This window comes from Rhinopithecus roxellana, chromosome 17 (assembly GCF_007565055.1).
Source record: "Rhinopithecus roxellana isolate Shanxi Qingling chromosome 17, ASM756505v1, whole genome shotgun sequence".
NCBI lineage: Eukaryota > Metazoa > Chordata > Mammalia > Primates > Cercopithecidae > Rhinopithecus > Rhinopithecus roxellana.
In genome coordinates this window covers 80,411,513-80,555,691 of record NC_044565.1, presented here as the reverse complement: position 1 = coordinate 80,555,691, position 144,179 = coordinate 80,411,513, and the positions used below count along the sequence as shown (strand labels likewise).

Genomic DNA, 144,179 nt, shown 5'->3' with positions numbered 1-144,179 from the left:
TTGAACCTGAGAGGCGGAGGTTGCAGTGAGCTGAGATCAGGCCACTGCAGTCCAGCCTGGGTGACAATAGCCAGAATCTATCTCAAAAAAAAAAAGAAAAAAAAAGTCATCAATAATTTGTGCAGCACATACAAGATATGTTTATTTCCCAGGTATCCTGAGTTTTGCAAGATTTATTGTTTTTATCAGCTAAGTTTTAAAAATTGAAGGTTCCCCCAAAGTGGCAGCATGTATGTAAATACTTATTTTTATCTACCTGTATTTCCTTCACTAATATTTTAATTATCTTTGATTCTTCCTTTGAAAGATGAAAAATTTAAAACTACATGTTTCATATTTCCTTTAAGCCTTTTATCTTGTGCCTTTCTTGTTTTCGGTGATATTTTTAGAAAAAGATATTAAAAATGGTCATTATCAGTACTGTGGGCTCCTAATGAGGAGAAGGGAGTTAACTGCAACAAATGTTGACTTGGAGTGGAGGGGAGAGAACTAGGGAGAATGGCTGTAGGAGGGGACCTGTGGTCCAAACCACTAAGCTAGGGTACAGCTGGAGTCTGATCCAGCTGGTCAGGTCTGTGGGCATTCTGTCTGGGCTGAACATGCAGGGCACAAAATGGAATTTCTAAGGAGAGTTTGGGTGCCCTATTTGTATCCAACATGTTTATTCAAGCATCTGTCCTGGGGAAGAGACTAGACAAACAGGGCTCCAGCCAGTGCTACCAGGGTTCATGGAAGGACAGGAAGCTGGAAAAGTAATTGGAACCAGAGGTCACAGCAGAGAACAATAATACAGATGGGCCATGTGCAGTTGCTTGTGATAGGGAGACTGCAGGTGCACACTCCTATAGACACAGATTCATACTCGCCAGGAACACTGGGCATGGGGCTCTTTTCACCTCCCCCTCAACAGTAGGTGATATGGTTTTGTTGTATTCCCAAGCAATCTCATCTTGAATTGTAGTTCCCATAATCCCCACGTGTGTGAGCGAAACCAGGTGGAGATAACTGAATCATGGGGGCAGGTTTCCCCATTGTGTTCTCATGATAGTGAGTTAGTTCTCACAAGATCTGATGGTTTTATAAGGGGCTTCTCCCCTTTGCTGGGCACTCATTCTACTGCCGCCCTGTAAAGAGGTGATTTCTGCATGATTGTAAGTTTCCTGAGGCCTCCCCAGCCATGCAGAACTGTGAGTCAATTAAAACTTTTTCCCTTATGAATTACCTAGTCTCCAGTATTTCTTCATAGCGGTGTGAGAACAGACTAATACAGTAGGGAAGGCTCTATATGCATTGTGAACCTGGCCTTGCATGGGCTCAAGGACCAGGCAGAATGAGATGCAGATGTTGGCCTTCCTTTCTTCCAATTCTAAAGAGCTTTCCTCTTCACCCTCTTTGGTATCTATTCTGCAGTTACCATTGTCTTACATTTACATTTGTTACTTTACAGTTTACATCAGAGCAGTTTCATGCATAGTGCCTCAATCTGAATCTGACACCAGCCTTGAAAGATGAGTAAAGGAGACATGAGGGAATGGACAGCCAGCAATTTAACCAAAGTCACCTACAGTTATTTTGCTCCCCGCTCAAGTTCAAGGCTCCCACATCCTAAGATCAGTTCCAAGAGTCTACAGGAAGCTGCTGGCTTAGAAAACCAATGGTTTTGCATAAAGAGATATCTGTGGTTCTGCTAAGGTTTGCATTGGGCATTGGGAGCCTCATCTGGGTGACTGCCATGGGCCCCAGTCTCTGAATCAGTCTTTCCCAACTTCTTGTAGTCTGATTCTGAAATCTGCAGTTCACCAGCCCACTCTTGAATGCTCCCTCCCTTGAATAATAACCCTGGATTTGACCTAGATCCTCACAGTTCGCCTGCAAAGCCCATACCTATCTCTTTAATGGAAGGAGATAGAGGACTAGTTATCTCCAGATCCCTCAGGGTAAGAGTCTAGGGGAGCAAACACCTGTCTGGGTAATGAATATTTCTTTCCTGCCTCACATTTTATTCCCTTTCATGAGGAGTTTCTTGTGTATCCTTTTTGATGATTAAAAATTATGTCTTGGCCAGGGGCAGTGCCTCACACCTGTAATCCCAGTACTTTGGGAGGCTGAGCCAGGAGGACTAGTTGAGGCCAGGAGTTTGAAAACAGCCTGGCCAACATAGCAATACTCTGTCTTTATCTTTTTTTTTTTTTTTTTTTTTTTTGAGATGAAGTCTTACTGTGTCAACCAGGCTGGAGTGCAGTGGCATGATCTCTGCTCACTGCAGCATCCACCTCTTGGGTTCAAGCAATTCTCTTGCCTCGGCCTCCTGAGTAGCTGGGATTACCGGCAAGCGCCACCATGCCCAGCTAATTTTTGTATTTTTGGTAGAGATGGGGTTTCACCATGTTGCTCAGGCTGGTATTGAATTCCTGACCTCGTGATCTGCCTGGCTCGGCCTCCCAAAGTGGTGCCATTACAGGCATGAGCCACCACACCCAGCCTATCTTTTTTAATTTTTAAAAATTGCATCTCTCTTATGGATGGCAGTCTTGCTGTTATGATGATCCTTTTCAGGATCTTTGGTCTTTGTGAGATGTGGAAGTAAACCTCCCTGCTATACATGGGAGTGCTAAAGGGCAATGAATGATTAATTAATTTTAAAGTCACAAACTGAGTACGAGGTGAGACAGAAGCAGGCTCTAAATCCCTTTACTCCAAAACTCGGCCTCTCTCTAAACTGACAGGCAACTTTGGAGAGCTCTTTGATTCCTCTTCTATTTAGCCAGGACAAAGAACTGGGTATAAATCTCCCCAGGTAGAAGGTGCCAAGTGAATGATTGAAAGGGACACAATGCTACTGTTCATTCTTTTCTCATCTTCTGGTGTCCTTCCTAACACCAAAGCAAAAGATTCTGAGAGGACACTAGGGTGGTTGGTCACAGTGTGGGGTATTACAAAACAGTCAACTCTTCCACCTTCATCCTCCCAAATGTACTTATTCTGAAGGTACTTATAACTCTTAATCTGTGGACTTTGTTTGGGGCACAGGATGGGTCTCAGACCAAGTTGCTGGTTGAGGAATATATATATTTATACACCCATCTCCACCATAGACTGAGCTGCAAGGGGTTTTGGAGGCTTATGGCTCTTCGACTATGTTTGAAAGTGAACCAGACAGTCTTTAACATAGGAAATAAACGGCACTCTTCTTATCATTCTGTGTCTCAGGTTGGGTGCCCTAGAAGCTGATCCCCAGGTGAGGGTTCAGGTGCACACCTTAGAGGGGCAGCGCTGTAGGAGAAAGGGGTGAGTGAAACAGGATGAGACATGGAAAAGGACCAAGCAAGAATGTGATCCCAGATGGAGTCTAGCTTCAGTCTGACCCCTAAGGACGTGACCTGCACCACAGAGTTGCTCCCACCTTCAGGCAGGGGTGCAGCCTTGTGTATAGGGGATCACTCCCCATCAATCAGGAATCGGTTGGCTATCCTGGATGGGAGTGGTGGTGTACGCTCCAGGATGAGGAGCTCTTGTGCAGCTGAAGGCACTTCTCTGGAGAAGCGGCCAGCTGTGAGCCCTTTGCAGCCATCCAGGAGAGGCACCAACAGAGTTCACCTGTGACATGAGGTGCCCTAGTGACCAACACAGGCCATTGGGCAAAGCTGAGGTCGTAGAGACACCTGTCGTATTTTGGCTTCCTAGAATTAGGCTGAGGAGGTATTCTGTTAAGAGGTTGATCTAGGTTTTGTGTGGCCTGAAATTGTAATTTGGGGAGCCCTTTTTAAGGACAAGAACACAAAACTGTGAATTCAGAATTAGGTTCACAACCTGTGCAAGTGGCAGGCCCTAAAGCTGAAGCTTTGTGAGCTTCATCTGTCTCTGGGTGTTTCAGTTCCTTTGGCCAAAAGAAAAACTCGAGGTTAAGAGCTTAAGTGAAATTGCCCAAAGACATCAATTAAAGAAGTGGCTGGAGATAGAGCCTGATTCTTCTGGTTCATAGTCCAACACCTGCTCTGTTGCAGCACCAGCCATACCCACTGCAGAGGGCTGCTGGGAGGGCTAGGAGATAATAAACAAGAACATGCTTTGTAAGCTGGCCCTGAAGTGCCCCGTGGCTATAAGGCATTATGATTAAATGGGCAATTGATCCATGAGGTGGGATGTTGCCAACTTGAATAATTTGGTCAAAGGAGATATATTTGTTATCTCCTGAGTTTTCCACACTAGCTTGCTAGGTTTGTACAATTTTTTTTCCTTTTTTTCACATTCCTATTTGATTCAAAGTTGCAAGCTTCCAAAATTGGCATTAAGTCATAAAATAATAAATCTCTCAGGCTTGCAGCTACTTGCCTCAGCATGAAAATAGAAAATGGAGGCTTTGTCATAGAAAACAAGAGCATCTTTCCTTATGCTACCAGAATGAATCGTTGATGAGCAGTCAACCATTCTTAAGAGGCAAGACTGAGGAGATAAGAAAGGGTGCTCTCCGGAATTTATGGTACAGAGCAATGATACAGTGGATTCCTAAAAACATTTCTCTGTCCAAAAACTGTTGCCAGATGGCACAGCTAACTCTAAGTGCTGGATGCTAGAGTTTTTACCCAGTAAATTCTCCCTCACCCAAGTTTTTATTAACAATGGGTTGGGGAGGTTTCACTTATCTGCCAAAGGTAAGTGGATGTTACTTAGTTGGGATTAAGTGGCCCCTTGCCTTCTTTTCTGCAGACTGGACAGTTCTATGGAATTGTTGGACAGGTAGCACACTGGAGGAGCCAAACAGCATTATTGAAAAATGCCCTTCTTTCAGAGAACTTTTGTTCACTCTTTTGAAGTCCAAGACTCTAGGACTTCAGCATCTGTGCTGGGAGAGAGTGCTTATGCTAACCTCCTCTCCTATGAGGGAATCCCTTGTGAAATGCATCAGGGAGGGGGTCAGTCAGCCACCAATGGAACCCTCCCACTGACAGGGACTCACTTCTTCCTGACACCTGCCTCATTGTTGGGGACTCAGGACAGCTTTTCTTACTCTGCCCTGAAATCTGCCTCCCTTTCATTTTTACCTATTGATATTTCTACCCAGTAAGAGTCCTTCTGTGTTAGGCTGGGCGTGGTGGCTCACGCCTGTAATCCCAGCACTTTGGGAGGCTGAGGTGGGCAGATCACCTGAGGTCAGGAGTTTGAGACCAGCCTGGCCAACATGATGAAACCCCGTCTCTACTAAAAATACAAAAATTAGACAGTTGTGGTGGTGTGCGCCTGTAGTCCCAGCTACTCAGGTGTCTGAAGCAGGAGAATCGCTTGAACCCAGGAGGCAGAGGTTGCAGTGAGCCAAGATTGCGCCACTGCACTCCCGCCTGGGCGACAAGAGCGAAACTCTCAAAAAAAATAAAAAAGTAAAAAAATAAATAGGAGTAGTCATTCTGTGTTACTGAACCTTAGGGATTAAGACCAAAGACTTCTTCTTGCCTCCCTTTTATAAGTTGCAGAAATCCTCACACCTGCAATGCTTTTTCACATCTGGTTTTCTTGCTATGCTGTGCAGGCACATTTGACTTCTTTCTAGCTGCTCTCCAACGGCCAGCAAGTATCTGGCCCATGTTTGGTGTCTGAGAAATGTGTGAGAAGTGAATGCATGAGTGAATGAATAAAATGCATTTTTTCTACATTACAACTTTTCAAATATTGAGAAAGTTGTTAGGTTGTTTCTCCTATTCTCCATCTTTTTTTTTTTTTTTTCCAACAAACTAATTACTCTTGAACAGTAACTTGCATTTTCAGACCCACTTTGTCTTGTCAACTTCCTTTGTCAGTATTCCTATTAAATTGTGGCCTTGGCTGGGTGTGATGGCTTATGCCTGTAATCCCAGCACTTTGGGAAGCCGAGGTGGGTGAATCACTTGAGGTCAGGAGTTTAAGAACAGGCTGGCCAACATGGGGAAACCCTTGTCTCCACTAAAAATTTCAAAAATTAGCCAGGCGTGGTGGCAGGCACCTGTAACCCCAGCTGCTAGGGATGCTGAGACACGAGAATTGTTTGAACCTAGGAAGCAGAGGTTGCAGTGAGCTGAGATCGCACCACTATACTCCAGCCTGGGTGATGGAGCAAGACTCCGTCAAAAAAAAAAAAAAAAAAAAGTGACTTTTACAAGTGTTCACAACACAAACACTTTTACAAGTGTTTACAAGGTGTCACTGGGGTGGAGTAGTGTGGGATCACCTTGTGGACACCATGAGCCTTTTATTGAGAGAAGGCTCCATGAATTCCTTCCAATGTTTTTATGACTGTTCCTACTCAAAGAAGGATGTTAGGCCACTGGATTTGGAGCCAGACATAGCTGAGTGTGCATTTGAGTTCTACCACTTGCACCTGAGCTCTGTGTAACTTATCCTTTTTGCATTTTAGATTCAGCAGCTGTAAACTGAAACTAGTTCTACAGATCTGTTGTGAAGGTGGACCAAAATAACACGTAAAGTCCCTGACACATTTTCTGACTTGTACATGGTAGACACTCAATACATGGGAGCTATAACTATTTTTTGTAATCTCTGATTGGGGTAATATCAAGGGAATCAGTTAGATTAAGGCTAGATTCACATTTAACTAGAGTATACAATAGTTAAAGTATGCTAATAAAGAGACCCCTAGAGCTTTGGATATGAAAAAAATCAATGCATAGTCTGCATTCAAAAAGCAAAGTCTATAGTAACTATAAGATCATTTAAGTGAACATGATAATACTCTGCGATTTCCCAGAAGTTTTTATAATATAATCTGTTTAGTTCAGGTAAGTCCGGTTTCATCCATAGGGGAATAGAGGCAGGGAAATATATAAGGTGGTATATACCTGGTAGGTTTTGCTGTTTCGTCGGGCTACAAAGTAGGCCATAGAACCATCTAATATGATTTCTAGTAGACTGGAAGGTCAGGATACAACACAATGCTCCCACTAACTTCAGAGCCACTGGAAGAGCAGAAGAGTGCTGGAGAATGCAAAGGCCTGTTGCCTGGGACTAGTTTTCCCCCCTTCCTTTATATTTGAACACTTAGGCTTAGGTCCATGCTCAGAGATCTCTGCCAAATGCTTATAGAGGATACCTAGAATTGGCTGCCTGACCTTTGCCTTCTAGTACGTTGACTAAAAGGAATTGCTCCAAGCTTTAGACTGCAGCGAGATAGTGAATGTTTTTAGCTCCAAGGTACCAAAGCTCAGCCAGCTGAGAGAGGCCATCTCTTGGCTGGCCTGTCTGATAACAGAGAACATGCTATGTGTAACTCATTTGTGCTCTAAGGCCTGTGGAGAAAAAGGGCATGAGGGCCTGGAGTTGGGACTCATAGAATCATTCCTCTTCTGTTTATGTTACTGGTCTGATCATCTTAGATGAGCAGAAATTACAGTTGGTCTGCTATTTCTCCATTATCTCCTATCCCTCCCTGGTTTTTACACAGTAAGGCAATTTCATTTAATGGTCTCTCAACTGTGGGGAGGGGCCCAAGTTGGGGCATGTGGATATTCGCTCTCACTTACCACTTTGTTTATAGAACTCTCTGTCCTTGGCCTTGGAGAAGGTTCTTCAAGATCATGAATGGTGAGGGTAGATGGAGAAATGAATGTGGGTGTGGGCTAATGGTATGATGAAGCACAGGAGGTGAAGTTTCCAAGATCCTGGGATTTGGGAATCTTCTTGACTTAACATATTTACGGCTTTCATTGCCTGTATTGTACATTCAGGATCAAGATTTAAGATCTTGAAGCATAAGTGGGCCATTCATTGAGGCTGGAATGTGAACCAAAGGGGACCCACGTCCTTGGAACTTTTCTTTTTCCTTCCTTCCTTTTGTGTACATCTCAGAATTCTAGGTGAGTCATTTAGGTGTCACACTTAATGAGGCACCTGACTAGGGACTTTGGTGAGCAACCCCAAAGCCAGTTGCAAGGAACTCCAAGATTAGAACATGTGTTATTTAGATCTTTGTCCATGGCATGTGGCACTACTTGCTACTGACAAAAGCAAAAAGCAAATTGATTTCCCCCTTCCTTCAAAACAAATAACAGAAAAACATGGGAAGTGAGTGAGAAGGCTTGGAGTTTCTATTTGTGCTAATTCTAGAACATTGGCCAAGATGAAGACCACTCTTGGCAGGGCATGGTAGCTCATGCTTGTAATCCCAGCACTTTGGGGTGGGCGGATTAGGAGGTCAAGAGTTTGAGACCAGCCTGGTCAATATAGTGAAATCCTGTCTCTACTAAAAATGCAAAAAAATTAGCTAGGCATGGTGGCTGGTGCCTGTAATCTCCACTACTTGGGAGGCTGAGGCAGGAGAATTGCTTGAACCCGGGAGGCGGAGATTGCAGTAAGCCCAGATCGCGCCACTGCGCTCCAGCCCGGGTGATGGTGCAAGACTCCTTCTCAAAAAAAAAAAAAAAAAAAAAGAAGAAAACCGCTCTTATCAGTAAAATGGAAAGGTTAAATGGAAATATGGAAATTACCTTCTAGCCAAAATAGGGGGTGCAAATGAGGATTATGATTAGAATTATTGAGATGAAAGAAAAAAAATAAAGGTAGGTTAGATATGGTTGGGTTTTTTTTTTTGAAATGGAGTCTCACTCTTGTTGCCCAGGCTGGGGTGCAGTGGTGCAATCTCGGCTCACTGCAACCTCTACCTCCCAGGTTCAAGCGATTCTCCTGCCTCAACCTTCTGAGTAGCTGGGATTACAGGAACCTGCCAGCATACCCGGCTAATTTTTGTACTTCTAGTAGAGACAGGGTTTTGCCCTGTTGGGCAGGCTGGTCTCAAACTCTTGACCTCAGGTGATCCACCTGCCTCAGCCTTCCAAAGTGCTGGGATTATAGGTGTGAGCCACCACGTCCGGCCTAGATATGGTTTCTATTCGCAATATTAGGACTTGGGTGACATCCATGGGCATGGCCTCCTGGCATGGCAACCCTGCTTCTCCCTACATTCCCATTTCTGACACCAGGCTGAACAGGTCATGTGGTCAAAATGACCATACCAAGGGCCCTTCTCCTCTTGGTGCTTCTGGGATAAAAGTAGTAGGAGCCAGTATTTATTGAGCAAGTGATATGAGCAGGCACTGTGTGAAAAGCTTAATTCATATTATCTCACTTATTTCTCATTGTAAGTCTCTATCACCATATTTTAGATAAGGAGACCGAGACTAAGAGGTTGTCATTTGCTCAAGATCACACAGCAAATAGGAATATAATTCTTTCATTTTTTCTAAATGTCTTGATCACTCTGACTCACACCTGTGGTGTATTAGTCATTTTGGTCTTCTAGTCTTTTTCTGAGGTTTCCACTTTAGCTATTTGCTAGTGTAACTGCCCATCAGGTTCACCTTGTCTGCTACCTAGACAGAGCCACTTTGTCAAGACAGGAGAATTGCAATAGAGAAAGAGTAACTCATGCAGAGCCGGCTGTACGGGAAACCGGAGTTTTATTATTACTCAAATCAGTCTCCCAGGCATTCAGGGATCAGAGTTTTAAAAGATAATTTGGTGGGTAGGGGCTTGGGAAGTGGGGAGTACTGATTGGTCAGTTGAAAATGGAATCATAGGGGGTTGAAGTGAGTGTTTCTTGCTGTCTTCTGTTCCTGGGTGGAATCGCAGAACTGGTTGAGCCAGATTATGGTCTGAGTGGTCTCAGCTGATCCATCAAGTGCAGGGTCTGCAAAATATCTCAAGCACTGATCTTAGGTTTCACAATAGTGATGTTATCCCTAGGAGCAATTTGGGGAGGTTCAGACTCATGGCCAGAGGCTGCATGACCCCTAAACCATAATTTCTAAACTTGTAGCTAATTTGTTAGTCCTGCAAAGGCAGACTGGTCCCAAGGCAAGAGGGGAGTCTTTTCAGAAAGAACTATTACCAATTTTGTTTCACAGTTGAACCATAAACTAAATTCCTTCCCAACGTTAGTTCGGCCTATGCCCAGGAATGAACACGGTCAACTTAAAGGTTAGAAGCAAGGTGGAGGTTGGGCGCAGTGACTCATGCCTGTAATGTCAGCACTTTGGGAGGCCGAGGCAGGTGGATCACCTGAGGTCGGGAGTTAGAGACCAGCCTGACCAACATGGAGAAACCCCGTCTCTACTAAAAATATAAAATTAGCCAGGTGTGGTGGCACATGCCTGTAATTCCAGCTACTCGGGAGGCTGGGGCAGGAGCATTGCTTGAAACCAGGAGGCGGGGGTTGTGGTTAGCTGAGATCAAACCATTGCACTTCAGCCCGGGCAACAGAGTGAGACTCTGTCTCAAAAAAAAAAAAAAAAAAGCAAGATGGAGTCAGTTAGGTCTGATGTCTTTCACTGTCATAATTTCCTCAGTTACATGTTTTGCAAAGGCGGTTTCACTAATTTCATTACCATATATACAAATTCAAGTGCATCCAGCAGAGTAAACCCCCCTAGATTGCAACTCTGTGAAAATAAGGATTTATTTTGCCTGTCATGTTTGCAACTATATCTCCTGCCACATAATAGATACTTTATATATATTTATCATATGAAAGATTAATTGAATGGGCTGGGCACAGTGGCTCAATTCTGTAATCCCAGCACTTTGGGAGGCCAAGATGGGAGGATTGCTTGAGGTCAGGAGTCTAAGGCTGTCGCGAGCTATGATGCTGCTGCATTCCAGCCTGGGAAACAGAGTACCTTGTCTCAAAAAAAAAAAAAAAAAAAAAAAGATTTATTGTTGAATGAATGACATGTCAATAGAAACTCAGATCCAGGGATTTGCTTTTGGGCTGGGATCAGGCCTCTTGAACTAGGATCTGGGTGGGGATCTATCCACAATATGTGGCTGGGTTCTGAAGACTGCTTGCACATCTTACAAAATCCTGAAAGGTAGCATAATTTCTCAAGAAAAGTATGTCTATCCTTGGTATCAGGACCAAAACGAAATTTATCCTGAGAACACTCATAAAGATGATCTTGCATAATGAATACACCAGGTTTTCAACAACATTCATGAGGAAACACCATGGAGATGCGCTATGGTGCTTTCTTTTGGCTACACTCAGTAAAGGTGGATGGTGGCTTCTAGAAGTGCAGTCAGAAGCCACCAGGCCTGGCTAGGCGCAGTGGCTCATGCCTGTAATTCCAGCACTTTGGGAGGCCGAGACGGCTGGATCACCTAAGGTCAGGAGTTTGAGAATAGCCTGGCCAATATGGTGAAACTACATCTCTACCAAAAATACAAAAATTAGCTGGGCAGTAGTGGCGCGCGCCTGTAATCCCAGCTACTCAGAAGGCTGAAACAGAAGAATTGCTTGAACCTGGGAGGCGGAGGTTGTGGTGAGCCAAGATTGTACCACTGCACTCCAGCCTGGGTGACAGAGCGAGACTCTGTCTCAGAAAAATAAAAAAGAAAAGAAAAGAAAAAAGAAAAAAGTCACCAGTCCCAAGCCTTGGAATCCCTGAAGAGGAGCCTCCCTCTCTGTTTTAAGCATCCCTTCTCCCTCTCTGGCTCTTTGTGTGGGTTTGCATTCTGAGAGCAGTTGGGCACCCTGGGGAGATTTCATTCTTGAATTGCTCTAAAAACAGCACTAGAAAATTTAAAAACATGCTCACACTCACTCTGTGTTTTCTCTTGGGCCCATTAGTTACCCCCAAAGACACTAGATCTAAAAGACCATTCCACTTGGAGGAAGCCCAAAGGATTGAAAAAGGTCTCATTGCTTTCCAAATAAGATGATGGAAAAATGCAAAACAACCCAGCAACAGCCACCCAGTTTGATGCTGGTGCCCTTTATTTCAATGCAAATTTAAGACAATCATGGCTCAAGAAAGAGAGATGGAGCTGTGCAGGACCTGGCCCCATAGAAACGCACATTTTCATTCTCTGTGGCATGCTTTGCTGATGTTGCAGGGTTTTGGAAAAGTCAATTATTCACAACTAAGACTTGTAAAATTCTCTAGACCATAAAGAGTCTTACAATTTTCTTTGGAGCTGCAAAATACATTTTAGACCTATCATTTTGTCACTTAAAGTCCCCAAATCTAGAGCCAGAATACTTAGGATGCTGGCAGAGTTGCAGGAAAAAAAAAACTTCTCTCCCATGGCTTTGTTCTGTTCCAGTGAGCCTGCCAGTTCTGTCTGTACATCCAGCAAGGGATTGTGTAATCCCAACACTTCTGGGAACCTACCAATACTGGAAGAGCCTGCCTCCAACTTTAACCTGGTCTAGCAGGTCCCCCAAACAAAGAACCACTTCATTGTCTGTAGAACCAGTTTGGACCACATTCTGCTGGATTTAAATCTATAATCCACCCACCTACCTGGCACAGGTGACTAAGAAGTAGTTCTTTTCTCGTTTGTATGCCAGAATTTCTGAGCTGTGTTTGGTTTTATCTTTTTCTTCCCCTTCATCTATAACAAAAGAGAGGGTATGAGAAGTGTTGCACATCCCCAAGGAGAAGAGCACCAGAGGCGTGACCTAAGACCACAACATGGGAAATGTTAGTGATACTCAAGGAAGAGTTCCCGGCCGGGTGCAGGGGCTCACGCCTGTAATTCCCACACTTTGGGAGGCCGAGGAGGGTGGATCACTTGAGGTCAGACATTTGAGACCAGCATGGCCAACATGGTGAAACTCCGTCTCTACTAAAAATACAAAAATTAGCTAGGCATGATGGCATGCACCTGTAGTCCCAGCTACTATTTGGTGGGCTGAGGCAGGATAATTGCTTGAACCCAGGAGGTGGAGGTTGCAGTGAACCAAGATTGCACCATTGCACTCCAGCCTGGACAACAGAGTGAGACTCTGTCTCAAAGAAAAAAAAGTTCCCCTGCCAGGGCAAGTGATGGACACTAGGAATGGACTCTGCTCCCTGACGTTGGCCTAGGGGTGTTGGGCAGGTCCAATTTCCCCTTTGAGCCACATGAAGTAGACTGGACTGCGCAAAGTTATGACCTAAAGGGGATCAGGAAGGTCCTGTCTCTGTGTATTTCTCTTTTTAATATGTCCACTGTTAGGACTTTATGTCTAATTGAAAGTTGTTGAGTTTTAAAGAATAACCTACAAAAGTTGGGCATGGTGGCTCACACCTGTAATCCCAGCACTTTGGGAGGCTGAGGTGGGTGGATCATGAGGTCAGGAGTTCAAGACCAGCCTGGCCAAGATGGTGAAGCCTTATCTCTACTAAAAATGAAAAATTAGCCAGGTGTGGTGGTGCATGCCTGTAATCCCAACTACTCAGGAGGCTTAGGCAGAAGAATTGCTTGAACCCGAGAGTCAGAGGTTGCAGTGAGCTGAGATCATGCCACTGTACTTTCAGCCTGGGCAACAGAGTGAAACTCTATCTCAAAAAAAAAAAAAAAAAAAAAAACCTACAAAAATGTAATTATTTTGTAGAAGGTTTTGTTGGAAACAGTTTTCTGTAAAAACCTTCATAGAAGGGTCACACTCAAGTACTACAAATGTATCGACATTTCCTTAAAGATTTCTATTAATAGAGAATTAAAGCCCACAAGAGCTGTAAAGTTGACTTCCAACAGTCTTTGACTAGGATCAGGAGTGCTATGCTTCTTAACTCCTTGTTCTGTCACTGATACTCAAGGAAGAGATGGGGAAGAGGGAGTTGACCTCTTTCAGAAGTTGGCCTGGAGGAAGCATTTTGTCTCCAGATCCCAATGCCTCCCAGTGCCACTGGCAAATTAAAACAATGCTTAGGGGTCTCTTTATGCCATGAGTAGGATGAGGACATAGTTGCAGATCAAAGAAGAAAAGAGGTGTGAAGGAAGAGAGGAGGAAAAAAGAAAAAGGGAGAAAGGGAAGGCTTCAGGGAAGGAGGGTCAAGTCTAGCACGAGCAAATTTGTTGGAGGGGCTATCCTCAGTTGCCCTCCCACCTGTGGGCTGCTGACAGATGGTCTGTGAATGTGTCTGAAGGTGCAGGCACAGGGGTGGAAGTGGCACTGGCCTGGACCACAAGGGTTCTAGCCCCTGTTCTGTAGTAACTAGCTGAATGACCTTTGGTATTTCTTATCCGTAACAGGAAGGGGTTGACCATGTGGTCTCAAAGGTTGCTTCCAACTGGAGCAGTTCCTGAGTTGTGAAATGGTGATAATTTTGAAAGGCTGTGACTCCACCACCAGCAGGGAGCCACATGCCTACTTAACCCAAAGGAAGGATTAGCTGTGGAGGCTTCTGTCCTCCCCACCGCTGCCAGCTCCCAACTGCTGAGTCTCATTGTTGGTAGAAAGTTTATAAGAAAAGTGCTTGGAAACTGTTGCTTCCTTCCTTCCTTCCTTTAACTTTGAGATAAGAATGCCTTTGTTTGAGTCTCAAACATGTCTCAAGTTATGTAACTCACTTGTATTAAAACTCTCCCTGACTGTTTTATATTCAGCTTTCTAGCTGCCCTGGTTTGCAGCTTTAATTGAATAGGTGGCCTTGTATTTATGCTAATTTTTTGTCTTTCTCTTTCAGATCCTGATGGGATAACCACATTGGTTTGTTTAGTAAACACTGAGACCAACTCCACCATCCAGAGGACTGACAGACAAATGGCCTGAGACAGGGCTGGGAAAGCTTTGCTTCTGGTTGGGACTTCAGGAAGAGTTTTTTTTTGTTTGTTTGTTTTTTGTTTTCCCCAAGGGAACAAACCCTTGAATCTGGGAGGCCGAGGTTGAGGTGAACCGAGATTGCGCCATTGATCTCCAGCCTGGGCAACAAGAGCGAAACTCCGTCTCAATAAATAAATAAATAAATAAGAAAGAAATGTATGTCGGTGTCAGACTTTCTGAGCTGGGTGCAAGGACTCTGAGCTTACCAAAGGAAGCGTATTTATAAACCTCTAGGTACTGACTTGTTGCTGAAGGTGTGATACCAGAAATTTGCAATGATATTTGGATATATTCAGGGGTGGAGGGGCAGGTTTGGGGCAAGTTCTTTTAAAGAAAAAATGAAAATTTGATTACAAGAAGCTGGGGTGCCTCCCAGGGCCTCGGAAGGGGCTTGCACAAGCGAAGCACCCTGAAGATAATGCTTCATTAGCTTCACGGTGAAGCCACCTCTGAATCTCTGTGTGGTGTTTCTCCAAAATATTGCAAGTCTGAAGGCAGGCCTGATTAAATGATTGCACAGCAATTGCCCTGGGAGAAAAGTAGTTTGCTGCTAGTTCTTCCTCTGCTATGAATAGGTCTTAGTCTCATGCCCTCTTTGCTACCTATACCCTCTCCCTACTCTGGGGGTCCCCAACCCTTGGGCCACAGGAACCAGGCCACACAGCAGGAAGTGAGCAGGGTGATCGAAGCTTCATCTCTATTTCCAGCTACTCCCCATTGCTTGTCTTATGCCTGAGCTCTGCCTCCTGTTAGGTTAGCAGTGGCATTAGATTCTCGTAGGAGTGTGAATGCTATTGTGAACCGTGCATGTGAGGGATCTAGGTTGCACACTTTTTATGAGAATCTAATGCCTGATGATCTGTCACTCTCTCCTATCATCCCCAGATGGGACCATCTAGTTGCAGGAAAACAAGCTCAGGGCTGCCACTGAGTCTATGTTATAGTGAGTTGTGTTGACAAAAAGAGTCAAACTGAAAAATATTTGAAGATATTTACTCTGAGCCAAATATAAGTGACCAGAGCCTGTGACACAGCCCCCAGGAGGTCCTGAGAATACGTGCCCAAGATGGTCGGGGCACAGCTTGGTTTTATACATTTTAGGGAGGTATGAGACATCAATCAAATACATTTGAGAAATACTGTAGGTAAATTTAAACATTTTCTGGTTGACAATTGGTTGAGTTTTCACCATGTTGGCCAGGCTGGTCTCAAACTCCTGACCTCAAGTGATCTGCCCGCCTTGGCCTCCCAAGGTGCTGTGGTTACAGGCATGAGCCACTGCACCAAAATGGCCCTGCAAAGCTGTCCTTTGTGGGGGGAAATTTGCATCTGTAAAGAATCTCCCAATCCTAAAGGCCCTCCCAATCCTAAAGCGATTAACTAAAAATCTAGCACCTTTTAAAGGTCTGAATAGGAAACATTTCTCATCTATTGTCTCTAAGGACAGCCACTGTAAGACCTTAAAGGAACTTTGGCCTCCACAATCTTTTATCTTAACCTGAACATTTTTATCGATCCCCGAGTAGCTGGGATTACAGGAACCCGCCACCATGCCCGGCTAATTTTTGTATTTTTAGCAGAGACGAGAATTTCACCATGTTGATCAGGCTGGTCTCGAGCTCCTGATCTTAGGTGATCTGCCCACCTCAGCCTCCCACCATCTCAGCATCTTTGCATCTGCTCTTTCCTTTGCTTGGAGCACTGTTTCCCCAGAATTTCATTATCATATTCAAGATGTAGCTCACATGCTGCCACCTTCTCAGAGGTTCTCAAGGAGAACTTCCCTGATCACCCAACCTAAAGAAACTTCTAGACCCTTTCTATTGCACTGCTGTGCTCTATTTTCTTTACTTTTGAGACGGAGTCTCGCTCTGTCACCCAGGCTGGACTGCAGTGTCATGATCTCGGCTCACTCCAACCTCCACCTCCCGGGTTTAAGCAATTCCTCTGCCTCAGCCTCCTGAGTAGCTGGGATTACAGGCATGTGCCACCACGCCCAGCTAATTTTTGTATTTTTAGTAGAGATGGGGTTTCACCATGTTGGTCAGGCTGATCTCGAACTCCTGACCTCATGATCCTCCTGTCTCGGCCTCCCAAAGTGCTGGGATTACAGGCATGAGCCACTGTGCCTGACCATGGACACTTTTTTTTTTTTTTTTTTTTTTTTTTTGAGGTGGAGTTTTGCTCTTGTTGCCTAGACTGAAGTGCAATGGCGCGATCTCAGTTCACTGCAAACTTTGCCTCCCGGGTTCAAGCGATTCTCCTGCCTCAGCCTCCCAAGTAGCTGGGATTACAGGCATGCACCACCATGCCCAGCTAATTTTGTATCTTTTAGTAGAGACGGGGTTTCACCATGTTCACCAGACTGGTCTTGATCTGCCGATCCCAGGTGATCCTCACACCTCGGCCTCCCAAAGTGCTGGTATTACAGGAGTGAGCCATTGCGCCCAGCCATGGACACTCATTTTTTAAAGACTCCAATAGAGTTCACTGACAGCATTCTTACATAATTATAATATTTTGCATCTGTACTTTTTACTTTTTAGTTTTCAAAAGACTTTTACATACGTAGTCTCATTTCCACCTTAAAACAACCAATGAGTTAAGGAGGAGAGGGGTTGTTAATGTCCGTGTTTTAAAGATGAGTAAATTGCGACTCATCTTTAAAACAAATTAAGTAAATTGAGGTGGGATGGCTTATCCAAAGTTTTCCAGCCAATAAGTGACAGCAGCAGTCTTCTTCTGTCAAGACCAGCTCTTTTCTCATTCGGTCTCCTATTTCTAAATCTTGTTATTTCTCCTGGCTCCTTAAAACAAAATAATTCATCCATGTAAGGTATGAGAAAGCACCTCTCTCTCAGAGGGAAGGAAAAGAGAGCTTGGGTTCCATATGAAGGTTTATGACAAGAGAGCCCAGACTTCACTTGTGGTTTACCAGTCAGGCTATTTATGAGCTAATGATAACGATTGAGGTTGGACAATAATAACACACTCCCTCAGTGCAGTACTTTGTCACCTGTCATGAAAATGGTGAGAGACTTTAATTGTCATTTTGCTTTAATGTCAAAAGCATTGACTGCAGCACAATTTCACATATTTCACCTTAAAGGCAAATCTAATGATGATGAATGAAGAATGAGAGCTAACTTCACTATTTTTAGAAATAGAGGTAATAGGAATAATAATAGGAATAATGTTTTTCTAAAATTGCCTAGAGAATCAGTGACAGAACAGGGAGTTAGGAAGCATGAAATTCCTGTTCCTAGTCAAAGACTATTGGAAGTCAATTTCCACAACTTGTCTGGGCTTCAATTCTCCACTAACAGAAATCTTTTTTTTTTTTTTTTTTAGAGGAGTCTCACTCTGTCACCCAGGCTGGAGCACAGTGGTGCGATCTTGGCTCACTGCTACCTCCGCCTCCCAGGTTCAAGTGATTCTCCCAACTCAGCCTCCCAAGTAGCTGAGACTACAGGCATGTACCACCACATCTGGCTAATTTTTGTATTTTTAGTAGAGACAGGGTCTCACCATGTTGGCAAAGCTGGCCTCAAACTCCTGATCTCAGGTGATCTGCCTGCCTTGGCCTCCCAAAATGCTGGGATTACAGGTGTGAGCCACTGTGCTCAGTCTATTAACAGAAATCTTTGAAGAAATATGGATGCATTTGTAATACCTGAATGTGACCCTTCTATGGATTTTTAATTGATAAATAACATATATAAAAAAGGGGGCAACTCATATAGAGCTCAATGAATTTTCGCAAAGTGAACTCAACCATATAAGCAGCTCCTAGATCAAGAAACCAAGACCTCAGAGTTCTCCTTTTGCCTCATTTTAATAAATACCATCCTCAAGGAAAGGTAACCCCTATCCTGAGTCCTACTACAATGAATTATTTTACCTGCTTCTAAGCGTTATATACATGGAATCACGTAATATGTTGTCAGCCTTTTTGGTCTGGCTTCTTTTGTTCCACATGATGTTGGTGAGACTCATTCATATTGTTGCTTGTAGCTATAGTTTTGTTTATTCTCACTACCCTGTGTTATCTTACTGTCTAAATATGCTACATATCCATTCTACTATTGATAATCATTTGGCTTGTTTTCACTTTGGCTCTATTATGACTAGAGCTGCTATGACAATTCCTTATATCTTTTGGTGAAAAGATATAAGGATTTCAGCTGGATATAAATCCGAGGGCTAGCCGGGCGCAGTGGCTCACGCCTGTAATCCCAGCACTTTGGGAGGCCGAGATGGGCGGATCACGAGGTCAGGAGATCAAGACCATCCCGGCTAACACAGTGAAACCCCGTCTCTACTAAAATACAAAAAAATTAGCTGGGCGTGGTGGCGGGCGCCCTGTAGTCCCAGCTACTCGGGAGGCTGAGGCAGGAGAATGACGTGAACCCGGGAGGTGGAGCTTGCAGTGAGCCAAGATCACGCCACTGCACTCCAGCCTGCGTGACAGAGCGAGACTCCGTCTCAAAAAATAAATAAATAAAAATAAATAAATCCAGGGTTAGAATTGCTGGATTATAGGATATCTGTATATTCATAGACATTACCAAACAGTTTTCCACAGTGATTTTATCAATTTATTCTCCCATTGTTGATGTATGAGAGGTCCAGTTGCTCCACAACCTTATCAACACTTGGCATTGTCTAGCTTTCCACTTTGGCTATGCTTGAATGTGACCCATAATGGATTTTAATATATTTAAATTAGGATTAATTTGATTTTTTTTTTTTTTTTGAGACAGGATCTCACTCTGTTGCCCAGGCTGGAGTGCAGTCACACCATCTTAGGTCACTGCAACCTCTGCCTCCCAGGCTTAGGTGATTCTCTTACCTTAGCCTCCCAAGTAGCTGGGACTACAGGCACATGCCACCATGCCCAGCTAATTTCTGTATATTTAGTAGAGACAGGGTTTTGCCATGTTGCCCAGGCTGGTCTTGAATTCCCGAGCTCGAGCCATCTGTTTGTCTTGGCCTCCGCAAGTGCTGGGAATACAGATTTGAGCCACTGTGCCCAGACAGATTAATGTTTTATAGTTTTGTAAATTTAACTGTGAAATGATACATAAGAAAACTAAGATTAGATGGAGATTAGACCAATTTTGATGCCCAATTGTATTCTTGTCTTGTCTTGTTCCCTAGTTCCCTCGTGTGTATAGGTTTGGCCCACTCAACAAGATGGCAAACTTCCTGAGGTCAAGGTCTTTGTTGTAGGCTTCTTCTATCATTGCTATGGCCCTTAGCACAGTATTGGCACAGAGTAGGTGTTGAGGAAGCACCTACTGAAATGGGCTGAACTAAATGACAGAAGCAAGGCCACCAGTATCGATGGAATATCTCTCTGTTCACAGTTCTCTGCCTAATCACCCCATTTTCAGGTACTTCTTTTTTTTTTTTTTGAGACAGGGTCTCACTCTGTTGCCTAGGCTGGAGAGCAGTGGCGCGATCTTGGCTCACTGCAGCCTCTGCCTCCCAGATTCAAGCAATTCTCCCACCTCAGCCTCCCGAGTAGCTGGGATTACAGGCACACCAAGCCCAGCTAATTTTTGTAGTAGAGATGGGGTTTCACCATGTTGGCCAGGCTGGTCCCAAACTCCTGACCTTAGGTGATCCACCCTCCTTGGCCTCCCAAAGTGCTGGGATTATAGGTGTGAGCCACTGTGCCTGGCTCAGGTACTTCTCAGGGTGATGAAAGGACCGAGAGAGAAATTCTAGAAAATATCCAAATCCTTTGTGTTCTTCCAGAGCCTACATTCCAAGTGCTAAAAATCTTTAGGTAGGATGAGCCCTTCAATTTTTTTTGGAGACAGGGTCTCACTCTGTTGCCTAGGCTGGAATGCAGTGACACAATAATAGCTCATTGCAGCCTAACTCTTGGCTCAAGCAATCCTCCTACCTCAGCCTCCTGAGTAGCTGGGACTACAGGTGTGTGCCACCACGCCTGACTAATTAATTTTTGTTTTTTTAGAGACGGGGTCTCCCTATGTTGCCGAGGTGGGTCTCAAACTCCTGCAGCCCTTTTATTTTCAACTGCATTTTCTGAGGCATGTACCTTAGACTACCAGAAAGGGAAACAGAAGACTGTCTTACTCTGGCTTGTTAGGAAAGAGCACTGTGGTGTCCCTCCATGCTTAAAGAAATGTTTTGGACTCAAAATGTCTGATCTTATAACACTAACCCGATTTCCTTATGGCTGAATCCAGTTTAATAGAAATTGCTCTGAAGGCCACAGTAATCTCTAAGAACTAAGATACTTAGTTCCCCTTTTTGCTGAGTTTTTAAAAAGCCATACTAATTTTTAAGAACTATTTCTGTCCTCTCATAAGCTAAAGGATTTGTAATCAATGGCCCATTTCAACATGCAGCACTATGTCATGCTATGCATATTTTTGTTCACATTGAATACTGACTATTTCTGGATTGAGATCCTGAGATGTTAAACTAGCACATCCTACTAGCTTTACATAGTACTGAGTTTGGCATTAGACACTTATTGAAAATAATTGGTGGAAATACCCCTCCTAGCCTTTCAGTTTTGAGCCCTGTCATCCAACAAGAAAGATTAGTTTCAGGCCGGGTGTGAGGGCTCAGGCCTGTAATCCCATCAGTTTGGGAGGCCAAGGTGTGCAAATCACTCGAGGTCAGGAGTTCAAGACCAGCCTGGGCAACATGGCGAAACTCTCCTAAAAACATAAAATTAGCTGGCCATAGTGGCACGTGCCTATAATCTCAGCTACTCAGAAGGCTGAGGCAGAAGAATCCCTTGAACCTGGGAGGTGGAGATTGCAGTGAGCGGAGATTGCACCACTGCACTCCAGCCTGGGCAACAGAGTGAGACTGTCTCAAAAAAAAAAAAAGAAAAAAAAAGAAAGCCAGTCGCGGTGGCTCATGCCTCTAATCCCAGCACTTTGGGAGGCCAAGACAGGTGGATCATCTGAGATCAGGAGTTTGAGACCAGCCTGGCCAACATGGTGAAACCTTGTCTCTACTAAAAATACAAAAATTAGCCAGGCACAGAGGCGGTCACCTGTAATCCCAGCTAGCTATTCAGGAGGCTGAAGCAGGAGAATCACCTGAACCCAGAAAGCACAGGTTGCAGTTAGCTGAGATCATGCCACTGCACTCCAGCCTGGGCCACAGAGCCAGACTCCTTTTTTTTTTTTTTTTTTTTTTTTGAGATGGAGTCTCGCTCTGTCACCCAGGCTGGAGTGCAGTGGCAGCAATCTCAGCTCACTGCAAGCTCCGCCTCCCAGGTTCATGCCATTCTCCTGCCTCAGCCTCCTGCGTAGCTGGGACTACAGGCGCCCGCCACCACGCCCGGCTAATTTTTTTGTATTTTTACTAGAGACGAGGTTTCACTGTGTTAGTCAGGATGGTCTTGATCTCCTGACCTCGTGATCCACCGCCTCGGCCTCCCAAAGTGCTGGGATTACAGGCGTGAGCCACCGCACCCGGCCCAGACTCCATCTAAAAAAAAAAAAAAAAGCCAGGCACGGTGGCATGGTGGCTCACACTTGTAATCCCAACACTTTTGGAGGCCAAGGTGAGCAGATCACCTGAGGTCAGGAGTTCGAAACCAGCCTGGCCAACATGGTGAAACCCCGTCTCTACTAAAAATACAAAAATTAGCCAGGTGTGATGGCAGTCACCTGTAATCCTAGCTACTTGGAAGGCTGAGACAGGAGAATTGCTTGAACCCAGGAGGCAGAGGTTGCAGTGAGCTGGCATCGCGCCACTGCACTCCAGCCTGGGCAACAGAGCAAGTCTCCACCTAAAAAAAAAAAAAAGATGGTTTTCGATGGTCATAATCATGACATGGGGATTAAAGAAGGAAGAAAATTGGACCTTGAGAAACATGTATTGAGAGCTAATAAAACAGAGTCTATCCGAGCCAGTTTCCAGAATCCATTTGGGACAGGCATATCAAAATAGGATGTGTAAGTGTCTGTGGGTAGGGGATGGTAGAAGAAATAAATTCCTGAAAAGCATATTGTGGTAAGATCCTGTAAGCATGTCAGCTAGTAATTGTATACTGTCCCTAATGGGAGCAGGCTTGTTCTGCAAGCTGAAATCATGATCAGCAGGTAATCAGATCTAGCGCTCTGGGGCTTCCCATGACTCAGTGATTGTTGTACAGTAGAAACAATGGGGTGTTTTATTTGCTATTCTTCTACTATCAGGGTTGGCCAGCTTCCCAAGATTTGTGAGGAGAGGGAGGAGGGCTGTGAGGTTCACAGTGTTTTTTTCTTTGGGGATAGGACTCGTGTCTCAGATCTCTTGAAATCCCTTCATCAATGTATTTGCTTTTTGTTCTCTGAACTGTCTATAACTTTTTTTTTTTGAGATGGAGTCTCACTCTGTTGCCCGGGCTGGAGTGCAGTGGTGTGATCTTGGCTCACTGCAACTTCTGCCTCCTGGGTTCAAGCAATTCTCCTGCCTCAACCTCTCAAGTAGCTGGGATTACAGTTGTGTGTCACCACATATGGCAATTTTTTTTTTTTTTTTTTCTGAGATGGAGTCCTGCTCTGTCACCCAGGCTGGAGTGCAGTGGCATGATCGTGGCTCACTGCAACCTCCACCTCCCGGGTTCAAGCAATTCTCCTGTCTCAGCCTCCCAAGTAACTGGGACTACAGGTGCCTCCCACCACACCTGGCTAATTTTTGTACTTTTAATAGAGACAGGGTTTTACTATACTGGTCAGGCTGGTGTCAAACTCTTGACCTTAGCTGATCCACCTGCCGTGGCCTCCCAGAGTGCTGGGATTACAGACGTGAACCACCACACCCAGCCAGCTAATATTTGTATTGTTAGTAGAGATGGGATTTTTACCATGTTGCCTAGGCTAGCCTCTAACTCCTCACCTCAACTGATCCACCCTCCTCAGCTTCCCAAAGTGCTGGGATTGCAAGCGTGAGCCACCGAGCCTGGCCAACTTGTTTTGTTTTTTTTTTTAAACTCTTATTTTAGGGTCAGGGCTACATGAGCAGGTTTGTTATATAGGTAATTGCATGTCACTGGGGTTTGGTCTACAGATTATTTCATCATACAGGTAATAAGCATAGTACCAGATAAGTAGTTTTTCAACCCTCATCTTCTTCCCACCATCCATCCTCAAGTCAGCCCCAGTGACTGTTGTTCCCTTCTTTGTGTCCATGTGTACTTGATGTTTAGCTCCCATTTATAAGTGAGAACATGCAGGAATTGGTTTTCTGTTTCAAGGATAATGGCCTCCAGCTCCATTCATGTCCCTGCAAAGGACATGATCTCATTCTTTTTACGGCTGCATTTTTTGACTTTTTAATGATAGCCATTGTGACTGGTGTGAGATGATGGTATCTCATCGTGGTTTTGATTTGCATTTCTCTAATGATTAGTAATGTTGAGCATTTTGTGGCTTGTTGGCCACATGTATGTCTTCTTTTGAAAAGTGTCTGTTCTCGTCCTTGGCTCACTTTTTAATGGGGTTGTTGCTTTTTGCTTGTAAATTTAAGTTCCTTATAGATTCTGGATATTAGACCTTTGTCATATGTATAGTTTGCAAATAGTTTCTCCCATTCTGTAGGTTGTCTGTTTACTCTGTTGGTAGTTTCTTTTGCTGTGCAGAAACTTTAGTTTAATTAGGTTCCATTTGTGAATTTTTGTTTTTGTTGCAATTGTTTTTGGCATTTTTGTCATGAAATATTTGCCTGGTTCTATGTCCAGAATGGTATTTCCTAGGTTATCTTCCAAGGTTTTTATGTTTTTAGATTTTACATTTAAGTCTTTAATTGGTCTTGAGTTGATTTTTATGTATGGTGTAAGGAAGGGGTCCAGTTTTGATCTTCCACACATGGCTAGCCAGTTATCCTGGAACCATTTATTGAATAGGGAGTTCTTTCCCCATTGCTTGTTTTTGTCAACTCTGTCAAAGATCAGATGGTTGTAGGTGTGCGGTATTATTTCTTGGCTTTCTATTCTGTTCCATTGGTCTATGTGTCTGTTTTGGTACTACTACCATGCTGTTTTGGTTACTGTACTGACTATGACTCTTGAGTTAGGTCTGTTAGGTAACTCCATGGGTATTTTTGATTAGGTAGCCAGGGGCCATGAGTTCAAATGCTTGAGATGGGCCAGGCAGGTAGCACAAGCGTGAAATGGAGTCTGTGGCAAGTTGGAGAATCTATTTCTGATCAAAGGAGGACCCACTAGTCAGCTTCAGACAGTGGTCACTATATAAGTAGACTGGCTCAGGTGGTCAGATCTTCAGATAGCTTTTAAAACCAGAAATCTACTTTTTTTTGAGAAATGGTCTTGGTTTGTTGCCTAGGATAAAGTGCAGTGGCACAATGATGGCTCACTGCAGCGTTGACTTCCTGGGCTTAGCAATCCACCCATCTCAGCCTCCCACGTAGCTAGGACTATAGCCGTGCGCCACTACACCCAGGTAATTTTTAATTTTTTTGTAGAGATGGGGCATACTTTAAAAAATATGTGTACTTTTCTGATTTTAATTGTTTATAATTAATTTAAAAATTTTAAAAAACACTTTGTAAGTCAACTATGTGAGTATCAAACAAAACAAACCTTCAGGTTTCACTCAGTCTCCCAATCCTAAGTCCCTTGGCTAAATTGATTTTCTGAAGGGAAAAACCCAACATTTATTCAAGTCACTTCAATTTATGGGGGGGGTTATATTATAAGGATACATGTGACAATAAGATAAACAGGATTTTCAACCATGCAGCAAGGCCTCATTAAAACCCAGGAACTCTGTACACAACCCAGGTCAAGGGAAGAACAAGGACAGCACATGCCTGATGCTTAGTGATAACTGGAAGGTCCTTTCTCACCATCATTGGTGTAACTTAAGCTTCTCAATTGGTGGCATGTTTCAATATAAACCACATGTAACTCACATTAATTTCTCTGGGAACTGCAGAATTCTTGACTGGTTCTCAGGGGTTCCTGCTGTATAAAGGCCTTCATTACTTTAGTTATACCCAAGTAAATGGGGCATTTACCTCGTGACAAGTGCATTATAGGAGAAAAAAAGGAGATGGTAGGTCAGAGTGTGCTTAGAAGTCATGCCTAGTATTCTTATCAATGCCAGACATTACGGGCTGCCCTTCCATCAGCCATTCTACCCTTCTTCCTGCTAACAATATCCCAATTTTGTTAAGATATCAGGCCACTTACATGTTTCAGGGAAAACTGTTTCCAGCCCAAAGCAGTGTGGACTTTGATTACATCAAACTAACCATGGTGAGTCCATTTTCCTTGCCAGAAATTAGTTTAGGAGTGGATATATATATCACTTCTGGGTACACAAGAGACTGACGGAAAGTCTAAGGGGGCGTCTGGGAAATTTTCCTTTTAATAAGAAGAGATTCAAGGCAGAAAATAGACACTCTTTTGTTCCCCTGTTGTATCTTTATGGGGCACTTACAACTTTGGCAAACAGTTTGAGCTATGCAGGATAAATATGAGAACAAAAGTCAACCTATAGAGGAAGAAAAAAGCAGAAAATTGGAAAACAAAACAGGTGACTTAATGCTGTAATTGAGCAGTCAGTTAACCCAACCCTGAAACCATTCTACCTTTGAACTTACTGTGATATGAGATATTACCTTCTCCTTTTTTTTTTTTTTTTTTTTTTTGAGACAGAGTCTTGCTCTGTCACCCAGGCTGGAGTGCAGTGGTGTGATTTCGGCTCACTGCAACCTCCACCTCCCAGGTTCAAGTGGTTCTTCTGCCTCAGCCTCCTGAGTAGCTGGGACTACAGGCACGTGCCACCACGTCCGGCTAATTTTTGTATTTTTAGTAGAGACAGGGTTTAACCATATTGCCCAGGCCGGTCTCGAACTTCTGACCTCATGATTCACCCACCTCGGCCTCCCAAATTGCTGGGATTATAGGTGTGAGCCACAGCGCCCGGCCTACCGTCTCCTTTTTATTGATGCCATTTCTGGTTGGGTTTTCTGTTACTTTCTCCTAAAGCATCCTAACTGAAAAATGTGTTATCAATGATTTTCCACTTAGAATATTGAAAAAAACCAGCTTTCTCCTCAAGACTAGATTGTGTCCACAAAGAACTTACTAGAGGCGGGATATGAATGCTAATGTTGGCCTTTATGCTCAAAGACAAGGCCTCCACAGGTTACAACTGTCTGTGTGTGGAGGAACCTGCTGAAGGTGTGGGTGTGATCAGAGGTCTCACTGGTGGGAGAAGAGAGCTATTTTGGGTATCTGTGGTGGATTAGGAGCTTGTGCCCCATGTCATATCCCTAGGTGCACTATGTGGGGAATCAAGTGCCATCTTGGAGGGTTTTTTCTTTTTCTTTTTTTTTTTGAGAGAGGGTCTCTGTCACTTGGGCTGGAATGCAGTGGTGTGGTCATAGCTCACTGCAGCCTCGAACTCCTGGGCTCAAGCGATCCTCTTGCCTCAGCCTCCCTAGTTGCTGAGACTACAGGTGCACACCATCATGCTGGGCTAATTTTTAAATGTTTTGTGGAGACGGAGTCTCTCTATGTTGACCAGCTGGTCTTCAACTCCTGGCCTCAAGCAATTCTCCTACTATACGTGATCCTCCTGCCTCAGCCTCCAAGTTTCTGGGGTTACAGGATGAGCCACTGAGACTGACCTTGCAGTCTCAGACTTAAATCAGCATGCTTATTGAACTGTGTAAAGGGTCCAGATTATCAAAGGATCTCAATCCTACAAAAGTACCTTTTGGCTATTATCACTATTTGCAAGCCCAGTGCAGATACTGCTCCCCCATGCTGGGTCTACCGGATTCCCACCCCCTGTAGATCCTACATTTCTTTCTGTTTCCCCAGCAGCACCTCCTAAGTCTCTCCTCTATTAAAGTATTTGCTGCTGTTGTCCTTTCTATTTCCCTCCCACCTTCATTGTCTCTGTCCTTCTTCTCCCTGCCCCACAAGGGGAAATGAATAGCTGGCCAAATTACTGCTTTGGGGAATTGCTTTAGTGAATGTTGGAGAGGATAGACCAGAAACTAAGATGTTCTTCTTCATTCCTTGCTTATGGGGCTTGGGACCTCCATTATTTAGTGATTGGGTTCAGATTCTCCAGAATCATATTGGACTCGACTACATTCCATTATTTCTCTTTTTTTCATTCCAGAAATTTTGGTGCCTAATTTCTCTTTTCTCCCACTGGACACACAACTCCTTTGCTTCAGTTACACCTTCATAAATCTGACTTCCTCTTAGTCCCTCTTTCCCATTCTCAACTGCTCACAAAGAGCTCCTTTATCCCATAATATTCATTTTCTTGACTTTTCATCAGAGGCCTGTTATTTTTCTTCCACCCTTCTGAGAGCGTCTAGGTGTGTACCTGGAACCGCAGTGGCCTCCTGGAATTCTCCTGATTTACTTGGGGGAAATAGCCACGTAGCAGTCTTATGACTATAGTGCTTAATCTCCACCACTTTCAGCTCCCTGAAGAATGGCTACCAGCTCTCCAGTTTTCATATAAGCATTATGATATTAAAACCACTCAATAGTAGTTCTCCTTGTCAAAGAATTAGACTGAAAGACTCTGTGTTCTTTTACACAATTGCAACTTTTATGAGAGAAATAACCTGCCAATCTTGTAGAGAACAAGTACCCAACCTACAGACGTGGTGAATTCCTTCTAGCTTTTTGTCATTGACCTGTATGTGATAAAATCCTCTCAGTCACCATCAGTTAAGGATGAAATAAAGGAAAACATGAACCTACGTGAGGAGAGAACCCTAATTTGGGATACAAGGGTAGTATAGGTCTTGACCTTCAGATTTAAATATGCCCGTGAACTAGAATCTAAAAATGCTGTTTTCCCATATGGACCTGCACGGTCTTGGTTCTCCCTATTTAAAATAAGAACATGAGAAAATACTTAATCTATGCTGAAATTACTAACTATGATTATTATAAACATCTGTTATGGGGCAACTTTGACCTACCAAGCTGGGGCTAAAATATAGCTAGTGAGGACAATATTTCTTTTTCAAGTCCCTTTCAGCTCCTGCCTCCCTCTTCCCAGTGTCAGTTTTCACCTACTGTTGTCTCCTTGTTTTGTGCTGGATTGGTCAAACATCCAGGCCCTTGTGGGGAAGACAGACAGGATTCATTGCAAGTAAGGCCTGAGAAGTGAATGGTGGGGAACAGGCACAGTCTCTATGCCCTGCCTGCCCTCTTGGAAGGTGTCAGAGACCCATGGTTAGAACGGTGAGGCCAGAAACAGAGGAATTGGCTTCATGAGACTGAGGCATTCCCAGCAAGAGGTGAGAGCAAGAAACTGCAAAACTATTATGAAAGACTTTGGGAATCTTCAGGCACAAGCAGAATCACTTAGGAACAAAGCATGGCTGTGCACAGAATTCTTCTCAGCTGTGGTACCCAGTGGACCAGAGACTCTAGGAGCATCAGCAGTCTGCAGGCTTGGCACAGATCCTGACTTTCTTTACGGGCATTGTCAGGAGCAGCAAGGATATGGCTCTGTCTTGAGAGTGCTGAGGGAAGCAGATGCTGATGGAAGGGGTGTTGGAGGGGATGGCAAGGCTGGGCACAGAATCGCATGAACATCAACACTTGCTCAAGAAATAACCAACAAGCCCATAAATGATACTGGTATGTTGCACTCCCTTCAGTTTTGTGTAATGAAGGTACATAAAGGTTAAGCACATTTTCAAGGGATCTTATCGCAAATTCAGAATCAGAATCTGGAGCCCTGTTGCTCCAGTCTCTGGGTTACCCACAGCAAGTGTGGTTATTTCTAAAAATATGCAACACATGGTTGTGCTGGGAGAGAGTGTGCCCTGGAGATGCTGCAGAGACTTCTCGAATGGAGCAGAAAATGGGTACAAGATGGAGGGGTGGGTTGCTGCTGCCAGCACAACCCTGCTACCAGGTCTCCTGGTTACCCCAAGAAGGGCTCTTTCCTGTTCGGCACACACAAAAGTGAAAGTGAGTGTCAAGCAGTGCAGGCTTTATTTCATGGCCACGGAATGGGAGAAGTGGGAGTATAGCTCACAAATCAACTTCTCGGCTCCTGGGAACCGGCAAGTTACGCATACAGGGTATGCTTGATGAAGGGGTTGGGCATTAAGATTGAGGAGAGGTATATTTCTGCTTTTTCTTGGGAAGGGACAGAGATTTACTTGGAATCAAGGAACTGCCTCCCTTTTGTCCTTTTTTGGTTTCCTCCTGTTGTTGTCATGGTAATTGTCAACTGTCATGGCGCCCCGGGAGTGTCATTTAGTATGGAAATTGGATTATAATGAAGTTAGAGGTTCTTCAGAGGTGGAGTAAGCTGCCTAAGAAGGAACCTCTGATCACAGACATCCTGTTTTCTTTTTTTTTTTTGAGACGGAGTCTTGCTCTGTCGCCCAGGCTGGAGTGCAGTGGCACGATCTTGGCTCACTGCAACCTCTGCCTCCCGGGTTCAAGCGATTCTCCTGCCTCAGCCTCCTGAGTAGCTGGGATTACAGGCGCATGCCACCATGCCTGGCTAATTTTTGTATTTTTAGTAGAGATGGGGTTTCACTAAGTTGGTCAGGCTGGTCTTGAACTCGTGACCTAGTGATCCGCCCACCTTGGCCTCCCAAAGTGCTGGGATTACAGGCATGAGCCACCGCACCCGGTCCCTGTTTTCTGAAAATATGCAGAGTCAAAGCAGAGTAGGAATTTTGCTAAGTCACATGGGCATTGCATTGGGCAACAAAAGCAGGGTAGGGGTCCACCTAAGTCACATAGGGCCTGCAATGCCTTTGTGACTCAATGCAATGGGTAACAGCCCCGGTGTGATATCCACAGAGTAGTGACGGCAGGCATACAATGCTTCTCCAGCAACAGAGCAACTTGCGCTCTGAATTTGAGAAGCAGACTACACTGAATACATTGGAGCAGCACTCATTTTATCTTCTGAGATCTGCCATTGATGTCACATGGTGATGGTGGTGGCAAAAAAAAAAAAAAAAAAGCCCAATGGAAACACTATAGGTATTCAACAAGATCGTTGACTCAATAGTGGAGAGTTGACAACTCTGAACCCTTGGATGGTTTGTTTATCACCTAAATCCTAATTCAAGGAAGGGAGCTGTGGTGGGGAATGGTTAGGCCAACTCCAAGGAGTTATTTGTATCATACATCTGGAGTTCTTCAAGCTACTACAGGCAACAGAGTTTAGTAGTCTGAGTGTGAACCCGAGTTTTATCTGTGGGGTCAAAGCCCAACTCCACTATTTTTTACACTGGGTAGTCTGGGGCAAATTATTTCATTTCTCTTGGCTTCAGGTTTCTCAGCATAAAATATTAAATGTAAGAGTGTCTCTGTTTTCGAGTTATTGTGAGGTTTAACTGGGAAAAAAAAAAAAGTAGGCCAGACATGGTGGCTCACGCCTATAATCCCAGCACTTTGGGAGGCCGAGGCAGGTGGATCACCTGAGGTCAGGAGTTCAAGACCAGCCTGGCCAACATGGTGAAACCCTGTTTCTATTAAAAATTAAAAAATGGGCTGGGCGTGGTGGTACACATCTGTAGTCCCAGCTACCCAGGAGGCTGAGGCAGGAGGATTGCTTGAACCCAGGAGGCAGAGGTTGCAGTGAGCCGAGATCACGCCATTGCACTCCAGCCTGGGCGACAAGAGTGAAACTCCCTCTCAAAAAAAAAAAAAAAAAAAGAAAAAGTAATAAATTATTACTTCATATGAATTCCTGGCACATATAAGTACCTGATAAATGTTAGATGTTGTATTAAGTGTTAACAGACGATTCTAGCGAGTTTCCTCTGTGACTTGAGAATCTGATTCTGGGTATCTTAGGCTCCGTTTTTTCTACTCCCTCCTGAACAACAGTTAAAGGAACAAGATTGCAGACACGTGGGAAGCTTTCTCGTGTGACCACCTATCAGTGGGGAGGAGGCCTGGGATGTGTGCCTGGATCCTAGTGCTCTTGTGTGGGGCTTTGGTGGGCTCTGCTGTGAGGTGGGTTGGCTAGTCTGGTTCCTGGGTCCCTTGTGCTCATATCCCTGGAATTGGAGCTGACCCTATGCTTTGTTCTTTGGTTTTTACCTAGGACCTGGTGCTCCTTTTTGTGATTCAGGTCTCCTTGGTGTACCTGTCTTAATCTTACCTACAGCATCCATCTGATTCCTGGCATAGACTGAACACCCCTGTACCACTACGATGACCTCTGGTTCTTAACTCAGCTACCTCCCTAATCCTCTATAGTGAGGGTGATGACCTCTGGGTCCTAGCCAAGAGAAGCTAAGAATGGGATGACTAAGGCCCATTTCCACCTAACCACCATGAACCATCATTTTTAATTTGCTGAGTCCTTTTCTTTTCCCCTCCCTCCCTCCCTCTCTCTCTCTTTCTTTCTCTCCTCCTTTCCTTTCCTTTTCCTCCCTCCCTCCCTCCCTCCCTTCCTTCCTCTTTCTCTCTTTCTTCTTTGTTGAGATAAGGTCTCATTGTGTCACCCATGCTGGAGTGCAGTGGCACGATCATGGCTCACAGCAACCTCAACCTCCCTGGCTCAAGTAATTCTTCCACCTCAGCCTCCCGAGTAGCGGGGACTACAGGTGCACACCATCACATCTGGCTAACTTTTATATTTTTTGCAAAGATGGGGTTTCTCTATGTTGCCCAGGCTGGTCTTGAACTCCTGGGCTCAAGCATTAGCCCACCTTGGCCTCTCAAAATGCTGGGATTACAAGCGTGAGCCACCACACCCAGACTGAAAGAGAATTTTCTAAGTCACAGATAAATAAAAACTTTATTCACTACACTACAGGAAAAACTGAATTGCCTTTCTATTCTCTCTTTAGAAAATGATATCCCCAGCCGGGCGCGGTGGCTCACGCCTGTAATCCCAGCACTTTGGGAGGCCGAGGCGGGCGGATCACGAGGTCGGGAGATTTAGACCACCCTGGCTAACACAGTGAAACCCCGTCTCTACTAAAAATACAAAAAAATTAGCCGGGCGAGGTGGCGGGCGCCTGCAGTCCCAGCTACTCGGGAGGCTGAGGCAGGAGAATGGCGTGAACCCGGGAGGCGGAGCTTGCAGTGAGCCGAGATCGCGCCACTGCACTCCAGACTGGGCGGCAGAGCGAGACTCCATCTCAAAAAAAAAAAAAAAAAAAAAAAAAAGAAAATGATATCCCCAAATTGGCATAATATGAAGAGTCAAAGACTATACAGCAAAATTCAGAGAAAATGGTTTAGGCTGGGCGAGTTGGCTCATGCCTGTAATCCCAGCACTTTGGGAGGCTGAGGCGGGTGGATCACTTGAGGTCAGGAGTTCGAGACCAGCCTGGCCCACATGGCGAAACCCTGTCTCTACTCAAAATACAAAAATGAGCCGGGTGTGGTGGTGCACAACTGTAATCTCAGCTATGCAGGAGGCTAAGGCAGGAGAATCCCTTGAACCTGGGAGGTGGAGGTTGCAGTAAGCTGAGATCGCACCACTGTACTCCAGCCTGGGCAAAAGAGCTGAGAAGACTGTTTAAAAAAAAAAAAAGAAAGAAAGAAAGAAAAGAAAAAAGAAAATGTGATTTTGTTTTATTTTATTTTATTTTATTTTATTTTATTTTTTATTTTTGAGGCAGAGTCTTGCTCTGTTGCCCAGGATGGAGTGCAGTGGTGTGACCTCGGCTAACTGCAAGCTCTGCTGCCTCCCGGGTTCACGCCATTCTCCTGCCTTAGCCTCCTGAGTAGCTGGGACTACATGGGGCTACAGGTGCCCGCCACCACGCCCAGCTAATTTTTTTTGTATTTTTTTCAGTAGAGATGGGGTTTCACCGTGATAGCCAGGATGGTCTCGATCTCCTAACTTTGTGATCCACCTGCCTTAGCCTCCCAAAGTGCTGGGATTACAGGCGTGAGCCACCTCGCCTGGCCAGAAAATGTGGTTTTAGAAAAGTATGCCATGAAGTTAATAAATAAAAAAATTATTTTTCTGTGTGTTTGTAATGTTTGTGGTATGTGTTAGATAAAATTTGGGATTTTGAGGGGATTTATTTTCTTATGCTAAATAAGCGTTTACTTTCACAATTTGTTTTTTGTGTTTTTTTTTTTTTGTTTTTTTTTTTTTTCTCAAGACAGGGTCTCACTCCCATTGCCCTGGCTGGGGTGCAGTGGCACAATGTTGGCTCACTGCAGCCTCAACTTCCTGGGCTCAAGTGATCCTCTCACCTCAGCCTCCCAAGTAGCTGGGAATACAGGTGTGTACCACCACACATGGCTTTTTGTATTTTTTGTATGGATGGGGTTTTGCCATTTTGCTTTGGTTGGTCTGGAACTCAAGTGATCCACCTACCTTGGCTTCCCAAAGTGCTGGGATTACATGCATAAGCCATCACGCCTTGCCTCACAATTTGTTTTCTTAAAGAAATTCCTCAAACTTGTAGAAGCTTCAGGCCCCCCAAAATACTAAATCTGTTCCTGATAGGAGCTCATTTACAGGCACATAGTCTCATTTACAGTGGTCACCAATGGATATTGGGTCACACCTATGGAACATGTCCTGTTGGTGAGTGCCATTTGTCATTTGTATCACTGTAAAACAAAACAATATGAAAAAATTAAGAACCACTGCTTTAGACAGCAGAAGCAAACAAGTAATTTTATCAGAGTGATTAGCACTATCTGAATTCAGAGTTTATTATTGCTATGTATTTGCTTATGCATTTACCACATATATATGTTTATATATTGGTATGACACCCTGGATATGTGTTCTGGTTACCTATTGCTCTATAATAAATTACAGAGATGAAAGGAAATATTTGGCTGCTCTCCAGTTACAAAACAAAATGTCTTAAAGCAACAATCATTTTATTATGTCTTATTATAGCTTGCCTTCTTGGAGGGTGATCAGGATAAGCTTGAAAGATAAATATTCGCCAGGCCGACCAAGTGGCAGTGGCATTACGTGCAATATTTGAGTCTGAGCAAAGAACTATTGGGAAAATGAAAAGATGGAACTCATATTCTGAGCATTTATAATTGAAGATAGACCCCAAGACTATTTGGGAAGGGGAGAAATGGTGTGAGGCTGGGAGGCAGTGTTTAAGGTGAGTACAGATTTCACCATCAAAGTATAATGAAAGGACTCTAGTGGCAGTGAATCCAATAATTAAATAGGTTATGATATGGACAGTGACTCTAAGGACATTGTCAAGGTATAGTGTTTCTTCCTTCCAATTAGCCAGTTTTTAGAAGTTAGGAATTAAGCTTGAGTGTGAGTTGGAAACAAAGATTTGGCTGCTCTCTTACAGAGAGGTTATGTTGGCTGTAATAGGGCCAATGTAGATATTGTCTTAATCTTAAAAGAGGCCAAGATATGCAGTTGCTTCTATGAAGTCTGGATTTCCCACTGATTTCAAAGGCATTCCTGGTGGCAGGCAAGTTATGAGAAACATATGAGGCGTGGTCCAGATAGGCTGTCCAAGGAGGATACCATTCATTACCCCGTTTTCAGAGGAATCTAAAGCACATGGCAATGTTTGTTTCAAGCTGCAAGCACATTTTCTGTGTCATGGTGTTTACTTTCACTCCTTTATTTTTTGTTTTTATTTACTGAATTTTTGAGACTGAGTTTCGCTCTTGTTGCCCAGGCTGTGGTGCCATGGCACGATCTCGGCTCACCGCAATCTCTGCCTCCCAGGTTCAAGCGATTCTTCTGCCTCGGCCTCCCGAGTAGCTGGAATTACAGGCATGCGCCACCATACCCAGCTAATTTTGTATTTCTAGTAGAGATCGGGTTTCTCCATGTTGGTCAGGCCCATCTCAAACTCCCAACCTCAGGTGATCCGCCTACCTCGGCCTCCTAAAGTGCTGGGATTACAGGCGTGAGTCACTGTGCCTGGCCACTCCTTTATTTTTATTTTTTAAAATGTACTATAGGATATTATATTGTGCCTAGAGTTCCTGCCAGTGTTCTTCTGTATGGGAAGTGTAATTAAAAAACCAGTATCTATCTAATTTTCCAAACATAAACAAATCCAGTTTCTGGATTTGAACTTTTGTTCCTTCTGCTACTAAATAATTTCAGTAACTACAAGACACCTATGAACTCTATAGAAGTCAGTCGTTCAAGTAGGAACTACCAATTGCATCTAGGACAGTGCCGGTTATCTTGATCATGGGTGACCTAAATCTGAACCTTGTCCTCTCCAGCTATTCAAAGTCCCCCGGACATCCAGAAGCCATGCTTCTAGCTATTTAGTTGTCTGTAGAAGGTGATTATAGAGTTTTCAGTACCTAGCCACAATGCTAGTCTGTTATCTGAAGATACATGGTTAAGAACATAGGCTCCAGCCTGACCAACATGGTGAAACCCCATCTCTATTAAAAATACAAAAAGTAGCCAGGCATGGTGGCATGCACCTGTAATCCCAGCTCCTCGGGAGGCTGAGGCAGGACAATCGCTTGAAGCCGGGAGGTGGAGGTTGCAGTGAGCCGAGATCGCACCATTGCATTCCAGCCTGGTAGACAGAGTGAGACCCTGTCCTTTTTTTTTTTTTTGAAATGGAGTCTTACTCCGCGCCAGGACCAAGACCCTGTCTTAAAAAAAAAAAAGAACATGGGCTCTCGCCAGGCTCTCACCTGTAATCCCAGCACTTTGGGAGGTGGAGGCGGGTGGATCATGAGGTCAGGAGATTGAGGCCACCCTGGCTAACAGTGAAATCCCATCTCTACTAAAAATACAAAAAATTATCCGGGCATGGTGGCATGTGCCTGTAGTCCCAGCTACTCGGGAGGTGGAGGCAGGAGAATTGCTTGAATCTAGGAGGCGGAGGTTGCAGTGAGCTGAGATCGCATCACTGCACTGCAGCCTGGGTAACACAACGAGACTCTGTCTCAAAAAAAAAAAAAAAAGAAAAGAAAAGAAAAAAAGAACATGGGCTCTCAGAACAGACAGAATTCAGTGGTTCAAATTTCAGCTCTTCAATTTACTAGTCATATGGCCTTGAAGAAATTATGTAACATTTTAAAGTCCCTGTTTCTGTAGAATGCTGATGGTGAGGATGATGTCGACAATCCTTCCCTCATGAAAGTATTTCGTAGATTAAATGAAATTATGAACAGGTATTATTACTAATTGTGTTCTTGCTCTTTAATCCGTTCTTAGACTTAAAAGAGCTGTTTTATTGGAGCATTAATCACGATGGCTATCATTTATTGCCATGTGCCAGCACTGGGCTACTTTATCTATGTGATCTATAATCATAATGAAAAATGCAAGGAAGAGACCTTTACTTTTTACAGCAGAGGAAACTGAAGGTCAGAGAGGTTAATGATCTTGGTCATAAAACCAAGAGGTAGATAGAGCTGGGGTGTGAACTCAAAGCTGCTATTTTTTCCACTAAGCCCTTCTGATACTCATGTATCCCAGTTTAAGTCATTGCCCCTGCAGAGGAATATGGCTAGGAAGGATCATTATTTCCCTCTTGCATTAACAAGGGACAGCTGTCTATCCCTTGCTCTAGAAAAAAAAGAACTTTGGCCGGGCACGGTGGTTCATGCCTGTAATCCCAGCACTTTCGGAGGCTGAGGCGGGTGGATCACGAGGTTAAGAGATCAAGACCATCCCTGGCTAACACGGTGAAACCCCGTTTCTACTAAAAATATAAAAAAACTTACCCAGGCATGGTGGCGGGTGCCTGTAGTCCCAGCTACTGGGGAGGCTGAGGCAGGAGAATGGCGTGAACCTGGGAGGCGGAGCTTGCAGTGAGTCGAGATGGCGCCACTGCATTCTAGCCTGGGCGACATAGCAAGACTCTGTCTCAAAAAAAAAAAAAATAAAATAAAAAAGAAAGAAAAAAGAAAAAGGAAAAGGAAAAAAAGAACACCTAATATTAAGAAGTAAACCCAGGCAGAAACCCATCTACCCACAGTGTTTCATATGGGGCTAATATATGCCTTTGAAGATGCCCTCAAGTGTCAACTTGAACGACTATGCCAGAGAGGTATGCGCCCATGTCCAGGCTCCTACAACAAGTATTAGCCCCAGAAACCCTTGATGTTCTTTTTCTTTCTTGTTTTTTTTTTTTTTTTTTTTTTTTTTTTTTTTCTAGACAGGCTGGAGTGCAGCTGTGGGATCTTGGCTCACCGCAACCTCCGCCTCCCGGGTTCAAGTAATTCTCCTGTCTCAGCCTCCTGTGTAACGGGGATTACAGGCACGTGCCACCATGCCTGGCTAATTGTTGTATTCTTAGTAGAGACAGGGTTTCACCATGTTGGCCAGGCCAGGTCTCAAACTCTTGACCTTGTGATCCGCCCCCCTTGGCCTCCCAAAGTGTTGGGATTACAGGCGTGAGCTACCATACCCAGCAACTCTTGATGTTCTTAATTTGATCTCTCTTAGAAGGTCTTCTTAGACCCTGAATCACTAGCTTTGGATATAAATAAAATTTTTCTGCCACTCAATAACCCAGAGTTCCTATTCTATTCTCTTCTATTTACTTACTTTTCAAGTACAAAGATAAAGCCAAGACCAGAGTCCGTTTTCTTGTTCACATCTACTCCAGCAGAAACTCCGATTTCCCTCTGTCCCTACAAAATATTTCCTCCCTGGCCCCTCCCCCAAAGGAAGCCTCACCTGTGGCAAATCAGTTCATTAGCCACAGTCACTGTACAACTTCTGGGACAAATCAATGGTCTCTACCCCTCAGGTCAATGAACGGAGCCTACAGAGTCCATCATGAGAATATCGGCGACTGGGTCAAGCTCATTGCTTTGTAGTACCTCCAGTGCTTCAGGTCTCTGAGGCCAATTTACCAGCCCTGTTTTGCTTTTTGTAACCTGGGCCCTGAAGCAGCTCTGCCTGTGTCCAGAACTCCACGTAGTCTCAGAGAAACAACTTCTTCATTTCTGTAAACCATTCTTGCACAAGAAAATACATATCTTCAGGAGCAACAGTTTGCAAGCAGGGTGTAGCTTAAACAAAACTTCCAGGAAACACATCACTGAAAAGATAACAAGGTCTGCAGAGATGCGGTTTGCCCGCAACATAGACAGCCTTTTTCATTCTCAGAGAGTGTAGTTTATTTCATTTCAGCCTCAGCAACATCCAACACCTTTTCTATTGACAACACTGCTTTGTATTTGTCTTTGGCTTTTCCCTACTCTAACCTTGCCCCATCCATCTGATATCACCCCAGGCAAGAGAGTGGTTGCCACGAACGGATATCTAAATCGCTACCTCTCACAGGGAGGACCTTTCCTTCTATCTTTTTGTTTTTGGTCACCCAGGCTAGAGTGCAGTGGTATGATCTTGGTTCACTGCAGCCTCGACCTCATGGGCTCAAGCAATCCTCCCACCTTGACCTCCTCAGGACCTGGGACTACAGGTGCATGCCTGGCTAATTTTTGTATTTTTTGTAGAGACAGGGTCTCATTATGTTGCCCAGGTTGGTCTCAAACTCCTTAGCTCAAGGGATCCACCCACCTCGGCCTCCCAAAGTGCTGGGATTACAGGCATGAGCCACCGCGCTGCCCGGCCCATTCCTTCTATCTTACACCATCTCCATGAAGGTTAAAATGATCTAGGGCAAGTTCTTGTCAGTTCTCATATTCTCAGTACCCTGTGCTTTCCCATAGAAGACTTATAAGAAAGAATGTCTCCCTGAGAGGTGGCAGGGAAAAAATTTCCTTAGGAATCACTGACTTTTTTCTGGACAAAAACAATTAATTAATTAATTCTGTTTTTTGAGCTGGTGGTGTCAGGCAGCAATCTTTTTTGAACGGTATTGCTTCTTGCGGAGCAGGGCTAACTCATAGGCAGTGTACCCAGGGTCAGCCTTTTTTTTTTTTTGAGATGGAGTCTCACTCTGCCATCCAGGCTGGAGTGCAATGGCATGATCTCAGCTCACTGCAACATCTGCCTCCCAGGTTTTAGTGATTCTCCCACCTCAGCCTCCCAAGTAGCTGGGATTACAGGCACCCACTATCATGCCCAGCTAATTTTGGTATTTTTGTGGAGATGGGGTTTCACCATGTTGGCCAGGCTAGTCTTGAACTCCTGATCTTCCCACCTTGGTCCCACCAAGGTGATCCTCCCACCTTGGTCTCCCAAAGTTCTGGGATTACAGGCATGAACCACCAAGCCTGGTTTGTTTGTTTTTTTTTTCAGTAAGGGTTTGACTTCTCTTGATTCAGGTATAGTAACCACAGATTGGGGAGAGAGTGGGTTTGGGAGACAAGACAGGCAGAACACCAAAAAGAGAAGAACATAGGCAAGGGAAAATAAAAAAAGAGCAAACCAATCAAAACACGAAACACACAGGGTAGCAGCCTGGATTAGTAGATAGAATTGAAGTCCTTAAAGTCGAAGGCACAGTGAAAGAAACCATAAGGTCTTTTATTACATGTAAGATGTTCAATACCTTCCAAAGGAGTGCCTATGCTAAGCATAGAGAGTGATCTGGCTTAGGTGAACACTGCAGTTTGGTAAGGATTCAGGTAGATTTTGTTGTCATTGACTGTATCAACCTTAATTTAGCAAACGGCCTATGCTGTGCTGTTTGTAAATGGTTTCTTTTTTCCATGTGCCTAAGCAAATGTTGTTTAGTGAGTAAATGACAGTAAATAAATCTTTGTAGAACAATCCTTGTGAAGATTTTTTGCCCTTCTTCTCTTCCTCCTCCTTCTCCTTCTTCTTCTTCCTCTTCAATACTATGTTTTCCAGGCCAATGATAAAACAGAAAATGTCTTGACAAAGTGAGTTCTCCAAATCATATATCACAAGGACATAAGAGGAATATCACTTAACAAGTTGATAAAGAGCCTGCCACCAATATGAAGGAGGGGGAAGGGTAACTGTTCTTTGGATTGTGGAGATGGTTCAAGTCCCAGAACTAGAACCTTAGTAACTCAAAGAATATTGCCAAGAACATGTATATAGTTATTTACCTAGATTTATATGACAATGAGAACAAACTCCATATTCTGTTGAAATATATTTGGATGGGCCGGGCGCAGTGGCTCACGCCTGTAATCCCAGCACTTTGGGAGGCCGAGGCGGGTGGATCACGAGGTCAGGAGTTCAAGACCAGCCTGGCCAAGATGGTGAAATCCCGTCTCTACTAAAAATACAAAAATTAGCAGGGTGTGGTGGCAGGGGACTGTAATCTCAGCTACTGGGGAGGCTGAGGCAGAGAATTGCTTGAACCCGGGAGGCGTGAGCCACCACGCCCTGCCTAGAATGGGATTTTGAAAGCTTCAATAACACCACCTTTCCTAGAGATCGTGCTTTTCTAGAGATCGTGCAGGCTGTGAATTTTAGACTTATGAGAAGACCTGGACAAAACAGCTGTTTGTACACCCAGACATCTGTTTTTACTGGAGAAGAGGAATTTCTAATGCAGCTGGCAGCATGGTAAAAATCCAAAGGGATCATGTTTCACAGACGCCTCCACAGGCTGACTTGTATTTTAAAAAGTGACCTGAACTTTCTACTGGATGTCACTGGATCCCCAGAAGAAGGTTCATCACAATTAGGAAAGAACCTGCCACGATTCATTTTACGATTAGAGTGCTTCGTGGCTTGCCTCTGTAAGGTGCTAGGAGCACAGGGCCAGGGTATACACAGTTGAGAAGATGGGGGAGGGTCTCATAAATAGATGGGGAACGAATGCAAACAAACCTTAGGATGGTGGGGGGGGAGGGGAAGCAGCAGTAAGGACTTGGGTGAGGAGAGAAAAGATCAAGAGGAAAAGAGGCACTGGCAACAGCTTGGGGGGTGGGTGGGGAGAGAGGAGGGGAATGGCTGTGATGAGGAGGGGGCGATGAAAAGAAGGGGTGCGAAAGCCACCTCACGTGCAGGATGCACGAATCAATGATTAGAGATGTAAAGCGAATTGGGAGGGACTTAGTTCTGTGGAGATCCCTTCTGCGTTTGCACAGCCTGGCCCAGCGCTAAGGGGGTGTGGTGCTGAGCTCAGGGAGGTGGGGGTGTGAGACGGCGGCGACAGGGACATCCCCGCCCCAGTCCGACCAGAAGCTTGGAGCCGGAGAGACGGATCTGCAGGCGGGCAGGGCGGGGGCGGAGCGAGCGAGCGATGGGCGGGGCGGGGGCGGAGGGAGGGCGAGGAGATACGGGCCGAGGGAGGCGCTAGGACCCGCCGGCCGCCCCGCCGGCTCCCGGGAGGTTGATAAAGCGGCGGCGGCGTTTGACGTCAGTGGGGAGTTAATTTTAAATCGGTACAAGATGGCGGAGGGGGACGAGGCAGCGCGAGGACAGCAACCGCACCAGGGGCTGCGGCGCCGGCGGCGGACCAGCGACCCAAGCGCCGCGGTTAACCACGTCTCGTCCACGGCCTCCCTAGGTACGGGCCAGCGGGGCAGAGGCCGCGGGTCCCTGGTGGGGAGAGGACGCTCGCTGCTCGGGCTCGCGGGCACCGGCCGCAGGCGGCGGGGTCGGAGTCCGCGGCTGGCTGAGGTCTCCTCCCGCCGCCCCGCCTGCCCGCCGGGCCTAGCCTCAGCCGCGCCCCGCGCTCCCGCAGCGCGCGGCCTGAAAGGGCTGCTCGTGGGCCGCGGCTCCAGTAGCTGCTGGGAGAACCAGTGGCGCGCGCGTCTGCGCCCGGCCCGGCCCCCTGCCCGCCAGACCGCCGCGTGGCTGCAGCCGTGTCCGCCCCGACCTTAGGGGGCGGCCTTGAGCGGTGGCCGCATGCCCAGGGCGCGGGGAGGTCGGCTGCGGCTCCGCTCCCCTCGGCGAGCTCTGGACGCGGCGGGGCGACCCGTTAGCTGGCAGGCACTCGCTGTCCCTCGCGCGTACCGGGAGGAAGGGGTGACTGGGACACGATGGGCCCCGCGGAGGAGGAGGTCGCGTGATGAGCAGACACCTTGCTGCCGGGTCCGAAAGCTCCTTAGACACCCTTCCTGGAGGGAACCGCAGTCCGCAGGCCAGGGCTCTGTCCCCGGGCTCGCGTTTCGAGGCTCCTCGGTTCCCGAACCCATTCGCGCGGGTTGTGCGTGGCTAGGGTGCAAGTCCAGATTTTCGGTCAAACTGGGGTTATGAGCCGTTTACGAGTCATTTGGGCGATAGTAAGGCCTGATCACTCTGAAAGTGTCTGTGGTGTGAAGTCACCTGATCCTTGACTCCCTGCTTTTGCTGAATGTGAGCTCCTACTGTACGTGTACCAGGAGCGCCCCTGCCCCCTTGAAGACGCAGTTGCGTTGGCAGCGCAGTGTTGTGTATCCCTCTCACTCATAACACCCCTATTTATAGGAGTTTAGCATTTGATCTCGCACTGTGGTGCGAATTGATCGCATGAAATCCTGATTGAAAATTTTGATGGTACTTAAGAAAGGCGTAAAGTTTTTTCAAAGGCTTATAAATAGTAAAAGCCTACGGTTTGGTAAGTACGGCCAAGATAAGAGTTTATTATTAAATACACTAAATAGGAGCTCGTGTCTTAAGATTTCTTTTTTTACAGTCTGTAAAGGTTTTGCTGGATACAATGTAAAACATTTTGGTATGATATTAACCACAAGGACTCGCTTTAATAGGAAAGTTTATTTGAAATATACTTCATCATTCCTGGTAGTCCTTGGCGCATGTCAGAGGTGATGACAGACCGGAGTTTTGCTAAGGGAGAAAGAAAAGGAAATAAAGCTTATTTTATTATCGTCTGCCAACCAAAACACTTGACAGAACTGTTTGTACAATGGCAGCACTCTGTAGAATAAAATACTACCAAAGAAGAAGCTTCGCCTTAGATCTGTGCTGGTTGGATTTCTTAAGTAATTAGTTGTTTTGGAATGCGGATGGATTAATTTCGTTCTTTTGGTTGGACTCTAGGGGAAGATGTGTGTATTATTTTCTTTCTTTCTTTCTTTTTTTTTGAGGTAAGAGCTTTAGATGCAGTTTCAAAATATTCTATGTATTTACCTTATGAAAAGAAACATAAATTTATACTTCAGTTATGGTTATCAAAGTTTTTGTGCTGTGGTACTTTGAGAAGAGGTGATACTCTTCAGATTGTTGTTGAAATAAGGCCCACCATTTATTATTTAATAAATGCTTTTGTCTGCTACTCATAGGTTTTTGTCCTTTATTTTTTAGGACAGGGCAGGAAGACCTTCACTTGATAGCCATTCCCAGCAAATGATTGCCTAAAACAGCCCTTGTATCTGCTTATTTGCTCCGAGCCACTCATTAATGAGTTACAAACTAAATGAAGTTGGTAGGATTTGTGTTTAAAGTAAGAAGAAACAGGCTGTGAATGAACAGGGAATCATCTATTTTTGACTCTGTAGAAACTCTTTGTCTCCGTCTGCTTCCTGGAGAAATAAGCTTCAAAAACCAAGTTGGGGTGAGCCAAGTGTCACTTTAGTAGGTTAGTGTTAGGAAGATGATTTGTGTTTATTCTTTTAGGAATGTAGGATCTTTAGAAAGCAAATAAGCCCTCATTTTATTGGCTTTTAAAGTTGATAGGATTCCATAGATATGATTAAATCTATTTAGTAAAGTGTTTTGAAATACTTCAAAATTATTTAGGGAGAAGGAGCTGCCTTACAGTAAAGATATTATAGGGAAAAGAAACCCTGAGTGAAAATAAGATTATGGCCTTAAGTCAAGTACACATAGGTGTATTTCAGGATTCATTTTTCTGTGACTGTATTGTAACTTTAAAGTTTTGAAATATTCACAAGTATAAGTAACTTTCTTGAAATTGTTAGACCTTTTCCAAAATTATGCTTTTTCCACAGTTGGTATTAGGCAGCTGCTAAGAATACGGGGAGACTGATTTAACTAGTGTGATGATGCTGAAGTTCAACATATGTTTTTTAAATTTTAGAACTTCATAGCAAGATATATTAAAAATTTGTTAATGGTCATTTGGAAGACCTGTTTGACACACACAATTGTCAGCAAAGCTGTTTGGCAGGCTCTTAAAGTTAACAACCAGAAATGTAAGGCATAGGAGTAGAAGTTAAACTTTTTTTTTGGTAATGGTGGTTTAGAGCTTTACAGAGCAAGGATTTTCTCCAGATAGGTGCAGTGAAGCAGCTTTTTTCTTTTCTTTCTTCTTTTTAAAGTGTAATGGTATTCTGATTTTCTAGACATTTTGGGTTTTCAAAGTCCAGGTATATTATTTACTTTCTCGAAAATTTGCGAGTTATTTACTTTAAGGAATGTAGATGTGAACATAGAATAACTGAACTTGATTCCACAGTTAATTCATTATTCTAGTAGGTTTCTTCCTATCCGTTAGTCCTCTACACCACACGTGATCAGAACACTTGAGGGCTTTCTCTACGGCTTTAAAAATGGATAGCAGTCTGAGTCTGAGTGTGATGGCTCACGCCTGTAATCCCAGCACTTTCGGAGGCCGAGGCAGGTGGATCACCTGAGGTCAGGAGTTTGAGACCAGCCTGACCAACATGGAGAAACCCCGTCTCTACTAAAAATACAAAATTAGCCGGGTGTGGTGGCGCATGCCTGTAATCCCAGCTACTTGGGAGGCTGAGGCAGGAGAATCACTTGAACCTGGGAGGTGGAGGTTGCAGTGGCACATGCCTGTAATCCCAGCTACTTGGGAGACTGAGGCAGGAGAATCACTTGAACCTGGGAGGTCGAGGTTACAGTGGCACTTGCCTGTAATCCCAGCTACTCGGGAGGCTGAGGCAGGAGAATTGCTTGAACCTGGGAGGTAGAGGTTGTAGTGAGCCGAGATTGCGCCAGTGCACTTCAGCCTGGGCAACAAGAGCAAAATTCTGTCCCCCCGAAAAAAAGGATAGCAGGAAGAAAATACCAACCTGAAAATATGATAGCAATAGGATAACACTTGGTAGATATTATAGAAAGAAGTAGAACAATTAGTAAAGGAGGTAGAATAATTCTGTTATGGACATGGAGAAGCATGAAGTATTCACAAGTGCAAGGCCAAAATAACTTTTACAAATGATTTTCCAAGTTATGGAACCTGTCTCTGTGTGCTTGGGTGTACACACATATTGTTAAACTTGGATACAGTTTTGTAAAAGTGTGTGTATTTAAGTAGCCACCTTCGCTACCTACTCTGAGACAAATGGCTGTGTGGTGTATGGTCTGATGATAGTTACTAGAAACAACTTTCAAGTCGTAAAAGACTGACACCCTCTGTTTTCCCAAGAAGATAGTATAGTATGTACTTTTGATTGACCTTGGATTTGGTCTTCTGACCAGTACAAGTAGAATCTAGGGGATTCCCTTGCTTAAGCTACTAGCTTAATAAAAAGTATTCATACAACTCTTGTTCATACAACTTTATAATTGGCACCCAAACAACCACTTGGAGGCTAGCTGGATATCCTGCTGGCCGGTAACTGTAATAACTTGTTGGAGAAGTATGTAACTGCTGATAGATACTTATCTAGGATCTCTAGTACATTTTATCTTTTATTGCAAAGATGCTCTGATTGTGGCGGCAATGCGTCTTTAATCATAAGGAGGATATAATGTAGTGGGAAAAGAATGAGGAGTCAAATGAGTGATTTCACTTAAGCTCTCTGAGCCTTGAGGCCTCATACAATAGTGATAATCTGTAACAAGGCTGTCGTGGGAAACAGGTGATAGGATACAAGTGTTTTGTAGTACTTTACAGTTTGTAAAAGTGTCTTAAGGCATAGTAACATATATGTAAGAATGTACCAGTGTGGCTACTTGTGTTATTATGCCATTATATATAACGTGTATATTTGCAATAGAAAGTTATAATTTTTCCTGTAATGTGGACAGAGATTTAGTTTGGGCAAGGGTGGTAGGCAAGTTTTAAATTTTAGCTGTAAAATGTTGATGATAGGGTTATTGTAAGTATCAAATGTGTTAAAAGTGCTTAACCCAATGCCAAATAGTCTGTTGGAGGTGGTTGTTACTATAATGGATGGTTATTTAAGATGAACCTTTGAACTAAAAAGTAATTTTCAAAATAGGCAACTTGGAAGGTGTTTGTTCAGTTTTTAACATAAGTGATTATATATTCATACTTCTTAGCAATCTTCATTTTAATAAACGTGCGTTTTAGACAGTTTAATCCTGGGGCAAAGTAGTTCTTCTGGAATTGTTTATTTCAATTACAGGATTTCATATGAGTAGTTACAGCAGTTTCCAAGTACACTTGTCCCTTGGTATCCATGGGAGATTAGTTCCAGGACCTCCCTCTGATGACAGAATTCAAGGATGCTCCAGTCCCTGGTATAACATGGTATAGTATTTGCATAGAACCTATGTGCATCCTCCCATATACTTTAATCTCTAGACTGTAATACCTAATACAATGTAAATCATTGTTATGGGGCCGGGCGCGGTGGCTCAAGCCTGTAATCCCAGCACTTTGGGAGGCCTGAGACGGGCGGATCACGAGGTCAGGAGATCGAGACCATCCTGGCGAACACGGTGAAACCCCGTCTCTACTAAAAAATACAAAAACTAGCCGGGCGAGGTGGCGGGCGCCTGTAGTCCCAGCTACTTGGGAGGCTGAGGCAGGAGAATGGCGTAAACCCGGGAGGCGGAGCTTGCAGTGAGCTGAGATCCGGCCACTGCACTCCAGCCTGGGCGACAGAGCAAGACTCTGCCTCAAAAAAAAAAAAAAAAAAAAAAATCATTGTTATACTGTATGCCTAGGGAATAATGACAAGAAAAAATTGTACATGTTCAGTACAGATGCAATTAAAGAATTTTTCTATTCCTGGTTGGTTGAATTCATGGATGTAGAACCCATAGATATGGAGGGCTGACTTGACTGTATAGTGCATTGGCTTTTCAAACAGTAAATCTGCAAAATCTAACTTGGATCTGTTATGCACAGGATTGCCAAACAAACAAACAAAAACCCCTATTGACTTGAAACCATACTAACAGTGAATCTCATAAAACCTTATTTTTCCCTTCATTTAATCCTTTAGAATAGAGTCATGGACAGTGATTAGAACTACATCCATCTTTAACATCTTTAACATTTTAACTTTAGTTCTGTAAACTTCCTATGACTTTTGAAATGGATTTAGAATGGAGACTTGGATTTTAATACTAGGTCTGTAATGTTTTATTTTTATTTATTTATTTATTCTGAGACAGAGTCTCCCTTTGTCACCGAGGCCGGAGTACAGTGGCGTGATCTTGGCTCACTGCAATCTCCACCTCATGGGTTCAAGCGATTCTCGTGCCTCAGCCCCCCGAGTATCTGGGACTACAGGTGTCTGCCACCACGTCCAGCTAATTTTTGTATTTTTAGTAGAGACGGGGTTTCACCATGTGGGGCAGGCTGGTCTCGAACTCCTCCTGATCTCAGGTGATCCACCCACCTCGGCCTCGCAAAGTGCTGGCATGAGCCACTGCACCCTGCCTGGGTCTGTAATGTTTTTCTGTAACATTTTTTCCCCCTTCCCAGTGGTTAATATCTACCCTAGCAAACTTACAGTGATTTTTTTTTTTTTAATTTTGTTTTGTTTCTGTTTTTTGAAACGAGGTCTTGCCCTATTGCCCAGGCTGGAGTGCAGTGGTGTGATTACCACTCACTGTAGTTTTGACCTCCCTGGCTCACATAGTCTTCCTGAATCAGCCTCTTGAGTAACTAAGACTATGTGAGTGTACTACCACGCCTGACTAGTTTTTAAAATTTTTTGTGGAGATGAGGTCTCCCTGTCTTGTCCAGGTTAGTGTCAAACTCCTGGACTCAAGTGATCCTTCCATCTCGGCCTCCCAAGTGTTGGGATTACAGGCATCAGCCACCATACCCAGCCATTTCTTTCTTTCTTTCTTTTTTTTTTTATTAAAGAGGTGAAACCTATAAATGCACTTTAGAAATTTGAAAGCCTTCTATAAAGAAACTCGTTAAAGGAGAAAAGTTGGCACAGTAAATGGGGAGCTTTTTAAACATTTCAATGAATGAATTTGTGGGATGCCAAAAGTTGGTTTAATTTCACCTTTATCAGAATTGGGGAGTTGATTTTTGCCATTTCCTAATCTTTTTATATTTTTTTCTTTAACTCCCCCCCCGCCCCAGAGATAGGGGCTAGTCTTGTTGCCCAGGCTGGAGTGCAGTGGCTCAATCACAGCTTGCTGCAACCTTGAACTTCTGGGGTGTGCCCTCCGCCCCCACCACTTCAGCTTTCTATGTGGCTAGGTCTACAGGCTTGCACTACCCTGCTGGGCCAGGGACTGATTTTTTTGTTTTGTTTTGAGATCGAGTCTTGCTCTGTTGCTCAGGTTGGAGTGTAGTGGCACAGACTTGGCTCACTGCAACCTCCACTTCTGGGTTCAAGCGATTCTGCTGCCCCAGCCTCCCAAGTAGCTGGGACTACAGGCACCTGCTACCACGCCTGGCTAATTTTTGTATGTTTTAGTAGAGACAGGTCTTACCACATTGGTCAAGCTGGTCTCAAACTCCTGACCACAAGTGATCCGCCTGCCTTGGGCTCCCAAGGTGCTGGTATTACAGGCATGAATCACTGTCCCGGCTGGGGTGATTTTTTTTTTTTTTTTTTTTGAGACAGAGTCTCACTCTGTCTCGCAGGCTGGAGCGCAATGGCGTGATCTCGGCTTACTGTAATCTCCACCTCCCGGGTTCAAGTGATTCTCCTGCCTCAGCCTCCCGAGCAGCTGGGATTACAGGCGCCCACCACTGCGCCTGGCTCATTTTTGTATTTTTAGTAGAGACAGGGTTTCTCCATGTTGGCCAGGCTGGTTTCAAACTCCTGATCTCAGGTGATCCGCCCACCTCGGCCCCCAAAGTGCTGGGATTACAGGTGTGAGCCACCTTCTGGTCTTGATTTTTTTAAATGACAAATCTGAGAGAAGTTTTGATGGGAAAACACCCCTGTTCTTAGATTTTTTTCAAGATGGCTATTAATAACATCTTCATAAATTGCTATTTTCTTTTTATCAGCACTTTTTATTTTTTATTTATGTAATTATTTTTGAGACAGGGTCTCAAATATGCAGCCTCCACCTTCTGGGCTCAAGTGAACCTCCTGCCTTAGTCTCCTGAGTAGCTGGGACTTACAGGTGTGTGCCACCGTGCCTGGCTCATTTAAAAAAAAAAATTAGCTGGTGTGGTGGCTCACACCTGTAATCCCAGCACTTTGGGAGGCTGAGGCAGGTGGATCATGAAGTCAGCAGTTCGAGACCAGCCTGAGCAACATAGTGAAACCCTGTGTCTACTAAAAAAAAAAATTTTTTTTTCTTTGAGACAGAGTCTTACTCTGTCACCCAGGCTGGAGTGCAGTAAAGCAATCTCGGCTCACTCTACCTTCTGAGTTCAAGCGATTGTTGTGCCTCTGCCTCCCAAGTAGCTGGGATTACAGGCATGTGCCACCACGCCCAGCTAATTTTGTATTTTTAGTAGAGATGGAGTTTCATCTCTACTAAAAATGGGCTGGTCTTGAACTCCTGACCTCAGGTGATCCAGCGACCTTGGCCTCCCAAAGTGCTGGGATTACAGACGTGAGGCACCGCACCTGGCCTGGCATGTACATTTTCAAGAGTAAAGCCACACATAGCTAGATCCATTCAGAAAGGTTTTATCCATTTATTCTTCATCAGGGTTAGGTTTGTGCTTGTTTGCAAGTACCTTTGTTCACGGTGGGTGTTGTTAATTAAAAATAAATGCCAACACATAGGTAAAAATGGGCTTAGTACTAGTTTAATTTGCAACTTTTTGATTGTAGTTGATGTTGGAATAGTAATATGGTAATTGAAAATGTGAATTACTTAATTTACTTTTTTAGAGATGAAGTATCAGTATGTTGCCCAGGCTAGTCTCGAACTCCTGGGATTAAGTGATCCTCCTACCTTCACCTCTCACAGTGCTGGGATTACAGGCGTTAGCTACTGTGCCCAGCCCTGAATTCTTTTTATTAATTGCTTTTTAATATTTTTTGAGCATTTCTCAGTATTTCCTTTATTGTTTTATAAAAGCCTGTTTGCATGCAGGAAATTATTTTTCATATTTGCTTTTTAATTTTGTATTTTTTTGGTGAGAATTGTGTGTGTTGGTTTTTTTTGTGTTTTTCTTAAATAAATTGGCAATTTTTTTGAACTTATTAGTGGTAGTCTCTTAGTCTTTAGCCGTGCTATTGGAGTACTTTTGAAAAGTTGTTTTAGGCCAGGTGTGGTGGCTTACGTTTGTAATACCAGCACTTTGGGAGGCCAAGGTGGGCAGATCACCTGAGGTCAGAAGTTTGAGACCAGCCTGGACAACATGGTGAAACCCCGTTTCTACTAAAAATACAAAAATTAGGTGGGCCTGGTGTCGAGCGCCTGTAATCCCAGCTACTACAGAGGATGAAGCTGGAGAATCACTTGAACCCTGAAGGTGGAGGTGGCAGTGAGCCAAGATCGCACTGTTGCACTCCAACCTGGGTGACAAGAGTGAAACTCCGTCTCAAAAAAAAAAAAAGAAAAAAAAAATTGTTTTAAATTGTTTTTTTTTTGAGACGGAGTCTCGCTCTGTTGCCCAGGCTGGAGTGCAGTGGCATGAACTCGGCTCACCGCAAGCTCCGCCTCCTGGGTTCACGCCATTCTCCTGCCTCGGCCTCCCTCGTAGCTGGGACTACAGGCACCAGCCACCACGCCCGGCTAATTTTTTTTTAGTATTTTTAGTAGAGACGGGGTTTCACCATGTTAGTCAGGATGGTGTCAATCTCCTGGCCTTGTGATCTGCCTGCCTTGGCCTCCCAAAGTGCTGAGATTACAGGCATGAGCCACTGTACCTGGCCTTAAATTGTTAATGATATATTGATTGTTTATTCCTATCTCTTTTTATTGTCAGAGAGTGGGCATCTCTTTTAGTGCCGCTGGGTTCAGATCTCTACAAACAAGTTTTAGTTTCCTGAAGTAAAAACAACCTACCTGAAAAGTTTTAAGATTAAAAGATAATGTCTTGGCTATGTGCGGTGGCTCGTGCCTCTAATCCTAGCACTTTGGGAGGCTGAGGCTGCAGGATGGAGCTGAGCCTGGGTGACATAGTGAGACTCTGTTGCTAAAAAATAATAGTAATAGTAATAAAGATAATGTCTTAAAGTGTTTGGCATGTACTGAGTGCACAAAGTTATCATCTCTTCTCTTGAGGGTAGGACATGAAGGGACTGGGGTTAGTTTTCTTTTGGGACTAGAGGCCGGAATGGGACAGGCAAATAGAGGACCATACTTAGACAAAGAATTAGCTTTTTTCCCTTGATAGTTTTAGTTGACATATTGTATAGCTACCTCATAAAAGGGCTTTTGAGCTGCTTGTAGCGAATACCTATAAAAAATAACGTGGGACAGGTGCTTGCTCTAAGCTTTCGCGTAGATCATAGAGACTTTATGCATATTTGTGAGTTAAGTTTGAAGTAGAAATTGCCATGTGTTAGAATTGTAGAGGAACATTTCATGGAAGAGGGAGGCTTTGCCACACTTTGAAGAATGGTTAGATCTTAGAGAGCAAAGTGTAGGCTTTGCCACTGGTTTGAAGATAAAAAGATAGGCAGTGTTTTGGTAACCTTTTTATGACATAATTTAAGCATTTGACCCTGATTTCTGAGAATTTTCAATCTGAAAGAGATGCTTAAAAAAATACTTAAAAGCAATTAGAGGCAACTGAAAGACCAAATGGTATTAGAGTATGCCTCATAAAAAAAAAAAAGGAATGGGGCTGTTTTTCTGTAGCCAAATAGAGCAAAGAATTGGTTTAAATAACTGGACAATTCCTGGAACAATTGTCTGAGGGGCTCAAAATGCAACTTAAAAACTGTGCTAATGTCTCCTTCCTTCCTCCTGTTTTTGAGCGTGTATGTTTGTTTACTACAAGGAATCCTGACATGTACCCTCAAATTGCCAAACTAGAGAGGGGATAAAAGGAGAGTATAGTGCGAAGCTCTGACTTTTTTTTTTTGTTTTTTTTTCAAATTAGTCACATTTTATCTAGTTGGAAGGATGTTTATTTGTCTCCTTTTGGCACCATTCCCTTCTTTTCACAGCTGCTCTTGTAGTAGGACTTTTGTCTGTATTGAGCCAAGTCTAGAATTTGAGTGAATACTTACCTTTTGTTTTTTGAGACAGAGTTCTGCTGTCGTCGCCCAGGCTGGAGTGCAGTGGCGCTATCTTGGCTCACTGCAACCTCCGCCTCCCAGGTTCAAACCATTCTCTTACCTCAGCTTCCGCGGAAGTAACTGGGATTTTAGGTACATACCACCACAACCGGCTAATTTTTTTCTTTTCGAGATAGAGTCTCATTCTGTCACCCAGGAGTGATCTCTGCTCACTGCAACCTCTGCTTCCAGGGTTCAAGCGATTCTCCTACTTCAGCTTCCCAAGTAGCTTGAATTACAGGCGCCTGCCCCCACGCCCAGCTAATTTTTTTTGTATTTTTAGTAGTGATGGGGTTTCACTATGTTGGACAGGCTGGTCTCAGACTCTTGACCTTGTGATCCACCCACTTTGGCCGCCCAAAGTGCTGAGATTACAGGTGTGAGCCACTGCACCTGGTCAATTTTTTGTATTTTTAGTAGAGAAGGGTTTCACCATGTTGGCAAGGCTGGTCTCGAACTCCTGACCTCAGGTGTTCCGCCTGCCTTGGCCTCCCAAAGTGCTGGGATTACAAGCGTAAGCCACCATGCCTGGCCTTCTCTTTTTTTAAACTGCTGCTGTAACAGTCATCAGAGGTAGAGAGATGTGGCAGAATGGAACTTAGTGTCTAAATTTCCAGAGTATTGGCATAAAGCTTTTTGAAATTTGTCATAGTAGCCCTATTCAATCTAAATGTCTATTCTAAATTTAAATATTCTAACTTTAAGTGTGTGTGTGTGTGTGTGTGTGTATGATTCCCTTGCTAACTGGCTATCCCAAATTTCATAGTTCTTTTATGGGCTTGATACTTTACAACTCTTACAAAGTTAGTTTTTGAGCCTAAAAGAGAATGCTTAAACTATATGCCTGAGTCAAGGAAACCTTCTCTGTTTTTGATTAATTCTTGATCCCTGTGCTACAAAATCCTGGAACTCTTAGAGTCATTGTACTAAAAATACTTCTGGAAATAGAAATGTAGTATATTTTTTTTTATAAGGCATGTAAGAAAAGTGAGTGTCTCTTATAACAAATATGGAATAATTTAGTGTTATCTGTGGCCTTAGGCCAAAGAATGATGCTGAAGAACTGGCTCTTCCATTTTTACTGTCACCTCTTGACTTTGGACTTCTCACTTTATATCCAGGCTCTTGAAATTGCCTTATATCTGATTTGCTCATTACACTTCTTACTCATCACTTTGAGTTTATCTCTGCAACACAGCTTTGATTCTGTCTCTCCTCTGCTCTGAAATTGTCAGTGGTACTCCTCAGGGATGATGTCCAGCATTCTTGGACTATACTTTTATTTTTATTTTATTTTATTTTTTTTTGAGATGGAGTCTTGCTCTGTTGCCCACGCTAGAGTGCAGTGGCGCAATCTTGGCTCACTGCAACCACTGCCTCCTGGGTTCAAGTGATTCTTCTGCCTCAGCTTCCTGAGTAACTGGTATTACAGGCATCCGCCACCATGCCGGAGTAATTTTTGCATTTTTACTAGAGACAGGGTTTCACCATGTTGGTTAGGCTGGTCTCCAACTCCTGACCTTATGATCTGCCTGCCTTGGCCTCCCAAAGTGCTAGGATTACAGGCTTGAGCCACTGTGCCCGGCCCAGACTACATTTTTTTTTTTTTTTTTTTTTTTTTGAGAAGGAGTCTCGCTCTGTCACCCAGGCTGGAGTGCGGTGGCCAGATCTCAGCTCACTGCAAACTCCGCCTTCCGGGTTTACGCCATTCTCCTGCCTCAGCCTCCCGAGTAGCTGGGACTACAGGCGCCCGCCACCTCGCCCGGCTAATTTTTTGTATTTTTTAGTAGAGACGGGGTTTCACCGTGTTAGCCAGGATGGTCTCGATCTCCTGACCTCGTGATCCGCCCGTCTCGGCCTCCCAAAGTGCTGGGATTACAGGCTTGAGCCACCGCGCCCGGCCCAGACTACATTTTTAAAGTTAGCCTTAATCTGATCCTCAGGGCTTAAGAGATGCAGCCGTCTTCAGAATGTCTTTATTGATAACCCTAGTTTAGATAATCCAAAAAGGGCTGCTTTTTTTTTTTTTTACTCAAATAGCATTTCCTTTATATTACAGTATCCTTTTATACTTGTTTGTGTTAGAACTGTTAAGAGTAAGGACTCTTGTTATTGAATTGTACTTCTGTCTAGCATAGTGCCTTGCTCTCTAGTTACCAGAGTGAAGTAGGTAGGGTGGGAGGTCTTCCTCGTAATTCATGACACATTGGATAGTAGGTGTCCTGAGAATTGTTGGAGTCAGTGAATAGGAAACAGGGAGTTGCACATTTACTTATCTTTAAATATATGTGCATATCTTGCCAAAGATGGGCAAATAGACTATTATTGCATCCTATATTTTAAAGGTGTGCAATTTAACACTTGCCCTTCTAGAAAGTTTATGAAGAAAAAATTGTTCCCCAAATATTGGGAGACTGTGTAAATGATTTGCTGACTGTATAAATATTAACTAGGAAATTTTTGGAAAAATAGCTGTATGCCAAGATTTGTTACAAAGACGATAAATAACCCCCCCCCCTTTTAAATAAACAACTTGTATTTTTGGTAACTTTTTTCAGGTTTCTAGAAATACTAAGCATATAAGAATTCAGTTCTGAGTTTATTCAACAAACATGCTTATTTGATCATAAAGACACTAACAGTTTGGCTTAGTTGGAAGATAATGCATTTTGACAGTTGCAAAGACCTGGTCGTGCATCCTGAGTTGACTACTTACAAAATGTGTGTCCTTGCAGATTGCTTAATCTGAGCTTCAGTGTCCTCCTTTATGGAAACAAGGAAACTCATAGCTACTCCACAAAGTGATTTTGAGGTTTAAAGAGATAATAGGCACATAGTAGGCACTCTGTGTTTTTCACTCTTTGTAGTAAAAGCTACAGCACCTAAAATTATTTCATACAGTAAATTATTTTGAGGGATGAGAAAGTTACTAATATTATTTCCTCTTTTCCTCCAGATGTCCATGTCTTTCAGTTCTTTGCTCAAATGTCATCTTGTAGGAGAAGCTATCTCTGACTATTGTCTTAAATGACAACTCCTGCCTCCATTTCCCTTGGCTTGCTTTACTTTTCTCTGTAGCATTTAACACTCGCTGATGTCATATGTGTTTTCTCTTGCTCTGTCTTTAGGATGTAAGCTCCTATGGGCAGGATTTTTGTTGTTGTTCTTAATTTTGTTTTACCACTGAATCTGTAGTTCTCAGAACTGTGTTGTAGGTGTTCAGTGACTATTGAAAGAATAAAGATTTATGCATCTCCAGTTCTAGACCTTTCACCCCTTGTGTCAGAATTGCCATGGTGCTGGTTAGTGGGGTGCTTGGTAAAAATGTAGATTTCTGGACTCCATGGATCAGCTGAATCAGACTCTGGAGGTGGGGTCTAAGAATCTGTATTCTGAGCCGGTTACCCAGATGGTTCTTAAACTCTAGTGGGTGTGAGACTCACTGTTTTACGGTGTGGCTGTGGCTCATTAAATATTGACAGTGTTAACTCAGTCATAGGTCCATGATAAATAATTGAATTACAAATGTGTTGACCTTTCTTTAGTGAGCAGTTTTTTTACCCTGTGATATGTATGGTGAGGAAGGGTTATGTGTATTTGTAATTGTGATTATTTTGGTTACTCTAGTTTTTTCCCAAACATCTAGTTTAATGTGAAACTTTAGGGAGCTAGAAATCTCAAATACCAGATGTTAGTGAATCCACCTTTCCCAAGCAAAAACAAGCCCTTTAAACCCATTCTTATTCTGCACTTGTAGTTTTTTACTCATAAGAATTTATTAGCTAATATTAGGGATTTATTTTAAATGATAAGCATCATTATGTGGACTGATTTGAATCTCCTTTCTATGGCTGTATCATTGGGGAACAATGATGGATCTGTTTAGGAATTATCCTATAACATCGAAAAGCTGTTTGGTATAATGGAAACAGCATGGGTTTAAAAGAAATCTTGATGCATGCATTACCTTGTAGCTGTAGAATCTTAAATAATTTTTCTTTTCTTTTTTTTTTTTGAGACGGAGTCTCGCTCTGCCGCCCAGGCCGGATCTCAGCTCACTGCAAGCTCCGCCTCCCGGGTTTACGCCATTCTCGTGCCTCAGCCTCCCAGATAGCTGGGACCACAGGCGCCCGCCACGGCGCCCGGCTAGTTTTTTGTATTTTTTAGTAGAGACGGGGTTTCACCGTGTTAGCCAGGATGGTCTCGATCTCCTGACCTCGTGATCCGCCCGTCTCGGCCTCCCAAAGTGCTGGGATTACAGGCTTGAGCCACCGCGCCCGGCCAAATAATTTTTTAAAAAATATTTGAATATCCACATTTCCTCTCTCTGAAATGGAGCTAATAGCTAAGTTACTGGGTTGTTGAGAGGATTATTTCATTGAGTCATTTCAGTAAATGTAAGTTTTCTTGCCTGTGGAAGTAAATTTTTAGGCAAATTAAAATGTTTCATTCAAAACAATTGTATTTCAAACTTACAAAAATGACAGAGAAAGATAAAATAGATACCCAAGTAGCCATTGCATTAATCTGATATATAATATTTGCCATATTGATTTCAAATCCTTTTTAAAAAAGAAATAAAATGTTACTATGCAGTTGAATGATTCTCCTAATAACCTTTCTCTTTTCCCCTTTCTTCATAGATATACATACATCTGTCCTGAAAGTGGTGTATGCTTTCTGGTTTTTAAATAGTTAATAACATTTGCCTATTTCATAAATAATATACAGTATTTTGTTGTGTTTAAAACATGATGAGTGGTTCAGACTGTGTTCTTTTGTAGCTTGATTTAATTTTTTTCATTCCACATTGGTGTGGGAGCTTATCCATATGTAAATATTTAGATCTTATGCATTAATTTCAATTCTCTGACTTTTATTTATCCATGCGTATTTAGGTTGTTCCAAATTTTTTTTTTTTTTGTAATTACAAACAGTAGTTTGGTGAACAAGGAACCATGTTTCATTCTTCTTGTATATGTATGCAGGAATTTCTCTAGGGTATAAACAACTTACCTAAAAAATATTAAAGTAAGAAAGTTTCAATATTGTGTGCTCTCATTCTTTAAAAATCTGGTCCACATAACAAAAGTATGTTCTCCCTCATCTCCCCCCCAAAAAGTACCTAAGAGCCGGTCCAAGACCCTTTTTTTTGGTCTTGACTTGAGGTGAGATTTTCTTAAGACTTCTCTGTAGAAGGAAATGAAGAGCCTTAATGCGAGGACTTGCAGAACCGGAATAGAATGTCTGAATTTCTGTCTTGTTGATTATAGAGTTCCCCGAGGCTGGGTGTGGTGGCCCACACCTGGAATCCCAGCAGTTTGGGGAGGCGGAGGCAGGAGGACCCCTTTAGTCCAGGAGTTTGAGACCAGCCTAGGCAACATAGACCTGGTCTCTATAAAAAATAAAATTAGTTGACTGTGGTAGTACATGCCTGTGGTCCCAGCTACTCAGGAAGTTGAGTTGGGAGGATCACTTAAGCCCTGGGGGTCAAGGCCACAGTGAGCTGTGATTGTGCCACTGTACTCTAGCCTGGGCATCAGAGCAAGACCTCATCTCAAAACAAACAAGCAAAACACCCAAAATCTTAAAAAAAAATTCCCCTGAGCCATTGTTCATTCTAGAATCTCCTGACTAGCTAACAAAGTTGACTTCTTAAATTTCAACCTCATTTAAAATACCAAATTTAAATTTACTTTAGTATTCTTTTTTTTTTTTTTTTTGAGATGGAGCCTTGCTCTGCCTAGGCTAGAGTGTAGTGGCACGATGATCTCATCTCACTGCAACCTCTGCCTCCGGGGTTCAGGTGATTCTCCTGTCTCAGCCTCCTGAGTAGTCGGGATTACAGGCATCTGCCATCATACCCAGCTATTTTTTTGTATTTTTAGTAGAGATGGGGTTTCACCATATTGGCCAGGCTTGTTTTGAACTCCTGACCTCAAGTGATCCACCTGCCTCGGTCTCCCAAAGGGCTAGGACTACAGGCGTGAGCTACCGCGCCCAGCTAACTTTATTATTTTTTTAAAGTACACTTATATTCAGGTGTATGCTTTAAGAACTGGTTAATATTTGATGACAAACTTTGGGAATAATAGTTTGAGTTTATACACTTATAAACTATTTTACATTTTTCTTCATTTTTTAAATAAACGCATAAAGGCATTTTTATGCCTTAGCGTTCTTTGAGTGGGAACAGCAAAAATTCTGTGACATCAGTGGTAGTTACTATGGAAACGGGGTACATTTCAAGTGGAAAATAGATGTGAATCCTATAGGAAAAACAACTCTGTTTCCTGATTTAATAGTAATGAAGGAAGATGAATGATATTATATACTCTTTAAAGCTTTTTTTTTTTTTTTTTCCGCGATAGAGTCTGGCTCTGTCGCTCAGGCTGCAGTGCAGTGGTGGGATCTCAGCTCACCACAGCCTCCATATACCGGGCTCTGGGGTTCAAGCGATTCTCCTGCCTTAGCCTCCCCAGTAGCTGGGATTGCAGGCGTGTGACACCCTGCCCGGCTAATTTTTGTATTTTTAGTGGACACAGGGTTTCACCATGTTGGCCAGGCTGATCTGGAACTCCTGACCTCAGGTGATCCACCTACCTTGGCCTCCCAAACTGCTAGGATTACAGGCATGAGCCACTGCACCTGCCCTCTTTAAAGCATTTTTAAAAGTCTTTTAGGATGGTCTTTTGTTGTTGGCTAGAAAGGGACAAGGCTAATGGCAGAAAATACTTGGTAACTGAAATTGTTAATAGGTCCTTTCCTGGAGTCTTTAAAATTTTTGCTTTTGTAATTTGCATTGTAGTTCTAATTTTATATGAGATAAATTTGACTTTATAAGTTCTTAATGTTTTATAGGACCAGATTATGAGTTAAAATATTTTCTTGTAGTATCTATTTGACTAATAGCTGTTTTTTTCTTTCAAAAAAATTTATTGAAATCCAAGTTTGTGTCTTTGTCAGTACTTGTAATCCTCGTATCCCAGGGTGCATCAGTCTTGTGGGGGAGACCCAGCACTGTCATAAAAGCTCACCCAGGTGATTGGATGAGCTAGATTAATAGTTTAATAAAGCTCAACTAGCTGATAGTTTTCAATCCTAGCTGTATATCATGTTAACATTTTAAAATAATTTCTATAGCTTTTTCCTTTTTAAAGTAGAGATTGTTTTATGTACCTTGACTGTTTTGAACTTTGGTATATCAAACCCTTGATAGCAACCCTGGAGTGGCTAGTTGTATCAGAGTATATAAGCAGTCTCTCAGGAAAAATAGAGCATTACAGTTTTAGCTTGAAAACTTTTTCCTTCCTTGAAAATTTTATTTTAATATTGTTAGAAACTACATGAAATGAAATTAAATGAATGGCACTTATCTAAACACTTGTGAAACAGAGTGAACCTTGTTAGTCCTTATATCCTAAGGACCAGCAATGTTGGCATCATCTTGGATTTAATAATGTGGTTTCGAACTGAAGCCCAGATTTATTGAATCAGAACATGTATTTGAACAAGATAGTCAGATGATGTATATTCATGTTAAACTTGACAAGCATTGCTGTAGATGAAATAACATTAAATAAGACCTGGCCTTGATTTCCCCCCAAACAGTAGTTTAATTGTATGTTTTTCTTATTTTTAAAATGAGCAAATTGGGCTGCATAATCTATAAAGCCTGTGGGAGTGATATAATAGTTTTAATTTTAAGTGTTGAGGCTAATTTTTAAGCATATGTACTAGAACTTGAATGTTCTCATGTATCTTGTTATATATTCTAGGGTATATATGTATATTCTATTAATGCCTAAAACCTTGTAGTTCTTAGAAAATGCTTTTCCTCCCCAATATAAAAAAGTATCTCTAGAGGTTTTTTTTTTTTTTTTTTTTTTTTTTGAGACAGAGTCTTGCTCTGTCGCCCAGGCTGGAGTTCAGTGGTGCAATCTTGGCTCACTGCAACCTCCGCCTCCCGGGTTCAGGCGATTCTTCTGCCTCAGCCTCCCGAATAGCTGGGAATACAGACGCGCCACCACGCCTGGCTAATTTTTGTATTTTTAGTAGAGACGAGGTTTCACCATGTCTACTTCTTTTTTTCCCTTAATCCCAAATGTGATAGGAAACATTTCTGACTGAGGGTTCTGTAGGAAGTTAATCATAAATATATTAAACAAACATGTGTAGTAACTATAAGCTTTTTATTTTATTTATTATTTATTTTTGAGATGGAGTCTTGCTCTGTTGCCAGGCTGGAGTACAGTGGCATGATCTTGGCTCACTGCAGCCTCCGCCTCCCGGGTTCAAGTGATTCTCCTGCCTCAGCCTCTCGAGTAGCTGGGGTTACAGGTACCCACCACCATGCTCAGCTAATTTTTATATTTTCAGTAGAGACAGGGTTTCACCATGTTGGCCAGGATGGTCTCGATCTCCTGACCTCATGATCCACCTGCCTCGGCCTCCCAGAGTGCTAGGATTACAGACGTGAGCCACCGTGCCCAGCCGGCTAAACCTTTTAAATTAGAGTTCCAGCATTAAAGTATGTACTGTGTACAAGGTACTCCAGTTTATAGGCAACACAGAATTTTTTAAATTAAAAAACCTGTCTGTAAAATACTGTTTAAGCATCTGATTTAGTGTAGAATTAAAGGGACTTTAGGGTGGTAATTTAAATATTTCTTTAAAGCTATCTAGATGGTGAATAGACAGTTCATATAAGAGGAAACATGCAGAGAAATGCTTATTAGTGAAAGAAATGAGTATTAAAGCAGTTTGAATGGTGTGACTGAAAAACTTTTCAGTTTTATTTAATTTTATTTACATTAAAAACGGTTTTGTTAGTATGGATACAAATATGAATGGAAAATGATTAATATTTGATTCAGTTATTATGCTGGACAACTTTGTTGGAACAACTTTTATACGTAAGTCTACTTTTTCAGTTGTAAGTTTTATGAAATTAAATGATTACGTGTTTCTGATAAGCATTTAGTGTCTTAAGTTGAAATGTGCCGTAGGTGTAAAATACACAACAGATTTAGAAGACTGTATGTAAAGTAATAATCGGCCAGGCATGGTGGCTCATGCCTGTAATCCCACCACTTTGGGAGGCTGAGCGAGGTGGGTGGATCACTTGAGCCCAGGAGTTTGAGACAAGCCTGGGCAACATAGTGAAACTTTATCTCTACAAAAATATATATAAAAAAAATTAGCTGCCTCACGCTTGTAGTCCCAACTACTTGGGAGGCTAAGGGAGGAGAGGTGCTTGAACCCAGGAGGAAGAGGTTGCAGTGAGCCAAGATTGCACCATTGCACTCCAGCCTGGTTGACGGGAGTGAAATCCTGTCTCAAAAAAAAGAAAAAGTAAAAAATACTGAGTAGGTTGAAATGATAATATTTTGGGTTGGTAAATAAAAATATTATTTAAACAATTTTTTAAAAAATGTGACTTAGAAAACTTAAAATTACATATGTGGCTATTTTTTTCTTGTGGATAGGGCTGTCTATTCTATATATATACATATACATATATATATGTATGTGTATGTGTGTATATATATATTTTTTGAGACAGAGTCTCGCTCTGTCGCCCAGCCTGGAGTGCAGTGGTGCAATTTTGGCTCACTGCAAGCTCCACCCTCTGGGTTCACACCATTCTCCTGCCTCAGCCTCCTGAGTAGCTGGGACTACAGGTGCCTGCCACCACACCCGGCTAATTTTTTGTATTTTTAGTAGAGATGGCGTTTCACCGTGGTCTCGATCTCCTGACCTTGTGATCCACCCACCTCGGCCTCCCAAAGTGCTGGGATTACAGGTGTAAGCCACCACGCCTGGCACTATTCTATATTCTTAATAGTAATTTTTTTTTTCTTATTATATTGATTGCTTAGAATTGTTAAATTCTCCGAATGTGTCCAGGCATGGTGGCTCATGCCTGTAATCCCAGCACTTTGGGAGGCCGAGGTGGGTGGATCATTGAGGTCAGGGGTTCAAGACCAGCCTGGTCAACATGGTGAAACTGGTCTCTACTAAAATTACAAAAATTAGCTAGGCGTGGTGGTGCATGTCTGTAATCCCAGCTCTTCAGGAGGCTGAGGCAGAATTGCTTGAACCCGGAAGGTGGAGGTTGCAGTGAGCCGAGATCACGCCACTGCACTCCAGCCTGGCTGACAGAGGGAAACTCTCAAAAAGAAGAAGAAGAAAAAAAAACAAACATCCAAATGCGACTATGCATTTATCTATTTTTCTTTTTAGTTCTCTGAATTTTTGCTTCATGTATTTTGAGTTTCTTACTTGGCATTATTATATCTTTCTGATGAGTACACATTTTATATCTGGTAACGCTTTTAGTCTTGAAGCCAGCTTTGATGTTTATGTAGCTACTTTAGCTTTCTTATGATTAATGTCTGTATAGTATACCTTTTCCCCTTTTACTTTGAAACTTTTGCCTGAACCAAGCTCTGTCTTTCTATTAAAAGGGCACCTCTAAAATACAGTATGGCCAGGCGTGGTGGCTCATGCCTGTAATCCCAGCACTTTGGGAGGCCGATGTGGGTGGATCTTCTGAGGTCAGAAGTTCAAGACCAGCCTGACCAATATGATGAAACCCTGTCTCTACTAAAAATACAGAAATTAGCTGGGCGTGGTGGAGGGCAACTGTAATCCTAGCTACTCTGGAGGCTGAGACAGGAGAATTGCTTGAACCCAGAGGCGGAGGTTGCGGTGAGCTGAGATTGTGCCATTGCACTCCAACTTGGGCAACAAGAGCGAAACTGCATCTCAACAACAACAACAAAATACAGTATGTAGTTTTGCTTTTATTACCCAATCTGACAATCTCTGCCTTTTTATTGGAGTGTTTAGTGTATTTATATTTGATGTATTTATTGAATTTAGTTGGGTTTAAGGTTGCCATCTTGCGTGTTTTTCATTCATCTCTTTTGTCTTTTGTTCTTATTTTTTTACTTTGGGTTCATTGAATATTTTTTAGTATTTTATTTTGGTTCCTTATTGGCTTTGTTTTTGTTTTTGAGAAAGAGTTTCACTCTTCTTACCCAGGCTGGAGTGCAGTGGCACAATCTCGGCCCACTGCAACCTCCGCCTCCTGGGTTCAAGGGATTCTCCTGCCTCAGCTTCCCAAGTAACTGGGATTACAGGAATGTGCCACCACACCCGGCTAATTTTTGTATTTTTAGTAGAGATGGGGTTTCTCTGTGTTGGTCAGGCTGGTCTTGAACTCCCAACCTCTGGTGATTCTCCTGCCTTGGCCTCCCAAAGTGCTGGAATTACAGACATGAGCCACCACACCTGGCCCCTTACTGGCTTTTTAAGCTATACTTTTTTGTTTGTTTGTTTGTTTTAAAGCCATTGCTGTAGGGCCAATGATACTCATCTTTAATATATCTGTCTATTTAGAATCAAAGTTTTACCACTTTCCACTTTAAAATCATAACCTTAGGGTGTAATTTCATTTACTTTGCCTTGTAACATGTCCTTTAAAATTTTCAACTTCTACATACTTTATAAACCCCACGTTGATCAATTATCATTTAAGGAAATTAGTTGGAGGAAAGAACTAGTCTTTTATGTTTGTATCTATTTACTATTTTGGATTCAGAGCAATAGGAAGTAATAAAGAGACTTTCCATTTGATAATGTTTCATTTCAGCCTGAAGAACATTATATAGCTCTCATGTAATGCACATCTGCTGATGACAGATACTCTTTGCCTTTTTTTTTTGAGATGGAGTCTTGTTCTGTCGCTAGGCTGGAGTGCAGTGGCACTATCTCGGCTCACTGCAGCCTCCCGGGTTCAAGCGATTCCCCTGCCTCAGCCTCCCAAGTAGCTGGGATTACAGGCGTGCACCACCACGCCTGGCTGATTTTTTGTATTTTAGTAGAGACGGGGTTTCACCATGTGGGCCAGGATGGTCTTGATCTCCTGACCTTGCGATCTGCCCACTTCAGCCTCCCAAAGTGCCGGGATTACAGGTGTGAGCCACTGCACCCGGCCATACTCTTTGCTTTTGCTGTCTTTATTTTACTTTCATTTTTGAATGATCATTTTCACTGAATATAAAAGTCTAGGTTGACACTTTTTTTGAAACTCTATAAAGCTATCAATCCCTTGTCCTCTGGCCTCCAGTGCTTCAGTGATGATGTGATAAGAAGCGGTTATTTGAATTATTCTGCTCTGTATAATAAGTGTATACTTGTTAAATAGCTATATAATAATTATTTGAATTATTCTGCTCTGTGTCCTGTTTTTTTTGGATTTTGGTTTTTAGCAGTCTGGCTGATGTGGTTTTCTTTGTATTACCCTACTGGAGGTTTGCTGAGCTTTTTGGACCTGTAAATCTCTGTCATCAACTTTTGGTGACATTATGACTATTCCTTCTTCAAATATTTTTTCAGCTCCAGCCTCACTTTGTTCTTCTGGGATTCTAAATGCAAGTTGGTTAGTGTTCCATAGGTTCCTGAGACTCTCTTAGTTTTTCTTTATTCTTTTTTCTCTCTGTACTTAAGATTAGAAAATCTCTTTTGATCTCTTTTCAAGTTTACAAACTTTCTTCTGTTACCTACAGTCTGCTGCTGTCCATCCAGTGAGTATTTCATTTTAATTATTGTACTTGTCAGTTCTAGAATTTTCATTTTTTTTAATAGTTTCTGTAGTTTTTTGGCTGAGACTCCTCATCTATTTATTTATTAAGACTTTATTTTCCTGTAAGTCCTTGAACATATTTATAGTATCTGGTTAAAAGCGTTTGTCTGCTAAATTCAACATCTGGGTCATGGCAGAATTGGTACTGTTAACTGCTTTTCTTTCTTGACTATGGGCTCCATTTCCTTCTTTGTTTGTATGTCTAGTAATTTCTGATTTATATACTGTATGTTAAATGTTATACATTGTAGAGATTTTGGATTCTCTTACCTTGTTTTTGGTTTGGCAAGCAGTTTAATTACTGATGGATCTTGACCTTGGCTTTGCTTCATACTTCGTTAGTGTGGTTCTGTGGAAAGCTTAGAGGAAATCTCCCTAACTTAGTGGTACTAAATTTCCAAACTGTGTACCTTGCAGATCTTTTCAAGTCTTGGTTTTGTTTAGACTTTGATTGGATGGATTGTCAGTAGGCCTTACTCTAGAACTTGACCCTTAATTCTAAGATATGTCCATTCTAGTGTCTCAGCTTGATGCCTGAGGTATAGATGTTTCTTTCCACTCTGGCTGCGCCAGAACTCCAAAGTGTCTCAGTAATGTTTGACTTATGTTTCTCTCTCAACCCTGCAGTAGCTTCCTTCTGGTAAGCATTGCATAGTATTGTGTTCCCCTGCACCTGTGATGCTTATTGTCCTTGTCCAAGGACTTCTGGGCTCCACGTCTGCATAGATCCTTTTTCTCTGGTATCCTGCCTCACAGATTCCTACTGCTCTAGTAATCTTGAACTCAGATTTTTGTGCTCCAGTTCCTCACGCTATAGTTAGGAAATTGTTCCCAGGCGGAGAGCTGGGAATGATCATGGCACTCACCTTGAAAGTTTCCTTGTGCTACTTGTTGTCCATTGCTTGAAAAACAGTGCTTGCTACACCTGGCCAATTTTATGCTGTTTAAAAAAATACATATATTTTTTGGCTGGGTGCAGTGGCTCACACCTGTAATCCCAGCACTTTGGGAGGCCGAGGTGAGTAGATTACCTGAGGTCAGGAGTTGAGACCAGCCTGATCAACAAGGTGAAACCCCGTCTCTAGTAAAAATACAAAAAATTTAGCCAGGCATGGTGGCAGGTACCTGTAGTCCCAGCTACTTGGGAGGCTGAGAGAGAAGAATTGCTTGAACCCGGGAGGTGGCAGTGAGCTGAGATCACGCCACTGCACTCCAGCCTGGGCGACGGAGCAAAACTCCATCTCAAAAAAAAAAAAAGAATTTATATATATATATATATGTATAATTTTTTAAGAGTGTAAATGTGTTTTTTAGGCTGCATAATATGTCAGTATATGGCTGAAATAACTGTTGGGCCACTTGCCAGTTTTGAGGTATGCAACATTAATTTTTGCCCCCAGAAATAAAATTGGTAAACTTGAACATCTTCATTAGCATCTTTATTTCCTTATAATAAATCCCTAGAAATATATTTAACCATGGTATAACCTCTTTAAGGCTTTTAAAAAATATGTGCTAGAATAAACTTGAATACCTAGATACTGTTTTCACTTGGGTATGAAATATAAATGTTGAGGTTCAAGTACTAGGCACTAACACATTACTTAGCTTTTGTGGGATAACTAATTTTTATAAGTAGACTGAATAGACTGAATCAAGGTTACTTTCCATAAAAATTTGTTTCAAGTTTTTGTTTGAAGTGTGAATAATAAAATACACTTTTCATTCCTGTTGAAAGGTGAATTATTCTTTGTTCTCTTTTTATAAGTTTAGTTTTGGGTTGATGTAATCTAACATTAATGCTACATTTTATTATAATGTAGATTTGTAGCACTTTTTTTATTATCTTAGTTTATAATTAAGCTTGAATTTTGCTGATGGATCCAGGTCAGCCCTGAAGTGTAAATTTTGCTGTTGGAATACATGCTGAGTGTATGAATTTGGCAGATTTAAGATAAAGTGTGATTAGACAACAAAAAGACAGGTGTCTTATTTAAATACACTTTTTGTTTTTTTTTTTAAGAGCAATTTTAGCTTCACAGCAAAATGAAGCGAAAGTGTAGTTCACACATACTCTCTGCCCCTCCATATACACACTCTCCCCCGCCATCAGCATTTCACCCACAGTGGTGCTTTTGTTAAAATCGATGAACCTTCACTAACAAACACATCATTATCATCCAAAGTCTATAGTTTTACATTAGGGTTCACTCTTGGGGTTGTACATTCAATGAGTTTTTCACAGATGTATAGTGACAGGTATCAACCAATTTTGTATTACAGAGAATAGTTTCACTGCCCTAAGAAATCTTTTGTGTTACACCTGTTCATCCCTCCCTGTCCCCCTAACCCCTGGCAATCACAGTTCTTTTTACTAAGACACCTTTCTTTTGTTGGGCCTTGTGGCAAATAGATATTAGGTAGGTACCTTAGTGTTAATGTGTGGAGAGATATTTGAGAAGCAGGTGATCATCTGTAGGTGTCTTTTAGCTTTGACCTTGAAAGACCGATTTGGGGGCTAGAGTAGGGAGAACTGACTTGGAACTGTGAATCACAAAAATGTGCTGGAGGACTGAAATCTACTTGTCCCAGTAAATTTTTGACATTGAAAAATGGAAATAAAAATCACTATTGTATACAGAGGATGTAATTTCAGTTTAAAATTTTAGAGTAGTGCCGGATTTAAAGACTTAATTATAGGTAATCACTAAATGCTAATACAGTATTTACAGGTATCCTAATGAACTTTACATACAATTCTCTTTTATTCAATTACTTGTATCAGTATTTGATGGAGTACTGTATTTAGTCCCTATTTGGTAGAGAAATCACCATGGGGAGTAAGTAGATAGATGCAGGTGAATCACATCATTGTTATGCTCCATTATACCTTTGAAATCTATTTGCTACCCCTTCTCTTTAAAAGGCTGTAGAATAGATAATACTGACAAATATGTAGACATATTCTGTCTATTTGAAAGGCCTGTCTTTGTCTATGCCAATAAATTTGGTCGCATAGTAACTGTGGCCAACTAATGTAGGTGAATTTTCAAGTTAACAAAGGTTTTCTGCCCAGTGGGGGGTTTTTTTTTTTCCTTAAACTTCTAAAAAACCAACTAATGCTTTCTTTACAGTAAGAACAAAACTGTTCGTTGGTTTTAGCAAAATCACCAACCTCCACATTTGGTCATTGTGATATTTCAGCAGTTATTACTTTTGAGTTCTTTTTAAAAGTGTTTTACTTGGTTCATAATTTTTTTTTTTGGTTTTTGAGATGGAGTTTCGCTCTTGTTGCCCAGGCTGGAGTGCAATGGCGCAATCTTGGCTCACCGCAACCTCCGTCTCCCGGGTTCAAGCGATTCTCCTCCCTCAGCCTCCTGAGTAGCTGGGATTACAGGCATGCGCCACCACTCCTGGCTAATTTCGTATTTTTATTAGAGATGGGGTTTCTCCATGTTGGTTAGGCTGGTCTCAAACTCCTCACCTTAGGTGATCCGCCCTCCTTAGCCTCCCAAATTGTTGGGATTACAGGTATGAGCCACTGTGCCTGGCCAAACTTCATAATTTTTATGGAATTTTTGTGTTATATATACTTAATACTCTTGAGTTGCCAGAGGTATTTCCCTTAACTATTTGATTATCACAATTGCTTATAAACTAGGTAAGGACAGGGCCAGACGTAGTGGCTCATGCCTGTAATCCTAGTACTTTGGGAGGCTGAGGTGGGTGGATCACCTGAGGTCAGGAGTTTGAGACCAGACTGGCCAACATGGGGAAACCTTGTCTCTACTAAAAATACAAAAATTAGCCTGGCGAGGTGTTGGGTGCCTGTTGTTCCAGCTTCTCTGGAGGCCAAGACAGGAGAATGGCTTGAACCCAGGAGGCAGAGGTTGCAGTGAGCCGAGATTGCACCACTGCACTCCAGCCTGGGTGACAGAGCACCCTGCCTCAAAAAAAAAAAGGTAAGGGCAGATGTAAGACTCCTGAGTAAGATGCCTAAATTAGGCACCTGCTAGGCTAGGTGTCAGGCACTGTTCTCGGTGCTGGTAGAGAATGGTTAATGGGGTGATTGGGATCCTTACTTTAGTGGCACACACATTCTGTGGAGCGGGAGATATTAGGTACACATTTAAACAAATGAAAAAAGGTTGTTTTAGGAATTTAAAAAACTATGAATAAACCTGTTTCATTAAAGTGTTAAGGAAGGGGATCTGTGATTTAGATTGAGTGGTCAGGGAGGGCCACGCTGAGGAGATAACCTTTGATCTAAAGAGCTGGATGATGGAAACATAAACCACATGAATTTGTAAGGACAGAGCATTCCAGATAGGGGACAACACATGACAAAAATTCTAAGGTGGGAAACAGGGTTAGCTTCCTCAGGGAACAGCAAGAAGGCCAGATCGTCCAGGCTTCGGGAATGAATAGGAGTGTGTTGTAAAATGAAACATGCTTTATAAGGTCCCCTGCTCACTCCTAGAGAGAGGAGGCTGGGCCCAGATCGTGTACGACTGTGGAAGCCATGGTAAGGTATTTAAGGGCTTTCTTCTTTTGTTTGTCTGTTTTCTGCTTATGATGGGAAACTAAGTGGTAAATTGGCAATCCAAGAGGGGAGACATTTAGTAAGTATGTACTTACATAAATATTCAAGTGATAGATTAAAATTTGGGGAGTATAGGATGACTAAACTTGGTTGGAATCCTCAGGGAAGATTCTTGTTCCTGGAAAGTGACTTTTGAGCTGAGATGTAAGGAATAAGTCTGAATTGATTAGGAAACAACACAGGAAAGAGTACTCTAGGCAGAGGAATATTACAGCAGAATCTAGAAAGAGCTTAACAGCAGCATGAGGATCTGATGAAAGGCTAGCTTGGCTACCTAGTTTAAACCAGGGGTTCCCAACCCTAGGGCCTTGGACTGGTACTCATCTGTGGCCTGATAGGAAGTGGGTCGCACAGCAAGAGGTGAGTGCAGGCAAGCGAGCATTAGTGCCTGAGCTTTGCCTCCTGTCAGATCAGTGGTGACATTAGATTCTCATAGGAGCGTGAACCCTATTGTGAACTGCATGTGTGAGGGATCTGGGTTGTGTGCTTCTTACGAGAATCTAATGCCTGATGATCTGAGATGGAACAGTTTTATCCCGAAACCACTGCTCCCCGTTCTGTGGAAAAGTTGTCTTCCATGAAACCAGTCCCTGGTATCAAAAAGATTGGCAACCACTGGTTTAAAGAGAAGAATACCACCAAATGAGGCAACAGAGATTGGCGGTGAGTACGGGACCTTATAGAGCATGTGTAGGATTTTAGTCATTAGTCCTCTGTAACAATGATTTTAAGGAGGGTAACTTGGTCAGCTTTACATTTAACTATATTATTTAGTTGCTACTCTGTGGAGATTACATTGCATTGGGTAAGAGGACAAGAGTATTATTAATGAAAGGAGACCAGTTAGGTGCTACAGTGTGAGATAAGATGGCAGTGACAAGTGCAGGAATGTTACCAATAGAGATTCAGAAATGAAGACAAATTAAGAAGGTGGTTATTGATTAGATTTAGGGGTAAGTAAAAGAAGCATAGATGTATCTCTAGTATGTCAAGGACAGCCAGCAGGTCTGTGCCAGAGCAAATGGGTGGATGACAGTGTCAGTACACAGCTACACTGGTCAAGTGAAAATCACCATAGCATTTTGACATTTCAAGGGGAAAATAAAAGCTTCTGTTGGATTGGTTATTTTGAAGTTACTGTTAACTTACACCTATGGTGCTTACTGTGTAGCATATATATTTCAACTCATTGAATCCTGATGACAACCCTGTGAGTTAGGTACTGCTACACCTGTTTTACACACCCCCGTTTTCCAGATGAGAAAACAGGTGCAGAGAAGTTAAGTGACATACATCGAGGCAGTTTTGCTCCCTAGTTCGTGGTCTTAAACCACTAACTAAGCTTAGAAACTTACACCATTTGCATCCTGTTTCGTTATTTATCTGGATCTACCTAATGAGACATTAGTTTAGAATTTAACTGTATTGGAACTTTTCCTGGAAAGTTCACTTTTTTGCATGCATTCAAATAGCATACCTGACCATTGCTATATACCATTGATACTGGCAGTGATAATGTCCTCTTTAATTAAATAATGATTGTTTTTCCTTTCAAAGATTCTCCTTTGAAGCGGCTTGCTCTTTATAATGCATTGTCATTGTTTGCAGCACATTTTGAAATAGTGCTGTTGACTTAGCTATATACAGTCAAAGGTGCCTTGTGATGTGGAGGTAAAGGCTCTAATAGTCTTTGCAAATCAGAGAAATGAGATGCTTCTTTTGGTAATAAGATTAAAAATCCACTAATGTAGTTACATAATCTTTGCTCTGTGAATATTGGTTATGTGGATAAGGTATTATTGAACTGTTGACTAATACTGTACCACGCCTCAGTGGACTGGCTTTCTCCTCAGAGTAGAAGGACAGTCATTGATTGCACTGAAAACAGTGGATACCATATGTGTCCTTAGAGTGGAAACTGACACTTAGTAGACAGGCTCAAGGAGGGAGTCTCTTAGAAATTTTGATGTGGGGGAAGATAAGGTCCCCTGGAGTAACTAGTTGATACGTGGGATCAAGCAGTTGGTAGAGAAGAAAGTCAGACAAGGTATGTGTCCTCTGAAGCTAGGTGTTTTTTTAAAGAAGAACAGAAACCTAGACTTTGGAAGTTTATCTCTGCTATTTACATTTTCTGTACTTCTTCATCACTATTCAGTAAATTATGTCTGCAAAGGTTACCTTAATTTTAGCGTGTTGTGGTGAACAAAGGAAGGGTTTATATGGCTGTTTTGGGGAGCTATGTAGTCTTAAAGTGGTGGCTGTAGTGTTTGGTAAGAAAGAGCTCCAGTGGGAGATGAAATTCTGAGATATAACTGCATCTCACTGACTGTTCTTTACTGAAACATTAATCCTATGCTTTGCTTTAATGAGGAGGCTGTAGTGCTTAGGTTACTGTTATTAAATTAGGGACTCATTTAAGTATCATTTTTGGAAACTTGTTAGAACCCTAATTTTCCTCTTTAGGTTTCAGAATGAAAAATAACATGAATAATTTTTTTTTGTTTTGTTTTTTGAGACTGAGTCTCACTCTGTTGCCCAGGCTGGAGTGCAGTGGCGCGATCTCAGCTCACTGCAACCTCTGCCTCCCAGGTTCAAGCGATTCTCCTGTCTCAGCCTCCCAAGTAGCTGGGACTACAGGCACCCGCTACCATGCCCAGCTAATTTTTGTATTTTTAGTAGAGACGGGGTTTCCCCATGTTGGCCAGGCTGGTCTTGAACTCCTGACCTCAGGTGATCTGCCCGCTTCGGCCTCCCAAAGTGCTGGGATTACACCCACCACACCCAGCCACATGAACAATTTTAATATACATTTTTAACGTTTGTAAAGTAGAGTAATGTTTGTAAATTTTCTAGGTGATGCTTACAGGAAAATTGGGATCTGAAACATTAGGTGAAATTGATTTTTCCCCTCTTTAGTTTTTGTGTGCATACAGTTGCAAAAGTTATTTACAGAATAATACAGGGCTCAAAAACAGCTGCTGTTCACATTTAGCTGTTAATACTCCATTGAGATAGAGGCCATATTTAGTATTATTGTTTATCTATATGTATAATGGTGTATGAGTCCATTTTCATGCTGGTAGTAAAGACATACTTGAGACTGGGCAGTTTGCAAAAGAAAGAGGTTTAATGGACTCACAGTTCCATGTGGCTGGGGAGGTCTCACAATCATGGTGGAAGGTGAAAGGCAAATCTCACTCACATAGTGGCAGAGGAGAAGAGCGCTTGTGCAGGGAAACCTCATAAAATCATCAGATTTCGTGAGACTTACTCACTATCATGGGAACAGCACAGGAGAGACCCTCCCACATGATTCAGTTACCTCCCACTGGGTCCCTACCACAACACATGGGAATTGTGGGAGCTACAATTCAAGATGAGATTTGGGTGGGGACACAGCCAACCATATCAAGTGGGAAATCTTACCAGCATTCTTTGTCCTGTTACAGAGGGAGTGAGAAATCCAAAGGAACATTGTAATGATCTATAATGAGAGAAGGGGCAATTTTTTATTTGAAATTTTGCTTTAGTTGCGGTCCTTAATGAAAGTCCGTAATGTAGGGATTAAAGTAACCACTTTCTTTCTTTTTAAATTCTAGGTGAGAATTATGAAGATGATGACTTAGTAAATTCTGATGAGGTTATGAAGAAACCATGTCCAGTACAGATTGTTCTTGCTCATGAAGATGACCATAACTTTGAACTTGATGAAGAAGCTTTGGAGCAGATACTGCTACAGGAGCACATACGAGATCTTAACATAGTAGTGGTATCTGTAGCAGGAGCTTTTCGTAAAGGGAAGTCATTTCTACTGGACTTCATGCTTAGATACATGTATAACAAGGTGAATAGTCTTTTAAATTGAACCCAGTTAAAAAGAACAAAGTACCAACCAAGCCTGTGAAAAAAATAGACAAAAACCAGCACTGTATCTTTTTTTTTTTTTTTTTAATTTAAGCGGTCTCACTCTGTCACCCAGGATGGAGCGCAGTGGTGTGATCATGGCTCACTGCAACCTCAACCTCCCAATCTCAAGCAATCCTCCCACCTCAGCCTCCCGAGAAGCTAGGACTACAGGCGTGTGCCACCAAGCCCAACTCTTAAAAAAACTTTTTTTTTTTTTGTTGCAATGGGGGTCTCACTTTGTTGTCCAGGCTGACAGAACTGCATTTTTAATTCTATAGAAATATAATTCTTCATAGGACTTCCTGGTCAATACAGTAATGTAAGTTTGAGCTCTTGATTCTTCATCGCCATAATTCCCTTCTGCATATACTGCATAAGGAAGCATATGATTGAGCTTCTGTGTTCCAGGCATTGTAGCTCTAACCCAAGTTGTCTGAGTATATCCTAGAAGTCTCTGAAGTACTATTTATCTTCTTTCCCTTTTTGTTATTTCTTCACACTTTCCTTTTGGCCACCTTTACAGTGAGTAAAGTAGATGGATAGAGACCTTTGAAAAAGTGTATCTATGTTCCTCAGACAAGTCAGTTTTCTTGACTATTACCTTTGGAGATAAAGTCCAGTTCCTTAGAGTGACTTCTACAGGCATCCATGATCTCTGAATCTCATCTCTTGCCCTTCATATGTCTAAAATAAACTATAGTTTTTGCTGTTCCTTGAGTATGCCATGTTTTTTCTCAAATATTATGATATTCTTGTCTCATCTTTTCATGGGGGCCTTCCCTGACATCTAGGACTATATTACATCCTCTTCCTTAACTCATGGTTTTATGTTTTATTGATATTACTTTAGTTGCTTATTTTTTTCTGACTACTTTAATCTCTGTCATGGGTGGGCCCTCTGTTGATCATCAAGCACCTGGCACAAGAATTGGGTCTTAGAAGATACTTACATTTTAATTGATGAATCTCTTTCCCTTCTATGCATTTTCACTTTGAGATGGTACCAGATAATTGTTACTTACCTATCTCTACCTGACTCCTTCTCTCCTGAAAAAAAAAGGGAAAAAAAATTTTTCACTTGAAGTGGAATGTTTTTCTGATAATTGCAAGTCGGACTGAGGAAATGGGAGTTTGAAAGGGAACAGGAGAAGGAATTGGAAATTTTGCAGTGAAACGCTTAGTGGAATTGCTATATAGGGAACTTGTGACATTCAGAAGCCACATGAATTATTAGAAATAACACTTTGACAGAATTATGTAATTGTCTAAACACCTGTCAGGATGATCACCTTTATGAGTTCTGTGTACATTTGTAATTGGGTGTGCATTCTCTTCGAGATAAGAAATAAGGTAAACATTCTCATTTGGTTTGTTTTTCCAGGAAGCTTTTCAGTAAAGTGTTTTCATGGGGATCATTTCAGGCATTCTCAAATATACCCGAGTATCAATAACATAGTTTATATTAGAGAACAATATTTTACATGTTTGGAACATTGAGAAAGATAAATCATTTTAAAGTTTTTCTCATTGATTGAGACGTGATCTCACTCTGTCACACAGGCTGGAGTGCAGTGGTATGAACATGGCTTACTGCAACCTCAACCTCCTCTGCTCAAGTGATCCTCCCACCTCAGCCTCCCAAGTAGCTGGTACTACAGGCATGCGCCACAATGCTTGGCTGATTTTTAAATTTTTTGTGAAGATGGGGTTCTCACTATGTTGTCCAGGCTGGTCTTGAACTTCTGGCCTCAAGTGATTCTCCCACCTCAGCCTCCCAACATGTTGGGATTACAGGTATGAGCCACCATGCTCAGCTAAAGGTTTCCCATTTAGACTTGATCTAGAATTTTACATCTGAAATAGAGAAATGTTTAGTGACATATTTTTTTAAAAACTGTACATTTAAAGATGATAAAAGATTTCTATATTTTGAGGTCCCCTTAAGTCCTTAAGTTAGCTTGTGTATATTGTATTTATCTGTGTCTAAGCTGTTCAGTGCAAATGTATTTTGTTCCAAGTAGGTCACAGACAGTAGAAAGTTAGAAGGGGAGGGAAGCTTAGATCACTTATCTAGGAATGGCATATAAGTTTCACCTCAGGTGCCATTTCTGTTTCCGTCTCTGATCCATTAGTAGTGGCTGTTCAGAGTGGAGTAGCAGCCCCATTGTCATATATTTGCAATATCTGTGCAAACGGAACTCTTTTTCCTGGGGGAGTTGCAGAAACCTTGCAAAAGTTATGGTGGCTTGAGCGAGGTTGTACATCTAGTTAATGGCTTTTAAGCTGAAATATCTTTATTAGCTTTCATTTATAGTATTGCCCTATAGAATTCCTGATATAAATCACCTTATTCTGTCAATCAAAAATTGCATTTAAATGATAATCTAATTTTTGGATAGTGTACCTCCACTACACTGATGATGTGGTGGGTCATGCTTTTCCTATGAGGTGAAAGTTAAGAAGGAGAAATAATGGGATAGTTGGATTTATTTTATTAACCTATATGCCTGCACAGGTGGGATGCTAGCTGAAAGAAGACTAGTGACATACTGACGGTGTAAGTTTTCAATGTTGACCTGAGTCATTGTATGTAAGTATGCAGTTGACGAAAGTAGTGAGTAGTTTTACAAGAGGAGATTAAAATCTAATCAAAGACAGAATTGGTGGATATGGTTCTGGTGTGAGGGATGTTGACTTTCCCCTCCTAAATAAATGTTACACTCAAGTATTCTATACCCCGTCCCCCCCTTCTAATTCTTATTTACTTATTTAGGGGTGTGCTTTAGATAAATGTATCTTTTCCTTAAAAAGTTTTTCCCCTTGAAGTATAATTTACATGCAGAAAAGGTGTACAAATCTTAAGGGTACAGCTTGATGAAATTTTTTACGTAGGTATACACCCTTACTACCACCACCCAGATGAAAATATAGAACAACCCCCATTTTGTGTTCCTTCTCAGTTAATATCTACCCTCCCAGAGTAACTGCTGTTCTGAGCTGCTCACCACAGGTTCATTTTGCTGTTTTTGAACTTTACATGAATGAAATCATACCATAGGTATTCTGTGTTTGGCTTATTTTGTTGACATTCTAACTTTGAGATGTACCCATGTTTTTGCATTGTTTTTGTTTCCTTAATCTACTGTATGAGGGCAGGGCGCAGTGGCTCACGCCTGTAATCCCAGCACTTTGGGAGGCCAAGGTGGGTGAATCACCTGAGGTCAGGAGTCCGAGACCAGCTGGGCCAACATGATGAAACCCTGTCTCTACTAAAAATACAAAAATTAGCTGGGTGTGGTGGTGGGCACCTGTAATCCCAGTTACTTGGGAGGCTGAAGCAGGGCAATCGCTTGAACCTGGGAGGCGGAGGTTGCAGTGAGCCGAGATTGCGCCAACCCATTCTAGCCTGGGCAACAAGCGTGAAACTCTGTCTCAAAAATAAATAAAAATAAAATTAAATATTCTGCTGTATGATTATGCCACATTTTACTTATCCATTTAACTGTTGATGGGGTTTTGCTTTGATATTACAAATTTTAGTCAACTGATTTTTTTTTTTTTTTTTGAGATGGAGTTTCGCTCTTGCTGCCCAGGCTGGAGTGCAATGGCACAATCTTGGCTCACTGCAACCTCCGCCTCCTGGGTTCAAGCGGTTCTCCTGCTTCAGCCTCCCAAGTAGCTGGGATTACAGACATGTGCCACCATGCCCAGCTAATTTTGTATTTTTAGTAGAGATAGGGTTTGTCCATGTTGGTCAGGCTGGTCTCGAACTCCCAACCTCAGGTGATCCACCCCCTCTGGGCCTCCCAAAGTGCTGGGATTACGGGCGTGAGCCACCATGCCCAGACAGATTTTTCTTAAAGGTTTTTTTTTTTTTTTTTTTTTTTTCCCATTTTTAACACAATATTAGAGGTCATATATTTTTTAAGTTTTCAAACACATTTTTTGTATTGAAATATAACAAAGAGAGCATGTATACCTGTACCCTTTACCTAGTTTCTTCTAATGTTATCATTAGTGTGATACATTTGCAAAACTAAGAAACCAATATTGGTACAGTACTGTTAACTAAACCCCAGACTTTTCAGGCTTCTGCAGTTTTTCCATTGGTGCTCTTCTTTCTATTACAGGATCTAATATAGAATACGATTCCTAGATTTAGCTCTCATGTCTCCTTAGTTTCTTTTGGTCTGTGAGAGTTTATCAGCCTTTCCTTTTTTTCATGATCTTGACTTTGACCTTTTTTCTTTTTTTTCTTTTCCTTTTTTTTTTTAAATTTTTATTTTTATTTTATTTTATTTATTTTTTTGAGACGGAGTCTTGCTCTATCGCCCAGGCTGGAGTGCAGTGGCCGGATCTCAGCTCACTGCAAGCTCCGCCTCCCGGGTTCACGCCGTTCTCCTGCCTCAGCCTCCCGAGTAGCTGGGACTACAGGTGCCCACCACCTCTCCCGGCTAGTTTTTTGTATTTTTTAGTAGAGACGGGGTTTCACCGTGTTAGCCAGGATGGTCTCGATCTCCTGACCTCATGATCCGCCCGTCTCAGCCTCCCAAAGTGCTGGGATTACAGGCGTGAGCCACCGCGCCCGGCCTTTTTTTTTTTTTTTTTAATTGAGACGTAGTTTTGCTCTTGTTGCCCAGGCTGGAGTGCAGTGGTGCAATCTCGGCTCACCGCAACCTCCGCCTCCTGGGTTCAAGCAATTATCTCGCCTCAGCCTCCCAAGTAGCTGGGATTACAGGTGGCTGCCACCACACCCAGCTAATTTTTGTATTTTCAGTAGAGATGGGGTTTCACCATGTTGGCCAGGCTGGTCTCAAACTCCTGACCTCAGGTGATCTGCCCGCCTTGGCCTCCCAAAGTACTGGGATTACAGGCGGGAGCCTGGCGATCTTGACTATTTTGAGGAGTACTGGTAAGGTATTTTGAAGAATGTTCCTCAATTTAAGTTTGTCTTACATTTCTGTCATGGTTAGACTGAGGTGATGGGATTTTGGAAAGAATACTACTGAGGTCAAATACCCTTCTCATCACATTGTATCTGGGGGTGCGTATAGTCATGTGATACTGCTAGGAATGTTACTCTTCATCCCTTGGTTAAGCTTGTGTTTGCCAGGTTTCCCCACTGCAGACTTGCTATTTTTTAGTCATTCCACCCCAACCTCAAAGAATAGGGAAGGAGGAGGATTAAGCTCTACCTTCTGATAGGAGGAAGGCATCTAAATATATTATTTAGGATTCTTCGGTTGGGAAGAGTTGTATCTTCTCCGTGTTTATTTATTTATTTATTCAATCATTTATATCAGTGTGGGCTCATTTATACTTGAGTTATAATCCAAACTGCTTACTTTAAAAAAAAATTTTAACTTTTATTTTAGATTCAGGGTCTATGTGTGCAGGTTTGTTACTAGGGTATGTTTCCTAATGCTGATGTTTGGGGTACGATTGATCTTGTCACCCAGGTATTGAGCATAGTACCCAACGGTTTTTCAACCCTTGCCCCCTCCCTCCCTCTCTCCTCTAGTACTCCGCATTATCTGTTGTTGCCGTCTTTGTGTCCATAAGTACCCTTATTTGGCTTCTACTTTTAAGTAAAATCATGTGGTATTTGGTTTTCTGTTCCTGCATTAATTTGTTTAGGATAATGGTCTCCAGCTGCATCCATGTTGCTGCAAAGAACATGATTTCATTCTTTTTCATGGCTGCATAATTTTAGTTAAACCCTTTCAAAGTGAAATAGATTATTCCAGTGTTAGTAGGAACTGTTAGAAAAATGCTGATTAGATTGTCACATCTGGCTGTTGTAAAAATAGTTTGAATTCTAGGAATCAGTTTACAGCGGTCAAAACTTAATTTAGTAGAATTACATACATGAAACTAAACACAGTGCTTGTGATATTGATGCTAAGTAATGATGATAGCTATTACTGAATTCTCTTAGATAAGGATTCTTAATTCTCTATAGAGTTGCTTCTACTTTTATACCATTTCCTGTTTTTTCTGTTTTTTAACATTTATTATGAAGAATTTTATTAATAAACACATGTAAAAGTAGACAGTAATATAATAAATGCCCATATACTAAACAATTTTTAGCACTTACCAATTCCAATCTCATTTCATCTATAACTCACTCTACACCTGATGTATTTTGAAGTAAATTCCAGACATCATTTAATTTATAAATATTTCAGTATGTTTCTTAAAAATAAGGACTTTTTTGAACATTACAACAATTATCATAAAAATAATTTCTTAACATTATAAAATGTCTTATAAGTGTTCAATTTTCAAGTTGCCTTAACTGCTTTTGTATTTTGTTTTTTTTGAGACAGAGTCTTTCTCTGTCTCCCAGGTTGGAGTGCAGTGGCGCGATCTCAACTCATTGCAACCTCTGTCTCGTGGGTTCAAGTGATTCTCCTGCCTCAGCCTCCCAAGTAGCTGGGATTACAGGTGTGCACCACAACGCCTGGCTAATTTTTGTATTTTTAGTAGACATAGGAGTTTCACCATGTTGGCCAGGCTGGTATCGGAACTCCTGACTTACAGTGATCCTCCCGCCTCAGCCTCTCAAAGTGCTGGGATTACAGGTGTGAGCCACCGTGCCTGGCCACCTCAACTGCTTTTTGTTTTTGTTTTTTTTTTAATAGTTTGAATCCAGCCAGCTGAGGTCCACATTGTGATTGGTTGTCTTTAAAGTGTTTTTAATGCATTTTAGGTTTCCCTTCCTCCCTCTCTCTTTCTTGGCAGTTTATTGTTGAAGATACTGATGTTGGTTATAGGGTTTCCCACTCTGGATTTGTTGATTGCATCCCATTATTGTAGTTTTACATGTTCTGTGTTCTGTGAATCTTCTGTAAGTTGTTAGTTGAATCTAGAGACTTCATCAGACTCAGGTTTGACACTCTTTTGGCAAGAGTACTTCATAGATGATGATGTGTTCTTCCATTAAGAAGCACATACTCTTTTATGATGTAACGTTTTTTGAATCTGAATTCTAGATATTTTGATTACTAAGCATTTAACAGGCATTATCTTACTTAGTACTCAGAAATAACCCTGTGCAGTGATAATTGTATTTCAACTTGGTAATTGAAGAAATGAGACTCAAAGTAAGTGGCAAGGCTTAAATTCCAGACTAGGCAATTTGATGCCAAAGCCATTATTCTAAAAACTATTATGTACAATTATGTTTGGTCATTTTCTCATATATCTACAATATGTAAAGTACAGGTTACTTTATAGGATATACCTACACTAAATTATTCTTTTGTAAATATTTACTTTTATTTCCTTCAAAGTTGAACTAGACTGATGGGAGGATATGTGTGAGTATAAATGTAAATTTCTTGCTATCCACTGGTATCTAAGCTTAGTAAATAAAGGATCCTTGCTCTATTTGCTACACAAGACTTTTAACTCCATCCACAGCATATTTGCTAATGGCGCTTTTAAAAAACTGTCCTTTATGTTTTTATTCTTTGCTATTTAAAGAGCTGCTCCCCAAACTGTTGCCAGAGACCAGGACTAAAAAACTATCTTTAAGAATCCATACGCACTGCTACATATAACTGGCCACAAGCACAAGTATCTCAGAATGAGCCCTATGAGATGTTGAACTTGATTTTACTTTCTTCTTTAAGGATAACAGTGTCTGAGATTTCATGAGACGTGCGAAACGTGAAGAAAAGCTTTGTTTTATGTTCTTTCTCAAGAATGAAATGTATTTGGAGAAGGAACAATATTTTAAAATGCTTCTTCCTTGGGTTATTTATTTATTTATTTATTTAGAGACGGAGTCTTGCTCTCTTGCCCAGGCTGGAGTGCAGTGGCGCGATCTCTGCTCCCTGCAAGCTCCGCCTCCCAGATTCACGCCATTCTCCTCCTTCAGCCTCCCGGGTAGCTGGGACTGCAGGCACCCGCCACCACGCCTGGCTGGTTTTTTTGTGTTTTTAGTAGAGACGGGGTTTCACCGTGTTAGCCAGGATGGTCTCGATCTCCTGACCTTGTGATCCGTCTGCCTTGGCCTCCCAAAGTGCTGGGATTACGGATTACAGGCATGAGCCACTGTGCCCGGCCTATTATTTATTTTTTATTGGGTGTAACTTATATACATAAAGTGTATAAACTTTCATATAGCCAGTGAATTTTTATATACATATGCTATTGTAACCACTGTCTCTCAGATCAGGAGAGAGAGCATTTCCTGTATTCTAGGAGGCTCTGTATTCCCCTTCCCAGTTAGTGCTATCTCCAGCTCTCAAGGGCCACTTTTGTTCTGACTTGTATTAATGTAGATTAGTTTTGCCTACTTCACATAAATGTAATCATAGAGTATGTACTCCTGTGTCTGGTTTCTTTCACTAAGCATTAAGACTGGTGTATGCACGTTGTTACATGTGTCAAAAATATGTTGTATGTTATTTTTATTGCTGAGTGATATTTCATTGGATGAATATATCGTAATTTACCCTTTCTACTTATAGACATATGGGTTTTTAGTTTTTGTCTGTTATGAATAAAACTGCTAATGAACGTTCTTGTACAAGTCTTGGTGATGTAAGCAGTAAATTCTGTTGGGTTTATACCCAGGAGTAGAATTGCTGGGTCATGGGAAAATACCCATTTAATTTTAGTAGGGATTGCCAAAGTTTTTTCCAAAGTGGTTTCACTAATTTTACTTCCACCAGCATTGTGAGAGACTTAGAGTTGCAGTATATCTTGTAAACAGTATTGTCAATCTTTTTAATGTTAGCTATTCTGATGTGTATTTTGTTGATTTAAAATTATCTATATACAGCTGTATACAAGTTCATTTGCTCATAAAACTGCCAGATTTAATGTAGAAGTTTAGCTTATTCATTTAATTATTACTTTAACTGAATTCACTTTTGAATATTTATTATAAGTGAAACTATAGAACTTATGTAACAAAATGTTGAAAATTTGAATTTTGTATTATTTTTGCCAATGTGAGAAGCAGGCAAACTTTGACCAAAATTTTAAGAGTCAATAAGGAAATAAAAATTGTGGGATGATGATGATGATGATGATGATGATTATTTTTACCTGAAAATAAGATAAGGGGATTGGGCTGGGCTCGGTGGCTCATGCCTGCAATCTCAGCACTTTGGGAGGCTGAGGCGAGTCAACTGCTTGAGGCCAGGAGTTCAAGACCAGCCTGGCCAACATGGTGAAACACCGTCTCTACCAAAAACAAAAAAATTAGCTGGGGGTGGTGGTGGGCACCTGTAATCTCAGCTACTCAGGATGCTGAGGCAGGAGAATCTCTTGAACCTCAAAGGCAGAGGTTGCAGTGAGCTGAGACCGTGCCACTGCATTCCAGCCTGGGTGACAGAGTGAGACTCTTTCTCAAAAGAAAAAAAAAGAAAAAGATAAGGGGATTGGATACAGAGGTTATGTGGACTATTTTCCCCTTAGCATATTGGGGTCCCTGGTACTAAGACTTGGATTTTAGAATCAAAACTAATTTTTAATTCTTCCATATGCAGGTTTTAAGTTGGATTAGATTTCAGTTAGAAAAACTTCATCAAATGTTGCCAAAGGTAGAGGAATCAGAAATAAACGAGATGGAAAGAAGTGTTTACAATATCGTTTGAAGTCTTTATTGCAGTGTTTTAGGAGAGATTTTCTTGGTTACATTCCTGAACCTGTTGCCTGAAAATACTCTGTCCTTTGCAACTTTTAGCCCCAAATGTATGTACTGCCTCTTTTGCAGTATCATAAATATTATGGCCCTCCCGTCATCACATATTTCCATTTTGGATTTGAGAGAACATAAATTATAGATCTTTTTTCATTCCAAAGTCTTTGTTCCAGTAGGTTACATTAACTGTTTCTAAAGTAATTTGTTTTATTTAGGCTATTTATTGAAAAATACTTCAAGCAACAAACCGTTACACATAAACACTGACTACTCAAACACCAAATTTAGAACATTTAGGGAGTTAAGCCATCTTGTATAATGTAAGTTCCTTTTATGTTAATATTAACTGTTTTTGGAGGAGACTTTTTTTTTTTGAGTTGGAGTCTTGCTATGTCGTCCAAGTTGGAGTGCAGTGGTGCAGTCTTGGCTCACTGCAAGCTCCGCCTCCCAGGTTCGCGCCATTCTCCTGCCTCAGCCTCCCAAGTAGCTGGGACTACAGGTGTCCGCCACCATGCCTGGCTAATTTTCTTTGTATTTTTAGTAGAGACGGATTTCACCATGTTAGCCAGAATGGTCTCAATCTCCTGACCTCGTAATCCGCCTGCCTCTGCCTCCCAAAGTGCTGGGATTACAGGTGTGAGCCACCATGCGTGGCTGAGACTTTTTTTTTAAGGTAATTAACTCCCTACCTCCTTCCCTCACTCTGCCAGGACAGTTTTGCTTTTCAGCTTGTAAATTTTTTAAAAAATTATTATTTGTTTAAAGATACGGTCTCAGTCTGTTGCCCAGGCTGGAGTGCAGTGGCATAATCACAGCTCACTTGAGCCTCGAACTCCTGGGCTCAGGTGATCAACCCTGAAGGACCTTACTCTTTAGCCCAGCTTGGTCTTGAACTCCTGGGCTCAAGCAGTCCCTATTTTGGCTTCCCCAAAGTGCTCGAATTGTAGGTGTAAGCCAGTGTGTGTGGCCCAGCTTATGCATTTTAGTTGAGAATTTCTTTTTCTTGTGAGACTGGGTCTCACTCTATTGCCCAGGCTGTCCTTGAACTCCTGGTCTCAAGCAGTCCTCCTGCCTCAGCCTCCCAAGTAGCTGGGACTATAAGACATGCACCGTTGAGCCTGGCATCAGAATTTCTTTCCTTTATTGGGATACATTTTCTATGGATTGGAGAATGTATACCATAATTCTTTCATCCAGAAGCAAGTTCAAGCCATAAGATTTATGTCACATTGCACTAATACATGGACAGTTAACAGAAACTTCAGTGGGCCATTCATTCTCCCCTAGACTCTGGTAGTGTTATACAAATGGGTTTCATGTGACTAGGAGTCTTTGTTGAACTTGTACACTAAGGGTATTTGATTTTTTTGTTTTTCCTTTTAACAGTGTTATTGAGATATAATTCACTTACCGTATAAGTCATTCACTTAAAGTGTACAGTTCAGTGGTTTTTAGTATGTTCACAGAGTTGTGCAACTATTACCACAATTTAAAAATGTTTCCATTGGCGGAGCATGGTGGCTCATGTTTGTAATCCCAGCACTCTGGGAGGCTGAGGTGGGAGGATTGCTTGAGCCCAGAGTTTGAGACCAGTCTGAGCAACATAGGGAGACTCCATCTCTACAAAAAATTAAAAAATTAGCCGAGCGTGGTGTTGTATATCTGTAGTTCCAGCTACTCAGGAGGCTAAGGCAGGAGGATGGCTTGAGCCCAGGAGGTTGAGGTTACAGTGAGCCCTGATTGTGCTACTGTACTCCAGCCTGGGAGAGAGAGCAAGACGCAGCCTCAAAAAGAAACAAAGTTTCCATTATCTCAAAATGAATTCCGGTAACAGCCCTTTAGCTGTTACCCCCAGATCCTTTCTCCAAACCCTCAACCTAAAGGAACCACTAATCTATTTTGTATCTCTATGGATTTGTCTATCCTGGACATTCATGTAAGTGGAATCTTAAAAAATGTGGTCTTTTGTGACTGGCTTCACTTAGCATAATATTTTCAGGGTTCATCCATATTATATTATGTATCAGTACTTCTTTTATGGCTGAATAATATTCTCTCGTATGGATATACCACATTTTATTTATCCATTCGTCAGTTAATGGACGTTTGGTTTGTTTGCAACTTTATGACTATTAGGAGTAATGCTATAAATCATATTAATATATAATATGTTAATTACATAAAATATATGTGTATATGTTATAATAATATGAAAGATGGTTCTTCCTTCATTTTTTGGTTGTTTGTCCCAGCACCATTTTTGGAAAGACTGTTTAACACTTTATTGAATGCTCTTGGTACCTTGTTGAAAACCAGTTGATTATAGACATGAATTTATTTCTTGACTCTCAGTTCTATTCCATGATCTATATATGTGTTCTTTTTTATGAAGTCTTGCTCTGTTGTCCAGGCTGAAGTGCAGTGGTGCTATCTTGGCTCACTGCAACAACCTCCGTCTCCTGGGTTCAAGCGGTTCTCCTGCCTCAGCCTTCCAAGTAGCTGGGACTACAGGCATGTGCCACCACACCCAGCTAATTTTTTTTTGAGACAGAGTCTCGCTCTGTTGTCAGGTTGGAGTGCAGTGGCTCGAGCTCAGCTCACTGCAACCTCCGCCTCCCGGGTTCAAGCGATTCTCCTGCCTCAGCCTTCTGAGTAGCTGGGACTGCAGGCACGCACTACCACGCCCAACTACTTTTTGTATTTTTAGTAGAGATGGAGTTTCACCATGTTGGCCGGGATGGTCTCGATCTCTCGACCTCGTGCTATGCCTGCCTTGGCCTCCCAAAGTGCTGGGATTACAGGCGTGAGCCACCGCACCTGGTCAGTTTTTTTGTATGTTAGTAGAGACATGGTTTCACCATGTTGTCCAGGCTTGTCTTGAACTGCGCTCAGGCAGTCTGCCTGCCTCAGCCTCTCAAAGTGCTAGGGTTACAGGCGTGAGCCACCACGCCAGGCCATGTCTTGTTCTTATACCGGTACCACACTGTCTTCATTACTGTTGCTTTGTAGTAAATTTTGAAATGAGGAATTGAGTCCCATTTTGTTCTTTTTCAAGATTGTTTGGCTATTTGGGGTTCTTTGCAATCCCGTATGAATTTTAGAGTTAGCTTCTCAGTTTCTACAGGAAGTTAGCTGGGATTCTATTGGCGATTGATTGAATCTGAAAGATCAATTTGGGAAATATTACTGTGTTAACAGTATTAAGTCTAACAGTCCATAAATATGGGATGTTATCTTTTTAATTTCAAAAATGTTTTTTATAGTTTTTAAGTTTTGCACTTCAATTTATTCCTTTTGTTGATGTTTCTATGAATGGAATTGCTTTCTTAATTTCGTTTTTGAATTGTTCATGCAAGTTTATAGTTCATATACTTGACTTGCATATTGATCTTGTATCCTTGAAACAAATCCTGAACTTGTTTATTAGTTCCAATAATTTTTTTTAGCGAATTCCTTAGAGTTTTCTATATACAAGATCATGTCATCTGCAAATGGTGATTGTTTTACTTCTTTCTTTCTAATCTGGGAAACTTTTTTTTCTGTGTCTTGGCTAATGGTCCCAGCTAGAACCACCAGTAGCATTGAGTACAGGTGATAAATAGTGAATATCCTTGTCTGTTTTCTAACCTAGTTTCTGGAAAGCATCTAGTTTCTCACTGCTATGTTAGCTGTAGGATTTTTTGTAGTTTTTTTTTTTTTTTTAATTGAAGTTTCTCTTTATTCCTAGTGTGCTGGGAGTTTTTTGTTTTTTGTTTTTTTTTAAGTCCTGAATGAGTGTTAGATTTTGTCAAATAGTTATTCCTGTGTTTATTGATATATGTGTTTTTCTTTTTTTTCTTTTCTTTTTTGAGACAGTCTTGTTCTGTCGCCTAGGCTAGAGTGCAGTGACATGATCTTGGCTCACTGCAGCCTCTGCCTCCCGGGTTTAAGCAATTCTGCCTCAGCCTCCACAGTAGGTGGGATTACAGGCGTGTGCCACCATGCCTGGCTAATTTTTGTATTTTTGGTAGAGATAGGGTGTCGTCATGTTGGCCAGCCTGGTCTCGAACTCCTGACCTCAGATATTCTGGCCGCCTTGGCCTCCCAAAGTGTTGAGATTACAGGCGTGAGACACCGTGCCCAGCTGATTTTTTTTTTTAGACTATTGTTATGATGGATTACATTTATTGACTTTGAGTTGTTGAGCCAGCCTTGCATTCCTGGAATAAATCCCACTTGATCATGGTGTGTAATTCTTTTTATACATTGTAGATTTGATTTGCTAATATTTTGTCAGGGATTTTCACATCTATGTTCATGGTGTGTACTGGTCTGCAGTTTTCCTTTATTTGTAGTATCTTTGTCTGGTTTTGGTATTAGGGTAATACTTTGAATTAATTAGGAAGTATTCCCTCTGCTTATTTTCTGAAAGAATTTGTAGAGAACTGGTACCATTTCTTCCTTAAATGCTTGGTAGAATTTTCCAGTGAAGTCAGTTGGGCTTTGTAAATCCTTCTTTTGGAAGGTTATTTATTGGTCTTCTTATTTTATTTTATTTTATTTGAGATGGAGTCTTGCCTATCACCCAGGCTGGAGTGCAGTGGTGTGATCTTGGCTCACTGTAGCTTCTGCCTCTCGAGTTCCAGCGATTCTCCTGCTTCAGCCTCCTGAGTAGCTGGGATTATAGGCTTCCCGCCACCATGCCTGGCTAATTTTTGTATTTTTAGTAGAGATGGGGGTTTCACCATGTTGGCCAGGCTGGTCTTAAACTCCTGACCTCAGGTGATCCACCCCCTCAGCCTCCCAAAGTGCTGGGATTACAGGTGTGAGCCACTGCACCTGGCCTTTTTTTTTTTTTTTTTTTAAATAGATGATCTAGTTCTCTTTGTGTGAGTTTGGTAGTTTGTTTCTTTCCAAGAATTGCTCCATTTCAACTAAGTTACTAAATTTGTGGGCATAGAGTTCTTAGTATTCTTTTTTTTTTTTAATGTTCATGGAATTAGTGATGATGATTCTTTGATTTCTGATATTAGTTTGTCTTCTCTTTTTTTTTCCCCCCTCTCTCTCTTCAATCAATTATATTGATCTTTTTGAAGGACCAGTTTTTGGTTTCATTGATTTGTTTTTTCTGTTGTGATTTTCTGTTTTCTTGTTTCAGTTTCATTGGTTCTTGCTCTGATTTTATTCATCTTACTTTAGGTTTATATTGGTCTTTCTTTTCCAGTTACGTGAGGTGGCAGCTTAGAGTATTGGTTTTAGAACTTTTTTTCTTTCCTCCTCTATGCCTCTAATGCTATAAATTTCTCCTCTAATCACGGTTTTTTCTTTCCTACTCTATGCATCTAATGCTACAAATCTCCTCTAATCATGGAAATTTTAATAGGTTTTATTTTCATTTTCATTTAGTTCAATGTATTTTAAAATTTCTATTGAGATTTCCTTGATTCCTGTATTATTTTGAGGTGAGTTGTTTTAAACTCCAACTATTTGGAGAGTTTTCCAGCTGTGTTTCTGCTATTGATTTCTATTAATAGTTCAATTCTGTTGTGGTGTGAGAGCATACTTTGTATTATCTATCCCTTTAAATTTTTAAAGGTGTATTTTAAGGCTCAGGATATCGTCTACCTTGGTGAATGTTCTTAGTTTGAGAAGAGTATGTATTGTGCTGTTGTTGAATGAAGTGTTCTGTAATGTCAGTTAGATCCATTTGATTGCTGATTCTGTTCAGCTCAACTGTGTTACTGGTTTTCTACTTGCTGGGTATATCAGCTACCTATACAGAGGTGTGAGGTCTCCCAGTTTAATAGTGGATTTGTCTATTACTCTTTGGAGTTCAATTTTTGCTTCACGTATTTTGGTGTAATTCAGCTCTAACCTTTGTTCAGAAGTCATTTTTCTCTTAGTTTGAAAACTGCTTTTTCTGTAATTAACATAGCTATTCTAGCTTTCTTTTGATTAGTGTTGGCATGGTATGTCTTTCTCATACCTTTACTTTTAACCCGTGTCTTTGTAAAGTGGGGTTTTTAAAATGGATAGCATATAGTTGGCTCTATTTTTTGAAAACTCACTGTGACAATTTCTGTTTTTGAGACAGAATCTTACTCTGTCACCCAGGCTGGAATGCAGTGGTGCAGTCTTGGCTCACTGCAACCTCTGCCTCCCTGGTTCAAATGATTTTGCCTTAGCCTCCTGAATAGCTGGGATTACAGGCACCTGCCACCATGCCCGGCTAAGTTTTGTATTTTTAGTAGAGACACGGTTTCCCCGTGTTGACTAGACTGATCTCGAACTCCTGACCTCAGGTGATCCACCTGCCTCGGCCTTCCAAAGTGCTGGGATTAGAGACATGAGCCACTGTGCCCATCTGACAATTTGTTTTACTTGGTATATTTAAGTCATTCAGATGTAAAGTGATTGTTGATATAATTGGATTCATAGCTGCCATGCGTGTAATTGTTTCTGGTGTTTTTTTGTGTGTGTACTTTTTTTTTCTTTTTTATCTTCCCCTTTTTTTCTGCCTTCTCCAATTTTAGTTGAACATTTAACTTGATTGCATTTTCTGTATTCTCTTACTGTATCTGTTAAATGTGTTTTTTTGGTGGCTGCCTGGAGTTTGCAATATACATTTACAACTAAGCTAAGTGCACTTTCAGATATTATACTGCTTCATGGATAATGCAGTTACCTTAGCATAGTCCCAGTTCCTCCCTCCTGTCTTTTATACATTGCTGTCATTTGTTTCCCTGATCTATATACTATAACCATCTAGAAGATTTTATTTTACCTTTTTATCCTTCTCTGACATTCTTTCTCTCTTTATGTAGATTTGAGTTTCTCACCTATATCATTTTCCTTTTTGCTAATGTATTGGCGACAACCTTCCTCAGTTTTTGGCTAAGAAAGTCTTTACTTCTTTTGTAGGATAACTTTACTGGATACAGAATTTTAGTTTGGAGGCTTTTTTTTCCCCCCAGCTCTATAAACATTTTACCCTGTTTCCTTCCTGCTTGCATGATTTTTGTTTTGTTTTGTTTTTTGAGATGGAACCTCACTCTGTCACCCACTCTGGGGTGGAGTGGCGTGATCTTGGCTCACTACAAGCTCTACCTTCCAGGCGCAAGTGATTCTCCTGCCTCAGCCTCCCAAGTAGCTGAGACTACAGGTGCGGGCCACCACGCCTGGCTAATTTTTGTATTTTTAGTAGAGACGGGTGTTTTGTCATATTGACCCAGGGTGGTCTTGAACTCCAGACCTCAAGTGGTCGCCTGCCTCGGCCTCCCAAAGTGCTGGAATTACAGGCATGAGCCACCACACCCAGCAGCTTGCATGATTTGTAATGGGAAGTCCAGTGTAATTCTTATCTTTGTTCCTCTATAGGTAAAGTGTTTTGTTCCTGACTTCTTTCAAGATTTTTCTCTTTGTGTTACTTTGCAGCTAGGCCCGTGACATACCTAGTAGAGATTTTTTAGTATTTATCCTGCCTGGTATTGGCGACATAAATAACTTTCTGTCTAACTAAGTCTGTTCACGTTGTTGTGCAGCCTTTGCCACCATCCATCTCCGGAACTTCATTCCCCAACTGCAGCTCTGTGCCCGTTAAACACTAACTCCCCATTTCGCTCACCCATCCTTTGGCATCCACCATGCTGCTTTCTGTCCCTGTGAATTTGACTAAGCACCTCATATGAGTGGAATCATAGAATATTTGTCCTTTTGTGTGTGGCCTATTTCGTTTAGCATAGTGTCTTCAAGGTCAAAGACACCTTTTAAACACCTATCTTCTTCCTGGAAAAATTTCCTATTTTATAATTCTGAAATATATCCAACTCTGGTTCTGATGTTTGCCTTGTCTTTTCAGTCTGTTTTTTCTTGCCTTTTGACATGGCTTGTAATTTTTTGCTGAAAGCCAGACATGAAGTATCAGGTAATAAAGACTGAAGATTTAGCCTTTTATTATGAGATTATATGTTAATCTAGTTAGGAGATGGGCTATGTTTAATGTGTTTTGTAGCTGCAGATCCTAGAGGTTTCAGTTTCTCCCTGCTCTCCCATTGTCTTTGGGATTTCCCAAGAAATTTTATTGAATTTACTGAACTCTGTGTCTTGCAACTTTTTTATTTGTAATCCACTGTCATTATATTGGAGCATTGTTGATGAGGTGGTAACGTGTAGGAGAGCAGAAGCATCATATGTCATATGTCACCTTATGGTTAAATCTTAGTTTTATTTTTATTCTTTTTGAGACAGAGTCTCCTTATGTTGCCCAGACTGCTCTCGAACTCCTGAGCTTAGTCTCCTGAATAGCTGAGACTACAGACACACCACTGCACCTGGCTCCTTAGTTTTTTAGTGGGCCTGAGTCCTGGTCTATGACTCTTTTTAAAAAAAAAAAAAAAAAAAAACTAGACAGGAAGCCTAGATGGGGCTGGAGTTGGCTGATTGCTCCTCCCTAGGGTCAGGTAAAGCTCCGGTAAGGTAGTTTACTCAGGAGGGCAGGCTTTTGTTGTGGGGACTGCTGTGTGTGTGTGTGTGTGTGTGTGTGTGTGTGTGTGTGTGTGTGTGTGTGTAGATTAGATAGATAGATAGATAGATAGATAAATAGATAGACAGACAGACAGACAGATAGTGGTTACTTTCCCAGAGTTACTTCCCCTCCCTTGTCAGTCATGAGGGAAACTTTCTTCCGTTATTACTTTGAGAACTTTGTGGATTTCTTTGAGATAATATTCAGGAAAGTGTGGGGTTTGCTAAGACTCTAGGGTTTTTAATGCTTAAACTAGTTCACTCTCAGCTTCTGACAATTCATTCAAATTGTCATTTAAGTGTTCCTACCAGTTGCTGCAGCAGTTGCTGGTAAGCTGACCTCAGCTCATGATCCTTTGTGTTAGTTTGTCTGTCATGATTTTGTAGGGGTGGTTTGACTTGTGATCTCAATTCTTTGATCTGAGAAAGGAGAGTTATTGATTTTTCAGTTTGCTAAGGTTTTTTCTTATTGTAAAGATAGGTCTGATGACTTCTAAATTTTTACAAGAGAAAGTTGAAACTGGAAGTCCAATGGAAGACTCTAAAGTCAAATCTCAGTTTAATTACGAGAGGTGTCTGCTCCTTCCATTTTGTTAGCCCTCAGGGGCACCTTTTTTGTTTTAATTGTGGTAAGACATGCATAATGTAAAATTTACCTCTTTAACCATTTGTAAGTGTACAACTTCAGTGGCACTAAGTCTGTTCACATTGTTGTGCAGCCATTGCCACCATCCATCTCCAGAACTTCTTCATTCCCCAACTGAAGCTCTGTGCCTGTTAAACACTAACTCCGCATTTCTCTCCCCCATCCCCCGGCATCCACCATTCTACTTTCTGTCCCTGTGAATTTGACTAAGCACCTCATATGAGTGGAATCATAGAATATTTGTCCTTTTGTGTGTGGCCTATTTCATTTAGCATCCTGTCTTCAAGGTCAAAGACACCTTTTAAACAGAACCTTCTATCAAAATATATTAAATTCCTCTTTAGCATGTACCTGAGTTGTTAGAGTTGTCCTTTTCCTGGGCTCATGACTTGGTTCAGTCATAATTTCATTGATTTGTCCAGCCCCAGATGGGAAGAGTTGGGTATGGGGTGAGGATGGGGTTGGATAAGATGTTAGACAGTTTTTAACTATTTTAAAGTCAAGTGTTTTATAATTTGTTCCAGGACTTGCAGAGTGTTCTCACATATTCAAATGAAAATAGTAAATACAGTTGGTGGTTAGAATGTGCACAGTATTTATTCTATCAGTTTGGAGGCTGAGTGTTCATAACCTGTCTCCTGAATAGGTACTAGTTTTATACAGATGAAGATTTTCATTTGTGGTGGTGTGGGGAATGCCATGCAACTAGGGAGGGTCTTGCTTATTATTGTAGTGCTACTTGGATCTTAATTTCATCCTTTTTATTCCTTTTGCTCCTAGTTGTGATGATTTATGGCTTCTGTATGAACCTTTATTTTTCCAGCCTATCCATTGTGAAAGGGAGTCAGCTTGCCAGCAGTCAGGAGTGGGTGTGCTCTGATACATGTAGGCCTGGCAGGAGGACCAACACTTTGTTTGATCACTAGAGCCCAGGAGGTTGAGGACAGTGAGCTATGATCATGCCACTGCTCTACAGCTTGGGCGATGGAGCAAGACCCTGTCTGTCTGTCTGTCTCTTTTTCTTTCTAACTAACTAAATAAATGTTTACATAGTTTCACTTTGTTGCTAGGGACTGTACCTTTCCTTTGGCAAAATATGAATTTGTTTCTTACTGTTTAGAATAGGTAAGTTTTCTTTATTGCTGATAATTATATTATGTAGGACATCTTTTTGGCAAGGGCTGTATTTATTCACTATTTGATTATACTTAAACTTTAGGCTGGGCATGATGGCTCTTGCTTGTAATCCCAGCACTTTGAGAGGCTGAGGTGGGAGGATTGCTTGATCTCAAGAGTTCAAGACCAGCCTGGGCAACATAGCAAGTGAGACCCCATCTCAAAAAAAAAAAAAAGAACTTCTGGTGATTTTAGATTGCCTTTGGCAGTTGAGATTTATTCTGTAAGTACTCGTTTGTTTGTTTGTTTGTTTTTTGTATTTGAGTTTTGAGGCTTTTGTCTCCATAGTAGTAAATAGTATCAGATTAGTGTTTTCAAGTTTTTAGGTTTGCTTTTAGTAAATTATCACAGCAAATAGGGTCTGTTATCAGCAAAGCTGCCTCTAGCTCCCACTAAAATTCTCTTTGAGGGCAGGAATGTTTATTCTTGTTCACTGTTGTATCCCTAGAAAAATAGCTGGCACATGGTAGATGTTCCATAAATATTTAATGAATGAATGTGTTTTATGAAAACTGTCAGTATTCACTATGTTAGAGAAATTATAGACTTTTACAAGTTTTAAAGAATCTGATTAGTTCTCTGATTTATCTTTTCATCTTTGTTGTTGCTGTTGTTAAATAGAGACGGGGTCTCACTCTGTCATCCAGGCTGGAGTGTGGTGGTGTCATCATAGCTCACTGCAGCTTTGAACTTTTGGCCTCAAGTGATCCTCCTGCCTTGGCCTCCCAAAATGCTGGGATTACAGGTGTAGCCACCACACTTAGCGTCTTTCCTCCTTTTGCTGACTAATCAGTTTAGTATTTTTTTTTAACACTTCTATTCCAAGGTAACTTAGGAAGAGATGATACATAGTAGATTTTTATGAGACACCAATTCTTTTTAAAGTTTCTTTGGAAGAGGTGGCTAGCAAACATATAAGCCTATGATTTCAGTCATCTATACTTTTAAAAATTTATTTTTGCCGGGCACGGTGGCTCAAGCCTGTAATCCCAGCACTTTGGGAGGCCGAGACGGGCGGATCACGAGGTCAGGAGATCGAGACCATCCTGGCTAACACGGTGAAACCCCGTCTCTACTAAAAATACAAAAACTAGCCGGGCGAGGTGGCGGGCGCCTGTAGTCCCAGCTACTCGGGAGGCTGAGGCAGGAGAATGGCGTGAACCCGGGAGGCGGAGCTTGCAGTGAGCTGAGATCTGGCCACTGCACTCCAGTCCGGGCGACAGAGCGAGACTCCGCCTCAAAAAAAAAAAAAAAAAAAAAATTATTTTTACTGTCTTCTTTATGTAATTGTTTCTAGGAATAATAACAAAGATCATGTTTCTTCTGGATTTATTACCCATGCTCAAAAGGGAGTACATCGAAACTTATAAGTAAACTTTTTTGTTTATTTAAGAAATACTTAGAATACCTACTACAAGCCAGGCACACTATTCTCTGTGCTGGGAATACTTGTAAGAATGAAAAAACACAACTTTAGTGAAACTTACCTTCTTGTAGAGGAGATAGAAATAAGTAAAATGTAGACTAAAACCAGAGTTCTCTTAGAGGAGTTATTTGTGTAGGCTGTAACTTTTAGAAATCATAAATTCATTAAGTACCAGATTTTTTTTTTTGACATTGTGGGAGAATGAGATTCTCCATGTGAGAACTTACAACAGTGCAAGGTACTTTGATAGGAGCAGTTTGGTGAACAAAGATGCTTCTTTACAGTCTTTGCTCTCAAGAGACTCACATAAGAACTGCAAAACTATATAAAGGTAACAACCATGCAGTATCAATAATATGCTTTAACAGTACAGAAAAGTTGAAGTTTCTTGACTGCCGGCTGAGTCTAGGCAGACAATAGGTGGAACAGAGGTATACCGAAGCTAAACAACATATGCGTTTGGGGAATGGTAACTTTTTTTGGTATGGTAGAATCAGGAAGATATGTGTTGAGATCTGTGGGGAATATCAGGAGCACAGACAAGAAGAGTAAATTAAAGGTGGATTGCTATCAGCCTGGGCAACATGGTGAAACTCCGTCTCTACAAAAAATACAAAAATCAGCCAGGTGTGGTGGTGTGCACCTGCAGTCCCAGCTACTTGGGAGGAGGCTGAGGTGGGAGGATCACTTGAGCCCAGGAAGATGAGGTTTCAGTGAGTGCTGATTGGGCCACTGCACTCCAGCCTGGGTGACAGAGTGAGACCCTGTCTCAAGAAAAAGAAAAAAGGATTCTTAATGCAGCAGATCTCCAGATGGTCTTATTGGTAGTGGGGAGCCACAGATGACTTTTCAGCAGGACAGTGACACGATTACATTTCTTGTGAACATTCAGTGACTATGGAAAAATGGGTTAGAGGATAGAGCAGGAGTTGCATAGGGACCAATATGAAGTATCCAAATATGCAGTCAAGGGGCAAGATCACCAGTTTTGCTTGTCTGGGGAGTGTCAAAATAAGCTTCTGAGTCCTGTGAAGGGTGCCTCCTAAAACACAAGTCCATCATATATACTGTGAATGGAATTGTCTCAGGTGGCAGCCTTCTGACCAGCATAGATGAGGTCTTTAAGTTGAAGGTATTGAAAACTGAAGAAAAAGAAATGAATCCAAGAGAAGTTTGTAATTGATAGGATTGGTAGTCTATTGGGGATGGGAGTTTTGTGGAATAATAATAATAATAATAATAATTAAAGATGGTTTGAAGTTTAAGGCTATGTTAGGTGATGGTCTGGATGATACTTTTTGTTTTGTTTGAGACAGAGTCTCTCTCTGTTGCCCAGGCTAGAGCGCAGTGGTGCAATCTCAACTTAACTGCAATCTCCACCTCCCACAACCCATGTGAAACCCAGGTTCAAGCGATTCTCCTCCCTCAGCTTCCCAAGTAGCTGGGATTACAGGCATGTGCTGCCACGCCTGGCTAATTTTTTTTTTTTTTTTAATGTCTTTTTAGTAGAGATGGGGTTTCACCATGTTGGCCAGGCTGGTCTTGAACTCCTAGCCTCAAGTGATCCACCCGCCTCAGCCTTTCAAAGTGCTGGGATTACAGGCGTGAGCCACCATGCCTGGCTGATACTGTTTTGTTTTTGTTTTTGCCACTGTGTGTCTGCTTTTAATAAATTGCTTCGTTCCTCATTGGTCCTGTCTTAAACGTCTCTCCACTCCTAATTCAGTCTTTGTAATTTGTTATAGACTAGCTATCCAAGCTTATTAGAAGTATTTCTGAAACAAAGGAATTTTTCCTGTGGGTACATTGAGTAAAGGCTATGTGGGCTTTAAGTATACTGAAGTATAGGGATCTTGACGTCTGTCAAAGGTACTCATTTATTATGTCCCAGATTAAATTTTCTAGAAAAATTACCTTATATATTAACTTTCATATTATTTCATAATAACAATTTAGCCCTGTGGTTCTAGTTAAAAACTTATTGTGGAAAATTTTAAACATACCCTAAAATAAAGAGAATTGTATATAATGAACTCCAGCATACCTGTCAACATTTTGCTGGTCTTGTTTTATCTGTTCTCTTTTTTCCTCACCTCCTGGAATATTTTAAAGCAAATGCCAGGCATATCCATTCACTACAGATACTTGAGTATCTAACAGATAAAGACTCTGTTATTTTTCTTCTTAACCACAGTATCATTAGCACACCAAACAATCTTTACCCTAATTTAACACCATCTAATGAGATAACCAGTTTGGGTTCATATTTTCCTGTTGGTTTCAAAAAAGGCGTTTTAAATAGTTAGTTTGTTTAAATCAGGTTCCAAACAAGTCTTGGGGTTATTTTTTAAATTGATTTTTTTTGTTTTTGAGACAGTTTCACTCTTTTTGCCAGGGTGGAGTGCAGTGGTGCGATCTCTGCTCACTGCAACCTCTGCCCACGGGTTCAAGTGATTTTCTTGCCTCAGCCTCCTGAGTAGCTGGGATTATAGGCATGTGCCACAACACCCGGCTAATTTTTGTATTTCTAGTAGAGATGGGGTTTCGCCATGTTGGCCAGGCTGGTCTCAAACTCCTGGCCTCAAAAGTGATTTGCCCACTTCAGCCACTTCAGGTGATCCACCTGCCTTGGCCTCCCAAAGTGCTAGGGTTACAGGTATGAGCCACTGCACCAAGCCTAAAATTGATTATTTTTTAAAGAGTATAAGCTGTTTCTAAAGAGAGCAATGCTGTTTTGACAGTCTTTCTACCTGAAACTTAGTTTTGCTTATCTGTGTAAGAACATGTTAAAATAATTGGTGCCGAGTTTTTTTTTTTTATGATTTTTAACATTTTAGGAAATCTTTCTCTCTCTCTCTTTTTTTTTTTTTTTTTTGAGGCAGGATCTTACTCTGTCACCCAGGCTGGAGTATAGTGGTGCAATCTCAGCTCACTGTAGCCTCAACCTCCCAGGTTCAGGTGATCCTTCGTACCTCAGCCTCCTGAGCTGGGGACTACAGGGGTGTGCCACCATGCCTGGCTAAGTTTTGTACTTTTTGTAAAGATGGGGTTTCGCCACATTGGCCAGGCTGGTCTCAAACTCCTGGCCTCAAGTGATTTGCCCACTTCAGCCTCCCAAAATGCTGGGATTATGGACATGAGCTGTCATGCCCAGCCAGAAAATTTTTCTAAAAAGGAGGGAAGTAAGTATGACCTCACTTATTTAGAAGCCTAGAGAGTAGTAGTGTGAGCTGATTTGAGAAGATTCAAGTTTGGAGGAGACTACATCTCTACAAGAAAAAGAACCCCACATGGGATTTAAGGACTGCTTTGTAACTACTTATTTGTTACAGTGTTTTCTCTCTCTCTGGATTTAGCTTCCCTGTCTGTAAAATAAAGGGTGGGTGATTTTTTGGGTTTCTTTTATTTCTTAATTGTGTTTTATTTTACATTTATCCTTAACTTTGACAGGATTCTCAAAGTTGGATTGGTGGAAACAATGAACCATTGACAGGCTTTACATGGCGAGGTGGCTGTGAAAGAGAAACAACAGGCATACAAGTTTGGAATGAAGTATTTGTGATTGACAGACCTAATGGAACGAAAGTAAAATTCTGTTTATACTTTTCTACCCTGTGTTCTTTCTTGGGCTATTTTCTGATATCAGAAATCAAAACAACACAGAACTAGTAATGTTTGATAACTTTAACATATGGATTATTATGTCAAATGTATGAGATATAAGTACTTTTCTTAATGACTGATTTTCAAATTTATCATTTGATTTTTTTTTATAGTCATTTTTGGCCACTGTTTTACTAAGTATTTTAAACTCTCAAATTCCTAGGTTGCCGTGCTGCTTATGGATACCCAGGGTGCCTTTGATAGCCAGTCAACTATCAAAGACTGTGCAACGGTGTTTGCTCTGAGCACTATGACTAGCTCTGTCCAGGTGAGACACAAGAGTAAGTGGTACAATCAGTTCACATAATCATTTGACCCCTCTTTTTTTTTTTTTTCTTTTTTGAGACAGAGTTTCACTCTTGTTGCCCAGGCTAGAGTACAGTGGCGTGATCTCGGCTCACTGCAACCCCTGCCTCCCAAGTTCATTCTCCTAACCCGAGTAGCTGGGATTACAGGCTCCCGCCACCATGCCCAGCTAATTTTTTGTATTTTTAGTAGAGACGGGTTTCACCATGTTGGCCAGGCTGGTCTCGAACTCCTGACCTCAGGTGACCCGCCCACCTTGGCCTCCCAAAGTGCTGGGATTACAGGCATGGTCCACCGCACCTGGTGTTTGGCCCCTCTTGAAAATGCCGTTTTAATTTTTTTTGAGATGGATTCTTACTATGTTGCCCAGGTTGGAGTGTAGTGGCTATTCATGGGTGTGATCATGCACACTCTAGCTTTTTCCTCCTGGGCTGAAGTGATCCTCCTGCCTCAGCCTCTTAAGTAGCTGGGACTATCAGCATGTGCCACCTTGTGCTGGCAAAATGCCTTTTGATTGAAGGGAAAAAAAGGAATTAAAAATAAAGAGAGCTATTTACATTTCTTGAAAGCTATTTACGTTTCTTATTGGTTATTTACATTTCCATGCATGGTTTTCTGGCTTAGGATGTGAAATTTTGTACTTTGGATAGTTACAAAGGATGCAATAAACCAACAACCAGTCTCTTTATTTTTTCATTATGGAATATATACTTTTTTTTTTTTTTTAAAAGGAAAAGATACCACATTATCTGTAATTGAAATCAGTTAGATGACTACCAGACACAGCAATATGGAGAGTATATTTTTGTTTTTTTGTTTTTTTGGCTAAAACAAACAAAAAACCCCAGTAATTAAGCTTAGAAGTCTAGTTTTTTATTCTATATCTGTGACAAGTGGTACTCAGTTATTTGAACTAAAGGAGATAAAAGCAGAATAATTAATTAATGTTTAATTTAGAAAACCCAAATAATGCTTATGTAATAATAAACAGGATTTTTAGCATCTTCATTTAGGAAGGGATAAAATCCCTTCTCTTTTTCACTTATATTCAAATTGTATTTGGTGTTCTATCAGGTTCTAGTTTCTTCAGGCTAGGCCATTTCTTTTCTGTATAATTTAGATGGATTGGACTGAATTAAACTACCACATGTCATTTGGTATTTCTTTACTTTTTCTTTTCTGAGATCATCTGTGGCTGATACATCTCTGAAAAATGAATTATTGAAGTATGGCGGTTAGGCCCAGCTGGTGATGGTGTATCAAGAAGTATATTTGCAAATATTTTTTAAAAATGGGTATGTGATCCTCCCAAGATAAGAAATTATTCTTATCAATGGTAGATCATAGGTGATGCTGTCACAGTGTCTTGGATTTTTTTAATGCCTTCCAGTAATGTCTGGAACATGTGACTCGTCTCTCTAAGCTCCCATTTTCCTCCTTCCTCAGTTTGAAGTACCTAGCTATCAGAGTGGAAAGAAGGTTGGCTGTTAACATGAGCTAAAAGAAGTATACTGTTCAGCTTGGCTTCAGTTTATTATAGGGTTGGGATATTTGTCATTACCCACTAAGTGATGCTGGTGGGGACCCTCTAAGTCTCTTTTTTCTCTGATCTTGCAAGATGGCACAACTGTGATTCCCCTGAAGCAAGCAGAAGCCCCTCAGGTTAGCTGGCTCTAGAGGGAGTTCTCTGTCCTATAACTTATCCCTTTGTCTTTTTTTCTTTGTTTATTCAACTTTCTGATAGTAAGAGACCTGGTTTTAGACAGCCACTTAAAGCTGTACAGCCACTTTGTTGTCTGTAAAATGAGTTTACTCATCTTGCCTATCTTGCATGTGGTTGTTATGTGCAGTCAGAAATGAGAGCTAAATGAGATAATGCATATGAAAGTGCTTTGTAAAGTATAAATAACCAAGAAGATTAAGATTATGATTATTTTCTTCCTTGCCTTTGAGGGGGTAGTTTTCTTTCCTTGTGTAAGATATCTGGCTGATAGATAAATGTTAATTTGATCTTCTTGTCATTTATTCCTTCAACAAATACATACTGAGCACCTGTTACATACAAGACTGTGTGCTAAGTATTAGTGATCTAAGTTAAATAAATCCCTTTCTCTGTTTCCTGGCCCTGACAATGAAATGATCCAGACCTGTTTTCTAAAAGCAAAGGCCCGCATAGGTTAATCATGGTGTCAGAGTTTATGTTAAAAATGTTAAAATCTAAATCATCACCTCAGTCATCAATTACTTTTAAATCCTTGTTTGGAATTAGTAGCTAAGAATATTATTTTAGGTTTGCTGGCCTAAATTGACTATATTCTTGACCTCCAAGTGGTTTGGCCAGAGTATCACTTATTTGCTCTTAGAACAGATTGTTCGATCTTTGGAGTCACCCTGGTTCCTTAAGATGTAAGTTATTTTAGCAGAGGTGGTATCTGTTGATGGCCACTTTTCTCCTGTGGCAGTGTAGATTACTTTCTAAAGATCTGTCTTAGAATTAATGGATGAAAATCCCCCTTTCCTGAGGATGTTTAGACCCTCCTTTATCAGCTGTAGTTGCCTCCAAAAAATTCTGGAAAGGGCAATAGTGCCACCTACTGTTATTTTTATTAGCTTCCACAGGCCAGTAAAATTGTCATGTTGAGTGGAAGTAAAAACTGATGAGTAAGCAAACTGAGGACTGTGAGTAAAAAGAGAACCACACTAGAGTCAGTGGTAGTGGAGGTACCCACTGAGTCACTGTATACTCTGATGGTACCAGGGAGGAATTTATCTTTGTAAACTATTGCCCCTTGTATTCACTAATTTAGAAAAATGATGGTGGAAATAACCTACACTCTTTAAAAGATGATCATATCATAACATTAAAGAGCTTTGAGAAGGAGTAAAAGAAACCTACTAGATAGCACACTTGTTTTTCTACCACTTTGAGGCCATGAATATGCATATATTCATGTTTTTTACATATTTTACTGCCACTGCTTCTTCCTTAATATTCTATCTTGACTATTGTTAGGAAAAAAGAGAAAATCCTTTTCACATGTCACTCATCAAGATAGTAGTTAAGTGATTCCTTTGTGCTGAAGTACAAAATAACCTTTTTTCCACAAGTAAAGTTATATACAAGCTGGGTATTCAAAACACTAATAAAAAACAAAATAAATTTTGTTTTAACAGGTATATAATCTGTCTCAGAATATTCAAGAAGATGATCTTCAACATTTGCAAGTACGTATTTCATTTTTTAATTTTAATTTTTTGAGTTGGAGTTTCGCTCTTGTTGCCCAGACTAGATAAAGTACAATGGCACAATCTCAGCTCACTGCAACCTCCCCCTCCCAAGTTCAAGGGATTCTCCTGCCACAGTCTCCCAAGTAGCATTACAGGCATGCGCCACCGCACCTGGCTGATTTTGTATATTTAGTGGAGATGAAGTTTCACTGTGTTGGTCAGGCTGGTGTTGAACTTCTAACCTCAGGTGATCCGCCCACCTCGGCCTCCCAAAGTGCTGGGATTATCAGGCATGAGCCACTGCACCCAGCTGCAAGCACATGTTTCTTAAAGAAAATGTGCCAAGTATTGAAAATTTAATTCTCACTTTATTGTGAATTTACACTTGGAAGCCTATAATACTGGTAACACGATTGAATGTTATATGGGTTTAAACTGATGTATGACTTCTTAACTGGAAGAAATTTTGTATGTACCTAGTGTGTTAGAAAATTAAATGTTTGGTTTTCAAATGATTTTAAAGGTTCTGGTACCTGGAGCTTTGATGTAGAATAGGTTTACACATGTCTTCTTTGAATCTCTTTAGAGGCATTATTTTAACTAACTCAATTTAATAGTTATTTACAGAGTATGGAAGACTTGCGATGGAAGAAATCTACCAGAAACCATTTCAGGTAAAAAAGTCATTTTAACATTTTAAAGATTTGCCTATGAGAAGTTGTGAAGCCACCTCAGTTTGTAATTTTGGAGACACCAGGATATTACAACAGACCCATCGCTAGCCACAGATTCAGTGCAGTTGAAACTAACCTTTGGTAATGTCATCATCAGCATACTTACCAGTAATAGGCTAACAGGATAAATAGAATAAATGAATCTAGGCTAATTCTTAATGCTTTCACTTAGATTAAGGGGAGTAATGTTTCTGTTAATAGATGTTATTCTAAACTTAATAGGAAATATAAGACAGTCATGCCAATTTTTATTAAGTAGTTGAGCAGATTATGGGTGAAATATACCCTATTTGGCCTATATCAGTTTTTTCTGAACTTGGATAATTTTGCCACCCAGGGGACATTTGCTAATGTCTGGAGACATTTTTGGTTGTCACAGTTTTGTGGGGGAGCTTAGGACCACTTGGTATCCAGCACATAGAGGCCAGAAATATGGTTCAATGTTTTACAGTACACAGTACAGCCACACACAACTAAGAATTAACTGACCCAAAATGTCAGCAATGCTGAGGTTGAGAAATCTCACCCTCTATGAGTAAAAACATCCTGTGAAAATGTCCTTATTGACACCAGATCTATAATCAGTCTAGATAGCCATCAAGAATTAGTTGGTCTTGTAGTTAGTTACACAACCATGATATAAAATTATGATCTGCATGTCCTGATATACCCGTTTTTCATTTTTAAAAATCCTGTATTATTGCTTGTGGTGACTCTTTATATTTAGTGAAGTTCTTCAGTGCTGGTGATTGCTTGGTATAGGGCCTGGGAATGTTGTTTAAGTGGGTCCTTGATATAACCATGACCGGAAGTGACCATTTGGTTACTATAACTTTTGATAAGCATTGTTTAGGAGAGTAAGGGAGGCTTCAGTTGTTAGAGTTGTGATTTATTTTTGTAAATTTTCTTTATTGTAAAATAAACAATTTTTATTTTTGTGTGTATAGACATTAATGTTTTTGATTCGAGATTGGAGCTATCCTTATGAACATTCATATGGTTTGGAAGGTGGAAAGCAGTTTCTTGAAAAGAGATTACAGGTAAGACCTAATTCTTAAAGAGGAGAGCATAAGCACCAAGCTAGGCAAAGGGGTGGGCTGTCCGGACTGCTGGTCACATTACCAGTATTTACCTGTCGTTGGAATAAAGTATTCCAGGTTAGCCCAAGTGACTCTGTTTGTAATTGATGAAAAGTAAAGTGGTTGCATTCCTACCAAAGAAGACAGTGCCTTGAATCAAAATTAAGGATCATGATCCTGGCCAGGCGCGGTGGCTCAAGCCTGTAATCCCAGCACTTTGGGAGGCCGAGACGGGCGGATCACGAGGTCAGGAGTTCGAGACCATACTGGCTAACACAGTGAAACCCTGTCTCTACTAAAAAATACAAAAAAAGCTAGCCGGGGGAGGTGGCTGGCGCCTGTAGTCCCAGCTACTTGGGAGGCTGAGGCAGGAGAATGGCGTAAACCCGGGAGGCGGAGCTTGCAGTGAGCTGAGATCCGGCCACTGCACTCCAGCCCGGGCGACAGAGCCAGACTCCGTCTCCAAAAAAAAAAAAAAAAGATCATGATCCTTTATTCCTAAAGGTTGCCCCCCATTGAAGTACTTGTGTATTAGTCTGTTCTCACACTGCATAAAGAACTACTTGAGACTGGGTAATTTATGAAGAAAAGAGGTTTAATTGACTCACAGTTCCACAGGCTTAACAGGAAGCATGACTGGGAGGCCTCAGGAAACTTACAATCATGGCGGAAGGTGAAGGGGAAAGCAAGCACCATTTTTTTTTTTTTTAAATGAGGTTAAAACCAATTCAACATAATTAGATGATTCGAAAGGCATTTCCAGACCCTACTTTTGGAAATAATTTGAGTCATCGCATTTTCTCTCTCTGGTTCATTTAGAAGAAATTAACACAAAGCACAATAGACATACTAACTAAACTCAGAATTATGTAACTGAAAAACAAGAAAGTTGTTTGGAAAAAACCTTACTGAAATGTGATACATATATTCAGAAAATTGCTCAAATCATAAGCGTGTAGCTTGATGAATTTGTAAAAAAGGAACATAGCTATTTAGCCAGCACCTAGAAGCACCCACCTCCATATACCAACCCCCACCCAAAACCCTCTACCACTATCCTGACTTCTCACAGGCTTTGTTTTTGTACTTTATATGGATGGAATCACATAAAGAATGTATTTGTTTGAATCTAGCTTTTTTTTTTTTTTTACCCAATATTATGTTTCTGAGGTTAATCCATGTTGCATATAGTTTAATTCATTTATTCTCATTGCTGTATAGTATCCATTGAATGAATAGACAACAGTTTTTCCATTCTGCTGTTATTGGAGATTTAGGTAGTTTCCAAGTTTTAATTATAAATAGTGCATATTTTGTTAAAATTATTTTCCAGAAAAGTATTTAGGAGACTATGTGAGTTATATTTGGATAAATGAGTAATTATCTAAAATGTTTCTAAGTTTAAGATTTTCTTCCCCCCAATACATGCCAGTTTCTCTTCTCAAAATTCTGATAACTAGCATAAATCATAAATAATCACGTAGAGAGGGACCTGAAATCCTAACACATTTCTAAGGTCTTTGTACTGCACTGTAATTTTTTTATCTTAGCTTTTACTTTGCAGGGGCTAAACTTTTTATTTGTAGGCAAATTTATACTTTTTTTTGTTTTGTTCTGTTTTGTTGCTGTTATAAGTACTTTAAAGGTAAATTCTTAATTTATTTACTGGTGTATAAGTCACAACCGTAATTCGTTATTTGGCTATTAGATACTGTGATTAACTACCTTATTTGTAGTTTTTGCTGTTCCAGGCAGCTTACTTGGGAAAAACATCTTTTCTGGTTTAAGAAAATGTGGGGTTGGCTGGGTGCGGTGGCTCATGCCTGTAATCCCAGCACTTTGGGAGGCCGAGGTGAGTGGATCACCTGAGGTCGGAAGTTCGAAATCAGCCTGACAACCCTGTCTCTACTGAAAATACAAAATTAGCTGGGTGTGGTGGTGCATGCCTGTAATCCCAGCTACTCAAGAGGCTGAGGCAGGAGAATCGCTTGAACCTGGGAGGCGGAGGTTGTAGTGAGCCGAGATCGCACCATTGCACTCCAACCTGGGCAACAAGAGCGAAACTCTGTCTTTAAAAAAAAAAAAAAAAAAAAAAGTGGGATCTTAACAAAGTGGTCAGAAATGGGCCTTCGTAATTTTTTGTATTGTCAAAAAAGACTCCTTAGAAGTAGCATCTGAGTCAAGTGTGCATGTGAGTCTGTGTGTGTTTTCTTTAAAAAATTTTTTCTTTCTGCTGTTTACAACTTCACCTGTCTCTCTCTGCCCTCAGGTAAAACAAAATCAACATGAAGAGCTTCAGAATGTAAGGAAGCACATACACAATTGTTTCTCAAATCTTGGTTGCTTCCTTTTGCCACATCCTGGTCTTAAAGTTGCAACTAATCCTAGTTTTGATGGGAGATTGAAAGGTGGGAATTCCCATTCTTTTTAAAATCTGAACTTATTTATTAGAGGTGGAAAGTTTTTTAAGAAAATACATGGCGCCTTAAATGTCCTGTTTTATACTGGAGAATGTTTGGATGCATTGTTCATGTTGTGATTGTAATGCTCTATGTTGTTTCTCTAGCATTTCATTGATTTGTTTGCAGCTGTCTAGCATATTGATTAACCTATTTTATAATGTCTGTAGCTCAGCACTGATGTCCTGAAAATTCTGAAGGCTGAGAGCATTTCCTTTCAATTGATTGCAGTCTGTTAAAAGGCTTTATCATTTTATTATATTGATGAAATCAGACATAAGTCTCTGTTTCGGGAGTGATAGTATAGTTGATGTATGTTGTAGGATTATTTTGAGTGTGATGGCAAAACGCTTGGGGATTGACAAAACTTTTATAGCATGGCTGGTAAAACAAAATCTAGTAGTAAAACTTAATACAATTTTATGAATTGTTTGCCTCTTGAAAAAGGACATTTTCGTTAATACTAAATGTGAAATTTGTCTTGGTAGTCCACAAATTTATTTATGGTTTATTTATTATTTGAACTGGCAGTGTTACTGGGGGTTTGGGGGAAAATAGCCTAGTAGAGTGGGGGGGGATTATATTTTTTCCTATGAGATATGGCATGTTGGATGAGCTTTTTTTTTTTTTTTTTTTTGAGATGGAGTCTTGCTCTGTCACCCAGGCTGGAGTGCAGTGGCCGGATCTCAGCTCACTGCAAGCTCCGCCTCCTGGGTTTATGCCATTCTCCTGCCTCAGCCTCCCAAGTAGCTGGGACTATAGGCGCCCGCCACCTCGCCCGGCTAGTTTTTTGTATTTTTTTTAATAGAGACAGGGTTTCACTGTGTTAGCCAGGATGGTCTCGATCTCCTGACCTCGTGATCCGCCCATCTCGGTCTCCCAAAGTGCTGGGATCATAGGCTTGAGCCACCGCGCCCGGCCTTTTCTTTTCTTTCTTTTTTTTTTTTTTTTTAAAAAAAAATGAATCCACTTCAGTAATAGCTATGTATTCTTGTTTCCTAAAACAGAATTTTATGAAATCGAACCAATAGGGACCTAATTTTTTTTGGACTAATATGCTGCTCAATTTTGTGTTTTCTAGATATTGATGAAGACTTTAAACGAGAGCTTCGAAATCTGGTTCCATTGCTGCTTGCCCCTGAAAATTTGGTAGAAAAAGAGATAAGTGGATCTAAAGTCACTTGTAGAGATCTTGTAGAATATTTTAAGGTAGGTGAGCTCTTAAACGGCTTTGTCTAAGATAGAAATGTAGTTGACTTAAAACTCATCTGTATATGTAAGAAATTCCTTGTCTTTATTTTAAAACAAAAAAGAGTAAGATTTGTAATTTATCTTTCTGACTTGAATTAGATGTACCTGTGTTTAAGGATATTTAAAAGATTATAGCAGATTTCTGTCTCCTAGACAGTGATTTAATTTATTTACAAAATTATCTTTTTCTCCATCTCAGATATGGAGAGAACAAGCCATTCATCATACTATAATACTACTCTGTCATTAGTGAATGATAATAGGAATGGAGAACATAATTTTACATCCTTACTTCTCACAAAAACACTCCCTCAGAGTTCTGAGGACTTGATAAGAGCAGCTGAAAGTATTCATATTGGTTCAAGTAAAGTATTCATAGGTTTTTTTTTCCCCCTATTCTTTTCTAGTCTTTATAGTTTGCCTGCCAGAACAAGACCGTTGTGGAAGGTTGTATTATTTGTAGTAGTTTTAACTAAGAGTGTATTTTGTTCACTTATTGGATACTTGATAGTTACTCTCATATTATCTTTGTTTAGTTATGAATGAATTTTTTAAAATTTATTTTTACTTTTTAAAATTTTTGTGGGTATGTAGTATATATACTTATGGGGTACATGAGATATTTTTGATACAGGCATACAATGCATCATAATCATATTAGAGTAAATAGGGTGTCCATCACCTCAAGCATGTATCCCTTCCTTATGTTACAATCTAATTATACTCTTTTAGTTATTTTAAAATGTACAGTAAGTTATTATTGACTGTAACTACCCTGTTATGCTATCAAGTACTAGATCTTATTCTAACTAAATTTTTGTACCCATTAACCATCTCTGTTCCCCCTCCAACCTCTAGTCTAGACTAGAGTCTAGGAAAATATAGTTAGAATAAGATCTAGTATTGATAGCATAGCAGAGTACTAGAACGATGGTTTCCTAGACTCCAATAACCATCATTCTAGTACTCTATCTCATGAATTCAATTGTTTAAAGTTTTAGCTTCCACAAATAAGTGAGAACATGTGATGTTTGTGTTTTCTGTGCCTGGCTTATTTCACTTAACATAATGTCCTCCAGTTCCATCATGTTGTTGCAGATGACAGGATCTCATTCTTTTATATGGCTGAATAGTACTTAATTGTGTATATGTACCACATTTCTTTATCCATTCGTATACTGATAGGCACTTAGGTTGCTTCCAAATTGTAGCTGTAGTGACTAGTGCTGCAGTAAACATGAAAGTGCAGATATATCTTCTATATACTGATTTTTTTTTTTCTTTTGGGTATATACCTAGCGGTGGGATTGCTGGATCATATGGTCATTTTATGTTTAGTCTTTTGAGGAACCTCAAACTGTTCTCCATAGTGGTTGTACTAATTTACCTTTCTGCCAACAGTGTACGAGGATTCCCTTTTCTCTACATCCTTGCCAACATTTGTTATTGCCTGTCTTTTGGATAAAAACCATTTTAAATGGAGGAAGATGATATCTTTCTGTAGTTTGATTTGCATTTCTCTGATGATCAGTGATGTTTTCATATCCTGTGTCCCATTCGTATGTCTTTTGAGAAATGTCTGTTCAGATCTTTTGCCCGTGTTTTGATCAGATAGTTCGATTTTTTTTTTTCTTTTCCCTATAGCGTCGTTTGAACTCCTTATATATTCTGGTTACTAATTTCTTATCAGATGAGTAGTTTGCAAATATTTTCTCTCATTCTGTGGGTTGCATCTTCACTTTTTTGATGTGCAAAAGCTTTTTAACTTGATATGATCCCATGCGTTTATTTTTGCTTTGGTTGCCTGTGCTTGTAGGGTATTACTGAAGAAATCTTTTCCCAGACTGGTGTCCTGGAGGGTTTCCCCAATGTTTTCTTCTTCTTTTTTTTCTTTATTTTTTTGAAATGGAACCTTGCTCTGTCACCCAGGCTGGAGTGCAGTGGCGTGATCTCAGCTTGCTGTAACCTCCGCTTCCCGGGTTCAAGCAATTCGCCTGGCCTCAGTCTCCTGAGTGGCTGGGATTACAGGCACCTGCCACCATGCCAGCTAATTTTTGTATTTTTAGTAGAGACAGGGTTTCACCATGTTGGCCAGGCTGGTCTCAAACTCCTGAGCTCAAGTGATCTGCCTGCCTCTGCCTCCCAAAGTGCTGGGATTACAGGTGTGAGCCATCATGCCTGGCCACTGATGTGTTCTTTTAGTAATTTCATAGTTTGGGGTCTTAGATTTAAGTCTTTAATCCATTTGGATTTGATTTTCATATGTGGCTAGAGATGGGGTCTGGTTTCATTCCTCTGCATATGGATATTCAGTTTTCCCAGCACCATTTATTGAAGCCACTGTCATTTTCTCAAAGTTTGTACTGAAGTACAACTTTCAGTACTGTGTAGAATAGCAGTGGTGAAAGTGGGTTTCCTTGTTTTGTTTCAGATCTTAAAGGAAAGGTTTTCAATTTTTCCCAGTTTAGTATGATACTAGCTGTGGGTCTGTTTTATATAGCTTTTATTATATTGAGATCTGTTCCTTCTGTACCTTTTGAGGATTTTTACTATGAAGGGATATTGAAATTTTACCAAATGCCTTTTCAGCATCAATTGAAATGGTCATATGGTTTTTGTCCTTCATTCTGGTGATATGATGTCTCACACTCATTGACTGATTGATTGATTGATTTGTGTATGTTGAACTATCTTTGCATCCCTGTCTGACCCTTGGTGATAATGAATGATTGTTTTAATGTGTTGTTGAATTCAGTTTACTAGTATTTTATTTAGGATTTTTGCGACAATGTTCATTAGGTATATTGGCCTGTAATTTTTTGATGAGTCTTTTTCTGGTTTTGGTATCAGGGTAATACTGGCCTTGCAGTATTGGTTTAGAAGTATTCCCTCCTCCTCTGGTTTTCGGAATAGTTTGAATAGGATTGGTAGTAGTTCTTTAAATGTTTGATAAAATTCAGCAATGAAGCCATTAGCTTTCGGGCTTTTCTTCGTTGGGAGACATTTTATTATGGTTTTGATCTGGTTAGTTGTTATTGGTCTGACAGGTTTTAGATTTCTTCATGGATCAATCTTGGTAGGTTGTATATGTCTAGGAATTGATCCATTTCTTCTAGGCTTTCCCATGTATTGGCATATAGTTGTTCATGGTGGCCTCTAATGATCCTTTGGATTTCTGTGATATCAGTTGTAATGTCTCCTTTTTCATCTCTGGATTTTATTTATTTGGGTCGTCTCTCTTTTTTTCTTAGTGTGGCTAAAGGTTTGTTGACTTTATCTTTTTAAAGAATCAACTTTTTGCTTCATTGATCTTTTGTATTATTTTTATTTCAATTTCATTAATTTCTTTTCTTCTAATTTTGGGTTTGGTTTGCTCTGCCTTTTCTGGTTAAGATATATGGTTAGGTTTTTTATTTGAAGTTTTTCCTCTGTTTCGATGTAGGCATTTATTACTGTATACTTTCTTAGTACTGCTTAACGCTGTATCCCATACATTTGGTATGTTGTGCTTCCATTTTCATTTGTTTCAAGAATGTGTTCATTTCTTTCTTAATTTCTTCATTGACCTAGTGGTCATTCGAGAGCCTGTTGTATTAATATGATTTCCATGTGTTTGTATAGTTTCCAAAATTCCTCATTATTGGTTTTATTCCATTGTGGTCAGAGAAAATACTTGATATAATTTCAGTTTTTATTTATTTATTTATTTATTTGAGACCAAGTCTCGCTCTTTTGCCCAGGCTGGAGTGCAGTGGAGCAATCTCAGCTCACCGCAACCTCTGCCTGCCAGGTTCAAGTGATTCTCCTGCCTCAGTCTCCTGAGTAGCTGGGACTACAGTAACACACTACCATGCCCAGCTAATTTTCGTATTTTTAGTAGAGATGGGGTTTCATCATGTTGGCCAGGCTGGTCTCGAACTCCTGACCTCAAGTGGTCCACTTGCCTTGGCCTCCCAAAGTGCTGGGATTACAGGCATGAGCCACTGCGCCTAGCCCTCTTTCTTTAGTTTCTAATAATACTTGCTTTATATATCTGGGTGCTCCAGTATTGGGTGCATATGTATTTACAATTGTTATATCCTCTTCTTGAATTGATCCCTTTATCATTATATAATGAACTTCTTTGTCTGATATAAGTGTAGCTTCTTCTGCTCTTGGTTTCCATTTGCATGGAATATCTTTTTCCATACTTTTATTTTCAGTCTCTGCGTGTCTTTATAGATGAAGTGTGTATCACCAGTTTTTAAAACCCATTCAGCCACTCTGTGCCTTTTAATTGGAGAGTTTAGCCCATTTACACTCAAAGTTACTAATAAGAAGTTAACCTCTGCCATGTTGTTATTGTTTTCTGGTGGTTTTGCGGTCTTCCTACCTTCCTGTCTTCCTTTTAGTGAAGGTGATTTTCTCTGGTGGTATGTTTTAATTTCTTTTTATTTTTTGTGTATTTGTTGTATGTCTTTTGAGGTTACCGTGAGGTTTGCAATTATAATATATTTATTTTAAACTGATAACACTGATTGCCTAAACTAACAAGGAAGGAGAAAACTAATAAAAATTCTACACTGTAACTTTATCCCCCCACTTTTGAAACTTTTCGTTGTTTCTGTTGATAGTATACTGTCTTATGTCTGGAAAAGTTGTGATTGTTAATATTTTTTATAGGTTCGTCTTTTAGTTTTTCTACTCAGAATATGATTAGTTTACATACCACAATTAGTGTTATAATATTCTGTTTTTCTGTGTATTTACTATTACCAGTGAGTTTTGTACCTTTAGGTCATTTCTTACTGCTCATTAAAATCCTTTATTGTAGGACAGGTCTGATGTTGATAAAATCCCTCAGCTTTTGTTTGAGGAAGTCTTTATTTCTCCTTCATGTTTGAAGTATTTTCATTGGATATACTATTCTAGGAAAAATGTTTTCCACAGAGAAGTCTACTCCCAGATGTGTTGGAGCTCTTTTGTGTGTTGTTTCTTTTCTCTTGATGCATTTAGGATCCATTCTTGCTTCTTGTTGTTGTTGTTGTTTAACAGAAATGGGGTCTTGCTATGTTTAACAGGCTGGTCTCCAACTCCTGGCCTCAAGTGATCCTCCCATCTCAGCCTCCCAAGGTGCTGAGATTACAGATGTGAGCCACCGTGTCTGGTCTGTTGTTGTTTTTAATAGAGATGTCATTTCTCTACGTTGTTCAGGCTGGTCTTGAACTCCAGGGTCAGGCAGTCCCCTGACCTTGACCTCCCAAAGTGCTGGGATTACAGGCATATGCCACCATGCCCAGCCAGGATCCATTCTTTACCCTTGACCTTTGGGAGTTTGTTTGGTAGATAGTCTTGAGGTAGTCTTATTTGGGTCAAGTCTGCTTGGTGTTCTATAATCTTTTGTTCTTAAATATTGGTATTTAGGTGTGGGTAGTTCTCTTGTTACTGCTTTGTATAAACTTTCTACCCCTATCTCTTTATCTACTCCTCTTTAAGGCAGTGAACTCTTAGATTTGTCCTTTTGGGGCTATTTTCTAGATCTTGTAGGCATGTTTCATTCTGTTTCATTCTTTTTCTTTTGTCTCAGCTGTGTATTTTCAAATAACCTGTCTCCAAGCTGACTAATTCTTCTGCTTGTTCTGGTCTTGTGTTAAGCTCTGAGGCCAGGTGAGGTGGCTCATGCCTATAATCCCAGCACTTTGGGAGGCTGAGGTGAGCAGATCATTTGAGACCAGTCTGGGCAACATGGTGAAACCTCGTCTCTACAGAAAATACAAAAATTAGCCAGGCATGATAGTGCGTGCCTGTAGTTCCAGCTATTTGGGACACTGAGGTAGGAGGATCTTTTGAGCCTGGGATGCAGAGGTTGCAGTGAGCCAGTATTGCACCATTGCACTCCAGTCTGGGAGACAGAGCAAGACCCTATCTCAAAAAAATAAATAAATAGAAAAGAGGCTTGGATGCATTATTCAGTATGTCAGTTGCATTTTTCAGATCCAGGATTTCTGCTTGATTCTTTACAATTATTTCAGTCTGTTTGTTCACTTTATCTGAAAGGATTCTGAATTCCTTCTCTGTGTTATCTTGAATTTGTTAGAGTTTCCTCAAAACAGCTATTTTGAATTCTCTGAAGGTCACTTATCTCTATCTCTCCAGGATTGGTCACTGGTGCTTTATTTCAGTTTGTTTAGTGAGGTCATGTTTTCTTGGATGGTCTTGATGCTTGTGAATATTTTTTGGTGTCTGGACATTGAAGAGTTAGGTATTTGTTATAGTCTTTACAGTCTGGGCTTGTTTGTACCTGTCATCCTTGGGAAGGCTTTCTAACTATTTGAAAGGACTTGGGTGTTGTGATCTTGGTCACTGCAGCTGTGTCTGCATTAGGGACGTTTCAAGCCCATAATGCTGTGGTTCTTGCAGATTTGTAGAGGTACTGCCTTGGTGCTCTTGGGTAAGATCCAGGAGGATTCCCTGGATTACCAGGCAGAGACTGTTGTTCTCTTCTCTTACTTTCTCTCAAACAAATGGAGTCTCTATCTCTGTGCTGAGCTGCCTGGAGCTGGGGGAGGGGGTGACACAAGCACCATTGTGGCCACCATCCCTGGGACTTCACTGGTCAGACCTGAAGCCAGCACAGCAGTGGGTCTTTCCCAAGGCCCATGGTGACTGTTGCGTGGTATTGCCTGTGGTCAATCAAGGCCCAAAGGTTCTACAATCAGCAGGTGGCGAATCTAGCAAGTTCCCTCTGGCCTTGGGTGGGTTCAGAGATGCCCTCTGGTGATCTGCCCACCTTGGCCTCCCAAACTGCTGGGATTACAGGTGTGAGCCACTGTGCCCGGCCTTCCTCTCCTTTACTCAAGCAGAAGGAGACTCTCCTCATAGCTACAACATCTGGGAATGTGCTGGGTCACACCTGAAGGCAACACATTTCTGAATCTCACCCAAGACCCATAGTAAGTACTGCCTGGCTACCACTGCTGCTTATTCAGAGCCCAAAGGCTCTTGAGTCAGCAGGTGATGAACCCTGCCAGGACTTGGTCATACCCCTGAAGACAGTGGGTTCCCTTCCAGCCCAGGGTGTGTTTAGAAATCTTGTCTGGGAGCTGGGTACTGAAATTGGGGCCTTAGGACTCTGCCTTATGCCGCATTCTACTGTGTCTGAGCTGGTAACCAAATTGTAAAACAAAGGCCTCTTTCCTCTCCCCTCTCCTCTCTTCTCAAGCAGAAGGAAAGACTCTCTTAAAGCTGTGAACTACACTGCCTGGGCTTGGGGGAGGAGTGACACAAGCACTCCCTTGGCTGCCCTAGCTGGTGTCTTACTATATCATATGCACCCGAAGTCCACTGGCTCTGAGCCCAGCACAGCACCAGGACTTGCCCAGGAATTGCAGTTCTTGGGGCCTAGATTGCCTTTCAAGGTTATTTCGGACCTCAGAGCACTGTAGCCCATGGTGTCAGGGCTGGCTGCCTAGGGCTGGTCTAAATGCTCCCTCCATGGGTGCTGGCTGAGTTCTGCCCCATGTTGCTTTCCACTGTGGCAGGGCAGCACTGAATTTCATTGCAAAAATTCCACAGTCACTGCTTTCTCCTTCCCTAAACACACAGATTCTCTCTCCACACCCTGTGGTTGCTGCTGAGAGGATGGGGGAGAGGTGGTGTAGGCGATTCAAGACTATTTTTCCTATCCTCTTCAGTGACTCTTTCAGTGATTTGAAGTTAAAACCAGGTACTGTGATTGCTTCTGATTTTTGGTTCTTATGAAGGTGCTTTTTTATGTAGATAGTTGTTCAATTTGATATTCCTGTGAGGTGGTGATCACTGGAGGCTTCTATTTGGCCATCTTGCTCTGCTTCCTTCCCAATTATGAATGAATTTTGTCAGTAGAAAGTTGAGATGAGCCGGGCACAGTGGCTCATGCCTGTAATCCCAGCACTTTGGGAGGCTGATGTGGGCTAATCACCTGAGGTTGGGAGTTCAAGACCAGCCTGGCCAATGTGGTGAAACCCCGTCTCTACTAAAAATACAAAATTAGCTGGGCATGGTGGTGCATGCCTGTAATCCCAACTGCTCGAGAGGCAGAGGCAGGACAGTCCCTTGAACCCAGGAGGTGGAAGTTGTGGTGAACTGAGGTTGTGCCATTGCACTCCAGCCTGGGCAATAAGAGCGAAATTCTGTCTTAAAAAAAAAAAAAAAAAAAAGTTGAGATGAAAGACCCTATATGGATTTCTAACAAACTCTCATCTTTTCCTTCTTACTCTTAAACCACAAATTAAGTTTTTTTTTTTTTTTTTTTTCTTGAGCTGAAATACAATTTAAGCTGGTCAAAGTAAAATACTGGATAAAATTGTTTCTTAAGCTGGATGTGGTGGCACACACCTTGTAGTTTTAGCCACTTGGGAAACTGAGGCAGGGAGATCACTTGAGCCCAGGAATTCGAGGTTGCAGTAAGCTGTGATCATCCCACTGCACTCCAGCCTTAGTGTCAGGGTGAGACCCCATCTCTAAAGAAAGAGAAAAAAAAATTTTTTTAAATATTAAAACACTGGCAGTAGGGGGTAATTGTGAATTTATTTTCATAAAGAGGATGACATTTTATATCTAACTTTATGCGTTACAACTTTTATGTTTTATTTGTTATAGAAATATCTATGATATTATCTAGCAGCATATAATTTAATAATACTGAGAATAGGGTTAACTTTGTTGGAATAAGGTGATTTTTAAAGCCTAGAATTTACTTTTAATGGTGTGAATTATTTTAATATTTATTGACTTTTCTTTCTTTGGGGATGTGAGCCAAATTGCATAACCCATCAGTCTAACAAATCTTCTCCCTTTTTAGGCTTACATCAAAATTTATCAAGGAGAGGAACTTCCACATCCAAAGTCCATGCTTCAGGTAGAGAGAGTGAGAGAGTGATGTGTGTTGTACATATACTTATTTATGAGGGAGAATAAAAGTCTTTGCTTTAGAGAGAAATGCTGAAAATGGGGGGTGCTTTTTTGCACGCAAATACATTTTGCTTAAGGCCGTATGTGTCATGGGTCCTAAGATTTCATACATTTTTTGTAACTGCACATTGTAGGCCTTCCATGTGTCTAGGCCACCAGAAGTAAGAGTCCATAATACCTTCTCTCCCGATGCTCAAAGTACAGGAAAATTTCTGTTTTATAAGATGACTTAATGTGGGCCTCTCTGAACTAAGCTGCTTCTATTCTGAGTCTTTGACAATGAATGTTGTTTGAAATAAGTCTTATTTTTATTTGGTGTCAATGATTTAGAGCTACTTCTAGTGAATATATAGTCTTTTTTTTTTTTTTTCTCTCTCTCTTTCAAATGGTGTTCTTTTGGGACAGTGCCATTTTAACCCATTCATATTTTTAAAAATTTACTATGTTAGGCTATTTTTCCATTTTATAGTAGATTAAACAGTATTTTCTGATAAAAATTCGTGCAATAAGTTCTGTGGGTTTGAAAATGTCTTGTAAAATACTGATCATGAGAGAGATAACCATATGGGTAATTCTCGATTCCTAGCACCTGGAGATCCACACATTTTAGAGTTATATCTATTTATCTTTATCCATTTCCTGAGCATATGTGGTGTTTTCTACAGACACACTTTAATATCAACCTAAGTGAAACAAACTTAGGCAGGCAGTCCTATTGGAACCACTTACCATTGTATCCTTTATACCAATGTACCCTTCCATAGGAAAGAAAAACTGGAAGTTACTTTATTTGGTTCATTTTCAGACTTGTTTATTGTACATAACTTACGTTAATCAGAATTTTTAGAGTCATATTTTTTTGCATAATGCACATTTTATTTTTTTAGGCAACAGCTGAAGCTAATAATCTTGCTGCAGTAGCAGGAGCAAGAGATACCTATTGTAAAAGTATGGAACAGGTTTGTACCTAAAATTTAAATTTGAAGCTGGAGTGAGAAGATTTTTAAATTTTTTTAAAAAGTACTTAAAAAAATATTTTAAAATAATTGAGCTAATTCATGCAGCTTTTGGTACATTATTCCCTAATTCCCCTTTATGGTCTTTGCTGGAAATAAACTATAAGAAAATAATTCACATTTTAGAGAGCAGAATTTGAGCAGTAAGTTGTTCGATAAACTCTACTGAAATATCTTCTGACAAATGTGTGATTCAGAGTGCTGTTATTAGTGACTTCTGATGTTAGTAGCATTAGTTTAAGGCCAGTAGCAGTTTCTCTACTTGCTTGCTCAAACATTAAAATATGTTTTTGGGGCATTATATTTTAACCACTCTCTTGCCAACAATTTGTGTACTATTATGGTGTATGGATAGTCAAGTGAAGGCAGGTACAGAGTGCAGTGTAAAATTTTTCTGTCTTCAGTTTCAGTTAGTCATAATTGGAAAATTATTTTGCTTGAGTAGGTTCAACATAGAAAAAATAACTAGATTATGATAACCTGTGAGGTATTGTGAGTTTAAAACTGAGTCATGTAAGTGGTTTGACTTTCTGAGACTAAAATCTATGAACAGGAACTTCTTTCAAGTGTTAATTATTTCTAGCATGTAATACTGTAATTCTCTCTGTCCAGGTATGTGGAGGGGACAAGCCTTACATTGCACCTTCAGATCTGGAGCGAAAACACTTGGATCTCAAGGAAGTGGCGATAAAACAATTTCGTTCTGTAAAAAAGATGGGTGGAGATGAGTTCTGCCGTCGTTATCAGGACCAGCTTGAAGCTGAAATTGAAGAAACCTATGCAAATTTTATAAAGCACAATGATGGCAAAAATATCTTCTATGCTGCTCGTACCCCAGCCACACTGTTTGCGGTCATGTTTGCTATGTATATAATCTCAGGACTGACTGGCTTCATTGGCCTAAACTCTATAGCCGTCTTGTGTAACCTTGTCATGGGGTTAGCACTGACATTTCTTTGTACTTGGGCATATGTTAAATACTCTGGGGAGTTCAGAGAAATTGGAACAATGATTGATCAGATTGCTGAAACACTATGGGAACAGGTTGGTATCTATCTTTTGGTTTTTCAGTGGCTAATCTTATTTTCCTGTGATTTTCCATCCTTTGCAGTATTTGTACTCCTACTTTTCCTTCATATGAGAAATGTCAAAAGAATGTCTTCTGTTTTCAGATGTAGAATCTTTATGAATTGAAGATTTTTTCTTTAAAGTTACAATTTTAATGTACTTTGGTTAGCCTAAATCTGTACCGTCCTCTGGATAGATTCTTAGTTGTAGGCCTGATTATACCAGACGGTGGGCAGGATCAGAGTCTGTAATGATTTTTTTTGAGTAAAGAAAATATAAACAATGAATGATTTGAAGGTAAGGAGAAGAAGTTTGGAAGTGGTGCTTTTGGAAAGGAAAATAAGTTTTTTCCTAATACTGGCAAGCAGCAATGCAGGAGAAATGCTGGATGGTAGACAGGTCTTCATTGCCTTCCATGAAGATAGTAGTGATTTCCTGATGTACTATGAGGAACAATCCTGTAGGGATTTCTTACCAAGGAAACTTTGACTTTTGTGTTACGGAAATATTAATTAGTAAAGCAAAGCGCCATGAGCAGAGAACCACGTTCCATCATAATCTTTTACCTCAAAGCAGAATTCAAAGCCAGGCTGTGAACTCTTGCCCAGCAAGTATCTACTAAGGAAAGCCATTTTGTGTATCTGCCTCCTGTGTGCTGGAATTACCTGTGGACAGAAAATTCCACTTAACGGATGTTATTAAAATGATCCTTGTGAAATATTTGAACATCATGTCAAGGACCAGAATGAAAGCTACAGTAATTAATGATGACCTCTGTAATAGGCATTTCAGATGCCATTTCTGGGCTCATGAAATACTGAGCTTATTTGAAGATCTAGGATATGCGAGTCCGTGTTTGTTTTGGCTATAAACTCGAAGACTGAAGAAGCAGACCATTTTTGTTTTGAAGAAAGTTGATTGGATATTGACTTTTCTTGTAATGATATTATTTTATAAAGTGATCCACTATATTGGATTTTGTATTTACTCTTTAGAGAAATGCTCTATTCAGATCCGATTGGGAAGTTTATATTTGTGTATTTATTCTATTTAAATTTTTATCTCAATCTCACTACTTGATGTTTCTTTGATATCTTCTAATAGAAGATGGATGCAAAACTATCGCAACTTCACTTTTAAGAAAAAATTAGCTATTTTAAAATTTTGGATCATTATTTTCTGCAGTATAATTTTCAATAATTGTACAATATCTTCTTTTGAGAAATATTCATCTCTTAAACAGCATTGATTCTAGGATTTTAGAGGTACCATTATTACAAAACAATTAAATGGAAGAATCTAAAGTGTATAAAATCATTTTCAGTATAGTTGAGGTAAGGTGATCAACTAGTCAGATCTGTGCTGTGTCAACAAACCTTGTCTAAATTTCTTTGCATTTCTCTTTTCTTTTGCTTCAGAGGAGTCCCAGGAAGGTGAGAACCTACAGTCTCAAGTTCTTGTAGTCTTAAACTCTTTAGCTTTGAGGCACTCTGAGTCATTCTCCTAACAAATCACTTCATGTTTTAGGTGTTTTCCAAACTCTTTGAAGTTACTAGACGTCGAATGGTTCATCGTGCTCTTTCATCAGCACAGCGACAGAGACTGTCATCCAACAATAACAAGAAGAAAAATTAGACAGTATTTTTAACCTTTTTCTCTATCTGAAGTGTTCACACTTATACATGTAGGACAATAAGCAGGACCGTCTGGGCCGGTCTGCATAAATGCTGTATACACAATACCAGATTTGATGCTGCATATAGGGTATGGAATTGCACATCCATCTCATAGGAATTGTAAATGGTTTGAATAAGAGGAAAGTAATTTTTGTTGCATTATAAAATGTCTAGTAGCATCATAAGTTTTTTTGAGAGAAACATCTTTTTATTTCCCATATTCCTGGTTATTTTCATCATTGCTTTGAATTGAATTTTTATATCTATTTTTATATGTAACTCTTTTTTTACCTCATGTTTTTGTTTGTTTTGCACATTTCTCATACCACAGGTATTGAAGCCCCTGGGTGATAATTTGATGGAGGAAAACATAAGGCAGTCTGTAACAAACTCTATCAAAGCAGGCCTGACTGACCAGGTGTCTCATCATGCCAGATTAAAGACAGACTGACAGTTCATCTCCTCACGGACTCCACTCTCTTTTTTTTCATGCTTGCTGTACAATGAGAACTCAAATAAAAATAAACCAAAGTTTACAATCAACTGTAGAAGTAGTTTAGTGTAACTGGCTTCACAGATGGCTGCCACAGAGTGTGAAAATTGTTTGTTAGTTTTAAGCATTCTTTTAATGGCTCCTAAGGCATGCAGATTTGCTGAGGAGCATTGGTTAATCATGCACCTTTGTGCCATGTTTAATTCTTTTATTTCTTTTTACTTAATCTAATGTTAGTGAATTTGTCTTATGTAAAAGGATATTTCAGGGAAATATTTTCAGAAATCTATTTAGAGTCTCTTTAACACAGTGTCCCATTGAAATTTTAATTTTTAGAGAATTTATGAATCACTGTTTCAAGAACCAGATTGGAATGACAATGAAGCCTTTATTGAGCCACTACATTAAAAGTGTATATTGCTTTACCGCCTTCAATACCAGTATTACATAAATGCATGTATCAGAAACTTCACAGAAATTACATGACAACTCTTGTAGCTAAGAAAGTAATTCTGAGGTGTACATTTGTCTTGCCTTTTTAAATTTATAAACCTGCCCTAAAAGGAGATGCATATCTGGGAAACTGAACTGTCTTTTGCAGTTTAGCCTTCATGTACATAAAATATGCCATTAATTTTATTGGGGAAGAAATTCCATCCAAAAATGTTGCCTACAGCTGTGAGTTAAGAGTGTCTGTACAGTGTGTAGCTTTTATTTTCTAAAATCACAGATAGGGCATGTATATGAATTATAAATATATAAATACGATTTTGTATTAAAAGTTTTGTAGTTTATGGCAAAATCTGGTCCCTGTGGTAGGCTAAATAAGTACAGTCCCTGTGAAAGGAATGTTTGTGGCTCATGTCAGTGTGTGAATGCATAGACAATTTGAAGTTTTTGATATATTTGTGATATTTATCTTGAGCACTGCAATCTCACCCCCCGCCCCAAGGGAATTCAATGGGAATGTTTATTGTGACTTTGTCCTCTGTTGCATTTTAAAGTTATTTCCTGTAATTTATTTTCAGTACATAATTAAAAATTTGTTGTATATATAAAATGAAACTTGTGATTCTTTTTAAAGGAATTTTTTCAAGTATGTATTCCACTACATAAACCACATTTGTTTATAGTGAAAAGAGCATGAGCAGGAAACACCCCAGTTGAGAGCTCTGAGGCATTGTACCTCAAAGCTAAGCTTGTAAAAAGTTACTTTTCTCTGTCTGTCTCTGTAAGGGAAATCCTATGATTAACCTAGTTGTAGATGGGGATTATTAATTTCTTTCTCTTTTTTTAAATTTTTTTTTTTTTTGGTGGTATATGTAAGGCTAACATTTTTTCAGTACTTTCGTGGTCTTCTTTATGAACACCTATTAAAGTACCTAGTTTTGAGACGGAGTCTCTCTCTGTCAACCAGGCTGGAGTACAGTGGCGTGATCTCGGCTCACTGCAACCTCCACCTCCTGGGTTCAAGTGATTCTCCTGCTTCACCCTCCCGAGTAGCTGGGGCTACAGGTGTGTGCCACCACGCCCGGCTAATTTTTTGTGTTTTTAGTAGAGATGGGGTTTCACCGTTTTAGCCAGGATGATCTCAATCGCCTGACCTCGTGATCCACCTGCCTTGGCCTCCCAAAGTGTTGGGATTACAGGTGTGAGCCACCACACCCGGCCCTTAGTTTGGTTTTTAAGTGAAGAAAATGCAGGTGTTGAGTTACATTCGTGAAAACTCTGAATTTACTTCGGTTGATACATCTTCCCTCCCACTCCCAGATTCTGTTTTTATATGGATTGTATTTGTTTCCATCTGTATTAAATTGCTAACTTACTCATCTGTTGTTAAAGAATCCACCTGAAAAGTGTCTTTATTCTGCCACCCTGTTTTATGAATGCCGTGGACTGTTTTTTATGAATGAAAAAATAATTTGTTGTATAATAGCAGATTTTCTGAAATTAAAGACTTAGCTTACCTTTAAAAAGTTAAAATCTAGACCATTGGCTTTCTTACATTTCTTATTGGAAAAGCGTGCTTTCCTCAAAGAAGACAATTCTCTGCAGGATTCCAAGAAAGCACTTTGGTGTTTCTGTTGGAAGATTCTGAACGTTGTTAAGCACGAAGCAGTAAGAGGAGGAAAGACAAACTGAAAATTGTTGATTGACACATCAGCTTTGGTGTTAGCATCTTTTCTGTGGCAAAGTTTTTAGTAATCTGTATTACCAGTGAGGTTTTTAAAAAGAGATGCAGATTTCCTCACGGACAAATGATTTATCTTCCAAATTAAGATACAAATAATTCACTGTTGTGAAAGGGGCAATCATCTGTGACCCTGCTATTGAGTATTCCTTACATACTTCTCATCAAGATAGCTAGTCTTGCTTGCACTGTGAAAATATTCTACTTATAGACTTCAATAGCAGTATTTCCTTCTTGAGGGCTATATTTCCGGAGAACTTTCTGCTGGGGTTGCTACATTTTTTTACTTCAGAATTAAGCTGGGCGGGCAAGAGACCTCTTTTGCTGTAGGTATGAGTGCTGTTTTAATTACATTGTTTTGTTATGGGACTTTTTTTTTTTTTTTTGGTCTTAGTATGATTAAGAACCTATTAAAATATACCACGTAATTTTGGAAAGCACTGTGGTGATGGCTGTTAATGGTCTGTTGTGTTTATATCCAAATGGCTTTTTGGAAAGCAGATGCTTAGGCTTTTAACCAGGTAATAAATAGGCTTTTTGATTAGCTGCTTATCTGCCAGTGTGCATTGCTTAAGTCCATTTCACACTTTTAGGCTTTAGCCTAAACATTCGTGCCCTGAATTCCCTCCCTCCCTCTAACTTGACCAGAATGGATCTGCACATCTTGGGTTTTTTCCATTCGTGTCATAGTCGTGGAGTGAGGATGAAAATTAGCTTGAGTTGCTGTGCCTCTGGTAGCCATCTTCTCACTTGGCCAGAGATTACTCATCAAATGACTGTTAGATTCTGTTTGGAACCTCTGCCAGAAAGAGAATGTGACTTTGGGGAGTCTTCCAGTTACTGGTTCCTGTCAAAGCTAGATGGGGGGTTTCCCAGGCAGCACAGAGAATTGCGCCCTCACCTTCTCTACTGAAGTCTTACATTAGATCCTAGGAACTTCTGTCTTTCAGATATGCATTTTGCTGGAAGTTACACTGAGGAATTGAGCTGCCCTTAATGTACTCAGTGAAATACAACTTTCATGTCCTTTTAGGATTGTGACATTTGCTGCTTTTCAGAGCCAAATATATCAGCTGAATAGGTCCAAAGTGCCTAGAGATATACAGGAAAGGGCTTAGGGGAGGGAAGTCACAGCCTTTGCATAGCTCAATAAAGCACCTCCATATATACGTTAGTACTCGCCATACTCATGGCAGTCCTGTGTGATAGGTAGGAAACCACTTCAAAAGAACCTTGGGCATCTCAGGCTTGCAACTTAGGACTCTACTATACACACCTCCAGAGGTTTCAATCAGTTAGAAGCTTTAGACAATGACAAGTAATATTCCCAACTCAAGATGCAAGCATTGTCTTGGCTGCATTCCTAAAGGCACTAAGTGGAGGAAGTAACATCTTGCTAATACCGGAACAAGCTGAAAATTACCCGTAACATTACCACTCTAAAAAATGACGCAAGGAGTAGAAATGTTCCTGTCCATTTGATTGTACACCTGAGAGAACCATTACTTTGGTGTGTACTATTGGAACCTTTCCTCTGCTTATTGACATGTCTACATATGCATAAAATATACTTGTTTTTTGTTTTACACAAAAATAGAATTATCCTGCACATGATATATTTTTTTCATGTAACGGGGATATTTTCCTAGGTCATTATGTAATTATTTAATGGTTACTTTGATTCTTAGGGTAGGTGGAGTTTTAAGGAGAGAACACTAGACCTGGGATCATTGCTGAGATAGCGTGACTCTGTGTCCCCACCCAAAGCTCATCTTGAATTGTAATCCCCGTAACCCTCATAATCACCAGGTGGAACCTGGTGGGAGATGATTGGATCGTGGGGGCAGTTTCCCCCATGCTGTTCTCGTGATAGTGAGTTCTCACGAGATCTATTTGATAGTTTTATAAGAGGCTCTTCCCCCTTCACTCATTCAATCTGTCTCACCTGCTGCCACGTAAGACGTGCCTCTTTGCCTCTGCCACGATTGTAAGTTTCCTGAGGCCTCCCCAGTCATGTGGAATTGTGAGTCAACTCTTCTTTTATAAAGTACCCAGTCTTGGGCATGTCTTTATAACAGTGTGAAAAAGGACTAAAACAACTGCTAAGAGTTTTCTTTTTATGGCAGTTTTCCTCCTATAATAGGATTGTTGAGAGAATCAAAATGTGAAGGAAGGGTGCTTGGGAAGCAGGTACAAGAACAGAAAATCGTGCCTTCAAGTTTGCTTGTTTTAAGGCTGGATCTGCTGTTTAGCCACCTGTGCTTGAAGCTTGTCCATAACTTACTCCCCGACCACCCCCACCCCATTCCATTGCATTTGGGCTGTTATTTAAGAGTTCTCTAACTTTCTGACAAATTTATATGGTAATTAGTAAACAACATACTCATTCTGGAGCCAAATGGGTCTGCAGCCACGGACGGTAAGACAGGTCATCTAAAATGGCATGGTTTAGACTTCTCGGTTACAAAATATGAAGACTACCTAAAAACTCAACCTAGATCTGGAAGAATACTTAAATTTCAATTCTAAGCAAAGGAGATGAGCTTATAGTTAAAACTGAACTTTGTTCCTAGCTTCACCCCCCCAAGCTTCATGAATTGGTGCTAACGCTTATATAGCAGTTGAGCCTCAGCTTCTTCATCTATAAAATAGGACTGATATTACCCCTCACAGATGTTAGGAGGATGTGATGAGAATTTCCACATCCTGGCAGACAGTCTTTTAAATCTTTTTTATGACGCTGATATTTGTAAACAAACACTTATCTTCCAAATTGTACTTATTTTTAACTTCCTCTGTTTCCTGAAGAGGATGAACAAGATGAATTTTGGAGGGTGGTGGTCATTGCTCTTTTTGTCTATGGAAGAAAGCATTTTGTCAGTACTTTGCCCCAAATAGGTTGAGCTCCTTGGAAAGAAGAAACCATACTTTATGCACCGTTTTTACATTATCAAACATTTTTGTGCATACTAAATGCTCAGAATGTTTTAACATGGACTGGATTAGTCAATTTCAACTCCATCCACCTTCCATACTTAGGCATATGCCACCTACTGTAGGTAAGCTTGGTTATTTGGCAACTGTGGGATCCTAAATATTGGTTGCTTTTTCTCCCCTTGGCATCAAAATATCAAAATATGAAGAAATATGATCATTAAAAAAAAAAACCCTGGTAAAACAACTTTGGGGGGATGGTGAGGGTAGGCTACCTTACGGATTTGGATTATCCTTTTTTTTTTTTTTTTTTTTTTTGAGACTGGAGTGTCACTCTGTCACCCGGGCTAGAGTGCAGTGGCACAATCTTGGCTTACTACAACCTCTGTCTCCCAGGTTCAAGCGATTCTCCAGCCTAAGCCTTCGAGTAGCTGAGATTATAGGCACCCGACACCACACCTGGCTAATTTTTGTATTTTTAGTAGAGATGGGGTTGGCCAGGCTGATCTCAAACTCCTGACCTCAGGCAATCCACCCACCTCGCCTCCCAAAGTGCTGGGATTACAGGTGTGAGCCACCGCACCCGGCCTATGTTATTTTTAAAACTTTAGTATACTGACTTGATTTAATGCAGCGTCCTGAGTATCTGCTTATATAAGTCCTACCAGAATTGGGTTTACAGGCTGTCCTATAAGGACAGGCCTGTATGTATGTATGTATGTGTGTGTGTGTGTGTGTGTATGTATACATATAAAAATGTGTGTTTGTGTTTATCTCCAAGAGGGATGTTTATATTATTTAGAGAGGACAGGGCAGTTTTTCCTGGGAAGACTGAAGGTTTTGTGTGTGTCGGGGGATATAAACATGTTTGTCATCTATACTAAATGCTGCCAGTGCTCATGCAGTAGCCTTGGGGTGGGTTATTCTTACCTCTTATTTTATAGAGGAGTCATCTCAGGCTCAAAGAGGTCAACCACATTTACCAAAGGGAGTGTGCTCTGGGATTTGAAACCAGGTCTACTGGCTTTAGAGTTCAGAGTGCTATGTACTTACCCACCCTACCACACCACTGTGAAGAGTAAATAGTCCCTCCCAGAGAAGAGGAAAGAGAGAGAAGGGTCAACATCAAGGAGGAATGCAGCAATGGTCCAGCGTGGCTCTCCTAGGGAGTTACTGAAGGGCAGAGATGGATGTAGGAGTGGAATTGAAGTTTAAAGACTTGGTCAGATTGTGAAGGGCCTTTCAGATCAGGTAGAGGGGCTTGACATTTAGATATTAAGGTTACATGGACGATTCTTAGAAAAATAGAACAGCTAAGCAGCCAATTCTAATACTCTAGTTTCTCAAAGTATGAATTTTTATTTTTATTTTTTATGGGCTGGGGGTGGGGTCTCAAACTCCTGGGTTCAAGCAGTCCTCCCACCTCAGCCTCCCAAGTAGCTAGGACTATGGGCATGCACCATTCCACCTGGCTCACTTTTTATTTTCAATTAGAGTCACTTGGAGTGCTGTGCTGTAAGTGTACACTCTTGGGCCCCACCCACATTGCATAGTGAATTTAAATCTGTATTTCTACCAGGTCTCTCAGATAATTCTAACGCACACTGAAGCTTGAGATCAGTGTTAAGTGTTTCCTAATGAGTAGCAGAATTATGGATTTCTCCTGCTGTTTCTATACTTTTCTGACTAGGAAAGATTTCTGCACAGACAGAGCTGAAATTACGTTGTTGTACTGTGTTCTTTCCCGGGAGGAAGGTGGAACTTGTATCGGGAGAGAAAGATCTTGGCCATAGATTGGAAGTGTGCACTTCTTCCATGTTAAAGTAAATGTTGTCTCTCAAGTTACAGATGCATTCTGAAGCTTGGATGTTCTTTCAAAACTATGCCATTTTGCTTCACAAGCTTTGTACTTGTTCCTTCCTTTTAAATACTTTTGTGAAGGAACACAATAGTTTTAGACATAGCTGATTATTGCAGTCTTCTTTCATTTCATTAGGGAAATGTTTAAGAATGATTATGACACTTCATAATATTCCCTGTTCTTTCATCAGCTTTTGACTACAGAGAAAAGAACCACAGGACTAATGGTATAAATCAGCAGATCGTACCTCCTATCAAAGTGTAATCCTGAAATTTATACATGACTGTCATTCAAATGCACAATGAATACATAATAAAATTTATTCAACTCCTTAATGAGGAAACCAGAGATGGCAAAAGGCTGGTTCAAAGCAGAATTGGAGAAATAGGAGTTATGTAGTCCACCAGGAAGGGCATTTTGAAATGAGTATGCTGAGTAATGTGAGCCCTTAGTAGTAAATGGCAATGCCAAGCAGATCGAGATCAGTGAGTCTTAGGCTTTAGTCACAGGAACCCCTTTGGCTCTTAAAAATTGAGTCCCCCAAATTGTCTGCCAGTATTTATCTTATTAGAAATTAAAACAAAAATGTTAAAACATTAAAAAATAAGCCAATTATATGTTAACTTTTAAAAATTGTATATGTTGAAGGTATGCAACATGCCATTTTTATATACATAGTGAAATGTTATAGTCAAGCAAATTAACATATTCATCATCTCACATGGTTACCCCCTCCTTTTTTTGTACTAAGCACACCTAAAAGCTGTCTTAGCAGATTTTGAATATACAATACAATATTATTAACTGTAGTCTTCATGCTGCGTGTTAGATCTCTAGACTTACCCTTTGACCTACATCTTCCCATTCTCCTGCCCCTGGTAACCACCATTCTACTCTCTGTTACTATGTGATTTTTTCCCCCTTTCTTTCTTTTACTTTTAGATTCCACACGTAAGTGAGATCATGCAGTATTTTTCTTTCTATGTTTGACTCATTTCACTTACCATAACGTCCTCTAGGTTCCTTGTCACAAACAGCAGGATTTCCTTTTTTAAGGCTGAATAATATTTCATTGTGTGTGTATATATATACACACCTATATATAGGTGTGTGTATGTGAATATGTATATATATTCATACACACACACACAATCTGCTAGGATTCAATATATAAAGAAATATATAACTTTCTTTAGCAATTTGCCTAGAAGCTTTCTTGATAAGCATGCTAAGCAATGCCCCAGTATAACTTTGAAAGGACATGATCTACTGCTTTTTCCTTTATTTTTAAGTTTTGGATATTTTTTCAAAGCTCATGTCATGCTCCTTTTACCAGAAACAGATTGGGTCAGACAGACCAAATAAATTCCATGTGTAAACAGTAGAAATTGAGACTGTATTATAAATTCCTTTCTTTAAGCAATCCCCCTCAAACAAATGAAAGCCTTTTTAAAATTCAATCTGAAATATGCACAAGAAAATTTGAAAGTATAAAGACATTCACCCTTAAGATTCTGATGTACTCATCAGAGATAAACACCGATACCATTTTCCGCCTTCTCATCTGTTATTTGTGTTAGTGTGTACAAGTAAGTGGTCCTCTGTATTTGTTGGTTCCGCATCCATGGATTCAGCCAGCCTCGGATGGAAAATTGAAAAGAGTGAATGGTTGCATCTGTACTGAGCATGTACAGTACAGACTTGTTTTCCTTGTCATTATTCCCTAAGCAAATAGTTTCATAGCATTGACATTGTACTAGTTATTATAAGTAATCTAGAGATGATTTGAATCATATGGGAGGATATGTGTAGCTTCTATGCAGGCCATTTTCTATAAGGGACTTGAGCATTGTGGATTTGGGTATCCACAGGGATCGTGAAACTAATCACCCATGGATACTGGGTGATGACTGTATTTGAAAGTTTGGTTACTGTGCTGTGCATACCCTGGCCTTACCCCCTAGAGATTCTAATTCAGTTGATCTGGGTGCAGGAATCAGTATTTTCAAAAGTTCCCCAGATGATTCTGTTGTGCGGCTAGGACTGAGAATCACTACCTAATCTAACCCCATCTTCAGCTCTTCCCTGGCCTCCCACACCTGTCTTTTGTGTTCTGTATAATCCACAGTCTGTTATTAAGAATTTGCCTAAAGACTTTTTCTCTCTGTGTGCATTCTCCTCATTGTTCACTTTAACTGAAACCCTGGTGTCTTCTATTCCCCTAGTAGAATTTCTCCCGTGCAGCCCTCTCAAGGCTGGCTTTCTCCCTCCCTAGCTACTGCCGGTCCTAACAGAGGTGATGTTCCTGTGCTCCATTGCTCCCTTTCAAGTCTTTTTTCTATTAAACAGCAAATAAAACAGCTTCTTTAAAGTTGTTGGACTTTTCCACTTGTCACCCCAACTTACTGTGGGCGATCTACTGACCTCCCTACCATGCCCTCTCCTTCATTGATAACTCTAGCACCTGGCTTCCAGCCTTTTTCTCTTGTTCCTTCTGTGGTCATTCTTGGATCCTTAATGCCACATGAATGACCCATCTCATCTCTTGATTTCTTCAGCCCCCAAAGACCTCCTTTCCTCCGTGTCTGCTCACTCATAAGTCATACCCTTCTACTGTGTCATTACTACCTCCCAGATCTAGATTTTATGGCTTCCTTTCAGTTCGTTGACTGCAGTGTTTCCTTTCAAACAATCCTCTGATCTCATTGAAGCCTCATCCTTTCACCCTACTGCTTGTTCATACATATTGCCCTCATCTCCTTATCTTCTTACTCAGCTGAGATGCAGTGGTCCAGCACTACAAACATTCCTTAAAAATATCCTTAGCTACTCTGTGTACCCACTTAATGAAACTTCAACTCTGTTTATAAACCCAAGTCTCTACCTGTACCTACACCTAGCAGTTGAATATTGTTGGAGAAAAATCATGGAATCCTGCTGACTAGAGTATTTTTTTTTTTTTTTTGGCTGAGCACAGAGGACTTTATTGATGATACATGACAAGGTGGGGCTCCCTAGACCCCTCCCTCTTCAGGGGGGTCTGCATGGAAACTGTGAGGAGGGGAGATTCTCAGTGTGATAGGAGACCTAGTGCAACAGGGAATTTCTAGCAGCTGAGGGCCTGAGGCTGGTGGTCTGGGGGTCTTACTTCTTGGAGGCCATGTGGGCCATGAGGTCCACTGCCCTGTTGTTGTAGCCAAATTCATTGTCATACCAGGAAATGAACTTGACAAAGTGGTCACTGAGGGCAATACCAGCCCTAGCATTGAAGGTGGAAGAGTGGGTGTCGCTGTTAAAGCTGGAGGAGACAACCTGGTGCTCAGTGTAGTCCAGGATGCCCTTGAGGGGTCTCCGATGCCTGCTTTACCACCTTCTTGATGTCATCATATTTGGCAGGATTTTCCAGATGACAGGTCAGATGCATGACTGACACATTGGTGGTGGGGACGCGGAAGGCCATGCTAGTAATCTTCCCATTCAGCTCAGGGATGACCTTGCCTACGGCTTTGGCAGCACCAGTAGATGCAGAGATGATGTTCTGAAGAGCCCCGTGGCCATCACACCACAGTTTCCTGGAGGGGCCTGGGATAAATAGAAAGGAAATGTCTAGGTTAAGATAAAATATTGTGGAGACCAAAGTTCTTATTTGCAGAGGAAGTTTTCAGGTAGCAGGCTTCAGAGAGAATAGGCTGTAAAATGTCTTCTGGGGGACAGTGATGGTGTGGATGGTGGTCATGAGTCCTTCCACAATGCCAAAGTTGTCATGGATGAGCTTGGCCAGAGGGGCTAAGAAGTTGGTGGTACAGGAGCATTGCTGATGATCTTGAGGCTGTTTTCATATTTTTCTTGGTTCACGTCCATCATGAACATGGGGCCGTCAGCAGAGGGGGCAGAGATTATGACCCTTTTGATTCCCTGCTGCAAGTGAGCCCCAGCCTTCTCTATGGTGGTGAAGACACTGGTGGACACCACAATGTACTCAGCGTCAGCATCGTCCCATTTAATTTTGGTGAGATCTCGTTCCTGGAAGATGGTGATGAGATTTCCGTTAATGACAAGCTTCCCATTCTCAGCCTTGACAGTGCCATGGAATTTGCCGTGGGTAGAATCATACTGGAACATGTAGACTATGTAGTTGAGGCCAGTGAAGGGGTCATTGATGGCAACAATATCAACTTTACCAGAGTTAAAAGCAGCCCTGGTGATCAGGTGCCCGGTATGGCCAAATCCATTGACTCTGGCCTTCACCTTCACCATGGTATCTCAGGATGTGGCTGGTGCTACATGAGAAGATGTGGCTGTCTGTCAAATGGGAGGAGCAGAGAGCCCTGACTAGAGTATCTTCAATTGCATTACCACAATTCTGAAATAGGTACTCAATTGTCAACCCAAAATAAAATTCTAAGACCTCCCCCAACTATCTGAATGGACTTTGTCCTTGGCCAGGGCTCTCTAAAAATTCAACCTGAAAGACCAGTTCAGGCCATGATGGGAAGTGGGGATTGGATATGCCTAATTAAACCTCTCAGGCATTCACATCAACACAGACTTTAAGTCTGACAGGAAACATTTTACAGCCTATTCTCTCTGAAGTCTACTACCTGAAGACTTCTGCAAATAAGAACTTTGGTCTCCACAATCTTTTATTTTAACCCAGACATTTCATTTCTATTTATCCCAGGTCTTCAGATAAACTCAACCAATTGTCAGTCAGAAAATTTTTAAACCTACCTATAGCCTGGTAGATTTAAAAGGTTGTTTAAAGACATTACTATGAAGATTTTCAAATATGAAAGTAGAGAGAATAGTGTAATGAAGTTTCATGTACCTATCACCCAGTTTAAATGATTATCAGCACATATCCAGTCTGGTTTTATCTACACACTTCCATTCCCCCCACCTGAAGCCTGACTATTTTGAGGGAAATCCCAGATATTATATCATTTCTATCATAAATACTTGGGCATATATCAGCAACCACAATACCTTTATCCTAAAATAATAGATCATTACTTAATATCAAATATCCAGTCAGCATTCACATTTCCCCAGTTGTCTCATCAATATCTTTGTTATCACCAATGTCCCTGACCATCCACTACAAGAGGTTGAACTTACTATTTATGTGCATTGCCCCGTTGGGTGGCACGAGCTCTATGCATCACTGATTTTCTCAAAATTTAAGGGGCATCCATCTACCTTACCTCTTAATTCTTTACAAGTTGCACATCAAGCATGAATCATTCTAGGTTTCATTGATCAGGGCATGTTTTAGTACAAACAAATGAGAACACCCAGTACATTCCTTCTACCTTCTGTTTCTCCTACCCCCCAAACAAAACTGCATTTCAGAATTAAAAGCTTTGTGTTCTTGAGATAGTTATACTTATATATACACTCACTTTTATTTATTGATACCCAGACATACATTCTGGCTGTTGGCGAAATACCATTCGATTCCTGTTAAGAGCCTGTCCTGCACCTGGTAGGACAACACCCACTTTTACAAAGTGCTGTCTCTTGGCTGGTACTGGAGAGTTCAGAAAGCCATTCTGCCATTCTAGAAGGTTACCTGCTTCACAGCAAAAGCATTCACTGGTCTTGCCATATATCTTGTGAGCACTGGCTTATTGCATTATTACTTTCATTGTAAAATAAATTTCTTCATAAAAAGCACCTTTGGGGCTTGGCGCAGTGGCTCACGCCTGTAATCCCAGCACTTTGGGAGGCCAAGGCAGTCTGATCACCTGAGGTCAGGAAGTTCGAGACCAGCCTGCCCAGCATGGTGAAAGCCCATCTCTACTAAAAATACAAAAAAATTAGCCAGGCATGTTGGCAGGAGCCTGTAATCCCAGCTACTCAGGAGACTGAGACAGGAGAATCGCTTGAACCCGGGAGGCAGAGGTTGCAGTGAGCCGACATCGTGCCATTGCACTCTAGCCTGTGTGACAAGAATGAGACTCTGTCTCAAAAATAAATAAAATAAAATCACCTTTGGGTGGAATATTATGGTCATGATTAAGGTATTTAGTACATCTGAAAAGGATACCATACAGGGAAATCTAATCCATAACCAGAATGAGTGTCTCAGTGGAGACAAATTGCAGCCTTTCGGTGATGAAAGTGGTCTTCGTAACCTTTTTTTTTTTTTTTTTGATACAGAGTCTCTGTCTCTCACCAGGCTGGAGTGCAGTGGTGCGATCTCGGCTCACTGCAATCTCCACCTTCTGGTTTCAAGCAATTCTCCTGCCTCAGCCTCCTGAGTAGCTGGGGTTACAGGCGCGCGCCACAACAGCCAGCTAATTTTTGTAATTTTAGTAGAGACGGGATTTCACCAATGTGGCCAGGATGGTCTCGATCTCGCGACCTCATGATCCACCCGCCTTGGCCTCCCAAAGTGCTGAGATTACAGGCGTGAGCCACCGGGCCCCACTCTTTGTAACCTTTTAACCAGATGCCAAACTAATCTCCTTGGGTTCCTGCACCATATTGGAAGCTCAGAGTTGACAGACTGGGCTCTCAGCCATGGTGGTAGGCAGATCAATTTCTGTGTGAAGTCTGTTTGCTGAGCCCAAGTGTCCCCTCCATTCCTCCTTCCATGGTAATGGGGTTCCTGAAGCTATCCAGCAGGCACTGGAGTGGCTGGGGAAACAGTCTTTTACATTGTACTCAGGAATTCCTGACATCTCAACTTTATTTAGTGTAGGCCACCATTGAGTCCAGATTTTAGGACATAATTAGAATCATGTCCTAGGGCAAACAATTAGAACCTCTCCTAGTTTGCCTAATCCTTTAACTTTGGAACCTCTAAAGTGAATTCTTGTTACAATGTAGCCCAATCTAGCATGATCTAGCATCCACAGAATCCATTCTCACAAATAGTATTACTCAGGTTTTCTGAGTAAATAAGCAAAACTTGAAAAGCTTTTTTTTTTTTTTTTTTGGTTTTGATATGTATTTTCTCTAGGGTTTCACTTTCTAATTGGCCTCATGGGATAAATGGATATAATTATAGTTTTAGGTCCAGTAGAAATGACATGCGGAAAATTGGTATATCATTAAGGTAGTTATTACAGAGTCTTTAAGCAAGGCAGGCTGGGCGCAGTACCTCCTGCCTGGATTCCCAGCACTTTGGGAGGCTGAGGTGGGCGGATCACTTCGGATCACTTGAGGCCAAGAGCTAGAGACCAACCTGGCCACTGCACTCCAGCCTGGGCGACAGAGAGAGGCCCTGACTCAAAAAAAAAAAAAAAAAAAAAAAAAAAAAAAAAAAAAGAGAGAGAAGGGAAAAAGCAAGGTGGGATCAACTTTATCAAGCAGAGAAGAGAAGTCGCTTTTCTCTCCAGAGCGGCTCAGGGCATGCCAGTGCTCCATCTGTCTCTACTCATTCACTTCCCCCAGTGTGAAATGCTTACTTTCTGCTTAGGTGATTCATATCCATGGTTCCCAAGGCGCAGCTTCTTCATGCCTGAGAGGTCAGGCCCATTTGATACTGCCCTTGTACGGAGTCCTCTAGCCATTGTCTATGTCACACGCATTGCTACTTACCTGTATTCCCTTTAGAATTGCCCCACACATGCACATTGTGTTGGCTCCTCAGGGAAGCCTCGGCTGCTCCAGGGAAGGTGTGTAGATAGGTGCAGGCAGCCCTCATCTCCTTGTGCCTTGCTTTATTGTTCTTTGCATGTATCACACTTTTTTTTAAATGGAAGATTTGTGGCAACCCTGCCTCGAGCAAGTCTATCGGTATCATTCTTCCAACAACATGTGCTCAGTTTGTGTCTCTGTGTTGCATTTTGGTAATTCTTTTTTTTTTTTTTTTTTGAGACGGAGTCTTGCTCTGTCGCCCGGGCCGGAGTGCAGTGGCGGATCTCAGCTCACTGCAAGCTCCGCCTCCCGGGTTTACGCCATTCTCCTGCCTCAGCCTCCGGAGTAGCTGGGACTACAGGCGCCTGCCACCTCGCCCGGCTAGTTTTTTGTATTTTTTAGTAGAGACGGGGTTTCACCGTCGTAGCTAGGATGGTCTCCATCTCCTGACCTCGTGATCCACCCGTCTCGGCCTCCCAAAGTGCTGGGATTACAGGCTTGAGCATTTTGGTAATTCTTGCAATATTTCGAACATCTTCTTTTTTATTGTATTGGTTATGGTGATCTCTGGTCAGTGATATTTGATGTTACTATTGTAATTGGGGCACCACAAACTGTGCCCAAAGACGATGACAAACTTAATTGATACATGTGTGTGTTCCAACTGTTTCAACCACTGGCCTTCCCCCATCACTCTCCCTCTTCTCAGGCTTCCCTATTCCCTGAGACACAACAACATTGAAATTAGGCCAGTTAATAACTCTACGATGACCTCTAAGTGTTCAAGTGAGAGGAAGTGTCACATGTATCTCACTTTAAATCACAAGCTACAAATGATTAAGCCCAGTGAGGAAGGCACGTTGAAAGCTAAGATTTGTCAAAAAGTAGGTCTCTTGCACCAGTTAGCCAAGTTGTGAACGCAAAGGAAAAAGTTGTTGAAGGAAAGAAAAAGTGCTACTCTAGTGAAGACACAAATGATAAGAAAGCAAAACAGCCTTACTGCTGATACGGAGAAACTTTAAGTAATCTGGATAGAAGATTAAACCGGTCACAACATTTTCTTAAGCCAAAGCCTAATCCAGAGTAAGGCCCTAACTCTTCAATTCTGTGAAAGCTAAGAGGTGAGGAAGCTGTAGAAGAAAATTTGAAGCTAGCAGAAGTTAGTTGATGATATTTAAGGAAAGAAGCTATCTCTGTAACATAACATAAAATCAAGGTGACGCAGTAAGTGCTAAAGTAGAAGTGGCAACAGGTTATCCAAGAGATCTAGTAGAGATCACTGATGAGGGTGGCTACAGTAAAGGACAGATTTCAATGTAGATGAGATAGTCTTATATTGGAAGAAGATGCCATCTAGGACTTTCATAGCTAGAGAGAAATGAATGCCTGGCTTCAAAGGACAGGCTGACTTTCTCGTTAGGGTCTAATACCGCTGGCAACTTGAAATTGAAGCCAATGCTCATTTACCATTATGAAAATCCTAGCTGGACGCAGTGGCTCATGCCTGTAATCCCAGCGCTTTGGGAGCCAGAGGTGGGTGAATCACTTGAGATCAGGAGGTTGAGACCAGCCCGACCAATGTGGTAAAACCCCATCTCTATTTAAAATACAAAATTAGCCAGGTGTAGTGGTGGACGCCTGTAATCCTAGCTACATGGGTGAGGCAGGAGAATGCTTGAACCAGGGAGGTGGAGGTTGCAGTGAGCCGAGATCATGCCATTGCACTCCAGTGTGTCAGAGCGAGACTCTGTCAAAAAAAAAAAAAAAAAAAAAAAAAAAAAAAAAAAAATTCTAAGACCCCTAAGAATTATGCTAAATCTATTCTGCCTGTTCTCTGTAAGTGGAACAACAAAGCCTGGATGACAGCACCCCTGTTTATGGCATTATTTACTCAATATTTAAAACCCATTCTTGAGAATTACTGCTCAGAAAAAAATTCATTTGAAAATATTACTGCTCATTGACAATGCACCTGATCAACTGTGAACTCTGATGGAGGTGTATAAGAATATGTATTAATATTGTTTTCATGTCTGCTAACACATCATCCATTCTGCAGTCCATAGATCAAGGAGTCATTTTGACTTTCAAGTCTTATTGAGAGGTGAAGCCAGCTGGACTTCCTGGGTCGAGTGGGGACTTAGAGAACTTTGTCTGTCTAGCTAAAGGATTGTAGATGCACCAATCAGCACTCTGTGTCTAGCTAAAGGATTCTAAACGCACCAATCAGCACTCTGTAAAAACACACCAATCACTGCTTTGTGTCTAGCTAAAGGATTGTAAATGCACCAATCAGCACTCTGTGTCTAGCTAAAGGATTGTAAACACACCAATCAGCACTCTGTAAAATGGACCAATCAGCAGGATGTGGGCGGGGACAAATAAGGGAATAAAAGGTGGCCACTCCAGCCAGCAGCGGCAACCCGCTTGGGTCCCCTTCCACGCTGTGGAAGGTTTATTCTTTCACTGTTCACAATAAACCTTGCTGCTGCTCACTCTTTGGGTCCACACTACTTTTATGAGCTGTAACACTCACCGTGAGGGTCTGCAGCTTCATTCCTGAAGTCAGCGAGACCATGAACCCACCAGGAGGAACAAACAACTCTGGAAGTGCCACCGTTAAGAACTGTAACACCCACTGCAAAGGTCCGCGGCTTCACTCCTGAAGTCAGCGAGACCACGAAACCACCAGAAGGAAGAAACTCCGGACACATCTGAACATTGGAAGGAACAAACTCCGGGCACACCATCTTTAAGAACTGTAACACTTACTGTGAGGGTCCGTGGCTTCATGCTTGAAGTCAGTGAGACCAAGAACCCACTGGAAGGACCCAACTCCAGACACATTATTATTTAAGAAATATAGTTTGTAAGATACAGCTGCCATAAACAATGATTCCTCTGATAGATCTGGGCAAAGTAAATCGAAAAGCTTCTGGAAACAACTCACCATTCTAGATACCAGTAAGAACATTCATGATTCATGGGAGGAGGTCAATATATCAATATAAACAGGAATTTGGAAGAAGTTGATTCCAGTTCTCCTGGGTGACTTTGAGGAGTTCAAGACTTCAGTGGTGGAAGTAGCTGCAGATGTGGAAATAGCAAGAGAACTAGAATTAGAAATGAAGCTTGAAGATGTAACTGAATTGCTGCAACCTCATTATAACACTTTAACAGACGAGGAGTTGCTTCTTGATGATAAACAAAGAAAGCAATTTCCTGAGATGAAATCTATTCCTGGTGAGGAGGCTGAGAACACTGCTGAAATGACAACAAGGGATTTAGAATATTACATACAGTTAGTTGATAAAGCAGTGGCAGCATTTGAGAGGGCTGACTCCAATTTTGAAAGTAGTTTTGCTTTGGTTAAAATGTTATCAGATAGCATCACATGTGACAGAGAAATCCTTCATTAAAGGGAGAATCCATCAATGCCTCAGACTTCATTGTCTTATTTTAAGAAATTGCCACAGCCACCTCAACTTTCTGCAACCACCACCCTGATCAGTCAGCAGCCATCAACATCGAGCAAGACCGTCTACCAGCAAAAAGACTTGCTGAATGCGTAGATGATTGTTAGCACTTTTTAGCAACAAAGTGTTTGTTAATTAAGGTATATCCATTGTTTTTTAGACATGATGCTATTTCACACTTAATAGACTACATTATCATGTAAACATAACTGTATAAGCACTAGGAAACAAAAAAAAATTGCGTGACTTGCTTTATTGCGGTATTTGCTTTATTTCAGTTGTCTGGAATTAAACCCACAATATCTCCAAGGGATGCCTCTATATGAAATGTTGAAATCTTGGCCCTTGCATGACTTCCTTTATATTCAATAAATGTACTCCCAATTAAATATAATGCCTATCTTCCAATCTGCCTTCACTAATCCTCGAGAGATAGAAATAATCACTGGAGGGCTGGCAGCTGCAGGGGTCACCTGGGGCGAGGAATGGGAGATGGCATAGGGAACTTTGCATGATCTCTGCAAGTTCTGCTGTCTTGGAGACAATTAGATGGTTTTGTACCTTATGCCTTTCAGATTCTAAGCTCTCAAAAAGTTATTTGACAGTCACATTTAGAAAATTTACCTATATCCTTAAGTCTGAATATTCTAATTAGTTTCTTTCAACCTAGTGGAATTATTAGAGGATAGCAAGTTTGAATTGCTGACAATACATACCCAATGAACACCAAGTTATTTTCAAAAACGTATGAACATTGCAAAACATTTGCATTTTTTTCCTTGGGCCTGTAAAACTTGGTATTATGCCTACTCAGTCTGTAAGCATACTTTCCTTACCTGTATGCTCATTCGTTCAACACATTTATTGAGTGCCTACTATATCCCAGGTACTATGTTACATGGTGGGGGCACAGTGGTGAACCATGTGCTGTCTTTTTTGCCATAGCCTTTACATTTTAGCGAGGGATGCCGAATAATCTTGTCTACCAATGCTAAATTAGAGAGTCCTGTTATTTACGTAGAGTACAGCAGGGGGCAGATGAAGCCCATCTTTCAAAATCATTTGCTGTAGCTCAGCATATCTGATGTAGCAGGTTGTGATTGTTACTTAGTCCAGCTTTCAAAGGAAACTACGATCTGCTTTTGCGTTTATGCTCATTCAGTATCTCATTTAAGGTATCCCTGGGATCAAATCTGGGGAAAAACAATGAACTACAGGTACATTTCATTTTTCAGAGTAAATATTTTTCTGAAACAGTTGCTAGGAGAGGTTGCTAAATAAAATAATTCTACTCTGTTTTTTTTTTTTTTTTTTTTTGAGACAGGATCTTGCTCTGTTGCCCAGGCTGGAGTACAGTGCTGCAATCTCGGCTCACTGCAATCTCTGTCTCCCAGGTTCAAGTGATTCTCAGCTTCAGCCTCCCGAGTAGCTGGGACTACAGGCGTTTTATATTTTTTAGTAGAGATGGGGATTTCACCATGTTGGCCAGGCCTTGTCTCAAACTCCTGATCTCAAGTGATCTGCCCGACTCAGTTTCCCAAAGTGCTGGGATTACAGGTGTGAGCCACCGCAGCCTGGCCTACTCTGATTCTTTTCAAAAATAAAGACTATTAAATTGATATAATATTAATTTAATACTTTACATAAATCTAAATTTTTATTCAGGTGTTTGCTTAAATTGAACTGCAGCCACATTTTTATTGTTGCTGAGAGGTTGGATAAAGAAACCATCATTTTCGTTAGTGAATCTTGTGTCTATTTCAGCAATAGGAGCCCCTCCTACATTCTCAGACTTTGAGAGTGAATAAGGGGGAAGTTTTCAGAAACATAGAGAAAGTAAACGTGTATGTGTGTGTGTGTGTGTATGTGTGTGTGTTTGTGTGTGTTTTATGTATCATTATGTCCACAAGAATGTTGTCCGCACAACGTTTGAAGGGGCAGGAGAGAGGAAGATCCTGGGGATGCTGGTCTTGCATTTTGGGCAGAGACCTCAAAAGAATATTTCTAATTTTGGACTTTTTAATGCTATGTTAGATTTGCTGGGTGCTTTAAAGCAGTAAGTATTTATTTGAGGTATGAAGCTAGATATTTGAATTTCTTTTGTAAAGGAAAATCTGAGCTAGAGAGCAAAGTCACCTAAGTAAATACATTTTGTTAACCAGTATCCCACTGGTCTTTTTTTAATCTAAGGTTTCCCTGGCCCTGCTGTTCCATTACTGCCTTAGAAACAATCACAAGAAAACTGTACTTATTCTTTCGGATTATGACTTCATAGGGAGCTAGTGGTTGAGTACATGTGGAAGGTGAGGTTAAATCAATTTCTAGTGGATCTGAGATCCAATCACATCTTATTATTCTATCAAATTATTTATCCTCCCTGATACTTAGTTCTGTGGAACAGGGTCATTTTTCTGTTGCTCACCACTGACTTTCCTATGTTCATTATGTTTTCCATATACCAGTGCTTTAAGATGATAAATAACAGCCCTCCCATTGACTTCATTTTAAAAAGTCTAAAGAGATTAAGAAACATGGATAATCCCAAGCACGATTTATTTGGTAATTGTGTTTGTGTAGTGTGTGTGTGTGTGTGTGTGTGCGAGAGAGAGAGAGAGAGATTTCCAAGAGTTTTCCAACCATCTGTACCTGATCCACCTATGAATGCGTTGAAATGAGGAGGTACTAAGTAAGAATAGCTAAGGGACTCTTTGAAATGCCCTCTAACTTGACCATCCAACATTGCAGATTCTTTGAATTAAAAGGCCCCTACCTTGCCCCACCCATCACTGAAGGGAAGTCACCCATATTTATTGGATCAGCCACTAAATCTTGAGGCAACTATTCCATTATTAGACAAGTCTCATTTCTTTTTCTTTTTGGGGACGAAGGGGAGTTTTTTTTTTTTTTAATGTTCGTTTTTTGTTTTTTGTTTTTTGTTTTTGAGACACACTTTCACTCTTGTTGCCCAGGCTGGAGTGCAATGGCAGTGGCACGATCTCGGCTCACTACAAGCTCCGCCTCCTGGGTTCACGCCATTCTCCGGCCTCAGCCTCTGGAGTAGCTGGGACTACAGGCGCCCGCCACCACGCCAGGCTAATTTTTTGTTTTTTTTAGTAGAGACGGGGTTTCACCGTGTTAGCCAGGATGGTCTCCATTTCTTGACCTCGTGATCCACCCGCCTCGGCCTCCCAAAGTGCTGGGATTTTAGGCGTGAGCCACCGCGCCCGGCAGATTTTTGTATTTTAGTAGAGACGAGGTTTCTCCTTGTTGGCCAGGCTGGTCTCCAACTCCTGATCTCAGGTGATCTGCCTGAGATCAGTGACTTAAATAAATTCAGTGACTCGTCCTCCCAAAGTGTTGGGATTACAGGCGTGAGCCACTGCGCCCGGCCGAGGGGAGATGTTTTAAAACTATTTCAGAAGTCAGAAAATAGTGTAATAACATTTATATGGCCACTACCTAAGGATTAATAAGTACTAATGTTTTCTCCTTTCAGCCTCAGCTACACATCGCTGGGAAGTAATTATTCATGGGTCTCTTACTGTTTTGTGCATCTGTGAGCGAAATACTGACTGTCCCTTATACTGGACTATCTTTTCAAGGTTGTTAGTATAGTAAATAACTTTGGAAGATGGAGATAGTGTTTCTCTTCAGATTAAAGGGTAGGTTTGCTTACAACCTTGGAAGATAATAGTGTCTAGTTATGCTTAATGCTTTTTATAAAACAGTCAGATTCCTAAGCTCAGGATGCCTCTCCTGTGATCCAACCTTTTGTATGTGCAGGTGTCAGCTGTCTCTCTTCACATCGGCCTGGGGGAGATAGGGCTTAGGACATTGGTGCACAGATGCTGATATCTGACTACTGCTACTGCTATGAGTAATAAATTGTCTTTTGTCTCTAATCTAGGAGGGTCGTATCAGTATCCATGAAACAGTAGCAGGCTATTATTTAAACTATCCTAGGCCATAGGAAAATATGAAAATAGCTCCAAATTCATTTTATAAAGCTAGAATAATTAATACTAAAGCATGATAAAGATAGAAAAAACTAGGCAACTTCATCTACAAATACAGAAGCAAAAACTCTAAGCAAAAATTGGTCAATAATATCCTGTAGAAAATTGTAAAAATAATACATGGAAATTGAATCAAGTTTATTTTAGGTGTGTAAAGATAGTTTAAAACTACAGTAGGCTGGGCGCGGTGGCTCACGCCTGTAATCCCAGCACTTTGGGAGGCTGAGGTGGGTGGATCACGAGGTCAGGAAATCGAGACCACGGTGAAACCCCGTCTCTACTAAAAATACAAAAAAATTAGCTGCGCGTGTTGGCGGGCACCTGTAGTCCCAGCTACTCGGGAGGCGGAGGCAGGAGAATGGTGTGAACCCGGGAGGCGGAGCTTGCAGTGAGCCGAGATCGCACCACTGCACTCCAGCCCGGGCGACACAGCGAGACTCTGTCTCAAAAAAAAAAAAAAAAAAACCTAGAGTATTCATCAACAAAATATATCTACTAGGTTAACAGATGAAAAGAGAAAACAACTGTATGGTAACAGTAGATGATAAAAGGCATTTCATAAAATTTAAAAATTACTAATAAAAGCTCCATGTAAAATAGGAGAATAAAACTTTTTAAACATAATAATAACTCTAGCAAGTTATGAAATACTGAAGCCATTTTAAAATCAGGAACAAGAGATTGCCTGCTATTACCATGATTATTATTTTTTGGAGATGGAGTCTTGCTCTGTCAGCCAGGCTGGAGTACAGTGGCACAATCTGGGCTTGCTGCAAGCTCCACCTCCCGGGTTCAAGCGATTCTCCTGCCTCAGCCTCCTGAGTAGTTGGGACTACAGGTGTGTGCCACCACACCCAGCTAATTTTTGTATTTTAGTGGAGAAGGGGTTTTGCCATGTTGGCCAGGCTGGTCTCGAACTCTTGACCTCAGATGATCTGACCACCTTGGCCTCCCAAAGTGCTGGGATTATAGGTGTGAGCCACCATGCCCACCCTTATTACCAT

The 144,179-nt window shown here is 41.1% G+C and overlaps 1 protein-coding gene and 1 pseudogene across 4 annotated transcripts; one reads left to right on the top strand and one right to left on the bottom strand.

Annotated features, from left to right (window-relative positions):
- Positions 1 to 41,656: 41,656 nt before the first annotated feature.
- On the top strand, positions 41,657 to 122,175 carry ATL2 (atlastin GTPase 2). 4 transcript variants are annotated; one of them, XM_030921428.1, is made up of 14 exons: positions 41,761 to 41,902; positions 73,486 to 73,730; positions 98,657 to 98,791; positions 99,033 to 99,137; positions 102,350 to 102,400; positions 103,021 to 103,077; positions 104,085 to 104,177; positions 106,486 to 106,624; positions 107,757 to 107,884; positions 116,748 to 116,804; positions 117,745 to 117,816; positions 118,486 to 118,917; positions 120,360 to 120,374; positions 120,469 to 120,705. In XM_030921428.1, exons 1-14 carry the CDS (start codon positions 41,785 to 41,787, stop codon positions 120,574 to 120,576), a joined length of 1,755 nt encoding a protein of 584 aa, XP_030777288.1. In that variant the 5' UTR covers positions 41,761 to 41,784; the 3' UTR covers positions 120,577 to 120,705. The 4 variants fall into 4 exon arrangements, with proteins under 4 accessions (XP_030777286.1, XP_030777288.1, XP_030777285.1 ...); XM_030921425.1 differs by lacking the exons at positions 120,360 to 120,374; positions 120,469 to 120,705 and adding an exon at positions 120,949 to 122,175; XM_030921427.1 differs by lacking the exons at positions 120,360 to 120,374; positions 120,469 to 120,705 and adding an exon at positions 120,949 to 122,175 and having other exon boundaries at positions 41,772 to 41,902; positions 99,033 to 100,470.
- Positions 122,176 to 131,240: 9,065 nt separating this feature from the next.
- Positions 131,241 to 132,353, bottom strand: LOC104663010 (annotated as a pseudogene).
- Positions 132,354 to 144,179: the final 11,826 nt, after the last annotated feature.

Coding starts and splice junctions, on each gene's coding strand:
- ATL2 (XM_030921428.1), top strand. CDS start 41,785: ATGGCGGAGGGGGACGAGGCAGCGCGAGGACAGCAACCGCACCAGGGG. Junction 98,792..99,032: donor ACAGACCTAATGGAACGAAA/GTAAAATTCTGT, acceptor TCAAATTCCTAG/GTTGCCGTGCTGCTTATGGA. Junction 116,805..117,744: donor ATCCAAAGTCCATGCTTCAG/GTAGAGAGAGTG, acceptor TTATTTTTTTAG/GCAACAGCTGAAGCTAATAA.